Source organism: Plecotus auritus (genome assembly GCF_963455305.1).
Source record: "Plecotus auritus genome assembly, chromosome: 9".
NCBI lineage: Eukaryota > Metazoa > Chordata > Mammalia > Chiroptera > Vespertilionidae > Plecotus > Plecotus auritus.
The window spans coordinates 136,310,441-136,444,427 of NC_137783.1; the positions used below are offsets into that span (position 1 = coordinate 136,310,441).

The following is a 133,987-nucleotide window of genomic DNA, read 5'->3' on the forward strand; positions in this document are numbered from 1 at the left end:
ACATATGTATTTGGGAGTTATCAGCATAATCATTTTCTGCCAGATATATCCACTTAGGTATGGCATAGGCACCTCAAATTCAACATGGCCAAAACTCAGTGCGTATTCTGACCCCTTCCAAAATTTGCTATGTAACCACAGGACCAATATTCAGTTCAATGATTACACTGGGCAATATTTTTGAGCTCTTATTGTGTGTCTGGCATTTTGCTAAACACTTTACATATATTATTTAATTCCACCCTCACAATACCGTCTGAAATAGATGTTACTATTTTCTTTCTATTGCAGATAAGAGATGTGAGATTAGAAAGCTTGAATAAATTGCCCAGATATACACAACTCATAAGTGGTGAATTTCGACCCCAGTCTCTGGAATCCAGTACTCATATTCATAACTACCAAGTCATACAGTACTTTAATATTTAGGAAGTGTAAGTTTAGAGACTTGTATGAATGCCCAAATTTGTGATTTCTCACATTGTTTTGGATCATGGAGTTCTTCCAATAATGTGATGCAAGCTCTGGACAGTTCTCCTAGAAATATGTACACATGCAAAGAGATACAACATTTTGTATTTAGTTTCACGGGCTCCTTTAAAATCTAATCATGGACCATGACCACTTAAAGATCTAAGATCACCACAGAAGAGTTTCTGCATTAAGTCTCTTACATTTTTTTCCACACCAACTACAAAAAACACTTACTAAAAAATTTAAGTGACTCTGTTTTATTTATTTTACAAGGTATATGTTCATATAGATAATAAATTAATACCATCCATCTTAAGAAGCCTCCTTCCTACCTAGTCCTATCTACTCCTCCTCACCTGCCAAAGCACTGTATCAATTTCTTGAGTCTCTATCCAGTGTCTCTTTAATGGAAATATAAACATAAATGTATTTGTTAGTTCTCCACCCACCTTTTCCTTTTTTTTTTTTAAAAAAAAAAAAACTCCAAGCTGCCTTTATTATTATTTTTAAGGTAACATAATATGTTCAGTTCTTCACTTTACTTTTTTTGATACATACTGGGCATCTTTCAAGATTAATACATAGAGAGCTTTTTCATTTGTTTTTCATTACAATATATTCCATCAGTCCCAGAGTGATGGAGATTTGGGTAGTTTCTATTTTCTGTTACAAGCAACATTCAGTGAATAATTGACAAAAGTCATTTTTTACACATACAGGAATACTATCAGATCAAGTTCTGGATGTAGACTAGCAGAGTCAAAGAGTAAATGCATTTACAATTTTGATAGCTATTACAAAGTTGCTCTCTGGGAGACAGAAACATTCTGCATACTCACCAGCAATGTAAGCAAGTTCCTGTTTCTTTCCTGCTTTCCCACAGCTGGCATAGTGTTAAACTTTTGAATTTTTGCCAATTGAATAGGTGAGAAATGCTATTTCAGTAGAGTTTTAATTTGCATTTTTCATTTTATCAGAGGGAAGAGTGCCTTTTCATATGTTTAGGTTTGCATTTATATTTCATTTTCTGAGAACTTTCTGGCTTTCATTTTTCAATTGGATTTGGTTCCTTTGGACATTAGTAATTCTCTAAATGTATGACTAAAGTCGTCTATAAAGTTACTGAAATAAATATTACTAACTTGTATTCTACAGGGCATTATCCAAGCTCCTCTCTCTCTCTCTTATTATCTCTCTCTTTTGTACAGCCAATATGCTTACAATAAGTTCTCATTGTTATTTCTCAATGCCATGAGGTTTTCTTATTGGCAGAACAAATCTAGCTTGATAATGAAGCCTGCCCCTTTGCCCCAAAGAAGATGAGTTAGTCAGCCCTTACCTGCTTGAAACTCAGAAGCTCATTTTTTTCTTGAGTATCTCCGTGTGCCAAAGCATTTCCTCATAATATAAATATATTTTTTCTGTGTTGATAATTTATCCTGGTTCATGACTTTCTCCACAATGAGCCTCTTTAGCTTTTCAATTTAGAAATAAAAACCCAAAACACAAAAACGGTAAGGCTAGGAAGCCAGTAATGTTCTTTCTTCAATTAAATTTACAGGAAGCAAGGAAAAACAGTTTTTAAAACTCTCCCACCAGTGTTTACTCAATGGTAAACTTTGTTAGAACAGCCTCACTAGTACCTTTTCCACTTATAATTGAAGAATGTGTATTTGCAAGTTCCTGACTTTGCCCTGAATGCCATTTCTGCCAAGATATATTTGTTTCCTGTGTTTATAATTCACATGACAAATAAACCACATTTTCAGCTTTCACAACTGTTGTCTCTCACTTGGTGAGTAATTTTTTCACTGTTCAGAACACTTACTGAAATAGTTCTGTTAAATTCTTCTCTCATTTCTGTGTAGAGATCATTTGGATTCATTCACCTGGGAGATGGAAGCTATTATGGAATGGAATATTCCACTTCTACAGTCAAGCAAACCTTTTATTTTCAGTCCGAGAGCCATTACTTTCTCAGATTCTTCATTTCCATCTCCAATACCACAAGTCAGCTTTCTTTATTGGGCCATTTAAAAAAAAATTATCTTTATTGTTGAAAGTATTACAGGTTCCCCGCTTTTTCCCCCCACATTGACCCCCCCCCTACACCGCACATACCCCTCTCCTTCACCACACTATTGTCTCTGTTCATGAGTAATGCATATTTGCATATAAATTCCCCAGTTAATCTCTCCACCTCCCCAACCCCACCCCCACCTTCCCTCTGAAATTTGTCAATCTGTTCCATGCTTCTACCGTATTATTGGGCCATTTTTAAAGAATCACATTTTATTAAACTCCCTCCCTCCCTAAAAGGGGTTCATCCCTTTGTGTGACTTACAATCGTCACAATGAATATAAAATAACGCTTCATAGATTATGGGCAGATGGCCAGGTTCACTCACTAACTAAATGATTCCCCTGATGTAGACAAAAAGTGTGACAAAAAGTGTGATGTAAAGCAGTGAATATCACTGCTGCGTATATCAAGGCTGGTAAGATTGCCTGAGGGCCTAGATATCCTTTCACTGCATGTGTCCGAAGGCTATAAACTTTAAAATGTGATACACACCCCGCCCCATGACAACGAGTCCTTTCTTCCCACAAACTTCCATTATTCCCCTACTGATGGAAAGATGAATTTCATGGTAATCTTTACTAGAAGCCTCTCCATCTTTACATTCCCAGCTGGAGGGTAGAAACTGCAAATTAACCACAAATGGACACAGCAGAAGAGCTCAGTTAGAGGAATGAACCTCTTGGGTCTGGACTGAGAGCCCCAACGTCTGTGGCCTTTCTGAGTCTCCAGCAGCCATTTGCCATTTGAATAGGTTAAAGGTGATGTCTCTTTGTTTTAACACAACTTGGTTTTACATATTTTTTCAGGTGTTCAGATGTCTTTTGTTAGTATCTTCCTTCAAAAAAATTGTTTTTAGCTCTTCAAAGGAAGGAATATGTTTTACATTTACTTAAACCTACCAAATTCATCTGTCCTCTTGTTTTCCAGTACTTATCACTTCCAGGCATCACTCAGTTTTATACTTTAGGAGAATTAAAAAAAAAAGCTTAGGAGAGAAGTTGTAAACCTAGAAACATGACTGTTCTTGTCTATTACACTCTCACAGAGATCAATCCTATGAATTCCTGTGGTGTGATGTCCAACACCTAACTTGCTTCTCTAGCCTTTTATTGAAGTGAAAATTCATCCTCCATGATTCTGGCCTTCCTTTAGGTTAGAATCTGGCTGCAGGCATTACAGTCCCTCCGAGAAAACCTCGAGTCTGGAGCAACTCATTAGAATTAGAATTTAGCGTCCCACTCCAAGACCAGGCTCTTTGATGTGGGAGGAAAAGGGAGAAGAAGGCAGACACAAGATGTCCACCTCTAACCCTACACTATTGGATTTAGTTCATGCCATCTGTCATTTGTCAGAGGGTGAGTATAAATCACCGTGTGACTGACCATCCTCCTATGGCCTCCTGTGCTGCATGGGAGGGAACCAGGGACATGCAGTCACTAAGCCACACCCAGGCTGGCTGTGGGGTGCAGACAATATTTACTCATCACCATTTTCTGGGGCCTGCCTTGAGTTTTATTTCTAGTTCCGTATCATATTGTTTATGAGATTTGCTTCTTCTGTTGCCAGGTCATGTTTAGATTCAATTAACAGTTGGCTCTTGGCATAGGGTTAATCTCCAACACTATTTATTAAGTTCTTACTGTATATTGTTCAATTAAAACTCCGCTTGCTTCTTTATGAGCTTCCAAGCATTATTCCACTTGTGGCTGGAGAATAGCATACTATAGTGGTTTTTCAAGTTTGGACCTGGATTGCTAACTTGTCATCTAAACCAGTCCATCCTGGTAAACACTGCTTCAAGGACAGTGAGTCAGTCTTTCCAGAGAAGCAACAATTTTAATGGATTTGAGTCCATCAACAATCCTTCAGAGAGAACCTTGCAAATCTTGACAGACAGAGGATATTTCTGGACCTGTGCACGTTTATACTGTCTGCTTCCAAAGGGTAGCCTGGTGTGCTACCCTTGACTCAAAGTCCTTTCCATTTCAACCACAAGAAAGCTCACTGGGCGAATTCCTGCAATCTGAGTAGAAAGCAATTCATAGCAGGGACTCCAAAGCTTATATGTGGCCATGCCCACATTGGCAGCCAAGTCCCACAGTATCCAGCCTTACCTTGATTAACTTCTATTGCAGAAGATCATAAAGGTTCCTGTTGGCAGGGAGAAAACAGTGACTCTCCCTCTTTTGCCTGAGAACAGCATGGCTACCAAGGCTGGAGAGAGGACCCATCACTTCCAGCAACAGTGGTCAGCCTTTAGTTGGATGTATTTAGTGGCAACCAAGTCAGCCTCCAGGAGCAAGGGCAGGTATCAGTCTCAACTGTAGCCAGTGGCCAAGAAGACTCCAGGTGTCTTCTGGGCCCTAATAAGGCCTGAAAGGAAATATTTGAAAAGGTAGGGATAAGGGCTAGGAATGGAGCCAAAAGATGTTTCTCCCATCACTGTTTTAACCACTTAATTTTTAATTGTTCTCTTCTGGTTTGAGAAAGTGCAGGTTACTAGTATGTGTGTAAATACAGGCTTAATCTCAACTGGCTATTTGCAATCCTATGGTTATTTCTAGGGATGCCTGGAGCCAAGGTGCTGAACTTTGGCCAAACCCAAAAGAAGTAAACTAACCAGTTACAAATATTCTTGTACTAGGGTCTGAAACCGGGTGGGTAATTTGTACTAGTTTATTAGCTTTGTTTATACAAAAAGAGATGAATGGTTTGCTCCTGGATTCTGTTAGGTTTTCTTGGCTTCTTCTATTTCTCTTGATCAAGCATCCAAATTTTGGGTATGTGATTAAAGAGGTATAAATACCACTCCTTAAGTAAGACCTACTCTCCTCAGCCCAAGTTATCTTGCATGTATTTTAGTGGTGCATGATTCAAATACAAAGTGCATCCTATGTGATTGAGGAAGGACTCTGGGGGCTGTGTCTGGAAGTCCTGGATCTCTCTAACCTTTGCCTACGCTTTCTTTGTCCTGCTAAACTGAAATCTCTGAGTCATTTCAATGATCCAACCCTGTGTAATTGAAGTTTTATACTAGTTTTGTATTTACTTTGGAATATGATGCTATATAAAGTCTACATATTTTCAGCTCATGTCTCAAGCAAATCTTCAGTCTAGCTGAACAAGGTCAGATGGCAATTGATAAAATCAGCCTCTGAGAAATCCCAATACCTGATTCTCTACTCTTCCCCTCACACTCCCTTCTCCCCACTGACCATAGATATAGAATGCTCTCCTATTTTTCTCCCTAACATTTTTCCATCAAAACTTCTTGTGGACACTTGGGCTGTCTCCAGATCTTGGCTATTATGAATAATGCTGCTATGAACATAGGGGTGCATATATTCTTTCTGATTGGTGTTTTGGAATTCAGCCCAAGTGCCCATCAGCAGATGAGTGGATAAAGAAGCTGTAGTATAGCTACACAATGGGATACTACATGGCTATAAAAAAAGAAGGAACTCTTACCCTTGCATGGATGAATCTGGAGAGTATTATGCTAAGTGAAATAAGCCAGTCAGAGAAAGACAAATACCATATGATCTCACTAATATGTGGAATCCAATGAACAAAATAAACCGACAAACAAAATGGAACCTGAAGCATGGATATATGGAACAGACTGGCCGGGGAGGGAGGTGGGGGTGACTGGATAAAGAAGGTGAAGGGATTAGCTAAATATATGCATACCTGATGGACATGAACAATAGTGGGGTGAAGGCCAAGGGAAGGGGAGGTTCGAGTGGGTGGAGGTGATCAAAGGGCGGGGGGTGGGGTAGACAGGCACCTGTGGTAATGTTAATATTAAAAATTTTTAATTAAAATAACTTTCTGTGGATAGCTCCAAGAAAACTCCCAAATCTCTATCTCATCCCCACAAAATAAAATTAGTCTCCAGTCCTCAGTAGCACAACAGCATGTTTTCACAAAACTGCTATGACACATCTTAGCGCATTAAATCTATTTCTCTCCTGATAGACTGTAAAATCTGTGAAGACAGAATCTTGTCTTATTCATTTTCACGAATTCCACCAACCCTTATCATAGTGTCTTATTAGAGTAGGTACTCACTAAACGAATAGATCAAAGGAATCAATGCATTAGCAAATAGCTCTTTAGAAAAAAAGAAGTTCTTTCACTTTGAAGTGCTGACTGACGGGTAATGTATCTCCCAAGTACATTTGCATTACAAATGTAACAGGTGGATAAAACCTTAAGCTAAAGTAATGCTATTTTAATCATGGCATTGCCAGACTGTAGATGAGTCAAGTGATCAGGTGTTTGCATAAATTCTTTTTAAAAAATACATTTTTATTGATTTTTAGAGAGATAGGAAGGGAGAGAAGAGAGAGAGAAACATCGATATGAGAGAGAAACATAGACCAGCTTCCTCCTGTATACCCCACACTGGGGATCAAGCCCACAACCCGGGCATGTAACCTGACCAGAATTGAACGGGTGACCTCTCGGTGCATTAGGAGGACACCAGACCAACTGAGCCACACCACCAGGGCTGCATGTATTCTTAAATGCGGACTTTTACAGAAACTTCTAGTGATGCTAAGTAGGTTATTGTGACCATGAATCCACTTTGGTACTTGGAAAGGTCTGTGAACATTTACCTGTTTAAGTTGGAGTTAATCCCACCTTCAATAAAATCTCAATATTATCTTCATTGAGGTCATTCCTAGTATAGCACCAGTGACTCCCATGGTCAGCCAGGACCTCTGCCACCGAAGAGTTGTATGGCCATGCGTCACACTGCTTGTGTGAGACCTTTATTTCCTTATTTGTAAAGTAAGAAGTTGGATTCTATCTTCTCTGGAGTGCCTTTCAGCTAAATGTTTTATATACGACTGTGATTAAATCAGTCATCCAAATGTACTTGGCTAGAAAAGCAAGTGCTTTGTGTGAAATCAATGAGATAACCACTTTCCACTGTGTTGGTAAATGGAAGGAAGGAGGGTTAACAAGTCACCTTTGAACTGGCAAAATAAAAGTGACAATAACAGGTTTTTCGTTGTCAATTTATCTGGCCTAAAACAATATGACACCAAATTTATTTCTTTTTGGAGCGTAATTCGAATTGACCTTAGAATTCTTTTTGATATTATCTAATCATTCAGTTGCCCATATGTTCAGGAGAGAAGGACTACATGCAAGTTAACAGCCATCATGAAGTCTCTGAAGTAGGCAGGTGACCATGTATCCCCATCTCTGCAGAGGACAAAAATAAGAGTACTCTATGTAAGGAAGTTGAATAGTCACCAAATAAGGTTTGTTGATGTGTGAAAGTTAAGTCCATGGATTTGAAGTGTCAGGAGAAGAAGCTGAGTGGCTTCCCAAAGATCTTAAAAAATATTTACTTTGGACATTTCTAGTCCAGAATCTAGTTTGGGTTTCAAGTACAAATTCTTGGTCTCGAGGGTAATTGGATCAATGGCTTCTGATTTGAGCCAAGGAATATCACAGGTGAATGATACAAACAAGCCCCACCCCCCGCCAAATCTCACAAAGATGATGCATAAAAGTAGAACACCAGTTTATGATTTTATTGGTAGGTATTTAGTTTCCATAGACAGTGAACTCACATAGGCCTCATTCATTCGAGCTACCTGGAGAATATCTACCTGTGTGTGTGTGAGGTGTGTTATACTATCTTGAAGTTTGCTTGGTGGATATGGAAATGGGTAAGGGAGATGTGGCTTAAATTTCAATATCTAGTGGCATCTGGCTCAGCTGCCATAAGAATGATACTGGAGTTCCTTACCCCATGTAATGTACTTGCATAGAAACTTCCACCCTTAGCCTCTGTTTTTAGACTTTTTTGTTTGTGTGTTTTGGTGGTTCCATTACTAGCAAGCTCTTCTAATGGTTATATCCTATCTTTATTTATTTTTAAAATTTTTATTTATTGATTTTTAGACAGAGAGAGAGGAAAACATCAATTTGTTGTTCCACTTATCTATGCATTCATTGGTTTATTCCTGTATGTGTTTTGACTGGCAATCGAATGCACAACCTGGGCATATTGGGAGAATGCTCTAACCAACTGAGCCCCAGGCCAGGGCTTGGTTATGGTCTATCTTTATATAAGGTAATTATTCACATTTCTGCCCAATGCAATAGAAGAAATCTTTAAAAAGTGACTTTGCATATTTTTGGTCTCAGTTATTTTTCACTCACTTAGAGTTTTACTCTTTTTTCTTTCGAATATTTATATTTTTTGGAGGGGAGAAACTGCGGGTGGAAGTGAGGCATTTAATGTTACCCCCATGAACTGCCTATAAGACATAAGGTAATATTTTCTACTTGATAAACACTAGAATGACTTAATGGGTGAATCGGAGATGCAACAAATCTTTTTAAGTTCTTAAAAAGTTGTTCTTGCTTCAGCAAATCAATCAATTAATTAATAATAAGGACTTGTGGAGTAAACTGTTGTGAGAAATTCGGTTCTGACTTGGCAGTAAAGTTTCATAATCAGGGATATGTGAAGCTCAACAGGCAAAGGAGATCTTATGGTGTGGTCAGGCTATTGATGGTTGAGTTTAGATTTTCTGTTGTGGTTTTGAGTAAGGAGAGGACAGAACTTGAGGAGACTGGATGGCAATGCAGCGACTTCTTTGTATGTGGATGTACTGCCACCTGCTGGCCTTATATTGTCATTGGCCAGGTTCTGAAGGCTGCTTCAGTGGATTTTTAATATGGCCAGATCTAGACTCATTCTACTAATGATTTCTTGTCTTGAGATCTTAGCAGTCTTTTTTCTTTTCTTTTTTCTTTTTGCACTGGGCTGAAAGTCAAGTTACAACAGGGGCATGAACTTGCTCTGTAACCTCGGACAAGTTCCAAATGCTTTGGGTGGAGATTTTCTTATTTGCAAAATAGTCAAAACCTGGGTCATGCTTAATAAGTATTTATTGTGCTTACAAAATGACATTTACTAACTACTTTAGATGTATTATGTCACTTAGGTAAAAAAATTATATCCATTTACAAATGAGGAAACTGGCAAAGAGAGAGCGAGTAATCTGTTTGGTAAATGGCAGAGCTGGGGTTAACATTTCAGGAAGTTCTGATTTAAGAAAACATACCCTTAATGACAAAGCTAAATGTTTTTAAAAAGATTTCTTCCAGCTCCGGTTCTTTTAAAATCTTTTTTCTTAGTGAACTGATTGTAATAATAGGTAATGTTTATTGACAATTTGCAACTTGACAATGTGCTAAGATTGTGACATAAGTTTTCTTATTCAATCATTGTTATAATCCTATGAAGCTAGTACTGAGATTATTCCCATTTTATGGACCAGGACACTAAAACTTAGATTAGTTGGTTTCTGACCTCCTTAATTGTTTATAGTGCCTATTTTCTTCCTGATACAATTGACACTAACATACCTTAAGGCTTTTAAAGGTACTTGAATATATGCAGTATATACTCTAATCCTATATAATAAGAGGCTAATATGCAAATCGACCAAATAGCGGAATGACCGGTTGCTATGACGTGCACTGACCACCAGGAGGCAGACAGTCACCACAGGAGCTGCCCCCTGGTGGTCAGTGCGCTCCAGGGGGAGCACTGCTCAGCCAGAAGCCAGACTCACAGCTGGTGAGCGCAGCAGCAGTGGCGGGAGCCTCTCTTGCCTCCATGGCGGCGCTAAGAATGTCTGACTGCTGGCTTAGGCCCACTCCCCACAGGGAACGGCCTAAGCCATCAGTCGGATATCCCCCTAGGGTTCCTGGACTGTGAGAGGGCGCAGGCTAGGCTGAGGGACCCCCCAGAGTGCACGAATCTCGTGCACCAGGCCTCTACAGTATATATAATAATATATGTTTAGTACTTAAATATGTATAATACATATACTAATACATATGTATTCAGTTATCAGCCCAGAATTCTGAAATTTTTTCTTACAGTTACATCAGTGTTTGCATCATATATTTTGAAGCTCTGTTATTAGGTTTATAACTGTTTAGGATTATGTCTTCTTGATATAGTGACCCCTTTATCTTTGTGGAATTACCTTTTTTTTTTTAATCCCTAGTCATTTTCTCTGCTTTAACATATACTTTGTCTAATAGAGCTGCACTAGCTCTCTTTAGGTAAATATTAACAAGGCTTATCATTCTCCAGCCATTTAATATTAACCCGATTTGTGTCTTCATATTTAAAGTGGGTTTCTCTTAGAGGAATATTACTGATCTTGCTTTTTAAACAATAATACAAAATTTACTTTTAAATTAGTGTATGGCATATTTATATTTAGAATGATTATTGACATGCTTCGGCTCAAATCTACCCTCTTGCTTTTTGTTCCATCTGTTCTTTCTCCACTGTTGCCTCATTTCCCCATTTCTTTGAATCCGTCCTTGGTTGAAAATTGCTCCTGGGGAGTGTTACCTCGTTTTTGGCATTTCTTGGAGAAGCAGAGGGAAGAGAAATCCTCAAATCCTTGCAGGTGGCTGCAGTGAAGGAACAGCAGAGCTTGCACTCTGACAAATGTAACAAAGGGAAGCAGTGTGTGCACACTTTCTGTCCTGCCTGAAATTTAGCCAGGATCCTTTTTGCTGGCCAGTAATTTGAGAAGCAATCTCATGATTATGCAGGAATGCCCTAGGAGTAAGGGGCTGAAGCTTACCTTAACTACTATAGTAGTTTCTAGTTCAGGAGAAACTACAAATATGACTCAAATAAACAGCTCGGGATATTAAGATATGGCCTTATGGTTTCATTTACACATCAGCAGCACCAGCTTTATAACTCCAGTACTTGGCTGCACGCCATGGATGAGTTACTAGGCACCAAAGAGGTTACATGGCAATGAATGTAAGGTGGTGGTGTAAGGTTGGGACGTCAACATCCAGAAGCTACTGCCTGTTGGGGCCATCTCCATCAATACCTGGATTATTCCTGTTGAAATAAATGTGCATTTTCTAGAGAAGTTCATTTCTTGCTTTATGGCTAGTGGCTTACCTGTTACATTTCTTTTTGGCAAAACTATAGGAAGAAAGTAAAAATATACAGTCTAGCAGTGAGGATGTGTAAAATAGTTGATCTGGATGTAATTCCTTTGTCAGCTCATGCATATTATACATACTATTTCATATTTTGTTTTTAATATTAACGAATATACGAACACCTTCTCATCTGATTAAAAATTGCTTCCAACATGATTTTTAGTGTTTGTTTTTTTTCACATATAAAGTATGTTTGCACAGAGTACAAAATCTAAATTGCATAGGAGGAAATACAAAGAAATGTAAGTTTTACATCCACTCCAAGTGTTTCCTCAGGAAGAGATTTAGTATCAAGAGACCTTTCTCTGGGGAAAAAGTGTATACAAACATACATGTACACACAACATAAATGAAAGCTCACCTGAATGCATCTCTGTTCTTGTTTTTTTTTTTTTTTTTTTAAGTCAAATATTTTACAGGAAATAGTGTGATGTCAACACACATTGCTCTAACTCATTTAGAAAAATGTCTATTTAACATATTCCTTATTGAAAAAAGAATATTTCTAATTTTTTTGCAACAGTGAATAAATTTGGTCTTAGCTGTGCCATTCTATTTTTTTTTAAAGCTTTCTACTTTTAATGTTTGTTTTAAAAATATTTTATTTCATGGTGTGATTTTTTAAAAAATGTTTTGGGCATATGTAAAGTAGGTGAATTTCTTTTGATAATTAAAAATTTTTATAATTCATTTTTATCTTTTTTGATGTTAACCTTTAGAATTATATATAATAATTTTCTATTTTTTAAATTATTACCTTAGAACTATCCTATCTAATAAAAGAATAATATGCAAATTAACCATCATCTGCAACAAAAATGGCGGCGCCCATAGCCACAAGATGGCAGCGCCCAGTCCTCTTAGCTTCGCCGGAGTCCCCCAGTCCGCCCAGCGGCGGCAGGTGTCTGGCTGGGAGGCGCCCGCCTCCCATGCACTGATTCCCGCCCCCCCAGCAGCGGCAGCCCGGGGTGTCCGGCTGGGAGGCACCAGCGCCTGGCCGATCCCCGGCCACAGCCTGGGCTGGGGTCTCAGGCCAGCAGGGCCTTGCACTCAAGCCGCGTGGTCCCCCAGCCACAGCGGCAGCCTGGACTGGGGTCTCAGGCTGGCAGGGCCGCGCACCCCTGCCACACGATCTTCTGCCACAGCCTGGGCTGGGGTCTCAGCCTGGCCGGGGTGCACCCCCTGCGACGCGATCCCTAGCCAGCGGCAGTCCAGGGTGTCTGGTTGGGAGGCGCCTGCCTCCCATGCAGCGATCCCCACCCAGCGGCAGCAGCCTGGGGTGTCCGGCTGGGAGGCGCCAGCGCCCAGCACGGTTCCTGGCCACAGCCTGGGCTGGGGTCTCAGCCTGGCCTGGGCGTGCACCCCCTGTAGTGCCATCCCCAGCCAGGCTGAGACGGCAGCCTGGGCTGGGGTCTCAGCCTGGCCGGGATGCGATCCCCTTCCAGCTGTGGCAGCTTGGGGTCTCAACCACTGAGTCACACCAGCCAGGCAGATATGGAGGAATCTTAAATGTTTCTTTTTAAAAATATGTATTTTATTGATTTTTTACAGAGAAGAAGGGAAAGGGATAGAGAGCTAGAAACATCTATGAGAGAGAAACATCGACCAGCTGCCTCCTGCACACTCCCCACTGGGTATGTGCCCCCAACCAAGGTACATGCCCTTGACCAGAATCGAACCTGGGACCCTTGAGTCTGCAGGCCGATGCTCCATCCACTGAGCCAAACCAGTTAGGGCTGTCCAATATGTTAAAGAAAAATCCCCATCTAATAAAGAGGGAATATGCAGGGGAGGGCAGTTGGGGATGATCAGGCTGGCAGGCAGAAGTGGTTAGGGGCAATCAGGCAGGCAGGCGAGCAGTTGGGAGCCAGCAATCCTAGATTGTGAAAGGGATGTCTGACTGCCTGGATTGGGCCTAAACATTGGAGAGGGTGCAGGTTGGGCTGAGGGACACCCCCCCGCCCCAGTGCACGAGTTTCGTGCACCAGGCCTCTAGTCTACATATATAAAAGCCTAAGTGACCATCCATGGGCTGACTGGCCATTAGCTATGACATGCAACTGACCACCAGGGGGCAGACTCTCAACCCAGGAGCTACAGAGCTGCAGTGACTTGGCAGCTGTGGTTCTTGGGTGATGCACCCAGAACCAGAGAGGGGAGAGCCCGATTCTGGGGTGCATCACCCAAGAACCACCCTCTTGCAATCTGGGACCCCTTGGGGGATGTCAGAGAGCTAGTTTTGGCCCAATCCCTGCAAGCCAGGCTGAGGGACCCCACTGGTGCACGAATTTGTGCACCAGGCCTCTAGTATCAGTATAAAAGAGTTAACCATTAGGATATTTATTCTTATTTTTCTTCCATAGCCTGATCTTGATAGATTATATTATTATCTTTAATGCTCCTAATGGAAAATTTCTTAATTTTTAGGATATATTTACATATGAAAAACTGTGTTACACTTATATAGTACTTACTAACTCTCTATAGTGAGAGGAGGAGATTAGTGGACAAATAGTACCTATAAATCTTCCTCTTCTTTCATTTTATTTGTGTTGATTATATTACTATACTAGTTGTAGTATCATTTTGATTATATCACTATTGTAATATCACCATTTCCTATAATCCCTACAGTTTTCTGATCTTGGTTCTATCTGAGTATTCAATATAATTAAAGTAGTATGGATTGACATTGTGAAGAATTCTGAGAACAGTTTGGATTTTTTCCTTTTCAATTAAGGAGAGGTATTCACGCCCTAACCGGTTTGGCTCAGTGGCTAGAGCGTCGGCCTGCAGACTCAAGAGTCCCTGGCTTGATTCCAGTCAAGGGCATGTACCTTGGTTGTGGGCACATACACAGTAGGGAGTGTGCAGGAAGCAGCTGATCGATGTTTCTCTCTCATCGATGTTTCTAACTCTCTATCCCTCTGCCTTCCTCTCTGTAAAAAATCAATAAAACATATATTAAAAAAAAAAGAAGAAGTATTCACTTTACTAGAATAAGCTATGAGTTACTTATATTTTTCTTAAGAAATATTGTGTGCTTTTATTACACAGGTAAACATCTTGTTATAATTTGAAAAAAATTGTACATATTACCATCTCTCTTCTTTAAATTTGCCAGTTATTTGTATGTTTGATCTTCCTTTCTGCCTTATTTATCATTTTCTTTCTGAACATTTTGAAATTGTAGTTTATTTTTAAATTTTTCTCAAAGATGTCTTTAATGTCTATGATTATTTTAAGTAGTGTCTACACTCTTGTTTTTGTTTTGTATCATGTGACTAACAATTTTCATTTTATTTCCTGGGTTCAGCCAGCTTACTTCCCATCACCTGATATAATTTTGTTACTTTTTTCCCCCAACTTGCTATTCCACAGAATGGATGCTTTTATTTAAAAGAATGTAATAACAAAGATTTTTCTATAATTTTCTGTTAATAGGGTACTTTTTTTTTTCTGTTATTTTCCACATGACCTTTCTTTTTTATGTTTAAAAAATGTCATTTCCTTTTTTAAAAAAGTGTTTTTCTTATTGCTTTTTAAAAAGAATAACACATAGAAATACTTACCCCTTGTATATAAAATCATTCTAATTGCTAAATTATGAACCATATCAATTATATATTTGGGAGTTACCTTCCATTAATTCAACAAATACTAATACAACACCAATTATTGACAATCTTCTAAGATGGATACTTAATGGGAATTAAAAATGAGGTCTTCTGAAATATTACAAAAGTTGATAGATGAGATATTCACTCTTCTTGATGGAATAAGCAATCAGAAGGTATTGATTGAGATAGTTCAACCTATGTCATCAGCCTATACACCTTCTTTTCTCTTGTGTGATCCATCCCAAACAACTTCCTAGCTTCTTTTTATGCGCCACCTCCCCCCGCCCCCCCCGCCCGTCACCGCTTCTGTTCATCTCATTAGCATTGCCTGAAATACCTTTCCTCTTACCTTTAGTTATCTAAATTTTGTCTTTCCAGACCAATTCCTTCATTGAAAATTTTCTCAGCTATTCCAGCTTTGGAGTCCAGTGACTGATTATTATGTTTGCCTAGAAATAAGCAAATGCTACTTCAAGCTGCTGTTTTATTTTTATGTCTAGATATCTCCCCAGCTACCCTATAGATCTTTAACAATAATAAATTACACCAATGAGCATGATTCTGTGCTGGACTTTTTGTTGTAAGTACTTTAAATGTATGATTTCATTAAACTCTCCCAACATCTCTGTGAGCTAGAAACCATTGCTTTCTTTATTTTAGAGATTAAGAGAATGGGGCACAGAGAGATGTAGAAGCTTGCTTAAAGTGACACAGTTAGTAAACTGTGGATTGAGATTTTACACCAAGGAAATGTAGCTCCAGAATCCAGGCAGCAAATTACTTCATCCCAGCTGGTTCTGGCTGCTCAAAGAGTCATTCCCCACTGATAGAAAAAAGGGCTCTCTTTTGGCAAAGAAGGATCCCAAAGGGTAAAAGAAACCCTACATTGTTGTTGTTGTTTTTAAAGAATCCCCTCTTCAAGAAAAAGTACAAGTTAGAAATAATACTTGGTCCAAATACCACCTAGATCATTTTAATTTTGTCCCTTCAGGTGTAAACCCTTGAGGTTTTTGTCCTTTGGGGAACTGGCTCTAAATTATTGAAAACTCCTAAGAAAATGTCCCTTATTCTGGGAAGTAGGTGAATCAACGCACAGGTCTCTTAACTCCCAGCCCCTTTAAGATGGGGCATTTGCCTCCTTCACCAAGTACCTAGAAAGTCATGCCCCTTGCAAAGGCTACCACCATGACTGGAGTTGACCGTTTCACTCTTACTTCCAGAAAATGATTCTTTCCTTTAAAGGAGTTAATGAAGATACATAAAGGATATCTTTAAAGAAGTGAGTACATATGTTGGATATAAAATTGAAATGCATAGACACAGACAACAGTCTGGTGGTTACCAGAGGGAAGAGGAGTCAGGTGGTAGTAAAGGGGGTCAAATATATGCTGATGGAAGATGATTTGACTTTGACTGGTGGGCACAAATGCAATATACTGATGATGTAGCATAAAAATATACACTTGAAACACTTTGTAATTTTACTAAACAATGTGAACCCAATAGATTTAATTAAAAAAAGAAGTGAGTACACTGCTTTTGGATAATGTGATATTTTTGAAATATGGTGGAGAAACATGAGATGAATTCTGGGAATGTAACCTCCCCGCCCCAGGCTCTCTAAAGAGATCAGACCTTGGCATTTTGTTCACAACCTTATGAGACTATATAAATGGCTTGTGTGACTTTTTTCTGAACTGAATTTCCTGTTTGTTTCTTTATAATATAGAGATACTGTAATGTCTATGAGGTCACAGAATGTTAGCTATGAAAGGGGTAGAGAGATCCTCCTCTTTGTTTTAAATAAGATTCAAAATTACTTATATTCAAATAAACAAATACATAAATCAGAAAGGAAGAAAGGACAGAATGAGGGATGGAAAGAAAAAAGAAAAGGAGGAAGAGAAAGAAAAAAACCAGAAGCAGTCTGTACAACCCCCTACCCTCACATACCTATATAGACATATTTGGATGGGCATAAACAAAAACATTCATGTAATAGATGATGCTCCTAATATAAACCTAGAATTGTCTTTGTGACTGCTGAAAATATACTCCACATAGAAGCAAATGATCATGATAATAATGAAATAATCATAAATAGAATAGATATCATCACTATGTCAAGTTCAACATATAATTATTGTATAATTCAAGAATACTATATTGTTCTATTTTATCCAAAGAGGACATTAATTAAAGTGATAATAAATGCTACTTAAAACCAGATTTTTTTCATATAAATTATCCTACATAGTGTTCTTTTTCTATAATTTTTCAACAGTTTTCTCTTTGACTAATGAGTCAGAAAATAATACTTTCTTGAGAATGTTCCCTGCATAAAATATTATGCATTTGATATTTTACATATTTTATTACTATACTAGATATTGCCTGACAGATTTCAGGGTAAGTGCCTTAAAAGACATTTATAGAAATATGAGAAGTCACATAAAATAATTTTACATTATTTTGGTGCAACAGATGCTTTATTTTCTATGCAATTTCCATGACAACCTGCTGTCCAACATTTATCACTTGATCTCAAAGGTGGGACCTAATTTCTTCACACATCACAGTCCTTTATATGAATAACCCTTTTGTCAATTGTGTGTTATCATCTCCACATCCTTTTATAAACAGTAGTAGGAAATAGATTGATGCACACATCTATAAATTGTGACTTAATAATGTTAGAATGGCACTGATGATTCAGTAAGAACAAGAACTTCCCTGCTTAGTCTTTCCCAATGGCTGATGTTGGGATCTGACAGTACTCCCAGTGAGGGTATTCTTGAGTGGGTTTTACTATTCTATCTAAGGTGAAACACAAAGAGTAATTCTCATTTTAAATACAATTTTATAACTTGAAGGAGTTTTAGATAGTTGGACTCTTTTTATGAGAGAGAGTATGAAATCAAAGAGATCAAGGGTAAATAGCCCAAGTATGTGAAAGATTTTTGCACCACTGTCCAGACCTAGTGTTTAGAAATATTGTCTTCCAGTTCAACAATATTTACACAATGTTTCAATAATTGTATGTTATAGATCTGATTAGCTAATCTGTCCTTAGGTTAAAATATTATTTGTGACTGTTAATGATATATTTTTAATAATGAAAATTCTTTTCTTTTTTATAGCAGATTATAAACGACCAATGGCAGACAAGAATCAGACGGCAGTGACTGAATTTCTTTTCGTGGGCCTCACAGATCATCTCCATCAGCAGATTGGCCTCTTTGTCATGCTTCTCTTCATCTATCTTGTCACACTGGGGGGTAACTTGGGGATGATCACTCTCATATGGATCGATCCCAGGCTCCACACACCCATGTACTTTTTTCTAAGCCACTTGTCCTTTGTAGATATTTGTTCCTCTTCCTCCATTGCCCCCAAGACACTGTGTGATATCTTTGCAGAGAAAAGAAGCATCTCTTTCATGGGTTGTGCTGCACAGATGTGGTTCTTTGGTCTTTTTGTGGCAACTGAATGTTTCCTCCTGGCTTCCATGGCCTATGACCGGTATATGGCCATCTGTAAGCCTTTGTTGTATACCCTCATTATGTCCCAGAGGGTCTGTGTGCAGCTGGTGGCAGGGCCCTATGCCATGGCTCTTATAAATACAATGACCCATACCGTTCTCACTTTTTGCTTACCTTTCTGTGGTGCAAATGTTATCAATCACTTCTTCTGTGACATTTCACCACTGCTGTCCCTAGCATGTGCAGACACCCAGAACAATAGGTTAGTGCTTTTCATTTTGGCTGGAGCTATAGGAGTACTCAGTGGCCTAATCATTACTATTTCCTATGTGTGCATCCTTGTGGCCATAATGAAGATCCAGACTGCTGATGGGAGGAGGAAGGCTTTTTCCACTTGCTCTTCTCACCTGGCAGCCATCTGCATCCTGTACGGGACTCTTTTCTATATCTATGTTGTGCCTGACTCAGGTTCCTCCCTAGATATCAATAAAGCGATTTCTCTATTTTATACTGTGGTCATCCCCATGCTGAACCCTCCTATCTACAGCTTGAGAAACAAGGAGGTGAAACATGCATTCAGGAGGATGTTTGAAAGAAAAAAATTTCTAATAGGTAGTTAGAATAGAATTATATGTGTGCTGCATCACAGATGTTGGTACAGAATGCACAGAATACTGAAGTGGAAATTAGAAACTGCAGGTAAGTCCTGGCTCTGCTAGTTCACAGGTTATTTGAAAAAAAAAAAAAAAACAACAACAGAGTAGTTCTTAAATATTTTCCTGCCTTAGTCTTGTTCACTGTGACATCATGTGTCTTCAAAATAATATCAAGATGAATTGAGAATATAAATGTGCAAATATACCGGGAGAAAACTTAGGTAAATATTTGTACGATCACGGGTACATGAATACTATTTAATCTGAACCATAAAACTAAAAGTTATTATGGAAAATTCAAAGCACCAGGAACAGTATTAAAAGACAAGTAATAAAATGAGAGAAAAATTTGTGCACATGTGCCAAACAATATGATAATATTCCTAGTTCCCTATTCAAAGAATATTCAAAAATTTACAATAAAATAAAAATAGTGAATAAATGGACTAATGAATAGGCAGTTCACAGAAATGGGAATGCAAATTGCCAAAAATATACGGAAAAATGTTCAACATCATTATTGGTCAAGTAAGTGAAATGAAATGAAAATGCAATGCAGTGCCTTTCACAGCAGATGAAATGTTTCAAGTTTTCAATGATGGCGAAGTTCCTGTTTGATGATGTACACCGTTATTTTTCTTGGTGATAGGATGAATTGCTCCATTTCTACAAAATTACTTGATAGTTTCTATGTAAAATTTATATGGCATTTGACCTAGAAATCCATCCTTTAGAAATCAAACTACAGAAATATAAATGCCAATGCATAAGATAACACATATTTCAGCATAATGTGTAGTGGCAAAGAATAAAGAACAGAAATTACTTGAAGATCTATCATTCGAAGTACTTTTTCTCCCCTGTGAAATGTGCAGTAAATAAAAACACTGAATTAGGTAATCATGGACTGACCTGGAGAGAACTATTGTATACTGTCACTGTTGGGGAAAAAAGACCAAGTTGAAGATCAATGTGCAGCACTGATATTTAAGAAAAAAAGGAAAATCTATGTAATGAATGAAATATACATGTATATGCATGTGTAAATGAGCATAGGGAGAAATATAAAGAATATACAACAACATCCTGACTTTGATGACTTCATTAAGAGTGAGATTGGAGGTAGAAAAGAAGAGGTTTTATTTATACATATTTGAGTTATAGCTTAATCAAGCTCTCTGGTCCCACTGGGGCTCAATTCAGATGTGTCATTTTCATCTGACTTTTTTATTGGAGGATCAGCCAGGACCCAGCTCATATGGCAGGCCTGGCTATCTACTCACACAATGCCCTTTGTGCAAGAGCCCAGAATCAGACCAGGAACTGTTTCTCAAAAGCCATGACATTCTTTACTTCAGATGGCACAGAATTGCTCCTGTAACCCGGAACCGGCATCATTCTCTCACGGAGGCTTGTCAGAAGCTCCATACTGCTTGTTTTCCTGCTACGACAACTTGCAACAGACAGGACTGCTTATACTTCATCTGGGACCTGCTGTAGAGCCCTTCCTGCTCTGCATCCATAAACGCTGGCAGCCTTCCGTGCCATTGGGTATACGGGCTGGAGAAATATTCCTCCAAAACCCAAAGTGGCCTATTAGGACATTCTGATTCTTTCTCCATGAATTGTGCCTTGGAGGGATCTTCTAGCATGCTCATACCCATGGGACCTGTGGAAACTTATGGAAAGGGTCAAGTTCTTAATCTTATTAGGGTTTATCTCTCACCCTCTGGCATAACACCTCTAATGTTCTAGCAATTGCCTGTGTAACCTGCTCTATCAGTATGATGTTATCAGTGTAGTGGATACTACAATCTGAGTAATGATGGGGGCCAGCTATCCTAGGGGCCCAGATATCTGCAGACTATATTAAGGAGGGCAGGAGAGTTAATAAAGCCTTGAGGAAATACTGTAAATGAATATTGTTGTTCATTTCACATTAATGTAAATGGTTTCCGATGCTCTTTTCTAATCAAAATAGCAAATAATACATTCCCCTAAGCATCCACTGCACATCATGTACCGGAGGCCTTATAAATGATCCCATGTACATGGCACTGCTGTCGGGCTAGTACTTGGTTGAACTTGAAGCAGTTCACAGCCATTCTCTAAGAGCTATCTGGTTTCTGGAGGGACGATACTGCTGAATGAAATAGATAATGGGACTACCTCCATTGCATCCTTTATGTCTTTGGTGGTGGCAATCATTTCTAGATTCACATGTTCTGGAACTTTATAATCCCCATTGATTTTAGGAAGCCTAGATTCATAACTACAGCTCATATCACTGAGCTTCTCACCAAGCTGAAGTCCCTCTTATAGTCCTTTCCTATATTGCTTTAGTGGAAGGAACATAGTCACCTGTTATCTTCTCTAGTCTTACATCCTAAGTCCTTTCAAATATCCCTATGTCTGTAAGCATTTAGACCTCTTCTTCAACATTCAACCATGGCAATAATGGTAGCTCTACCCACCTACTGTAGGCTGCCAGTGTTTCTAGGGATTCAAGGAGACATCCCAATAGTGCATTAGAATCAGCTCCTGGTACCTTGCCTACAAGCTAATTTCTGAGTCACTGGAGTTCTTCCACATCAATAAAATCTTTCTTATCCAGCTTTATATTTCTTCCATCCTAAGCACATTACCCTCAAAATGTATAACCCCACAAGCTTTCCCACTTCTGACTGGTACTTATTAGTCAAGTTCTATAACAATTCTGGTGAATAATAGGGCCAATTCTCCTTAGTCATCAGGCCATACCATTCTGAGCATTGCCTCTGGTTATTAAATCTAAAAGCCATGAAGGGAGGTGAGCTAGATCTTGAGAAAAAACACTTTTTTTCCCCTTAGTAACATCTGACTCAGTGAGTCCTCTTTAAATTCTCTAGGCAAAGAAAGGCTCCTCTCTTCCAGTGGTGGGGAGAGGGCCACTTCTGCAGGGTCAGTAGCTTTAGGGGTACTGGACTATCTCAAACATAACCAGATTAATTTTTTAATCCCAATTCTCAGTGTTTAACTCCTTCCCTATTAGAGTCCTGACTTTTGTATGGAGACTTGCAATTCAGCTTCTTTATCATTCTATTTCTCACTGTCAGGTTCTTAAGTTGAGTTTTCATATAATCTGGTATCTAATTCTAGGAGTTGAGGATCTTTTTAAATGCTGCTCATCTGACTTTGCCATCATATCCTGAATTGGAAATTGTGTGACCTGAGTCTGTTATTTTTATCCTTTAGAATATTAATGGTATATAACAACAGCAGACTTCTAATACTATAGCTACCATTGCTCCCCATATCTTTCACATGGTAGAGATAACTGCATAAGCCAATGCCTGTGTTTCACTTGTACCCCATTCCAGTTCACTTGTACCCCATTCCAATTCACTTGTGTAAACATGGTTTCATTATAGCTAATTTGCAATCACTTTATCTGAATAATTTTAATAATCTGAATCAATGCAACCCACTTACAGATGTAGTTCAATAAATTTATAATACAAAAAGATAAGGAAATATTGGAAACAATTTCTAATAACATTTGGACAATCACATTACAAAAAGATATTTCTTAGAAACTGCTTGCTGTAGGACATTTTAACTGTCATTTACCTTTTGGAGTCAGGAGAGAACTTCACTAAGACCATTCTCAAACTCTCTAAAACATGAACTAGTTTATGCAGTTTTGTAAAAAGACTGGCTACAAGACGAAAGGTCAATTCACTTAAGAAATCTGGATTTCACGTGGGTTGGGTTAGGGATAAATTCAGAGGGAACTGCTTTTACAAACACAAAAAAATAATGGCCACCGATTTCTTCTTTTCCAAGCTTGGTCTTCTCCTGGAGAGAGGACAGGACCCTGAACAAGTGCCAATGTGTCTGTAACCTCAAGGCAACGTTGGTCTTTTCGTAGTTTTGAGTTTCACACACTGTTTCACTTTAAAAATGAATCTACTCTCTGAATCTAAGCATTTTCTGAAAAATGCAGAAGTCCTTTATTAACACTACAAAACTTGGTGTCAAGGGACAGGACTACAAATTTTTAGACTTACCCTGTTACAGCGAGAAAAAAATAGTGCTGTTTTTATTTCTGTTTTCATGACAGAGGTGTATATGGCAGGAAAGGACCTGGTTCATTTCTAGAGGTTTGGTAACAGAATGAAATGCATGGCCTCTCTGACTCCATCTTGTTCAAGCCTGCTTTGTTGCTATGGTCGCAGGTTAACAGCTTCTGCTTAGTTTTGCATATAGACATGCTAATCATTAGAGGAATTCTGCTTGGGGCTTGAGTTTTACCAAAAAGGTCCCTTATCAGAAACGGTCTCTCCCAAGGAGATAAGAGAAGTATGTACAAAAGTGATGACTGTTTATCAAAGATTTGCATGTTCATATTCTGATATGTATTATCTATTTTATTAATAATACTAGAGGCCCAGTGCAAGAAATTCATGCACTGGGTGTGTGTGTGTGTGTGTGTGTGTGTGTGTGTGTGTGTGTGTCCCTCAGCCCAGCCTGCACCCTCTCCAATCTGGGACCCCTCGAGGGATGTCCAACTGCCCATTTAGGCTCGATCCTAAGTGGGCAGTCGCACATCCCTCTCATGAACCAGGACTGCTGGCTCCCAACAGCTCTTCTGCCTGCCTGCTTGATTGCCCCTAACCGCTTCTGCCTGTCTACCTGATCATGCCCAACCACTCCCCTGCCAGCCTGATTGCCCCTAATTGCCCTCCCCTGCCGGCCTGGTCACCCCTAACTGCCCTCCCCTGCTGGCCCAGTCACCCCTAACTTCCCTCCCTTGCCAGCCTGGTCACCCCTAACTGCCCTCCCCTGCAGGCCTGGTCACCCCCAACTGCCCTCCCCTGCTGGCCTGGTCCCCCCCAACTGTCCTCCCCTGAAGGCCTGGTCCCCCCTAATTGCCCTTCCCTGCAGTCCTGGTTGCCCCTAACTGCTCTCCCTTGCTGGCCTGGTCACCCCCAACTGCCCTCCCCTGCAGGCCTGATTGCCCACAACTGCCCTCCCCTGCTGGCCATCTTGTGGTGGCCATCTTGTGTCCACATGGGGGCGACCATCTTTGACCACATGGGGGTGGTCATCTTCTGTGTTGGAGTGATAGTCAATTTGCATGTTACCTCTTTATTATATAGGATATGTAAAATGTCAAATGCTTAACAAAGCCCTTAATTTAATGACATCTGCACAATCCCCTTTTCTATGTAAGGTAACATCTTCATAGGCTCCTAACATTAGGAGATGGACATCTTTGGAGACCATTATTCTGCTTTCCACACCATCTCCTCAGATGCCACCAAGTTGTATGTTCCTGCCTTCCTGCCTTTGTTTATCTCCTCACTTCAACCTGGAATGCCTTTCCTTTTAACTTCTTATAATCTCAAACTTTCTGGAAGTGTTTCCAAGCTAAATTCTTCCATAAAATTCTTCCTAACCACTAGCTCATAATGATCCCACTTTCTAAAATCCTATAGTATGTTTTATCTTGAACCTAGCAAATGATACTTTGAACTGTAGCTTTTCTTTTTATTAATAGGTCCTGTCTCCACAACTAGGCTATAGGTTCCTAAAAGTGATAACTGATATTAAGGAGCACTTATCATATGGCATATACTCTTGTAAGCATGCTGCATGTAGTAATTCCTCATTTTTTTCTATGTCTCTGTGAGTGAAGTACTATTATTTTCCCCATTTTACAGATAACAACACTGAAGCACAAAACCCAGACAAACGAAACAAAGCAAAGCAAAGCAAAGCAAAACAAAACAAAACCCACTTGCCTAAAGGGACAAGCTGTGGACCTGGTATTTGATCCAGGCAACAAACCACTTCATCCTAGCTGGTGCTTCTTACTTATCATATCACTGTCTATGGATGGAAAGAGGGTCTGTTCTTGCAAGGAGAATCTCAGGGGTAGGAGGGGGGAAACAGTATTTGCCAAGAATTGTCTGAGAAAAAAATGTTATTTTGGAAATAAATCTGGCACACATGCCAATGAGATCACCTCAATTTTGTCCCTCAGGAATAAACTCTTGAGGTTTTAATTGTTCAGAGACCTGGCTTTAAAGCATTTTAAACTCTCAGGAACGTGTGTCCCTTATTTTGTGTTGAACATGTCTGTGTGCAGGGTAAGGAACATCTCTCCATTCTCAGGCTCAAAGGCCCGGAAATTTATCTTCTTTACCAAGTGCTTAGGACCTCAGGGCTGTTGCAGAAGGTCACTACCAACCTGGAAATAAAATCTTCCCAAATGGCTTTCTGCTAAACTCTAGAAAACCCTGTCTTTTGCCATTTGTTGTGATGCAGTTAATGGGGGAAACAAAGGATTTTCTTAAAGAGGTATGTATCCTGTGTTTGGGAGAAAAAGAAATTTTGAAACATGGTGGAAAGACTTCAGAATGAATTTGACTTTTGTGAACATGAATTCACTACCAAAGTCCTCCAAAGAGAGTGGTCTCTGGTGTTTAGGACACTAATCAACTGATTTTTTTCTTTTACCTTTTAAACCTGAACTTTTATTTATATTTTTAATAATAAGGGGATATTTTAATGTCCAGAAAGAATTCTAGAAATGGAAAGGGCATAGAGGTCACCCCCTTATTTATAAAAGAGGCAGTGTTTGTTCGTGTTCACATGCTGGATGGTAATAGGAATAGCTCATGCCCTCACCATGAACACTTGCCTGGTGTATATCCATAAATTCATAACCCTTGCCTGCAAGTTCCAGTATAACTTCAGAATTATTTCAGACATGAAATCAAATCCCCCAACCACATCGGCTCACAGTGATCCTTCCTTCTTCTGAAATTCTATGGCATGTCTTGTCTTGAAACAAGCAAATACTACTTCAAAATGTAGGTTTTCCTTTTATTTCCAAGTTCTTATCTCACTCAATTTGGTGTAAGTTCCTAAAAATAATAACTGACACAAGTAGCTGACATTATTAAGCAGTTGCCCTATGGAAAATACATCCCACAGATATTTTCTCAAATAATAATAAATTCAAGAGACGTAAATATTGTTTTCACTATTGTTTTGTCACTGTGGCATTTCAAGTTTCACATCTTAATCATTATATCATCCAAATGTGGTAACTGTTTTGTTTTTGTTGATAAAGAAAATTATTTCAGTTGATTTAAAAAAATATTTAAAACTACAGTTTTGCCTGTAGTTACCGCTATACCTTAGAATTATTATTTATTATTATTTATTTGTTTTTTTAAAAAATCTTTATTGTTGCCCAGCCAGCATGTCTCAGTGGTTGAGAGTTGACTTATGAACCAGGAGGTCACCATTCGATTTCAGGTCAGGGGATATGCCCAGGTTGCGAGCTGGATCCCCGGTGTGGGGCACACAGGAGGTAGTTGATCAATGATTCTCTCTCATCATTGATGTTTCTATCTCTCTCTCCCTCTCCCTTCCTCATTGAAATCAATAAAAGTGTATTTTAAAAAAAGCTTTATTGTTGAAAGTATTACATATGTCCTCTTTTTCCTCTGTTGACCTCTCCCATCCTGCCCTCGCCCCTCACCCCAGGCCTTCACCACCCTGTTGTCTGTGTCCATAGGTTATGCATATATGCATATGAGTTCATTGGTTGGTCTCTTCCCCTTCCTCCCTCCCCTGCCTTCCCGCTGAGGTTTGATAGTATGTTCGATGCTTCTATGTCTCTGGGTCTATTTTGTTCATCAGTTTATGTTGTTCATTATATTCCACATATGAGTGAGATTATGTGATACTTACCTTTGTCTGACTGGCTTATTTTGCTTAGCATAATGCTCTCCAGACCCATCCATGCTGTTGCAAATGGTAAGAGGTAGTTCTTTTCTACAGCTGCATAGTACTATAATTTTAAACAGATTGATATCCTCTTCTATCAATGACTTCAAGAACTAATATTTACTTGAAAATTTGTCTAAGTAGAAATGTTTAGCGTTTTACATTTTACATATACTATATAATAAAGAGGTAATATGCAAATTGGTTCTAACAGTGTCACAGTAATGACCAATTTGCATATTGACAGACTAGCAGGAGGCTGCACACGCAGCAGGGGGACTTGTGTGAGGCTCACTTCCCTGCCCCTGGTGCTGGAGTCCTCTTTTTCTCCCAAGTGCACGTGCCCGACAAACACCCCATGACACTGCACTCCATCCGAGAGCACTCTGTCTGGGGACGCCTCCAACCCCCACTCTCCCCCCTGAGGTGGGTGGGGCTAAGGGGCAACACCCGCATGGCAGAAGGCTGGTTCTTGGAGCATGATAGGCAGATGCCAACATGGGGGGGGGGGCGTGCGTGCGTCGGCGGTGATCCCCAGGATGGGTCATGCACGCAAATCAAGAGCGTGTGGATTCAACATGAAGGAAGGGCCTAAACTGGCAGTTGGACATCCCCTGAGGGCTCCCAGATTAGAGAGGGTGCAGGTCAGGCTGAGGGACCCTCCCCCGTGCACAAATTTTGTGCACCGGGCCTCTAGTATTATTAATAAAATAGATATTACCTGTCAGAATATGTACCTTAAGTAGATTTATAAACGTTATGGAAAATAAGGGGTCTGTGTATAACTGACAGAAATTAATACCTAGCAACACTGATGACCAGTCCAACACTGTTTTTGTAAATGCTTCCTATACATATAAAATATTAGTAATTAGTATAAAGGATAATTTCACATGTGCTGATTGATTTTTGAAAACTAAAATGTATTTTTTATTTTTTATACAGGTTATACATGACCAATGGCAGACAAGAATCAGACGGCAGTGACTGAATTTCTTTTCGTGGGCCTCACAGATCATCTCCATCAGCAGATTGGCCTCTTTGTCATGCTTCTCTTCATCTATCTTGTCACACTGGGGGGTAACTTGGGGATGATCACTCTCATATGGATGGATCCCAGGCTCCACACACCCATGTACTTTTTTCTCAGCCACTTATCCTTTGTAGATATTTGTTCCTCTTCCTCCATTGCCCCCAAGACACTGTGTGATATCTTTGCAGAGAAAAGAAGCATCTCTTTCATGGGTTGTGCTGCACAGATGTGGTTCTCTGGTCTTTTTGTGGCAACTGAATGTTTCCTCCTGGCTTCCATGGCCTATGACCGGTATATGGCCATCTGTAAGCCTTTGTTGTATACCCTCATTATGTCCCAGAGGGTCTGTGTGCAGCTGGTGGCAGGGCCCTATGCCATGGCTCTTATAAGTACAATGACCCATACAGTTCTCACTTTTTGCTTACCTTTCTGTGGTGCAAATGTTATCAATCACTTCTTCTGTGACATTTCACCACTGCTGTCCCTAGCATGTGCAGACACTCAGAACAATAGGTTAGTGCTTTTCATCTTGGCTGGAGCTGTTGTGTTGTTCAGTGGTATGATCATCTCCATCTCCTATGTGTGCATCCTGGTGGCCATCCTGAAGATCCAGACTGCTGATGGGAGGCAGAAAGCTTTCTCCACTTGCTCTTCTCACCTGGCAGCCATCTGCATCCTGTATGGGACTCTTTTCTTTATCTATGTTCTTCCTGACTCAGGTTCCTCCCTAGATATCAATAAAGTGATTTCTCTATTTTATACTGTGGTCATCCCCATGCTGAACCCTCTCATCTACAGTATGAGGAACAAGGAGGTAAAAAGTGCATTCAGAAGCAAGTTTGAAAGAAAAATGCAGTAATGTAATTCAGTGATGGGTGGTAAATTAGAGCCTTAGAAAATTTCTGAGTCTGCCCATTACCATGTTACTTGTATACTAAAGTACTATTTATGTTTCTTTATATCAGTCTGTCCTTTGTAAAATGATGGAGAATAGAAAAGAAAATATAATTTATTCCAGAATAAATCCAGGAGAACTTTTATATAGCCTTACATATGGGGAGATATTTTATTCCAGACCAGGAAAGCAATTGTTATAAGGGAAAGATCAACAGAGTTTATTAAGAAAGGTTTCATAGACCTTGTTAAATGTTGAACAATGGAAAGTGAGAGAACAATTGCAAAATAAGTGACTCACAATGAGTTAATGTCCAAATAGGAAAGTATTGGATTATGTAAATGAAACATTAGAAAAATGAAACATAGCACTGAAATAAACCAAGTAATAAATGGCTAATTGACACAATTGGAAATGCAAATGGCCACAAATTAAATATATATGTAATTATATTATACAGTTAATATATATATATAATTATGTTATATAGTAAATATATATGTGTATATCTATCTATCTATTCAACTTCACAGTTGCTCAAGTAAATGAAATCAAAATGATAAGATGATAAGACAATTATTTTTTTTATTTATTAGATTGGCAAAGATAAAAATTATTATGTGAAAGGTTAGTAAGGTTACCATTTGGATACAAACAGCAATTTTATCCATACCTAAATTAGCTAAGTATGAATAGCTACATTTTCATAAAGTAATTTGTAATTTGATGATTTCTATTAAAATGTGCATTATCTTTGACATCGCTCTCTTGCATTTGGAAATATCTGCTGTAGAAATATGACTACCAGAAACAATTACTGCAGCATCTTTTGTAGAGGATCTGTATTATTAGTAGAAATATACATTATTTCTTTGAAATGTTGTGCAGCTGATTATAAAAAGAATAAGTTAGATGTTCATGCTTTGGTTTGGAGGAAACTATCTGACATAATCACTGATAGATGGAAAGGAATCAACTCAAAGTTTAATATGAAGAACTGATCCTAATTTGTAAAAATATAAAGATGGGAATAAAACTTATCTAATAAATAAAATAGGTTGGTATGTGCATATGCACATGATTTGTGATAGAAGTATGGAAAGCTACAGGCCAAGGTGCTTTTTGTCTCTAGCTTCTGTTTTTTTCTTCTTTATCTTCGATTTTCTATATTTTGAAAATTATATGCCTAGGTACAGTTTTTGCTGGCATGTCCTGCTTGGTGTTCTTCAGCTTCCTGGATCTGTGGCTTGGTGTCCAAGATTCATTTGGGGGAAATTCTCAATAATTAATGGTTCATATACTTCTTCTATTCATTTCTTACCTCTTTCTTTTTATATTTCCATTGTGTTCAGCTTTGTAGCTGTCCCAGAGTCCTTATGTGGTAGGCAGGCAGATAGATAGGCATGAGCAGAGCAGGACAATAGTCCAGATATGGAATGACACCAGGGCAGAAAGTCCCGGACACCCAGCAACGGATACCCAGCAATGGGCAGAAATGAAGAGTAGGCATTAGAAATAAGTATTGCTAATCAGGACCTCACCCCGAAGGCACCCCTTCCTCCCTTGGTTGTCTCTGGTTTTGACTAGCCAGCTGGTCATGCTCCCCCAACTGCCCACTCCATCTGACTTCCATACAAAGACAGGAGAAGACAATCATGCCCTGATAGGTCAGCTCCAAGAAAAAGCACTTAACTCCCTTCAAGGGGCTGAAAGGAGTTCTGGCCCATACCCTGTGGCAGCATTTTGAGCCACCGACTCGAAACTTTCTTACAAGTGTACTTTAACTTCGCTTGTGCAATAAACTTTCTCTTATAAGTTTTAATCTTGGATCTGAATTATTTCTTAGCTAGAACTCAAGTGCTGAGGTCTACTTTCACACTTAGATATCCTGATCTGTCTCCTCTCTTCCCCCACTTTGTTTCCTATGCTTTTCAGTGTTTAAAAATATATCTTTATTATTGAAAGTATTACAGGTGTCCCTTTCTTTTTTCTCCATTGACCCCTTGCTTTGCAGTTTTTGAAGTTTTTTTTGATACATTCTCAAGCACACTGATTGTTTTCCTCAATCATATCCAGTCTACTAATAAGCCCATCAAAGGCATCTTCCATTTTTGTTAATGTTTTTGATCTTAAGGATTTTAATTATAGTTGATTAAAATTCCTGACCTGATAATTCTACAGCCCTGCCACATCTGGTTCTGACACTTGCTCAGTCTCTTTAAATTGCATCTTTTGCCCTTTTGTATACTTTGTAATTTCTTCTTGGTAGGCCTACATGATGCACTGCATGAAAGGAACTGCTGTAAATCGGCCTTGAGTGCTGTGGTGACCAGGCAAAGGGGGAGGGGAGTGTTTTGTAGACCATGATCAACTCTCAGTGAAGCGCTGCCTCTGCTTTGTGAACTTCACAAATGTTTCTCAGCTTTTTTTTTCTCCCCCATAAACGGAGACAGGATGCCTAGAGTGGGCTGAAGTTAGGTATTTCCCTTCTCCCATGTGGATGGCTGGAGGGGGCTGAAGTTTCCTCTCCCTCAGGTGAATTAAGCTCTGATAATGCATCCCAGAGTAGGCTCTGGTCTACTTTCTCCTGAGGGTGAGCATAGTTACTAGAGAGCGCTGTAGTGTATTTAAAAATGATTCTTTTTGTCCTCCTCCTGTTGGAAGTATAAGGAGATTTTTTCCCAGATATTTTACCATCACTAACCCCCCCAAAAAAAGCCAGCTTCCTTTACTGGGGTCTACCTTTTCTCTTATCCATAATTTTATCACCTTCTAACTTATAATACCCTTAAAATGATTATTAAATGTATTGTTTATCTTCCCTTACTATAATGTAAGCACCACATGGGCATGTTCTTTTATTAAACTGACAATCTCAAGCACTATTTATATATAGTGCATGCTTAAGAAATATTTATCCAATGGTGAGATGGTGTGGCAGTGTGGCTTTTAAGTGTAAGAAAGAAGTTTTGACACACATGATAAATGGATAGTCTCACCATTATTGGGTTGTTATACATTCTTATACTATTCTTTTGGTGATTTGGATTACAACATGAATTCTTGATGTATCGGAGTCTAGTTTTTGTATCTCTTTTCAGATAATGAGGGGCTATTTGAACACTGTAATTCTATTTACACACTCTTCATGCATATGACATTATTATAATTTACTTCAGTTTTCTATACAAGGCATTACCATATTTTTATTAGTAAATATATGTTTAAAATTACATACATATTTTTCTTCTAATTGAAATATGTCTTTTGTATCCCTGAGATTCCATGTGTGTTTTTCCTCCTGATTAAAGAACACTCATTAATATTATCCTTACTTTAGGCCCATGTAAGAAAAATTCTCTTAGATTTTGTTTGAATATGCCTTTGTTTCACCTTTGTAGATATAGTTTTAACTGGTGTAGAATTCTCAGTTGGCAACTACTTATTTTTCAGCACTTTAAAATTATTCTGTTTTTCTCAAATTTTTAAAAAATATTTCTGTTAGGAACCAGGTGGTTTTATTATTGTTCCTTAAAAAAATTAAACTTTTTGTTTTTACAGAATAAACTTTTTGTTTTGCATTTTAGATTTTTTTCATTGGTTATTGGCAGTTTAAATAGGATGTACCTCAGTGTGTTTTTCATTGTAGTGTATTTATTATTCTGGGGCTTGATTGTGCTTTTTAAATCTGCAATATTATGTCTTTTTCTTTATTGGAAAATCCTCAGCCTATTGCCATTGTTCTTCTCTGTTGGCAATCTAATGACCGATTTTAGGTCTTTTCATTGTATTAGATATTTCTCTTTGGTATTTCACATAATTTTTTCTCTTCATGCTTCATTCTATAGTGTTTTGTGTTTTTTTTTTAACCTATCATTACCTTCTGTGAATACAGTCCCTGTTCTAGTTGGAAGAAGTCAATAGTTTGAATTTGTACATGTTCTGTTTAAAATTCCCCATTGGAAGTCAGGGGAAGTGCTGGCTAGGCAGTCGAATATTTGATTCTGGGATTTTAAAAAGAGGGAGGCAATGGGGATAGAATTTGGGAGTATTGCTGAAAGGATGGCATTTAAAGCTATGGGACTAGAAGAACTTTTCTAGGAAATAAAGAAAGATAAAGAAAAGAAGATGCCCAGAAACTGATCCCTGGCATCTTCCAAAATTTAGAAATTGGGAATATGAGGAAAATCCAGGAAATTAAACTAAAAAAGATGGGAATCAGAAGAGCGTTGGTTTAATAAGCCACCTAGGGAAATTGTTGCAAGAAAGAGGAAGTAATCAACAATGTGAAGTACTGCATTATGTTTCATAACTTACCATTGCATTTTCAATGTGGACATCATTTCAGATCCTGACAAAAGAAATAATGGAGTGATGGTGATGAAAGCCTGCTTAGAGTGGGTTTGAGTGAAAATCAGGAGAGGGAGTAGAGAGAGCTCTACAATATTACAGAGTAAAACATAGCAATGGAGTAGTTCTCAGAGTATTCATGAGGTGCAGGTGAGAGTTTTAAAAAATATTAACCATTATAAAATAATTATGTCTGAGTGGAGTGCTTTGGTAGGAAGGGAAAATTGAAGACACAAAAATGTGGCAAAATGGCCCTGGCTGGGTGTATCATTTGGTTGGAACATCATCCTATACACCCAAAGATTGAAGAATTGATTCCTAGTCTGAGGTATGGGAGGCAACCAGTTGATGTTTCTCTCACACATGGATATTTCTTTCTTTCTCTCTCTCTCTCTCTCTCTCTCTCTCTCTCTCTCTCTCTCATCTCATCTCATTCTTTCTCCTTTTTCCTCTCTTTTTTTTAAAGTCAATAAATGCATGTCCTCAGTGTGGATTAAAATTTTTTTTTACAAAATATAAGTTAGAAAATTTTAAGTAGCATGAGGTCTGGGAATCAGTTGCATCATTGGATAGGCTGGCTTTAAATAGAATCAGATAGAAGGCCTTGCCCTAGCCAGTTTTGCTCAGCAGATAGAGTGTCAGCCTGCGAAGGTCCCAAGTTCAGTTCCGGTCAAGGGCACATGCCTGGGTTGTGGGCTTGACCCCCAGTGGGGGACTTTTAGGAGGCAGCCAATACATGATTTTCTCTCATCATGGATGTTTCTATCTCTCTCTCCCTCTTCCTTCCTCTCTGAAATCAATATATATGGCTTTGAAGAAGAGGAAGCATATATGCATGCAGGTGAAGATTACTGGGTGAGAGAAATGTGTAAAAATCTGTATCTGAAATAAATAGAGATCACATTTTCTTGTGCTGCTTTTTATAATCTTGTTGGCCTTGTCTATAATGCACATTTATTTTCTCTTTGATAGCATTTAGTGCCATTCTTCTTTTAACTCTCATTTCTTTGGGAACGTTTCTATCCAACTGCATTAGTCTGCTGTTGCTACAATAACAGAACACCACAGCCTGGGTAGCACAGGAAACAAATGAATTCCTTTACAGTTCTGGAGTCCCACTCTTATGACCTCGTTCAACCGTAATGACCTCATTAAAGGCTCTATCTCCCAATATAGTCACGTTAGGGGTTAGGGCTTCCATATATGCATTTTGGGGAAACACAATTGAGTTCATAACACCAATTATAGAGGATATTTTGAAACTTTCAACAATAAAACAAGGTGCTTTTTTCTTTTATTAAACAATCTATGAGTAAAACCAATCATTCCAAACCAAAATGAGCTCTTCTTAAAGTCTCATCAAAACTGTTCTATAAAACCTAGAATTTTCCAGGTTTTTGATTTCTAATTACATATGGATTAGATCTTATATGGAATTTAGTTGGTATAGCCCTGTTCTTGAACATAACTTAATGTGATTGATTTAAAGGTTAAGAATATTGTATATTTTACTGATCTCAGAAATGATTATATGGGATTTTTGAACCCTAAGCATATGTTATTTGTATAGAAGTGAATCTGCAAATGGACTTTGGGAGTTTTTAACTCAATAGAGGACTTTCCCTAGTCATTCTGAATAAAACAAGGTATTTCCACGTCTATGTGTAGTTTTTTGTTTTATATTTGATTTTTTCATACTTATGTCCAATCTCCCAAAACAACTTGTACCAACTCTCAGATGTAGTATTTGAATTGTGATTTCTGTGTTTTTTTGCATCAAGTGCTTCTTGTTCAAAGAAACTTTGTTCCATTTTTCAAGACTGCGCCAAGATGTATTTTTTTTCAGAAGCCTTCCTTTGAGAAAAAATTCCACTGTGAAGTAATATTGGCTCAGACTCCATACTATCTATTTTATTTTAATTTATTCTCTATGGATGTAGACTCTTAGTTTCAGAATTTTTCAGGGATCAGATGCCAATTGACTCAAATGTGTAAGAAAAATATGTATTTCATATTGTGCAATATATGAGTCAGAAAAAGGCAAGAAATTATTTAATATGTGTTGGTAGACTCTAAGAAAATCAGGACTAAGATCATTCATCTTTATCAGAGTAAAAACAGAATTCATGATTCTTTCAGAACACCACATTGGAGAGACTCATTTCTTCTTGTCTGAGGTCAGAAGTCCACAAAATTTGAAGTAATTAAAAGAGGTAAATCAGGGATTTTATCAAAGTAGTGACTGTGCTCAATTTTGGATTAGCCAAACTCATAAAATTAGATATTATTACATGGCCAAATTTATTTTTTTAATCATTACAAATAGAATATCTTGGCTCAAATATTCTTATGCATGCTTCACAGTAAACAGAAAATTTACATGATTTTTATACCTAAAGAGCAGGTCTTTAGGCCTATATGGGTTAACAAAATGTTTATTCAATCTCTCTATTTTAATCAGAATCCAGTGATATAGCATGGCAAGTATTCCACTGCTGGTGGTTTTTGGCATTTATGTTTTAAAAACTAATTATTTATGAATTTGATTACATTATTTTTTCTATAATAATATGAGCCCACTCATAAACAAAACAATATTGCCTGCAATAGGTTATGCTTTTGTTGAAAGCTTAGATTTGTATAAGAAATATCATTAAGTAATATCCACTCATATGACTAAAGCAAACACAGTCAATAAGGATATTCCATAAATAATTTATTGGGGAGATAAAATAAATATGTGACCACTTTTGCCAACTACAGTTGTGCCATAATGGCAATTCAATTTTATATTTAATATTATTAGGTATCATAGGACAATATTATCCTTGTTTACAACAGGTGGTTTACTGGAAGGTTCATATGTATAGAAATGTACATGACTCTGGTAGTGCTTAGAAGCTTTAATGTGTGTGTATCATCTGGGGATTTTGTGAAAATGAAGATTTTGATTGTGTGGAACTAGAGTGGGGCTTCAGAGTCTGCATTTGTGATAAGCTCCTGGATGATGCTGTTGCTGTTGACTCATGGACCACACATTGAATAGAGTGTTCAGATGACTGTCTCACAGTGTCCTACACCATGACTTTTTGTGGGTCAATTGAAATAGTCTGCTCCCTCCTTCCTATTTATATTTTATAAGCAATATTAATTTATCAGTAATAGTGATCAGGAACTTATCAATATTAGGCCTATGCATTCAATATAATATCCTGAATTGTGTTCATGTGGAACATAAGAAAATATAATTTCATTACTCTGAATTGGGACAATGTACTTAACTTAATATGATGACAGGACTCAGATGTACAAATGTTTTACTTATGAATTGCTCAACTTCTTAACTTCATTTGTTTTGCAATCTTCTATCTGATCACTGTCTGAGGGTGTTCCCTAAATTGATTGATTTTGTCTCCAAAATCAATTATTGACTCTTGGAATTTTTTAAATTTTGAAAAATTTCTTACCCTTTTGAGCTTAAATTTGTGATATTATAATTGAAATCCCTCAGGACAGCATTTGTCTTCTGGGGCTACTCAGAGAAAAAAGTGAAATTGTCATTGTTCATAATAGCCCTTTGTCAGAATAGCTATTTCAGTATAAAGAAGGCAGTTTCCTTTTTTATCTCCAGCCTAAGCTCATATTTCCACATAAGAGGACAACATCACCCGAGATGGTCACTGTTTTTGTTTGGGTTTGTTATTATAGCTGCTTTCTGCATGTTTCTTTACTGAGAATCAGACTGATATATATGTTGTCTTCATAACTGTAATATGATACTGCCCCGGGATAATGTGCAGTTGAAGAAAATATGGTTGAAATTATGGTGATAATTTTCTTTCTCTGGCATTTGTTTTATTCAATTACCTAATTCCCTCCATGTACTCTGATAAGCACAGGGAATATAAATATTAATAAAGCAGATTTTCTTTGCTCAAGTTGCTCTATGTTGGGAAATAATGTAATATAGTTGATAAGTGCTATTTAAAGGGATGATACAGAATCATGATGAGGGAGAAACTAATAGTGACCTGAGATTCTAGAAAAATTTAATAAAAGAGAGAAAAAAGGAGCATGGAATTAGGTTTTCAAAACTAATTATTAAAAATTTTATGAGCACTTACTATGTTACAGGTGTTTGGTAAGCTTTATTTAGTCCACTCTTTCAAGAAGCCCTGTGAGCTAAGTAGTCTTCATTTTTTTAAACATACACTAATAAGACAAAGCCATTTATGCAGAAACACGCAGAGTCAATGTTTGATTCTAGGTTCACTTGGTTCCAGCTTGTGCTATTTCTTGTCTACTGTGCTCTCACATACAGTGGCATTTGAGCTGAAATTCTTTCTTATCTTCATAGTTCTTCTTGTTCTCTATATATTTACACCTTGAATAGTGTCCCCCAAATATTCATGTCCACCCAGATCCTTGGAATATGACCTTATTTGGAAATATACTTTTTGCAGTTCTAGTTGAGATGAGGCCATATTGAATTAGGGTGAAATTACACATCACAGATACTTAAGAATCCTATGAAGATACATTAGGATTTTAATGAATTTCCACCATATTTTTTAAGAGTAATTGGAAAAAGTAGTTAAAATTTATAATGTTCCTCTGTCTTACATTAGTTAACAAAAAAGATGCCCTTCATGGTGACATCGAACAATGTTTTAAGTCAACCACAAACTGCATCTCCATTTAGATTTTCTTCATACATTGTTCTTACAATGTCCTTAATCTCCATGAAAAAGTAGATATGAGTTAACCTATTTATTCTATAGAGCTCCAGATTTTAAGGCAGCAACAATCACCCCCATAATTTTACTTATATGCTAGGAATAAAATCATAGTAACATCAACAGATATGAGAGTTGAATCACATTAATATTTTCTTCTCAAAATATCTCAAATACTATCAATATAAAATAGAATACACTGTAAGTAAATATACACATCTAAACCTCAATCCTCTTGATATTTTGAAGCACACTAAAAAGTAATTATCTGGCCATGACTGAGTAGCTCAGTTGCTTAGAATATTGTCCTGACATGCCAAGGTTGCAGGCTCAATCCCAGGTCAAGGCACATACAAGAATCAACCAATGAATGCATCAATTAGTGGAACAGCAAAATGATGTTTCTCTCCCTCCAAAATCAACAAACAAATAAAGGTAATTTTCTCAGTTTTTAAACTTTGGATTCTTCTCTATTATAAGTATTCTGATTTTGAGTAATACCTGAAAACTATTATTGACTAAATTTCCAATATGAATTCCATGATACTTTAAAATTTATTTTCAGTTACATTGCAAAATTTTTTTACATCTTTAAAGTCACTTTCAAGCATAAATTCTTTGGCTTTAGTGAAGTGTATATTTTGAACAAAAGTCTTTCCTTCTATATTACCAATATAGTATCTCTTCCCAGTGTGCATTCCCTAACATTGAGTGGGGCTGCAGGTCCATCTATATGGTTTCCAACACTCTTCAGTTTTAAGGTTTTTCCTACTCTGAATTCTCATGTGTTGTTTAAGCTGTGAAAGCTGAATAAAGGCTTTGCCACATTAGTTACGTTTGCATTGTTTCTCTCTAGTCTGAATTCTCTGATATTGAGCAAGTTTCATGTACTGGGTAAGGCATTACCACATTCTTTACGTTTGTTAAGCTTTGATCCAGTATGAATTATCAGATGTTGAGTCAGATATGAATACAGAATAAAGACTTTGCCACATATGATATATCTGTAAAGATTCTCTTCAATATAAACTCTCTGATGTTGAAGGAAGCTTGTACAATAGTTAAAAGTTTTGGCACATTCTTTATATTTTTACTGTTTTTCTCTAGCATAAATTCTCAGATATTGAGTAAGCTTTGAGCACAGGTTAAAGGCTTTGCCACATACTCTACTTTTGAAAAGCTTCACTCCAGTATGATTTCTCAGATGTTCGGTAAGCCTTGAACACCAATTATAGGCTTTAATGCATTCCTCACATCTGTAAGATTAGTCATCAGTATGAATTTTCAGATATTGAGCAAGATATTGCTGCTTAAAGGCTTTGTCACATTGTCTACATTTGTAAGACTTCTGTCCACCATGAGTTCCCTGATGGTGAGTAAGGTTTGAGTGCTCATTTAAAGCTTTGCCACATTATACTTGTAAGGTTTCTCTCTAGTATGAATAGTCTGTAGATTAAGACATGAATTTTATTTAAAGGCCTGGACACAGGCTTTACATTTGTAAGGTTTCTCTCCAGTATGCATTATCTGATGTAGTAGTAAAACCTGAAGGCCAATTAAATGTTTTACCACATTTTTTACATTTGTAAGGTGTTTTTTTTTTAGTATGGATTTTCTTATTTCTATTTAAATTGAATATTAGATTGCAGATTCTCCCACACAGATTACACTTGTGAGCTTCCTTCCCAGTATGAATATTATTTGTTCAGTATGACCTGATGATTGATGAACATATTTTTATCACATTTACTTCATTTGTTTGTCTACTCCAAAATATGAATAATTTGATGTATCTTGTAATTTGACTTTTTGGTCTAAGAATTTTCCACCTTCTAATAGTTCTCTGGAAGCTGAGTTCTCTGGTATTTATTAGGATTTAGCTGTTGGTTAAAGGTTTTCCCAATGTTCATTGCATTGATAACTTCTGTCTCAATTATATACACTCAGTATTATTTTATGGAATGAATCTTCTATTCCTGGTTTTTGCAATAAGACCTGGTTGTCCTCATAGCTGGGTGGATGGATATGGTCTTTTTTCTCTTCACATCCCAGGGCTCTTTCATTGCCCTAGGAGCAATGGAAACTAAAGACAAAATAATCAGTGAAGAAATTGCTTCGGCATATGTCTGAGATTTTGCTGCCTGTGGATTCCTCAGGTATTTTTATAGTTTCCTGTCTTATGTTTAAGTCCTTTATCCATTTTGAGTTTATTTTTGTGTATGGTGTAAGTTGGTGGTCTAGTTTCATTTTTTTGCATGTATCTGTTCAATTTTCCCAACACTATTTATTAAAGAGACTGTCTTGACCCCATTGTATGTTCATGCCTCCTTTGTCAAATATTAATTGAGCATAGTGGTTTGTGTCAGTTTCTGGGTTCTCTATTCTAGTACATTGATCTATATGTCTGTTCTTGTGCCAGTACCAGGCAGTTTTGAGAACAGTGGCTTTGTAATACAGCTTGATATCTGGTATTGAGATCCCACCTACTTTGTTCTTCTTTCTCAGGATTGCTGCAGCTATTCAGGGTCTTTTTTTTAAATTCCAGATGAATTTTTGGAAAGTTCGTTCTAAGTCTGTGAAATATGCCATTGGTATTTTAATGGGGAGTGTATTGAATCTATAGATTGGGTAGTATGGACATTTTGATGATGTTGATTCGACCAATCCATGAACACCGTATGTTCTTCCATCTGTTTACATCTTCCTCTATCTCTTTTTTCAGTGTCCTGTAGTTTTCTGCATATAGGTCTTTTACCTCCTTAGTTAAGTTTATTCCTAGGTATCTTAATTTTTTTTGGTGCGACAGTAAATGGGATTGCTTTTTTAGTCTCTATTTCTGTAAGTTCACTATTGGTATATAGAAATGCAATAGATTTCTTGGTGTTAATTTTGTATCCTGCTACATTGCCAAATTCATTTAAGTCTAAGAATTTTTTGATGGAGTCTTTAGCATTTTCTATGAACAGTATCATGTCATCTGCAAATCAGGACAGTTTTATTTCTTTTCAAATTTGGATGCCTTTTATTTCTTCTTCTTGTCTGATCACAATGGCTAGTACTTCCAGTACTATGTCAAACAGGAGAGGTGAAAGTGGTCATCCCTGTCTTGTTCCTGTTCTTAGGGGAAATGGTTTTAGTTTTTGCCCATTGAGTATGATGTTGACTGGGTTTGTCATATATGGCTTTTATTATGTTGAGGTATGATCCTTCTATTCCCACCTTGCTAAGAGTTTTTATCAAGAAAGGGTGTTGGATTTTGTCAAATGTTTTTTTCTGTGTCAATTGATATGACTATGTGGTTTTTATTTCTCAGTTTGTTTATGTGATGTATCACATTTATTGATTTGAGAATATTGTGTCCCCAGGATAAATCCTACTTGGTCATGATGTATGATCTTCCTGATGTACTGCTGGATCCAATTTGCTAGAATTTTGTTGAGGATTTTGGCATCTATGTTCATGAGGGATATTGGCCTGTAATTCTCTTTCATTGTGCTGTCTTTATCTGTTTTTGATATTAGGGTGGTGCTGCCTTCATATCATGAACTTGGAAGTGTTCCTTCCTCTTGGATTTTTTTGGATTAGTCTATGGACGATAGGTTTTAGTTCTTCCTTGAATGTTTGGTAAAACTCTCCTGTGAAGCCATCTGGCCCCGGGCTTTTGTTTGCTGGAAGCTTTTTGATGACTGCTTCAATTTCTTTCATAGTTATCTGACTATTGAGATTTTTAGATTCTTCCTGATTGAGTTTTGGAAGGTTGTATTTTTCTAGGAATATGTCCATTTCCTACATCTAGTTTGTTGGAATAGAGTTGTTCATAGTATTTTTTAACAACCCTTTGTATTTCTGTGGAGTCTGTTGTTATTTCACCTCTTTCATTTCTGATTTTGTTTATATGGGTCCTCTCTCTTTGCTTCTTGGTGAGCCTGGCTAGAGGTTCATCAATCTTGTTTATCCTTACAAAGAACCAGCTCTTGGTTTCATTGATCCTTTGTATTGTTTTTATTGGTCTCTAGGTCATTTATTTCTGCTCTGATCTTTATTATCTCCTTTCTTCTGCTCAGTCTGGGTTTTCTTGTTGCTCTCTTTCTAATTCTTTAAGTTGTAGAGTTAGATGATTTACTACCATTTTTTCTTTTCTTTTTTTTTTTTTTTTTGAGGTAGGCCTGTAGAGCTATAAACTTCCCTCTCAGGACTGCTTTCATTGTGTTCCATAGATTTTGGATTGTTGTGTTTATATTGTCATTAGTTTCCAGGATGTTTTTAATTTCTTCTTTTATCTCTTTGGTAACCCAATCATTGTTTAATAGCATGCTATTCAGCTTCCAAGTGTTTGGATTGTTTTTATTGTAGTTTATTTCTCATATTATGCCATTGTGGTCTGAGAAGATGCTTGACATGATTTCAATCTGCTTGAATTTGGGGAGACATTGCTTGTGACCCAATATGTGGTCTATTTTTGAAAATGTATCATGTGTACTTGAGAACAACATATATTCCGTGGCTTTGGGGTGAAATGTTCTGAAGATGTCAATTAAGTCCATCTGATCTATTGAGTCATTTAGGATTGATGTTTCTTTGTTGATTTTTTGTCTAGAGGATTTATCCAGTGATGTCAGTGGTGTATTAAAGTCCCCTACTATGATTGTGTTGTTGTTGATCTCTTCCTTGATATCTTCCAGGAGTTTTTTTTTTTAAATGTATTTGGATGCTCCTGCATTGGTTGCATATATGTTTATCAAGGTTATATCCTCTTGTTGTTTCTATCCCTTTTGTATTATAAAGTGGCTTTCCTTATCTCTTGTTATGGCCTTCACTTTGAGGTCTATTTTGTCAGATATAAGTATTGCTACCCCAGCTTTTTTTTTCATTTTCATTTGCCTGAAAGATATTTTTCCATCCCTTCACTTTCAGTCTGTGTGAGTCCCTTGTTCTGAGGTTGGTCTCTTGTAGAGAGTATATATATAGGTCATGTTTTTGTTTGTTTTTTTATCCATTCAGCCATTCAATGTCTTTTGATTGGAGCATTTAGTCTGTTTACATTTAAAGTTATTATTGAAAGGTACTTGTTTGTAGCCATTTTTATTTTTTGTGCCTGTGTTCCATCTTACCTTTCTATTTCTTCTTTTTTACACTAGTTCCTTTAGCATTTCTTGCATTGCTGGCTTGGTAGTGATAAATTCCCTTAGCCATTTTTTGTCTGTGAAGCTCCTTATTTTCTCTTCAATTTTGAATGATAGCCTTGCTGGATAGAGTATTCTTGGAAGTTACTTGCTTTGCATCACTTTGTAAATTTCCTTCCATTCTTTTCTGGCCTGATGTGTTTCTGTTGAGAAATCATTTGATAATCTAATGGGAGATCCGTTGTACATAACTTTCTGTCTCTCTCTTGCACCCTTTAAGATTCTCTCTTTGTCCTGAACATTTGCCATCGTAATTATGATGTGTCTTGGTATGGGTCTTTTTGGGTTCATCTTGTTTCGGACTCTCTGTGCTTGTGTGACTTTTTTCTTCCCCACATCAGGGAATTTTTCTGACATTATTTCTTCAAATAGGTTTTCTTACCTTCGTTCCTCTTCCTGTTGTTCTGGCACCTGTATTTTTCATATGTTGCTTCATTTCTTGTTGTCCCAAAGCTCCCTTAGGTTCTCCTTCTGTCTTAATTTTTTCTCCAATTGCAGTTCAGTTTGGGTGTGTTTTGCTTCCCTGTCTTCTAATTTGCGAATTTGGTCCTCCGCTTCTCCTAGTCTACTGTTGAAACTTTCCATGGTGTTTTTTATTGCAGCTATATCACTACTCATTTCTTCTTGATTCTTACATAAGTTGTTATTTTATTCATCGATCCGGTTTATGAACTATATGACCCTTATTCTGAATTCTTTTTCTGACATATTGCATGCCTCTGTTTCACTTAGCTGCTTTTCTGGCGATTCCTCCTTTTCTTTCCTTTGAGGGTTTCATTGTCTATCCATTTTAAAAAAAAAATTTTTTTTATTGATTTTCACAGAGAGAAAGGGAGAGGGATAGAGAGCTAGAAACATCGATGAGAGAGAAACATCGATCAGCTGCCTCCTGCACACCCCCCACTTGTGCCCGCAACCAAGGTACATGCCCTTGACCGGAATCGAACCTGGGACCCCTCAATCAGCAGCGACGCTCTATTCACTGAGCCAAACTGGTCAGGGCTGTCTACCCATTTTTTATCTCACTGACTGATCTAGATGTCAAGTCATACAGGGGCTGCTCCTTGGGTGGCAAGTGGCTCCTCGGGCTGTGGTTGCTCCTTGGACAGTCATGGTAGCGGCTGCTCCTCATTTGGCAGAGGCTCCTCTGATGGGTGCTGTTTGCAGCACTGGTGGCTCCTCTGGCTGGTGGAGGGAGGCTGCTCGCACAGTTGCTGTTCCTCGGATGGGGGTGGGCTGATCACGAGGCTGCTGCTCTTCGGATGGGGGTGGGCTGCGAGCATGGCTGCTGCTCCTCGGACGGGGCAGACTGCTCATGTGGCTGCTCCTCAGACCAATGCGGGCTGTTCATGGCTGCCGCTCCTCAGATGTGGGTGGTTTGCTCACGTGGCTGCTGTTCCTCAGACCAGGGTGGGCTGCTCCTCGAATGGGGACGGGTTGCTCATGGAGCTGCTGTTACTTGGACAGGGGTGGGCTGCTCACACAGCTGCTGCTCCTCAGATGGGAGCAGGCTGCTCCTGTGGCTGCTGCTCCTCAGACAGGGACAGGTTGCTTGCACAACTGCTGCTCCTCAGATGAGTGCAGGGTGTGGGCTGCACGCAGCTGCTGTTCTCGGACAGGGGCGGGATGCGCGGGGCTGCCGCTCCTTGGTTGGGGGCAGGCTGCTCACGTGGTTGCTACTCCTTGGGTGTGGGAGTGGGCTGCTCACACAGCTGCTGCTCCTTGGACAGGGCAGGCCACGTGAGGCTGCTGCTCTTCGGCCTTGGGTGGTCTGCTCACGGGACTGCTGCTCCTTGGACAGGAGCAGGCTGCTCATGTGTCTGCTGCTCACATGGTTGCAGAGCCCTGGGCTAAAGTGTTGGGCCAGTCGCAGGGCTGGGGGTCATGCTTCAGAACTCACAAGAGCCTCTGCACATGGTGGCTGGAGACTCGGTGACCGTGGGACCACTGCCGAGGTAGCAGGTCCCTGGCAGGGGTGGCTGTAGAGTCCCAGGTGTTATCTGAGGGCACCCTGGATGGAGGTGAGGCTGGGCTCTCAGTTAGAGCAACTATCCCCTTCAAAAAGGAGAGGCCTCTGAGGAAGAGCTGGCCTCCCGGTTCTGTTTGCAAAGGTAGCAGAGGCTGCCTAGTTAGGCGAGCCCGGTTAGCCTGCCCTCGAAGATCCTACAGGATCTAATTGTGCCACACACACACACACACACACACACACACCACACCACACAACCACACACTCCTCTTTTGCTCCCTCACTCACTCACGCTCTTTCCCTCACTGCCGCCTTCTTCCTGCCTCTGTAGTTGGGTCTGGGGTGTTATTGACCTGTTCGTAGGTAGAGTTTCCTCTTTAGGTGTCTGGTTATGTGGCTCGCTCTCTAGCACATTGACTGGACAGGATAAAATTCACCTCGACAAGACACAACACAAAGAAAACAAAACACAAATTTACTTACAACACTGATAACCCCAATATAAGTGATCACCTGAGAAGAGTTTGGGGAGAGTAAAGAGAGCACAAATGATATCAAATAGAGAAAAAAAGATAAGAGAGAAAAGAAAAAGGAGAATATATATATATATATATATATATATATATATATATATATATAGAGAGAGAGAGAGAGAGAGAGAGAGAAAATATGGAGAAGACACCACAGAACAAACAGGTAAACCAAAAACAATGCAAACACCAAACACCCAGCAAAGATAGATGGTGGGGGCAGAATCTGTAGAGGCTGAGCTTATATGCAGAAAATAAGGTTAAGAATTGGATGAATATGGGGGGAACCTCAATTCAGTATAGAGGAAGTAGAAAGGGGATGGGTGGATAAGAAGAAAGATAATGAGAAGAAAATTATAATAATAAATTTACAAAAATATTGATTTAAAAAATGGTATAAAAATAGCAAATAAAAATAAAATAAAATAGAATGATGGAAAAATAATGCAAAAAGAAATAGAAAATAAAGCAACAAACAAACAAAAAAAGGAAAACAAAGAAGAAAAAAAAGAGAGATAACAAAATAATAATAAAACAAAACAAAACAAACAAACAAAAAAAAACCTGAAGTGTCATTCCTTTGGCTGGCTTAAGATCCCAGTCTTCTGTACTGTACTGTTTCTCAGTTTCCTGTTGCTGGGACTGAAGGTCTCTCTTTAGGCCAGTCACTGTGGACTCTCAGGGACTATTCAGATTTTTTTTTAATCCTTTGTTCCATTCAGGGTAGAATCTGGTAGTGGTTGTATTGGTTGCCTGGATACTGGAGGGAGGGGCTAGCTCTCCAGGAGAAAATGGCTGCCCAGGTCCTGGGCTCAGGTATGACTCAGTGCCAGAATTGCTGCCACTTCTGGACTTTCTCCTCTCCCCAGCCTCTCCCCAAACTCCACAAGTCCGCACCTTCTCCTGCACCTTAGCCACAGGTGAGTGTCTGTATCTGAAAGGTCCTATGAACTAGGTTCAGTGAAGAAAAGCACAGGCCAGAGAGAGGAGAAAGACTGCGCCTGGGCGAGCTCCTCTCCTGCCGACACTGTGCGGTCTGTTCAGCTCTTCGGGCTGCCTGTCTGGGCTCAGTCTTCCGTGACTGTGGACACAGATCTAGAATCCCCTGCCACCAGGAGTCATGCAGACCTCCTTTCCACAGTCAGATGCTGTGCCTGTCCCAAGGGACGCGGCTTGGTGCCCTGCGGTTTCCCTCTGACCCTCTGGGCTCAGAGGTCTGGCAGACTCTCCTGCCCAGATCCTTGATTTTACCTTTCTCCAGGGGTCCTATGCCCTTCCCAGCTGCAAATTGTCTCAACAGGTGAGTTTCCTTTGCCAATTTGGGGTGGATGATATTCATTACAGCTGCTCATTCTATCTGCTCTGGGACAAGGCTCAGGACACATCTGTCTATTCCGCTGCCATTTTGTCTCTACCGTCTCATGACTTTTGAAAACATTATTTATAGCATATTATTATTTGATAAAGGTGAGTAGCAAATGCAAAGGTGGTATATATACATCTCCATAACATTTAACATGTTTGAACTGTTTGGTATCAGAAGAAAAGTACAATTGAACTGTAAAATTACATATTTACACTATCTGAAGAACATAGATATTGACAGCTAATGGATTCAAAGGCTATATGGCTTTTTAAATTATTGATCTATAAAAAAGATTTTGTTTTGCTCTCATTACAGATTGCCACCCAACAATGGATAAGAATCAAACAGCAGTGACTGAATTTTATTTTGTGGGCTTGACAGACCATTTCCCAGACAAGATGATTATCTTCTTGATATTTCTCTTTGTGTATCTTGTCACACTGGGAAGGAACTTGGGGATGGTTGCCCTTATCTGGACAGATTCCCAACTCCACACACCCATGTACTTTTTTCTCAGCCACTTGTCCCTTGTGGATATTGGCTCCTCTTCTTCCATTGCTCCAAAGTTGTTGTGGGACATCTTTCTGAAGAGAAAAGTCATCTCCTTCATGGGTTGTGCTGTACAGATGTGGTTTATTGGTCAATTTGCAGTTACTGAGTGTTTCCTCCTGGCCACCATGGCATATGATCGGTACATAGCCATCTGCAACCCTTTGTTGTACCCGGTCATCATGTCTCAGCAGGTCTGTGTGCAGTTGGTGGCAGCTCCACATGCCATGGGCATTTTAAATGCCGTTATTCAAGAGACCTTCACTTTTTGCTTACCTTTCTGTGGTCCAAATGTGGTCAACCACTTTTTCTGTGACATTCTCCCTGTTCTCTCTCTGGCATGTGCTGACACCCAGAACAATAGGTTGGTTCTTTCCATCATGGCTGGAGCTATTGTGTTGTTCAGTGGCATGATCATCACCATCTCCTATGTGTGCATCCTGGTGGCCATCCTGAAGATCCAGACTGCTGATGGGAGGCAGAAAGCTTTCTCCACGTGTTCTTCTCACCTGGCAGCCATCTGTATTTTATATGGAGCTCTTTTCTTTAACTATGTTCATCCTGACTCAGGTTCCTCCCTAGATACCAATATAGTGATTTCTCTCTTTTATACTGTGGTCATCCCTATGCTGAACCCCCTCATCTACAGTGTGAGGAACAAGGATGTGAAAAGTGCATTCAGGAGCAAGTTTGAAAGAAAAATGTAGTAATAGGATTCAGTAATGGGTGGTAATTAGAGAGTTAGAAAATTCCTGAGTCTATCTATTATCAGGTTACTTATATACTGTTTATGTTTCTTTACATCAGGTTTGTCCTTTGTGAAATGATGTAGAATAGAAAAGAAAATGTAATTTATGCCAGAAGAAAATCCAGGAGAACTTTTATATATTCTTATATGTGGGAAGATATTTTATTCCAGACCAGAAAAGCAAATGTTATAAGGGAAAGAGCAACAGAGTTCATTAAGAAAGGTTTCATAGACCTTGCTAAATGTTGAACAATAGAAAGTGAGAGAATAGTGGCAAAACAAGTGACTCACAATGAGTTAATGTCCCACTAGGAAAGTGTTGGAATACATATTTGAAACACAGTAGGACAATGAAACACAGCTGAGAAATAAACTGAGAAATGAATGTCTAATTGACACAATTGGAAATAGTCCCAAATTAAATATATATCATTATGATTAAATATATTATATATTAAAAATTTAATTGCTCAACTCCACAATTGTTTGAGTAAATGAAATCAAAATGACAAGGCAATTTTTTTTCATCTATTAGATTAGCAAACATTAAAGTGATTATTTGCAAGGCTAGTAAGGTTACCATTCAATATGAACAACAATTTTATACATAGCTAATGTAGCTATGTGTAAATACCTACATTGCCATACAGTAATTGTTATTTTATGGTTGCTATTAAAATGCAATGCACATAATCTTTGACTTAGTTGTCTTACATTTGGAAGTCTATGCTTTAGAAATATGAATACAGAAACAAATATTACAGCATCTTTTGTAGAGGAAATACAAAACCACAACCTGTACCTGCCTTATCAGGAGAAATATATATTCTTTCTTTGAAGTGTTTTGCAGCTGATTATAAAAAGAATAAGTTCATGCTTTGATTTGGAGGAAACTCTCTGACAAAGTCACTGATAGATGGGAAAGAATCAAGTCAAAACTTAATCTGTAGAACTGACCATACTTTGTAAAAAAAAAAACAAAAACCAAAAAAAAAACAACAACAACAAAAAAAACAAAAACAAAAGAAAAGAAAGAGAAAAAGGAAAGAAAAAAAAGGTGAGGAGGTGAGGGTAAAATCTACCTAATTTGTAAACTAATTTGTAAATTATATTGGTATGTAGGTATGTACATGATTTTTGAGAGAAGTGTGAATGGCTACAGGCCAAGCTGTTAACATTGGTTAGTTCAGTAGTGTGACAATGCAGTAGGAAAAGGATCATTCTCATCTATGTTGTTGAGCTTGTTTTACAACAAATATGTTTACTTTTATAATTAAAATTTACTTTTCAAAAGCTTCCATCTGTGTCAAAACTAAATGAATGATAGGGTGAATGAATTAATGAATATATTAGTATATAAATAAATTGAGGGTTTGGGCTCAATGTCTTCTCTTAAGGCTACTCTACACTCCAACATTGTCTGATTTCATGAAACACTTCTTAACATTGGTGAATTAAATATCTCATTTTTTTGTCTAAGGATTTGCATTTTCCTCCACTTCCCAGAGTCTATAATTTTATACATAGTGGTAAGTTTTATCCTTATTAAAGATTTTGAAATGATAACAAAATGCTCTTAAAAATGACAGAATGCAAATATGATGAAATATGAAAGTGTACTAAGTATTATCTTACATATAACTATATGAAAATACATTTTGTAGTTTCTGTAGCACAACATTTCATAGAAAACATGTCTGTTTCTCCCAGTGTTACAAATTCAGTGTGTTTTCTTTTATTCCCCCTAAAGTTGATGTTGCAACATTTCAAATCATAGATTTCCAAATGTAAAATAGATAGGTCAGAGATTATAGGCAATTAACATTATTAACTCTCAGCCTTGTGTAATTTTCCAGCACCTTTTTACTAATTGTTAAAAGTCTGGCTTAGGTGTGACGAAAGATAATGTGTTTCTTTCTACTTTTATCTAGAAAGGTAAAAATTTTCTTTCCTAGTCAGATTTTGCCTTAAAATTATTCCATTCTGTATTTCCATTATATAACATGTCTCAAGCCATGTTATATGAGATCGTCATTTCCTAGTATAAGATCTGAAGTATTTTCTGTCTTTTTAAATTATTTCTTAAACATTTATGATAGAAAATCTAGTGGAAGGAGATTGGGGAGAGAACAGCAGGAAGTCAGTGATAATTATAAATGTCCCTAATTGCGCTCCTCCAAATATATGCAAATAAATCCAATCAGACTCTCTTCCTCCTGCTTTAGTTATTGTTGTTCTGATATTCTAATGTATTTTCCCTTAGGATAATTTTTTTCCATATTTACATGGATAACTCTACTTGTTTTCCATATACTGCTTAAATGTCTCTTCTACTCAGAGAATCACCCTTATTTTCCAACCTAAATTAGAGCCCCTTTAGTTATTTTTCTGTTATCAGATCATATTATTTTTATTCAGACTTTTTAAGTGCAACACAATGCACAATAGGATAAATTCTTGTTTTGCTTTTAATAGTGATAAATGTTTCCAGCTGATTTTTCATATTAGGCAGTCACCAAAATTCAATGGGAGATGCATTTTTTTTTTATTTACCCTGTAAGACTTTAAGTGGTTCTCCTTATTTTATAAAGCATGAGTAAGTCCTAATACCAGTAGGAAAATCCTCTGTCAATTAAGGTCTTCATATGCTGGGATCTGATTGGTAATATTGGTTTCTGGGAGAAGGTAATCAATTTTCATGAGGCATGGTTCCTGAGAAGAAGTCATATGTAATTCTTATATTTGTGAGGTGTATTTTGTCTCTGGCTTCTTTCAGAATTTTTTCTTTATCTTTGATTTTCTATGGTTGGAAAATTGTATGCCTAGGTATAATTTTTGTCGGTATGTATCCTGTTTGGTATTCTGTGAGTTTCCTGGATCTGTAGTTTGGTATCTAAGAATCATTTCGAGAAATCCTCAGTAATTATTGTTTCAAATATTTCTTCTGTTCCTTTCTTTTCCCTTTCTTCTTATAGCTCCATTTTGCACCTGTTACACCATTTGCAGCTGTCCCACAATCCTTATGTGGTAGGCAGTCAGATAGACATGAGCAGAGCAGGACAATAGGCCAAATATGGAATGTCACCAGGGCAGAAAGCCCTGGACACCTAGCAATGGGTACCCAGCAATGGGCAGAAAGCAGGTACTAGAAATAAGTATTGTTAATCAGGACTTCACCCTTAGGGTACCGTTTCATCCCATAGATTGTCTTAGGTCACTAGGGTTTGATCCTCCATCTGACCTTTATCCAGTGGCATGTAGCTTGCTATGTAGTAGATCCTGTACTCTGTTCTCCTTTAGAGAAGAACAAGGGGGCTAGATTAAAGCCCTATCTGACTTTCATACAAGGACAGGAGAAGACCAGACAGGCCCCAATAGGTTAGCTCCAAGAAGAAAGCAGTCAACCTCATCCAAGGGTTTGAAAGGAGCCTTAGCCCACACCACAGGGCAGTGTTTTGAGCCACCACTCAAAACTTCCTTTGGAGTGTACTTTTGCTTTGCTTGCTGAATAAACTTTTTCTTGCAAGTTTGAGTCTTGGCTCTGAATTTTTTCTCAGTCAGAACTCAAGTACTGGGGTGTACTTTTGCTTTTTATACTTAGACTAGAGGCCCGGTGCACAGGATTTGTGCATTGGTGGAGGGGCGTGGCCTGTGGGGATAGGCTGGCTGTGGGAGCGCCGCTCATCCTGGTCAGCCGAGCGGCGCTCCGACTGTAGGAGCACACTGACCACCAGGGGGCAGCTCCTGTGTTGAGTGTCTGCCCCCTGGTGGTCAGTGCGCATCATAGCGTCTGGTTGCTGGTCATTCTGGTTGTTCCACTGTTCGGTTGCTGGGCTTTTATTATATAGGATATTCTGATCTTTTTGTTTCCCCTCTTTGTTCTCTATATTTTCCAATTATTGAAGTTTCAATTGATATATCCTTAAGCACACTGATTGTATTCCTCAGTCATGTCCAGTCTATTAATAAGCCCATCAAAGGCATTTTCCATTTTTATTTATATTTTTTGATTTTAAGGATTTTAATTATAGTTGATTAAAATTCATGGCCTGGGAACTAAAAATCAAAGAGAACCAAGATGGCGGCATAGGTAAATGCCTGTACTTTCTGCCTCCCACAACCATATCAAATTTACAACTAAAATACAGAACAAACTTCATCCAGAACCACTGAAAAGCTGGCTGATTGGAAGTACTACAATGAGAGAGGTAAAGAAGAAAGCACACTGAGACTGGAAGGAGGTGCAGAGGTGCAGAATGGGCTGGTCTGGCACCCAGGTGTGCCGCTTTTTTAATCTGGAGGGAGATTGCCTCTGCAGAGGCCACCTGGAGGAGCAAGGAGTCCCAGGCCCACACCAGAACCCCAGCCCAGGGTTCCAGAGCTGGGGAAAGAAGCCCCTATGGGCAGTAAGAACTATGGACCGTAAAAACCAGTGCGGATTGGGGCTGAGTGACACAGGCTGCTGGAGACCCAGCTGTTCCTCTTAAAAGGCAGGCACCACAAACTGAATTTACAAGCTCCCACTTCCTCTGAGCTTCAATGCTGGGCGAGGCTCTGGAGGACCCAGACACATACGGAGAGAAACTGGACTGTCTGGTATCAGGGCAGGAACTCATGGCAGTTTTCTTCCAGACAGAGGTGCTCACAGTGGTCATTGTTCCCGTGCTGGGACCTCCCTGGTGCAGGGCTGACTGGCAGCCATTTCTGTTTGCTCCACCCTGGTGATTCCCTGAGACCCCACTCCACCCAATTTACAACCCCACCAGTGGCTTTTCCATATGAATGGTCTGTCCTTTCTCAGGCTAAAACTCTGTCAAACAAGCTGCAGCTGGGTCAGGGAGCCCCAAACCTATCAATAAAAGCTCAAGGCCAGGTACCAGCACCAGCCTACCTTGCTTCACAGCTGGGCCTCGTCTGGGCACTTCCAAACCCTATACAAACAGGAGGAATCTGCAGATCTTCCTGTAGCTCCTGCTGGATAGCCTCAGGCAGTGGCTGACTTTGCACCTCCCTGGAGCCCCAAGAGCCAGGGTACCCAGTGGTCAGTGTGAGACCATACCAGATTACAACTTTCCACATCCATAAGTGACACACTCAATGGGCAGACTCAGTGAGCACTAAAGCCCCACTGAAGCAAGTCCTGTTCCATAAGGGTATCTCCTGCACAGCAGCTCTCCCACTGTAGTCACAACTGGTCTCCACAGCCAATTGGCCTGGAGGTTAATTCCTCCCAGGGACACCAACAGCAATCAAGGCTCAACTTTAACAAAACTGTGCACACAGCCCATAAAGGGGTGCACCAAGAGTGTCCACCTCAGGTGACTGGGGAGGCTGAGCCACTGGGCCATATAGGACACCTACTACACAAGGCTGCTCTATCAACTTAAGGAGACTTAGCAGGTACCCAATACATAGAAACAAACACAGGAAGCAGCCAAAATGTGGAGACAAAGAAATATGTCACAAATGAAAGAAATGGAAGAAAGCAAACTACTGGATATAAAGTTCAAAACCACAGTTATAAGGATACTCAAGAATCTTCTAGAAACCTCTGAGGAACTTAGTGAGACTTTCAAGGATCTTAGTGAGAATGCCAAAAAAAAAAAAAAAAAAAAAAAAAAAAAAAAAAAAAGGAAAAGGACCAGTCAGAAATTAAGCATACACTGACTGAAATAAAGAATAATATACAGGGATTCAACAGTAGACTAGAGGATCCCGAGAATCAAACCAATGATTTGAAATATAAGGAAGCAAAAAACACCCAACCAGAAGAATCCAAAATTATGAAGATAGTGTATGGAGTCACTGGGACAATTTCAAGCATACCAGCATCCAAATTATGGGGGTGCCAGAAGAAGAGAGAGAGCAAGATACTGAAAACCTATTTGAAGAAATAATGACAGAAAACGTCCCCTATCTGGTGAAAGAAATAGACTTACAAGTCCAGGAAGTACAGAGAACTCCAAACAAGATGAATCCAAAGAGGACCACCAAGACACATCATAATTAAAATGCCAAGGGCTAAAGAGAGAATCTTAAAAGTAGCAAGAGAAAAACAGTTAGTTACCTACAAGGGAGAGCCTATACAACTGTCAGCTGATTTCTCAACAGAAACTATGCAGGCCAGAAGGGAGTGGCAAGAAATATTCAAAGTGATGAATAGCAAGAACCTGCAACCAAGATTACTCTAACTAGCAAAGATATAATTTAGAATGGAAGGTCAGATAAAGAGCTTCACAGACAAGAAAAAGCTAAAGGAGTTCATCACCACCAAACCAGTATTATATGAAATGCTGAAGGGTATTTTTTAAGAGAAAGAAGAAGAAAAAGGTAAAGATAAAAAATATGAACAACAAAATGACAATAAATACACATCTAACAACAATTTAATCTAAAAATCAAATGAATAAAAAAAGAACAGAATAAACTGGTGAATGGAATTTAATCAGGGGCTAGGAAATGGAAGACTGACAATTCTCAGAGGGAAAGGGGTGTGGGGGAGTGCAGGAATAGATTAGACAAAGATCTTATATGCATGTATGCATTACATATGGACACAGACAATAGGGTAGCAAGGGCCTGGGGTGGGGTGGGAACCTGGTTGAGGGAAGCTATGGGGGTGGGATGGGGGGGGGGAAAGATGGAATCTGTAATAATCTCAACAATAAAGATTAATTAAAAAAAGATTTCTGGCCTGATAATTTTACATCCCTGCCACGTCTGGTTCCAATACTTGCTCAATCTCTTCAAATTGTATCTTTTGCATTTTTGTATGCTTTATAATTTCTTATTGGTAGGCCTACATGATGCACTGAGTGAAAGGAACCAATCCCAATCAGCCTTGAGTGCTGTGGTGACAAGGCAAAGGGGGAGGGAAGTGTTTTGTAGACCATGATTAGGTCTCAGTCTTTCAGTGAAGTGCTGCCTTTATTTGTGAATTTCACAAGTGTTTCTAAGTTTTTTTTTCCTCCCCCATAAATGGGGACAGGATGCCTAGAGTGTGCTTAAGTTAGGTGTTTCCCTTCTTCTCTGTGGATGGCTGGAGGGGGCTGAAATTGGTCATTTCCCTGCCCTTGGGTCAACGAGGCTCTGATAATACAACCCATAGTAGGCTCCTGTTAACTAGTTTCTCCTGAGGATGAGCATAGTTACACGAGAGTGCTGTGGTATATTTAAAAATGGTCCTTTTTGTTCTCCTCCTGCTGGAAGCTTAAGGGGATATCTTAAAACAAGCTCTTCTTAAAATCTCATAAAACCTGTCCTGTAACACTTAGAATTATGGGTGTGGTGAAATTTTCCAGGTAAAGCCCTGTTCTTGGGCATAACGTAACATGAGTGATTTAAAAGTTAAGAATATAGTATATTTTACTGATAAACAGAAATGCTTGTATGGGATTTTTTAACCTCTAAACAAATGTTATTGTGTAGAAGTGAACCTAGAAGTGGACTTTGGTAGTCCTTAACACAATTGAGGACTTTCCCCAGTTGTAAATAAACCTAAAACCAGTTATTCCTAAGTTTATGTGCAGTTTTTATTTCAACTTTCAGATACAGTATTTGAATTGTGAGTTTCTGTCTCTTAGCACTAAGTGCTTCTTGTTCAAAGGCACTTGACTCCATTTTTCAAAGATGGCCCCTAGATGTGAATACTGTTTCTTCAGGTTCCTCCTTTGAGAAAAAAATTCCATTGTGAAGTACTATTGGCTCAGACTCCATACTATCTATTTTGCTTTAATTTATTCTCTGTGGATGTAGACTCTTGAGGTTCGGATTCTTCTGGGATTAGATGCCAATTGACTCAATCTTGCAAGAGAAATATGCACTTTATACTGTGCAATATATGAGAGTCAGAAAAGGCAAGGAATTATTTAATACATGTTAGTAAATGCCAGGTTAATCAGGATAGAGATAATCCATCTTCATGTATGAAAGTAAGAGTAGAATAAGAATTCATGATGCTTCAAGAACATCACATTAGAGATACTCAGTTCTTCCAGTCTGAGACCATAAATTCACAAAATTTGAAGTAATTAAAAGAGGAAATTAAGGATATTATGAAAGAGGTAAGTCTGCTCAATTTTGGTTAAGCCAAAATAAAAAAATATATATAGTTATTATTATATGGCCAATTTAGTGTTTTAAGCTTTCCAAATAGAATATCTTGGTTCAAATATTCTTATGCATTTGTCACACTAAACAGAAAATTGGCATGATTCTTAAACCTAAATAGCAGGTATTTAGGTATTTTTGAGTGAACCAAATGTTCATTCAATATCTCCATTTTAATCAGAATTCGGTGATGTAGGATGACCAGTATTCCATTGCTGGCAGGTTTTGGACATATATGTTTTCAAAACTAATTATTTGTGAATTCTATTTCATTATTTTTCCTGTAATTACATGAGCCCATTCATAAATAAATAAAACTATTACCTGCAATAGAGTAGAATTCTGTTGAAAGCTTAGATTTGTATAAGAAATAACATTAAGTAATATTCACTCATATGACTAAAGCAAACACAATCCACAGGGATCTTCCATAAATAATTTATTGGAGAGGTAAAATATGTGACCACTTTTGCCAACTATAGTTGTGCCATAATGACAATTCAATTTTATATTTAATGTTATTAGATATCATAGGACAAATATTATCCTTGTTTACACAGGTGATTCACTGGGAGGTTCATATGTATAGAAATATGTGTGACTCTGATAGTGCTTAGAAGCTTTAGTGTATGTGTGTATAATCTGGGGATTTTGTGAAAATGCAGATTAAAAAATATTTATTTAAGAGAGGAAGGGAGAGGGGATGAGAAATAGAAACTTCAATGATGAGAGAGAACCACTGATCGGCTGCTTCCTGCATGCCCCACACTGGGGACTGAGCCTGCAACCCAGGCATATGCTCTGACCAGGAATCAAACCAGTGACCTCTTGGTTCATAGGTGGCTCAACCACTGAACCACAAGAGCTGGGCTGAAAATACAGATTTTGATTGAGTTGAATTGAAATGGGGCTTCAGAGTTTACATTTGTGATCTGCTCCCGGGAGATGCTGTTGCTGTTGATTCATAGACCACACATTGAATAGAATGTTCAGACGACTGTAACGCAGTGTCCTGCATGTGACTTTCTGTGGTCGTTTGTTGGACAGCATCACCTGATATTATCACTATTTTTGTTTGTGTTATTATACCTGCTCCCTCCATTTTTCTTTGCTGAGAATCAGACTGACATGTAGGTTGTTTTCATAATTGTAACATGATACTATCCTGGGATAATGTGCAGTTGAAGAAACATACAGTTGAAAATAAAGTCATAATTTTCTTTTCTAGCATTTGTTTGTTCAGTTACCTAACACCCCGCCCCTCCATGAACTTTGATAAGCACAGGGAATCAAATATTAATAAAGCAGATTTTCTTTGTTCTATGTTGTGAAATAATGTAATATCTTTTATAAGTGCTGTTTTAAAGGGATGGTGTGGTGCTATGGAATTATGATGAAGGAGAAACTAATATTGACCTAAGGTTCTAGAAAAGCGTAGTAAAAGAGAGAAAAAAGGAGTAGGGAATTAATTTTTATGAGCACTTACTATGTAACAGCTATTTGGCTATTGTATTTAGTCTACTTTTAAATTGCTCTGTGAGCTAAGTATTCTTCATTCCTTTTAAACATATGCTAGCAAGACAAAGCTATACAGTATATGCAGAAAGATGCAGTGTTTGGTTCTAGGTTTACTTGGTTCCAGCTTGTGCTGATTCTTGTCTTCTGTGCTCCACATACAGTGGCTTTTGAGCTGTGATTCTTTCTTGTCTTCATAGCAGTTCTTTCTCTCTGTGATATGTTTACACATTCTAGTAGTGGGTAGAAAAGTGTACCCCAAATATTAATGATCACCCAGATCTTCAGAATATGACTTTATTTGGAAATAGACTTTTTTTCAGTTGTAATTAGTTTGAGTTGAAGTCATATTGAATTTGGGTGAGCCCCAAATCTAATGACCATGACCTTATAAAAAGAGGAGAGGACATAGAGATACATAGAAAGGAAGGCAATGGGAAGACAGAGTCAGACCATGGAGTTGATCTGTCATAAGCGATGGATCACCATGAGGCACCAGACCATGGATTTGTCATATTTACTTCATTTGTTTGTCTTCTACACAATAGGAATAAATTGATTTATATTCTGATTTGACTTTTGGTCAAAGAGTGTTCCTCATTCATAATTATTGTCTGGAAACTGAGTTCTCTGATGTTTATTAGAATTTACCTCTTGGTTTAAATTTTTCCGGTGTTCATTGCATTGATAACTTCTGACTCCATTATATGCACTCAGTATTATTTTATGGAATGAATCCTCTATTCCTGGCTTTTGCAACAAGACCTAATTATCTTCAGAAGACATAGCTGGGTGGATAGATATGATCTTTCCCCCTTCACATCCTTCATTGGCTCCAAAAAGATGACCACAACTGGCTTAGAGACAGACAGCAAGACCCAGGGAGACCAGGTTCCTGTAGTTCTTCAAAATCATATCCATGTACAATTTTCACTAAGCTGGGTCTAGGTATTCAACTCCTCCTGAAATAAATTTCCGGACATGTTCCTGAAGGTCAGTGTTCCCCAAGAAGCAGCCATGTCATCCTGTTCCCGGTCCTGCTCCTGTTTCCAGTTGTTTTCTCAGGTGGTGTGATGCTGAGGAGTTATTTCTGCATCATGAGAATGTGCCTTCAAAGACATCAGTGCAACCCATTCATCTGCTTCCATCACACTCACAGGCAGAAGGAGCTGGAAATGCTGAGAGGGCCACCCTCTCCTGTCCTTTGTTACAGGAGACTCAGGAACAATGAGCTCCTACATGGAGACAAAGCTGTGAGTTTTTTCTCTCCTGTCTTCATGTGCTCTCTTCCCATAGATGTCCACAAACTCTGCAGTAGGAGGTGCAGGTGCTGGGATTTCAATGCCCGTGGTGACCCTCAGGCTTCATGTGTGTAGGAATATGGACTGAGACACTCAGGATTAAACTAGAAAGAACAAGACCAGGAATGCCAGTGTGACTTTTGATACTCTGTAGCTGCTTCCGGGTCTGCAAGAAACTTCAGATTTTTAATACATTCTTTTCTTCTCTATTAAGGTCTGTTTCCCTCTATGTGTGTTGCATGACAAGTAGCAGACCAAGAGTTTTTATTAGCAAGAAGTAATTGATAATAGGAGTGAAGTAGAAGGACTTTTCCATTTCAGTTATGAGAGTTACTAGGTCAAGTTGAATGCATGCAAGCTTTGTGCATTTTAATCATTTTTAGCGTTTTTCTGAGGTGTGAATTCAGAACTAATCAGTACCCTTCCACTCAACTGAAAGGAAACGGAAACTAATGCCAATGTTTAAAACCATGACATTAAAGAGATGGAAGACAATAGTAGATCATCCATATAAATTAAATAAACAAGTAAAATCCATAGACATTAAGTATAAATTACCCAGGTTGCACAGATAACTGGCAAAATAGCCATACATAGAACTTAGGCATTTGACTAATTCCATGAATGCTTGTTGTACTTCTCATGATTTTTTAAAAGTTATTTATAGCATATTATGACTTGATAAAAGTGAGTAGCAAATGCAAGGATATTATATACACATCTCCATAACTCTTTACATGTTTGAACTATTTGGTATAAGAAAAAAAGTACAATTGAGCTGTAAAATTAAATATTTACTGAAGAACATAGATATTAATGGCAGCTAATGGATTCAAAGCCTTTGTCAATTATTGATCTATAAAAAAGGTTTTTTTTTTTTCTCTCATTCCAGATTACCACCCAACAATGGATGATAAGAATCAAACAGCAGTGACTGAATTTCATTTTGTGGGCTTAACAGATAATTTTCTACAGAAGATGATTCTCTTCTTGATCTTCCTGCTTGTGTATCTTGTCACATTGGGAGCAAACTTGGGGATGGTTGCCCTTATCTGGACAGATTCCCGATTCCACACACCCATGTACTTTTTTCTCAGCCACTTGTCCCTTGTGGATGTCTGCTGCTCTTCTTCTGTTGCCCCAAAGATGTTGTGTGATACCTTCCCGGAGAGAAAAGTCATCTCCTTCATGGGTTGTGCTGTACAGATGTGGTTTTTTGGTCAGTTTGTAGTGACTGAGTGTTTCCTTCTGGCCGCCATGGCATATGATCGGTACATAGCCATCTGTAACCCTCTGTTGTACCCGGTCATCATGTCCCAGCGGGTTTGTGTGCAGCTGGTGGTAGGGCCTTATGCCATGGGCATTCTAAATGCCATTACTCAAGAGACTTTTACTTTTTGCTTACCTTTCTGTGGTCCAAATGTGGTCAACCACTTTTTCTGTGACATTCTCCCTGTTCTCTCTCTGGCATGTGCTGACACCCAGAATAATAGGTTGGTTCTTTCCATCATGGCTGGAGCTATTGTGTTGTTCAGTGGCATGATCATCACCATCTCCTATGTGTGCATCCTGGTGGCCATCCTGAAGATCCAGACTGCTGATGGGAGGCAGAAAGCTTTCTCCACGTGTTCTTCTCACCTGACAGCCATCTGCATCCTGTATGGAGCTCTTTTCTTTAGCTATGTTCTTCCTGAGTCAGGTTCCTCCCTAGATATTAATAAAGTGATTTCTCTCTTTTATACTGTGGTCATCCCCATGCTGAACCCCCTCATCTACAGTGTGAGGAATAAGGAGGTAAAAAGTGCATTCAGAAGCAAGTTTGAAAGAAAAATAGAGTAATGTGAGTCAGTGATGGGTGGTAAATTAGAGAATTAGAAAATTCCTGCCCATTACCAGGTTACTTGTATACTAAAGTACTGTTTATATTGCTTTCACATTAGGCTTCTCCTTTGTGAAATGATGCAGAATAAAAAAGAAAATGTAATTTATGCCAGAAGAAAATCCAGGAGAACTTTTATATATTCTTATATGTGAGAAGATATTTTATTTCAGACCACAAAAGTAAATGTTATAAGGGAAAGATCAGCAGAGTTCATTAAGAAATGTTTCATAGACCTTATTAAATGTTGAACAATAGAAAATGAGAGAGCAGTTGTAACACAAGTGGTTCACAATGAGTTAATGTCTCAATAGGAAAGTGTTGGAATCCTATATAATAAAAGGCTAATATGTAAATCGACTGAATGGAGGAACTACTGGTCGCTATGATGCGCACTGACCACCAGGGAGCAAACACTCAATGCAGGAGCTGCCGCCTGGTGGTCAGTGTGTTCCCACAGGTGGAGTGCCGCTCAGCCAGAAGCTGGGCTCGCAGCAGGTTAGCACAGCAGCAGTGGCGGGAGCCTCTCCTGCCTCCATGGCAGTCGGACTTAAGGCTCCAGGACTGTGAGAGGGCACAAGCTGGGCTGAGGCCCCTCCCCCCGAGTGCACGAATTTTGTGCACTGGGACTCTAGTATATATATGAAACACAATAGTAAAATGAAATACAACTGAGAAATAAACCAAGAAATGAATGGCTATTTGATACAATTGGAAATGCAAATTGTTTTAAATTAAATATAATATATATATATATAATTATATTATATGTTAAAATGTTATATATATATAAAACTCAACTTCACAATTGCTTGAGTAAATGAAATCAAAATGACAAGGAAATGCTGTCCCCTCCCTCCTCCCATCTATTAGATTGGCAAACATGAAAATGATTATATTCAAGGCTTAGTAAGGTTACCATTTGGATATAAACCACAATTTTATCCATATCTAGTGTAACTAGGTGTAACTAGCTACATTTCCGTAACACAATTTGTAATTTGATGATTTATATTAAAATGCACATTATCTTTGACTTATCCGCCTTAAATTTGGCAATCTATGCCATGAAAATATTAATACAAGCATATTTTGTAGAGGAAATAAAAGGAAACAACCTGAATCAACATTATTAGGAGAAACATGTATTCTCTCCTGCAATGTTGTGCAGCTAATTATAAAAAGAGTGGTAGATGTTTATGCTTTGTTTTGGAGGGAACTCTCTGGAGATAATCATAGAATTCTGCTTTGCTTTTTCCAAGATTAGGAAGGTGACTGTGTCAAGAGGTTGGAGAATCTGGTTCTTTTTTATTAATCCTCTTGTTGGGCTCTTATGAGATTTCAAATGAGTTAATGCTCTCATAGCACCTTGAAAAATAAACATCTCCAGTGGTAAGATTAATGTCCTGTGGCAACATTTATATAAATAGATGTTATCTGCTTTCTGAAATACTTTGAAAGAGTCATTTTTGTTTACAGAAATAAATCAAAACTTCTTTGTATAATATTAAAATATTTATGAAATTTGGGCCCAAATTATTTTTTCCCCTTTTATATTTAAAATTTGCATGCAGCCAATGTGGATTATTTTGTCCCTCAAAGAATCTGTCTGAATTTAGAGCTCTCCATTGCTTCATAGACACCCTTGTGTTTCTAGTCCACATTATTTTTATTTAACTTTATCTTAACTTCCATTTGAGATTCATCTTGTCCCAGACCCTATTTACAAATCCCCTGGTTATAATGATCCAACCTTCCCAGTAGCTCATGAGCCAATCAGAGGGTCTTCAGTACTTTTGTGTACCCAGAGTCACCTTCTGACTGTACTCTCTCTGGAGCATGACTTTATTTTATTTTATTTTTTAAAAATATATTTTTAATGATTGCAGAGAGGAAGGGAGAGGGAAAGAGAGATGGAAACAACAATGATGAGAGGGAATCATAGATTGGTTGCCTCCTGCACATCCCCCACTTGGGGTCAAGCCCACAACCAGGGCATGTGCCCTGACTGGGAATCAAACCAGTGATCTCGGTTCCTGGGTTGATGCTCAACTGCTGAGCCACACCTGGCTGGGCTGCAGGGCTCTCTTTTAGATTTTCAAATCTACACATTGCTCATTATGCAGCAGCTAAAGGCTCAACACTGGAATTTCAAAGTGAGTGTGGGGAGCGTGGTGGTCTCAAAGGAGGATACAGTTTTGTTTTGTGCAATTACACTTGACTCAAAGTCCCCAAATTATTTTCTCATTCAATACTTTAAGATCTTCTCTCTAAGACTGATCTCCTGAGCTTCCAGCTCCTTGAGGGACTTAGCTCCAATTCACATACAGTCCTTTAGAAAAACCCTGTTGTGTGTTGTTCAGAATGGAGTCAATGAACACTTTTTTAAAGTGCTGTTGGAAGGCTCAGGTTTCAAGATGGTTATTATTGTATTGTTTATCTTCCTAGACACCTGAAGAAACAGAGAAGAATGACAAGTCTACATTTGCAGGGTAATTCATTTCATATCATAAAATGTTAATTTTGTCATTCACTTTGACATAAGCAGGCAAAGTCCAGGGCATATTTCTTCAGACAGGTGAGTTAAGTGATTTCCTAAATTGTCTTCAGGAGGCTAGATATGAAAAATAAATTTAGAAGCCCAAGAAAACATAATTTCTGAGCCTACCAAGAAAGAAATGTTGGTATAAATAGAATATTTAGTCTGTGTCATTTGGTTTAAATGACTTAACTTGAACGTATATTTTGGTTGAATTTTGCCTTTGGCATAAACATACTGAAATGTGTTGCAAGATTTATGGGCTCATTGAATGTTATTGTTAAAATCTTTGACTTCTCTGGGTCTTAATTTTTTTCACCTATATTGGGTATTATAAGTAGGAAATAAACCTATCAATCAGCTGACTTGAATTCTCTGCTGCTCATGCCCAGAGTCACATGCATACCTAGAATCGTGATTTTTTTTTAATATTAGACTCTTTGGATTGGGTAAGATTAGGAAAAATAAAGCAGTATACATTTTGACAGTCAGAAATGATTGGTTTCACACAATAGTTTGAGTTGATTGAGACCATGGATGGGTATGCTCTAGTTTCATCCTCATAATTTTTTTCATAACCTAAATTTATTGTGACACTCAAAATGCTTTGCTTCCATCTTCCCTGAGTCATCATGAATAAAATATAAAGGACCTGAAATGAGTTTCTATGTTTAGAATATTTTGAATTCTTGAAACATTTCACTATTAAAGTATAGTTTCTGACAAATCTGACACTTTACCCCATTGAAGCTGTTTCTTTCTAAGCTCCATCGCCTGAGACCACAGGAGGTCAGCAAATTTTTATTTAATTTTTGTTGTTGTTGTTGTTAACCAAAGTCCTTTCAAGCTTTCTTAGAAGGGAATATTGTTAGACTTCTGTCAATAGTTCTGCTGCTGAACACACTGCTAATATTTTGTGTGATTATGCTGTTGGAATAGTTATGGTTATTTCAAGGTCTGAAATGTATGCCTCCCTTCCTCAATTTTCCTTTTTTGTACTATTGTCAGTTTCTCTTTTCTCACATCTCATCTATTCTTTCTTAAAATTTTATTTTTATTTTTAATAAATACAAATTTCCGGGTCCCTCGTACTCTTCACCCAGTCTCCCCCAACTGTTACATCTTCTCAACAATTGTACAACATGAAAAATAGGAAATTGACATCAATATGATGTATGTGTATAGCTCTATATAATTTTATTATGTGTGTAGAGTTGTATTATCACCACCACATTCAGGATACAATTTCATCTCTACAGAGATTTCCCTTGTGCTACCCTGTTATAGTCACACCACTACCCTCTTTCCCACCATTCCTAATCCCAGGCAACAAATAACCTGTTTTCCATCTCTGCAATTTATATATATAATGGAAAGCATCACAAGGAGATACTGTTGAGAATTTTTATCATTTTCCAAAGCCAACTTCTTTTGTGTTCCATTTTTAGACACCAGAAGTTATGTTTTTGACAACACAATTGATCATTTTTCTAGAATCTAAATGAATTGATGAGGAAGTTATATTCCTAACAACCTTTTATCTAGTGAGAGTGTTAGTCTGAATTAATCAAATTCACACAATACTTTTTTTCTATGAAATGTTTTTAAGATAACCTTGGTTCAAAGTCAGGGATTTTTAGAAATATAACCTCATACATTTAGAGGCTTTACCTTAGATAATCTCCAAAGATCACTTCTAGGTCTAAAATTTTATATTTCTCCTCCAGAATCCTGCTTTGATCAAGAAGAAAACTGAGGAGCCCAGTGAAATTCAGTGACTTAGTATCACACAAATAATTGGGAGGTATGACAACCACTAGGGTAGAACATGAGTGTTATTTGTCAATCTAACCTATAAAATGTAGAAAAATAGAAGTTAAATTCAGATTAAAAAATGAGAAGTCCTCAATTACCAAATGATTGTAAAGAAAAAAATTTTCTATTTCTTATTCCAGATTAAGTCAGAGAAATGGAAGTTGGAAATCAAACTTTGGTGATCGAGTTTTTTTTCATGGGCTTAACGAATCATTTCCAGCACCAGGTTGTACTCTTTGTGATATTTCTCTTGGTTTATCTTGTCACTTTTCTGGGAAACTTGGGGATGATCACCCTCATTTGGATAGATTCCCAACTCCACACCCCTATGTACTTTTTTCTCAGCCACTTGTCCTTTGTGGATATGTGCTCCTCTTCTATCATAAGTCCCAAGATGTTGACTGACATCTTTGCGGAGACAAAAGTAATCTCTTTCTTTGGTTGTGCTGCCCAGTTGTGGTTTTTTTGTCAGTTTGTAGTGACTGAGTGTTTCCTCCTGGCTTCCATGGCATATGATCGATATGTGGCTATTTGTAAACCCTTGTTGTATACACTCATTATGTCCCAGCAGGTCTGTGTGCAGCTGGTGGTAGGGCCATATACCATGGGTCTTATAAGTGCCATGACCCATACAACATTTGCCTTTCGCCTACCTTATTGTGGTCCAAAAATCATCAATCACTTCTTCTGTGATCTCCTCCCGGTTCTTTCTCTGGCATGTGCAGACACCCAGGTCAATAAATTTTTGCTTTTCATCTTGGCTGGAGCCCTAGGAGTACTCAGTGGCATGATCATCTTGGTCTCCTATATTTACATTATCATCGCTATCCTGAAGATCCGCTCTGCCGATGGGAGGTGCAAAGCCTTCTCCACCTGCTCTTCTCACCTGACAGCCGTCTCCATCCTTTATGGGACACTCTTCTTTATCTATGTATGTCCGAGTTCTGGCTTCTCCCTGGACATCAATAAAGTGGTGTCTGTGTTTTATACAGCTATGATTCCCATGTTAAATCCACTTATCTACAGCCTGAGAAACAAGGAAGTCAAGGATTCATTCAGAAGGACGTTTGAAAGGAAGAAATTCTTGATGAGCAGATAAACTAGAATACCATTTGTACTACAAACTGACAACTAATCTACATGCAATAAGGAAAAACATGGTCTGGGTGTTGGAAGTCCTACTTTTGTGTTGAGAATCACTCTGTATTATTCTGTGTAATTGACAAGTCATCTAATGTCTTTAGGTTATATATATTTTTTCAGTTTGATTTTCTCATTCAGCAGGAATGAATAGGAGAGCTTTAAACTGAGGATTATTGAACTCCAAAATTTTAAAACTATTCTCAAGTTATGTGAGTAGGAAAGGAGAAGTTCTTTGTTAAATTCTACATGCTATAGTCATAACCAGTGACTTAATAATACTTCAGTTTTGCTTTACAAGTTGTTGAGATCCATCAATTGTCTGTAAACTTGACCTTGACTTTTAAACATAAACTTAAAAAGTGTATTATGCCAAAAGGTAAAGACTTCCACTACATGATATATAAGCTCTGGGGATGTAATGTACAGCATGGTGACTATATTTAACAATACTGTATTGCATATTCATAAGTTGCTAAGAGATTAGATTCTAACATTTCTCATCACAAGAAAAAATTGTAACTATGTGAGGTAACAGATGTTAACTACATGTGTTTTGGTAATCATTTCACAATCTATACATATATAAAATCATGATGTTGTATGTTGTGGATTAACACAATGCTACATGTCAATTATATATCAATAATAATGAAAAAGAGTGAATTATTCAGGAAGTGTGTAATGATTGTATTCTCTAATACTGCCTCTGTGTTTGGAGTAGACATTTAACAAAGACCTTTTATATCCCCTACTAGGTTTGTGCACCCATGGGGTCCCTAGGCGTGGCCTGCAGGGATCTGGGGAGGAGCCGCTCCGCTCATCCTGGCCCACTCATCCTGGTCAGCTGAGTGGCGCTCCTGCTGTGGGAGCACACTGACCACCAGGGGGCAGCTCCTGTGTTGAGTGTCTTCCCCCTGGTGGTCAGTGCGTGTCATAGTGACCGGTTGTTTGGTTGACCAGTCTGGGCTTTTATATATACTAGTGGTCTGGTGCACAAAATTCGTGCATGAGGGGTGTCCCTCAGCCCGGCATGCACCCTCTCCAATCTGGAACCCCTTGGGGGATGTCCGACTGCCCGCAGGGATCAGGCCTAAAACGGCAGTCGGACATCCCTCTCACAATCCGGGACCACTGGCTCCTAAATGCTCACCTGCCTGCCTGCCTGATTGCCCCTAACCACTCTGCCTGCGGCCTGCTCGCCCCCAACTGCTCCCCTGCTGGCCTTCTCACCCCCAACTTCCCCTCTGCAGGCCTGCTCATCCTCAATGGCCCCACCCTGCCAGCCTGATTGCCCCCAACTGCACCCCTGCCAGCCTGCTTGCCCCCAACTTCCCACCCCCTGCTGGCCTGCTCACCCCCAATGGCCCTCCTGCTGGCCTGCTTGCCCCCAACTGCCCCCCACTGCCAGCCTGATCACTCCCAACTGCCCTCCCTTCCTGGTCTGATCACCTCTAACCACCTCTGCCTTGGCCCCGCCACCATGGCTTTGTCCGAAAGGATATCTGGAAGATCTCTCTGTCTAATTAGCATATTACCCTTTTATTAGTATAGATAGATACTCTCTGCTCACAGTAATAACTAATTGGTATTTTGCCACTGCAATTACATACATAGTGCATGTTAAGTGAAGAATGGATTATAAATATTTAATAAAAAGCTAGTTATTACTATTATTATTAATTTTTGTGTCATAGACAGGGCACTAATTCCTTTTTCATGGAAGATGACCTGGACAGCCACAAAGAGTCAATGGGTTGTCCAGGACCTCATAATTTGTCTCACAGTTTAACTTTTCCAGGCACCATATTCTTTCAACCATAACTCTGTGCTTTTTTTCCCCCTTGAACATAGCAACAAATCTAGGAAATGAGGATATGGGCCATATTTCTTTACAATTGTAAAACTCTCTGAGATCTACACTCTATCTCCTCTTCGAAGTTCTTCCTTAAAAGACATTTCATATTAGTTCACTGACTTTGAAGTTTGTAAATAATCTCTAATGCTCTAAACTTTTTTTGGTCTGTTTTATTTATTTCACCATGCCTTTTGCCAGTTTTGGTGTCTGTGTTGGGTAATGACTTGGGTTCAAAATACTAATCCAGCCGTGGGCAAACTACGGACTGTGGGCCGGATCCGGCCCATTCGGCTGTTCTATCCGGCCCACGGAGCCTAAAGAGCGGAGGGTTCTCTTGCTCTCCCCTCCGCTCCTTTACTTTGCATTTATATTAGTTCACACAAACACTCCATCCATGCTTTTGTTCCGGCCCTCCGGTCCAGTTTAAGAACCCATTGTGGCCCTCGAGTCAAAAAGTTTGCCCACCCCTGTACTAATCATTAATTTTTAAGGCTAATACTGTTTCTTCAACTTTGTGTTAATAAAGATTCCTTCAAAATGACCTTATATCCTCAATTCTTAAAAATTTAGTTTGGCCCTGGCCAGTGCGGCTCAGTTGGTTGGAGAATTGTTCCATGTAACAAAAGGTTGCAAGTTTGATTCCTGGCCAGGGCACATAGCCAAGTGGTGGGTTTGATCCCCAGTTAGAGTGTGTAAGGGAAGCCACGGATCGATGTTTCTCTCCAGCATAGGTGTTTCTTTGTCTCTCTCTCTCTCCATCTCCTTTTCTTTTTCTCTAAAAATAAATAAAATAAAATAAATAAAAACATGTCCTCAGGTGAGGATTAAAACAATATTCTTGCTCTATAAAAAATTAGTTTTAAATATTTAATGTTATTTTAGAACATGAGGGCCAAAGTATGTTTTATAATACGTGCTTTCAGTACCTGTGACATACATATCTTCACTTTCTTCATGAAACATATTTTTCTCCTCATTTTGCTCTTTAGTCATCCCCTGTTAATATGGTCTCAGCAAATATAGAATGTGTTCAAATAAAGGCTAGGCAGCAATCCTAGGGAAAAAACCCTAATAGTTCTTAAAAATGATTTTAAACTTTGCCACTAGATAGCAGCATCAGCTTCTCATTCACAATGAACGTTTACTTTAATAATTGAAAGCATTATAAAGACAGTAGGCTTGAAAAAATAGCTTTCAAAGTCTAATTATTAATTTTTGAGAGCTGTGAAATCATACACAAGTTTTGTGTGTTTGGGCCACACATTTAAGTATATTCATTCCACAGGAAAGAACTGGATCTTTCATCAGGATTTTTAAAGTGCATGGCACATAAAAATTTAGTTTCTGATATAAGCTAACATTCTTACCTTTCAAATTGTAAAACTAATGTATAAAGGGTGAGGAATGATTTTTCCATGATATGTAACAGAATTTATTATTGCACACCTGTTCTAGAAACACATAGTTCAGAGATCTTTACTCCATCCAATACTTATAAGTCCTTCTATTATCATAATAATAAATAAAAAGACTTTCATAATGATAATAAATAAAAAGGCTTTGTAACATTAGCTGTAAATATTTTTCCTAGTGTTGTTTCCTACTTTAAAAATAAATAAAATTATGTAATTAAAATTATTATTATTTCTATATTTTTCATTTAAAAAAATGTATCTTTATTATTGAAAGTATTATAGGTGTCCCCTTTTTTCCCCACATTGACCCCCTCCACCCCACTCCTGTGCTCCCCTCCCAGGCCTTCAGGGCACTATTGTGTGTGTCCATGGGTTATGCATATATGCATATAAATTCTTTGGTTAATCTCTTCCCTCTTCCTCTCCCACCTTCCATCTGAGACTCGTCAGTCTGTTTCATACTTCTATGTATCTATTTTGTTCATCAGTTTATTTTGTTCATTAGATTCCACATATAAGTGAGATCATGTCTTTCTCTGATGCTTGAGTTCCTTCCCTGCATCAGCACCTGACTCTATGTATAAAGGTGACTAATATGGACTACTGCAGAATCCAGAGAGAGCTGAATGCCCTCTCCTCCCCATCCAAGAGGGATGACATAATTACATTGAATGCACATTTTGAACAGCTATATTCACTAAACCACACTTTCATTTCTTTCCTTACTTCCTTCTGGGATAAGTCAGAGCAATTGAAACAGAGGGATTATCAAAGCTATAAAATATTTTTCACAGCAACAAAACCTCAAATGTTTAGATTTAAAACTTTCACTGTGTTTTAGACAAAAATAGATAAAAAGAAGTCCCCAGACCCTAGAGGAAATTTTTCACTTGTAAAGTTAATAAAATAATCTCATTTTTGCATTTTAATTTCTTTATTGATTAAGGTATTACATATTTGTCCTCATCCTCCCATTACCTCCCCCCCAACTCATGCCCTCACCCCCCTGTTGTCTGTGTCCATTAGTTAGGCTTATATGCATGCATACAAGTCCTTTGGTTGATCTCTCCCCCTTACCCCCACCCTCCCCTACCTTACCTCTGAGGTTTGACAGTCTGATCGATGCTTCCCTGTCTCTGGGTATGTTTTTGTTCATCAATTTATGTTGTTCATTATTTCCCATAGATGAGTGAGATCATGTGATATTTATCTTTCTCTGACTGACTTATTTCACTTAGCATAATGCTCTCCAGTTCCATCCATGTTGTTGCAAATGATAGAAATTCCTTTTTTTTTTACCGAATAAAATAATCTTTAAGTATGAAGGTAATCATAACTCCCAGTCCTCTTAACAATATTAATAATAAAGAATAAATAACTAAAGTACAGCATCTAAAGAGTTTTAAGGGGTGAAATAAATGACTACAGTTAATAATATTGTATTACATATTTTAAAGTGGCTGAGTAAATCTTAAAAGTCCTTATCATAAGAAAAAATATATATATATTTTTTAAATATATTTTATTGATATTTTACAGAGAGGAAGGGAGAGGGATAGAGAGCCAGAAACATCGATGAGAAAGAAACATCAATCAGCTGCCTCCTGCACACCCCCCACTGGGGATGTGCCCGCAACCAAGGCACATGCCCTTGACCGGAATCGAACCCGGGACCCTTCAGTCCGCAGGCCGACGCTCTATCCACTGAGCCAAACCGGTTTCAGCAATAAGAAAAAATATTTTGATAATAATATTATTTTTATAATAATATTTTTTCTTATGATAAGGACTTTTAAGATTTACTCAGCCACTTTAAAATATGTAATACAATATTATTAACTGTAGTCATTTATTTCACCCCTTAAAACTCTTTAGATGCTGTACTTTAGTTATTTATTCTTTATTATTAATATTGTAATAGGACTGGGAGTTGTTTGATTTTTCCCATTTTTTTGAGTAGCGAGTTATGATTACCTTCATACTTAAAGATTATTTTGCGATGCAGCAGCTTGCCTAGGACCAAACCAGAGAGGGTCGGACCTGCATTGCCACCATGTGCCCACCATCCAGATATCATTGCTGACATGTACACTTAAGGAACTGTTTGACATTGAAACGGGGACTCAGAACTGTTGGACATTGAAATTGGGACTCAAACATTTTTTGTTATTATACGTTTATTTCTAGTCTGCAGAGGCAAGATTTTTTAAAGGAAAGAAAAGGGGAAAAATAGATACAGAGGCAAAGAAGCATTGAACAGACTGTCAAACTACAGCGGGAAGGCAGAGGAGGTTTTTTTGGGGGCTGTAAGAGATCAACTGAAGGGCTTGTACGCATGCATATAAGCATAACCAATGGATAAAAGACACGGTGGGGGGGGCAGGTAAAGGCATGTACTGGGGGGAAGGGGAGGCAGGGGGGAGGTCAATGGGAAAAAAAAAGGAGACATATGTACTACTATTTGTAATACTTCAAACAATTAAAAAAAATAAAAAAATAAAGTTTTTTTTAAACTAAAAAAAAATAAAATAAAGAAGCTAAAAAAAGAAAAAAAGAAAAAATATTTTGTAATTATGCATAAGGATGGATGTTAATTAGACCTATTGTGGTAATCATTTTGCAATATATACAAATATGGAATTATTATGTTGTACACCTGAAACTAATATAATGTTATATGTCCATTATACCTCAGTAAAAAGTTCTTTCATATTGAATCCACAGAAAGTTATAGAAATTTAAGCTTTTATAGAAAAAATTGTTTTAAATTATTACAGCACATATCTTTGTGAATAAATGTTTCCAAATTTTCAGGTAGAAACCCAAAATAGGATTTTTTAAATGAGCCTCTATACTGTTTTCCATAGTGGTTGTACCAGTTTACATTCACGCCAGGAGTGAATGAGAGGTTTCTCCACAACCTTTCTTACACTTGTTATTACTTGTCTAGTTGATAATAGCCATTCTGATAGGTGGTATCTCATCAAAGTTTTGATGAGCATTTCTTTAATAGCTAGAGAAGTTGAGCATCTTATATATCTGTTGGCCATTTGGGTGTCTTCTTCGAAGAAATGTCTATTCACATCCTCTACCCCCCCTTTTTCTTTGTTAATCTTCATCCAAGGATATTTTTTCCACTGATTTTTAGAGAGAGTTCAAGGGAGGGAGGGAGGTGGAGAGTGAGAGTGAGAGAAATGTGGATGTGAGAGAGACACATTGATTGGTTGCCTCTTGTACACACCCCGACTAGACCCAGGGATGGAACCTGCAATCCAGGTATATGTCATTGATGGGGAATTTAATGGGCCGATGCTTTAACTACTGGGAAACACAGGCCCAGACGCCCTGCCCATTTTTCATTGGACTGTTTGTTTCTTTGGTGTTAAGTTGTATGAGTTCTTTATATATATTTGTCAGCGCTATTGTTTGCAAATAATCTTCTCCAATTTAGTTTGTTGCCTTTTCGTATTGTTGGTGGTTTCTTTTGTTGTGCAGAAGCTTTTTGATTTGATATAGCTCCATTCATTTATTTTTGCCTTTATTTTTCTTACCTTTGGGGTCAAATTCATAAAACCCTCTCTAAGACCAAGGTCCATAAATTTAGTACCTATGTTTTCTTCTATATAATTTATTGTTTCAGGTATTATATTTAATTCTTTGATCCATTTTGAGTTAACTTTTGTTTTTGGGAACTAATAGTAGTCTAGCTTCATTCTTTTGCATGTGGCTTTCCAATTTTCTCAGTGCCATTTATTGAAGAGGCTTTCTTTTCTCCATTGTTTTTGTCTCCTTTGTTAAAAATTATTTGTCCATATACATACATGTGGGCTTATTTTTTGGCTCTCAGTGGCTAAAACATGGAAACATCCAAAGTGTCCTTTGATAGATGATTGGATAAAGAAGATGTGGTACATATATACAATGGGATACCACTCAGCCATAAGAAAAGATGAAATATTGTCATTTGTGACAACATGGATAGGTCTTGAGAATCTCATGCTAAGCAAAATAAGTCAGACAGAAAAAGTTAAGAACCATATGATTTCATTCATATGTGGAATATAAAACTGAAAGCAACAAATGAACAAATAAGAAAAACAAAAACTCACAGATGTAGACAATAGTCTGGTGGTTATCAGAGGGAAGGGGATGGGGAGTAGTAGTAAAAGGTAAAGGGAGTCAAATATATGGTGACAGAAGGCAATTTGACTTTGGGTGGTGGGAACACCATCCAATATACAGAAGATATAGCATTGAATTCTACACTTGAAATCTGTATAATCTTATTAACCAATGCCACCTCAATTAATTTAATAAAAAAGATTAAAGCAGCATGTTAAGAAATTGAAAAGTAAACAAAACTAACCAACAAAACCTATAGAGTAAGGAATTGTATTTCATGCTGAAAGACTTGCGTGTGTGTTTTTTCTTTCTTACCCAGGCTAGAACTAAAATTCAAATTTCCACACTGACTCTGTTTTGACTTGGAAGTGAAGCATATTTCTTGGAAATAAAAAATGTATTTTCTTTTGCCATAGGCTAACAGTTCAGATGTAATTGCTAAATTCTAAGGACAAATTAATACATTATCATAAGTTTTTCTTTTCTAGTTCTAGCTTACAATAGTTAAACTCTTTACATATTTTGAACAAAATCCTGAAAAATTATTTCTTTGGCAACATGCAGCAGGTGGTACATCTGAAGAAAGTCCATTTTCTTCATTCTTAGCACTTGTTTCCAAGACATTAATGCAGAAGAGAGAGGGGTACTACGCTCTCTGTACTTTAATTTGCAAAGGATTCCATAGAGTTTCCTTGCTTAGCCCACCCATAACTTGAAGTAGTAGAAAGTCTATATCCAGTTAGAAACAAACTTTAAATGATTAGAAAACAGATCTCATTGGACTCACTTAGGATATGAAGCAAAGCTTTAATTGCACTTTCCCTTAGTGGCCTCATTCCCAAGATATGGCATGCTTTGGGGACAAAGCATTTTCAAGAGACTGAGATGATGCAACTTTTCAAGGAACTTTTATCTAACCAATGAAGACTGAATATATTTTATACTGAGTCATCCATAATTTCTTTTTGGAAGAAGAGAAAGAATAAAATCAAACGACCATTGACAATTCTGCCCCATTCCCATGTTAAGGGAAGGAATGAAACCGGAGAAAGTTGGCTCATTTTTACTTTAGTTCTGCTTGTCATCTTGAAAGAAGAGGGAGGGAACCTATTAGAATGTAAGTTGAGATCTTCTAAATCATCTATTCTTCATTCTACTTGATTTTTAACAAGTTCAAAAGAGCATAAATTATTTTGAGTAAACTTAAAAATAAATTATATATTTGGTTCATGGCCAGGGTCAGCATGATCTTCATCTTTGTTGGATGTTGAGCAAGACCTAAGATGAGAGCATTTATGTAGAGATAAATTTAAGTTCTGAAACTAGATCAAACTAAGTATGAAATTAGACAGATATTTTAGCAACAAGGTAAGGGGAAAAGATAGTCCTGAATTTACTCCATCTCTGTCTAAAACTGGGTAATTTCTTTGCTAAAGGAAGACTAACATAGGATGTGTTGGTATTATCCAAGTGCTCTGAACATGAGAGCCAATTGTATCCCCAACTCTGTGGGTTGACCTGTATAGAGAACTGGATTCTATTCTAAGCATCAAATAAAAAAAGAGAAACTGAGAAACTAAAATGTGCATAGAGGGGTAGAAGGCTTGGTCAGGTGCAGAAACCAAGACTGATAAAAAAGAGTTGAGGAGCTTCAGGCAACTGTCAAGTGGAAGACTGAGATATGGAGTGTGACTGATCCTGGAGGAGCTAATAGACTCTTGAAGAGGTTTATGCAAGAGGTGAATGTGATGAGTAAACAGTTTGACTGGCCATTTCATCTTTCTCTTTAATTCTCCCAAAGCCAAGGATATAATGTAAACTGTATTTTTGGCACTAGAGGAGGTCTTGCTAGTCAAATAATAAATTTCAAATTGGAAAACTGAAGGAAAAGTGTCTAGCATAAGTCTAATGTTGGACTCTGATATTCCTGGACTCATAAATTTTTTAAAAAGTAAAGTATAAGTAGCTTTCTGAGCACCTGTACATTTATTCTCTTATTCTATGTGGGTGAGAATTCTCAGCGATCAAAAACAATAGTTTTAACTACATTGAATGAATGAAGCATTCAAGGTTCATAGAGATTAGCTGACTTAATCAAGGTCACCCTTATAGTAGGTGACATAAGAATCTTAGGAGATACAGAAGTGGGAGAATGTAGGCTCTGTTTCAAATTTCTTCCCTGTACTGCTGCCATAAAAGTGTTACCTAAACTCAACACTTTCTATGATCTTATGGGCTTCCCACTAATGGCCACTGGCTATAAACTCAACACCAGAAATAGGAAACCAGAATGCATTATCTTGTATTGATATTGGAATGATTTTTGGATCCTTTTTAAATGAAAGGAATTGTGAAGACATAAAAAATTTAGTGTGAGAAAGGGAAGAGCACAGACCATTTTGACAGGTGTCTCAAAGCCCACCTCTGCCAGTCACTAGATTATAAATGTGGATTGAGCTTCGATTTTCCTCTTATATAAGATGAGATAATGACGTTTAGCTTGCAGATTTATTAAAAAGAGTATGTAAGGTAAAAATACTAATAATTAGTTTGTACTTTTTAGATGCTCAATAAAACTGTTAAATGCTTTGGATGTGTTGTCTCATTTAATCCTCACAACCATTTACAAGATTGTTTCACTATTATTATTCTTGCTTCACAGAAGAAGAAAAATAACTCTCCTGGGATGAGAGGAAGTGGATGCCAGAGCAGTTGGATAAAATGCATTTAATCTTAGGTTATAATCACAAAATGCAAAAAAAAATGGCCTAAATATGAGTGGCTGCTCATTCCTTCTCTAGTTTGCCTCACTTCCACTCTCCTGTAACATTTCACCAGGTATGTGGCCATATGGTAAACCCAGTTGATGTTCACTAAAGTGGGAGTTAATAAATATCTATTCTGAAACCACCTATGCTCAGTTAGTCAACTGAGAGGACCTTGAGCAAGCTGCTCTTATTTAAAGGCTTTTATTTTTTCTCCTTTGTATTGATGGCTTAAATATTATAGCTGCAGGGCTAATCTTTTGCTCTGGTCTATATTTCATTTTGCATTCCCAGCAGTAGCATGTAACTAATTCATGTCACTCCTAACACTCTTTCAGCTTCTGGGTCTTATTTTTGAAGATATGTTTTCCAAATCTGCTGTGACTTCTCTGCTCTTCTGGTGGAAACCACAACCATTCAATGGCCAATGAAAACTACACAAGGATCACCGAGTTCATTTTCACAGGTTTGAATTACAAACCCCAATTGCAGGTCTTTCTCTTCCTGCTCTTTCTGAGTTTCTACATTATCAACCTCATAGGAAACTTGGGTATGATTATTCTGATACGGATTGATAACCGCCTTCACACACCTATGTACTTTTTCCTCAGCCACTTGTCCTTTGTGGACATCTGCTTCTCCTCAGTCGTGAGCCCTAAGATGCTCACTGACTTCTTTGTGAAGAGGAAAGTCATCTCTTTCTTAGGATGTGCTTTGCAGCAGTGGTTCTTTGGGTTCTTTGTGGCAGCAGAGTGTTTTCTCTTGGCATCCATGGCCTATGACCGCTATGTAGCTATCTGCAACCCACTATTGTACTCAGTTGCCATGTCTCAGAGACTCTGTATTCAGCTGGTGGTTGGTCCCTATGTCTTCGGGTTTATGAACACCATGACTCATACAACGAACACATTTCGTCTCCCTTTTTGTGGCTCCAATGTCATCAATCATTTTTTCTGTGATGTGTCCCCCCTGCTTTCTCTTGCATGTGCGGATACTGAGCTCACTAAGTTGGTAGTTTTCGTCGTGGCTGGAGCTGTGGGAGTCTTCAGTGGTCTGACTATCATGGTCTCCTACATTTACATCCTCACTGCCATCCTGAAGATCCACTCTGCCGATGGGAGGCGCAAAGCCTTTTCCACCTGCTCTTCTCACCTTACAGCCGTCTCTATCCTGTATGGTACTCTTTTCTTTATCTATGTAAGACCTAGTGCAAGTTTCTCCCTGGATATCAATAAAGTGGTGTCCGTGTTTTACACAGCAGTGATCCCCATGTTAAACCCACTTATCTACAGCTTGAGGAACAAGGAGGTCAAAGATGCCATCCACAGGACTGTTGCTAAGAGGAAGACTTGTTGGGCCTAAATTCTTATCTAGAAAGGAAATTAGGGGAGGATTCTAAATGGACAGACTAATTGTGTAGATTTCCAAGATTCTAGGCCACTTGCAAGTGTTTGGGGGCTGGTTGACATTCCTTTCTTTGTTCATCTATCCTATCATTCATTCATTTAGTCAATTAGTGTAGATTCATTAAGCCCTGTATGTGATCTTTTCTATGCAATATTCCAATATTATAGTTCAGACTCACAGTCCATTTAATTTTGCTTCTCTTGGACACCTCAGTCTGATTATTTCCCAAAAAGCTTTATTTAATGTCAGTTATTATTATTTTTTATCATTCTGCTAATGTTTTCTCTTCCTGGTGACTTCTTGGTACTGAAATTTTAAAATGCAGTACTTTAGGTTTTACACTCACATTTAGCTCCCATCAATAGGAATCTGAAAAAAAAAAGAAAGAAAGAAATGAGATCTCATGTTTAACCTCATCAGTGGAATGACATCCTTGGCTGTAAACACCAGTTTTGGGGGTGACCTTAGCACAAAGAACTATACACATCTCAGGGACTGAAGACCGATCTGTGTTCCACTCTGTCAGATGGGGTGGTCCACACAGCCTGTTGAAGTAGTGAAGAGACCTGTGCTCATTCTAGTGCATTTTATACCTGAAAAAGCTTCTTATAGAAGGGGGAAAGCTTATCTTTTCTTAGAATTCAACTTTTCTGGTAGATGCTCAGAGGATTACCTAAACTTCTCTATGTGGGGCTTGGTTGTGCATGTGATTGTGCCTTCTAAATTCTGTTAATAATTTAAGTTCATTACCCACTCAGTATAGAGAAATATTGTGGTTGTATTTAGGCTCTTCATCCAGATCTCCCTGTTCCTAGTAAGGTCAGTAGCTGTGTAGCATCACAGGGGAGTATATACACGTAACTCAACTTGATGGTTATGACTCCTGGGCAATGTAAGTGCTGGGCAGCCCTGATCTGAGCTCCTCTTAGAGACCCAGGAATGCTGCCTAATTCTATATTATCTTTCTTGATCTATCCTTATCTCTTGATGTTGACATAAAGACACGAAAAGGAGATAGTTTCACTGAGGAAACAGGTCAGCTTTCCTAGATGACATTATAATGTCATGGCTAAATTGTTATAGAAATGTCCTCAGAATTTTAAGGAACTCTTAGGTCTGATTTTTCTCCCAATGAGTTTAGCAAACCTGATTAAGAAGCTTTCTGTAAAAGTCACAGTTTATCTATTATTTAGATTCAGAAATAAATTTTCTAAACATTTGAAGACTTTCTACATACAAAGTATTGTGAGCTATTTTCTATTGATTTTCTTACAAGGCACAATCTCTGAAAATGGACAATCAACCAGTGAGTACTCACCCAATTATAGCATGCTTTCTACCTATAGGGGCCTTAAAGACCAGTTTATCCTGACCAGATGACTGGCTCATCATTGAAGCTTGGGGGTGGGGGGTGTGGGAATGTTTTATTATCTTATGCATTATAAAGCCCAAAATATGACTTGTCATCAAATGTATTTATGGAAGTTTCATTTAAACTTCAGGAACCTTGTTTTAGAGTGGGTTTCCTAGATGGGATAAAATTTATTCCAGAATATTTATTGGAAATATCAGAAAAGCAAAATGAGCCCAGCTGACATGGCTCAGGGGTTGAGCATCTATGTATGAACCAGGAGGTCATAGTTCAACTCCTGGTCAGGACACATGCTTGGGTTGCGGGTTCAATCCCCAGTGTGGGACATGCAGGAGGCAACTGATCAATGATTCTCTCTCATCATTGATGTTTCTATCTCTCTCTCTCCCTTCCCCTGTCTCTCTGAAATCGATAAAAAAAAGAAAGAAAAGCAAAATGATATAACAGAAAGAAACAAAATTTAGAGTTGGAAGACCTCATACATTTATATATTCAAAAAATAATTATCAAATATCTTCTGTGTGCCAGGCACTGACTGAGCTTGGTGTTGTAAACAACAGTGAAGAAAATGAATAGCATTCCTGTATCCACAGAGTTGACAGGCTAGCATATATAAGATGTACTTCTGTTTATTACCCTTTGGGTGTATCAGTCAAGTCCATATGAGATAAATGGAAGCAATGATAGTATCCACTGTATCATAGGACTACTGTGAAGATTAAATTAGAGGATGCAGGTGAAATCACTTTATATACTTCATAAACATATTTTCTGCTCCCTAATAAAAACTATTAATTGAAAATAACAACACTTTGGAACCACGATTTTATCCTAAGTGTGCCAGACTCCTCAATACAGGTTCATTTGCAGGATCTTAGATGCAACAATGGGAGGAAGAGTGGAGGCAGGGTGGTATAGCCACTTGAATTCTAATCCTAGATCCATCACTGGAATTTTGTGATTTTTAGGGTTTTCTTTTAATCCCAACTATAAACTAACAAGAACAGTGCCCAATTTACTGAGGATTTGCAACCAATTGCTTGAATGAACTGAAGTTCACAGGGTCTAAGTAGGAGGCATTTTCATTTTTTTTTTTTTTTTTGTCATTGCCCTTTCAAAATGCTGGCTGATGTGTCATCTCAAACCTCCTGATCACTCACATTGCAGACAGATCTAATAGTTTTTTCTTTCACTTGGAAGTAAGAAACAAATGCTTTCCATTTCCAACTATTAAAAGTCAAGTTCAGACCAGATCAAGATGGCAGAGCAGGTAAACGCTATGCTCTTCTCCTCCCATGACCATATCAAAATTGCAAATAAAGTGCAGAATGACCATCATTAAGTATAGCTGAAAAGAATTGCTATAGCTAAGAATATACAGAAGAAGCCACATTGAGACTTTGAAGATATTAGTTAAATAAATTGGGTTACATCCATGAAATTTCAAATAAGTCAAGTCCATGGTGATGTCAAACTTCACAACATTTTTCAAATTAAAATATCCTTCCTCTCCCATTTTAGGCTCTAGAGTGGTGATGAAAGGGGCAGATCTGAATCTCTATTATTGCTGCCCCTTCTTTCCCACTCTGCAGCTGCTGGGATGGAAAGAAGAGGGGAAAGAGAGCAGAAAAACACTGACTGGGATAGTTGGAATCTAATGTCAATATCTTTAAATGATAGAGGCATGATTACTGGCTTTTTCACTTGGGGATTGTCCTAAAGAAATAACCCAAAATGCAAGGTTGAATGGTGGTGGCACCTTTATCAACGATGTGTTTTTCATTGTGTATATACAAAACCCAAGTAACTACTGGTTTCATTAGCTAGTAGGTAACATTGGCATTCTCTTTCCTTTAATGCTAAATTATGATGAGCTCAAGTTGTTGATGCAGTGTGCAGAGTGTTATGTCTCTTCTCCATGTAGTTCAGAGCAATCCAGGGGAGAGAAACGATTTATACTGTTGCTCTCCTGCCTTCTCAGCTGCCTCTGGCTGCTTCCACTTCACCCACAGGTTACTATTCCCATTGTTCCAAGTCTTCTCTTATACTTCTCAGTAGTAGCTATTCTTCAAAGATTCCATCATTTTCTCCCAAACCTGCCAACAGTCCCACTTTATTTTAAGTCATCCATAGCATATTTGAGGCCAGGCTGCAACTTCTATTGGGACTTTATTAGAGGTTGGAGATAATGAGAGAGATGTGCAATTCTGAGGATAACTTGGAGGTACAACATAGATTCCCCTGAGTCTATGAGTGGCTTGCTTTGTCGACTACAGCAAGACACTCCCATCAGGACAAAGTGCCAATTCATAGAATATTTGCTTAAGGCTTGGACTTATCATGGGACAACACCACATGAAATTCCTCATGGCTAGGTCCTGACTGAATTCAGCCAAAATGAGTTCTGTTCTCTGTACAGTCTTGTCTTCATTTTAAGGTGCTTTCTGTAGAGTCTCAACCCACAATTCCTTAAGAGAATCTAATTAAGGAGAACATACTGAGTCAACCACAATTCAGAGGGATTTCATAACTCAATTCATAGTTAGAAAAGAATTATATGTTTCAAACTCGTCCTACAGTAATATATATATATATATATATATATATATATATATATATATATATATATATATATTTTTTTTTTTTTTTACAAAGAAATAATCAGTAGAGTCATACAGGTGCATAACTGGAAAGAAAAGTTCCACAAAATATACTTAGTTTTACTACCTGCAACATCTGTTTATTACTAAATTTCAGGGATTGACAAACTACAGGCTGTGGACCAAATCCAGTCCAGCACCCAGTTGTAAGAATAGTTTTTACATTTTTAAATGGTTAAAAAAAATGAAAAGCAGAATAATATTGCATGACTCATGAAAATAATTTGGAGTACAAATTTCAGTGTCCATAAATAAATTCCTATTGGAATACAGCCATCTTCACATCAGAGTTTCTCCACAGCAATGCTGTGGACAGTTTGGACAGGATGACACTTTGTTGTGGGCACTGTCCTTTGTATTGGAGAATGTTTAGTCTCATCCTAGACTCTATTCATTAGATGCCTGTAGCATCCCATCCCAATCATTACAACGAAACGTATCCAGATCTTTTCTGTGGTAAAAATATATGTAAGACAGAACTACAGCTCTATGGCTTGTCCCTGCTGCTTTGGGGGTTCAAGAGCAGAGTGGGGTGGTTGTCAGGGGGACAGTATGCCAGAAAATTTTAAAATATTTACTATATGGCCCTTTATAAAAAAGTTTGATGACTCCTGCTTTATTCCATCATTTTTGTTTTCTAAACAATGCTGGTCATGACCTACTAAACTGATTTAATTTCCCACTAATAAGACTCCAACTGCTGTTTGAGAAATCTTATTCATGTGCAGCTCCAGAGAGGCAGTATATTGAATATTGGATAAGAGCATAAGACTTAGAACCAAATGTGGGTTCTTATTGTGACTATATTATTTAATAGATGTGTGAATCTGAGCAAGTTACATAACCTCTCTGAGCTTTTATGACCACATATAGAGAGTGGGAATGATAACAATAGCAGTAACACAATTGTTTGCTATTATTATTGGTGTTTGTATTAGTCAGGGTCCTCAGAGAAACAAAACCAATAGAATGTGTGTGTATATATACAATGAGATTTATGTTAAGAAATTGACTCATAAGATTATGAAGGACAGTAAGTCCAAAACCTGCACGGGAGCTGGCAGGCTGGAGACTCAGGGGAGAGTTGATGTTACAATTCAAATTCAAAGACCATGGAGCTGAAGACCCAGCAAAAGCCAATGCTGTAGTTGCTGCAGAATTCTCTCTTGCTCAGGGAAGATCAGCTTTTATTCTCTTCAAACCTTCAACTGATTTAAGGCCCACCCACATCATGAAGGGTAATTGTACTAAGTATCAGGAGGACCAGGTTCTTGCCAGGGTTGTGGTGGCTCTAACTCCATGACCTTGAATAAACAAATTCTCCATTCCACTTCTTTGTTCCCTCACTTGACAAAGAAAGGTTTCAGCCCAGATCATCTCTAAGGTAGTTTTTGCTTCTAACATTTCTGTAACACACACACACACACACACACACACAGACACACACAAATGCTGTAGGAGTTTGAAGACTGAGAATCAGCCTTTAACTCTTCAGAGAAATCATTATAGCAAAATGCCAACAAACTACGTTTGCCACTGTGAGACTGGGCTGCAAGGCCCAACATTGTTATTGATCCCCTTTCTAATAAGATGCCTTAAGCATCATTAAGATTGAGTAAGGCACTCAGATTCCAGCAATTACTAAACTTGAAAGAAATTATTTGCCTCATCTCTAAATAAGTTTCAGAGGAACTAATTAATCAAGGCAACTTTAAATAAGAAAATTTCCGAGAAACCAAGATGGCGGCATAGGTAAGCACCTAAACTGCTGCCTCGCACAACAATTTCAAAACTACAACTAAAAGACAGAACGGACACCATCCAGAACCACAGGAAAGCTGGATGAGTGAAAATTCTACAACTAGAAGGAAAGAGAAAAGCTCACAGAGAATTGGAGGTACGGCAAAGGGTCTTTGTGCGCGCAGAGAGGAAGGGCAGCTGAGAGCCTGGCTGACTTTGTCAGGCGGAAGGGGGAAGGAAGCCCCCGACCGCACTGAACCCCAGTTCTGACTGCACTGAACCCCAGTTCCAGGCGAGCCCCTGGGGGCCCACGCTCTTATGGGGGGAGTCTGGACTCTCGGGCGGAGACTCAGGAGCCGGGGAAGGCGGAGGACTGAAAGCGCGCACGCGCCAGTGCGCACAAAGGCTGCAGAGGTTGCCACAGGCTTTCCCTAGTGGAAGGGAGTCAGAGGCTCCTGAATGCACTGAGCCCCAGTTCTGACTGCAGTAAACCCCAGTTCCAGGCGAGCCCCTGGGGACCCACGCTCTTGTGGGGGGAGTCTGGACTCTCGGGCGGAGACTTGGGAGCCGGGGAAGGCGGAGGACTGAAAGTGCGCGCGCGCACGCCAGTGCGCACAAAGGCTGCGGAGGTTGCCACAGGCTTTCCCTAGTGGAAGGGAGTCGGGGATTCCTGACTCCACTGGGCCCCAGTTCTGACTGCACTGAACCCCGGTTCCAGGTGAGCCCCTGGGGACCCACGCTCTTGTGGGGGGAGTCTGGACTCTTGGGCAGAGACTCAGGAGCCAGGGAAGGTGGAGGTCTGAAGGCGCGCATGTGCGCGCAAGGGTAAGGCTGACAGGAAGCCAAGACTGAGACTCCACCCCATCCAAGCTGAGCACAGAGGCTATTGCAATTTGGCAAGTCTAATCCTATAAGGCTGTCTCCAGCACCGAACTTCTCCCAGCATAGACACAGCGGATCCTTATAGCCAACTGGCCTGGAGGTCAATTCTTCCCAGTGATACCAACAACAATCAAGCCTTAATTACAACAAGGCTGTACACACAGTCCACAAAGGGGTGCACCAAGAGTGTCCACCTCAGGTTAACTGGGGGAGGCAGACCCACTGGGCCATATTGGAAACCTAGCACACAAATCTACCTTACCAACTCAGGGAAGCAGTGAAAATGAGGCGTCAAAGAATCAGATCACAAACGAAAGAAATGGAGGAAAACAAACGACTGAATATAGAATTCAAAACCATGGTTATAAGGCTTTTTAAGAATATCCTAGAAAAGGCCGATAAATATAACGAGACCCTCGAAGATATGAAAAAGGACCAACTAGAAATTAAACATACACGGACTGAAATAAAAAATATTATACAGAGACCCAAAAACAGACAAAAGGAACACAAAAATCAAGTCAAAGAATTGAAATACAAAGAAGCAAAAAACACTCAACCGAAAAAGCAAAAAGCAAAAAAAAAAAATCCAAAAAGTTGAAGATAGTGTAAGAAGACTCTGGGACAACTTCAAGCGTACCAATATCAGAATTATGGGGGTGCCAGAAGAAGAGAGAGAGCAAGATACTGAAAACCTATTTGAAGAAATAATGACCGAAAACTTCCCCCACCTGGTGAAAGAAATAGACTTACAAGTCCAGGAAGCGCACAGAACCCCAAACAAAAGGAATCCAAAGAGGACCACACCAAGACACATTATAATTAAAATGCCAAGAGCAAAAGACAAAGAGAGAATATTAAAAGCAGCAAGAGAAAAACAGTTAATTACCTACAAGGGAGCACCCATACGACTGTCAGCTGACTTCTCAACAGAAACTATGCAGGCCAGACGGGAGTGGCAAGAAATTTTCAATGTGATGAATAGCAAGAACCTACAACCAAGATTACTCTACCCAGCAAAGCTATCATTCAGAATTGAAGGGCAGATAAAGAGCTTCACAGATAAGAAAAAGCTAAAGGAGTTCATCACCACCAAACCAGTATTATATGAAATGCTGAAAGGTATTCTTAAAGAAGAGGAAGAAGAAAAAAGTAAAGAGAAAAATTATGAACAACAAATACATATCTATCAACAAGTGAACCTAAAAATCAAGTGAATTAAAAACCTGAGGAACAGAATAATCTGGTGAATATAATAAAATCAGGGGCATAGAAAGGGAGTGGACTGATAATTCTCAGGGGGAAAGGGGTATGGGGGGGTTCATGAAGTGACTGGACAAAAATCATACACCTATGGATGAGGACAGTGTGGGGGAGGTAAGGGCAGAAGGTGGGGTGGGAACTGGGTGGAGGGGAGCTATGGGGGGAAAAAGGAGAAATAATTGTAATAATCTGAATAAAGATTTATAAAAAAAAAAAATAAGAAAATTTCCTGGGTTATAATTGCTGTTCAGCTCTGAAAGTAAGTTCCTGGGGCCTGTCGTAGGTCAGGCAGCAAAGAAGGATGGATCTTTTTAAAATGATTTAAGGTAGGAAGACCATATTCCAGCATTATTGGTTCATTGGTTGCTAACCTGTATTCTTGAGATTTGTTTTGTTTGGTAAATTTTGTGTATACACACACATAATAGAGCAAATAAATGACAGAGAAAACTTTATACTAGCTTAGGGAAAGGTTTCAAAATGATGAAGTAAGTTTAATAGTTACATATTAAAATACCAAGAATTAAGATAAAAATAAGAGGGTTGTAATGAAAATGCATGTGAGGAGAAACCAAGATGGCGGCATAGGTAAATACCTAAACTGCTGCCTCACATAAAAATTTCAAAACTACAATTAAAAGACAAAACGGACATCATCCAGAACCACAGGAAGGCTGGCTGAGTGGAAATTCTACAACTAGAAGGAAAGGGAAAAGCACACTGAGACTCAGAGGAGCTGCGGAAGGCAGAGGTACCGAGGCACGCGCTGAGAGGGTGGGCAACTGAGTACGAGGCTGGTTTTCTCAAGTGGGAGGGAGACAAAAGCTCCTGAATGCTCTGAACTCCAGTTCCGGGCGAGACTCTGGGGACCCAGACTCATTCGGGGAGAAACTGGACTGTCTCGCAGCGGGTGGAACTCGAGGGCGGCTTTCTCTCAGAGGTGCTTGCAGTGATTACCATGGGACACTGAGACACAGGGGCCTATTAGGGCAGGGCTGATGGGAAACCAATGCTGTCTGCTCCACCCTGAGACTCCGCCCCATCCAAGCTGAGCACAGAGGCTTTTGCAAGTCTTCTTCCATAAGGGTGTCTCCAGCACAGAAGTTCTCCCAGCGTAGACACAGCTGATCCTCACAGCCAATTGGCCTGGAGGTCAATTCCTCCCACTGATACCAACAACAATCAAGGCTTAACTACAACAAGACTGTGCACACAGCCCACAAAGGGGTGCATCAAGAGTGTCCACCTCAGGTAACTGGGGAGGCTGAGCCACTGGGCCCTACAGGACACCTAGTACACAAAACCACTCTATCAACTCAGGGAAGCAGCCAAAATGCAGAGACAAAGAAACAGATTACAAATGAAAGAAATGGAGGAAAGCAAATGACTGGATATAGAGTTCAAAACCACGGTTATAAGGTTTTTCAAGAATTTTCTAGAAAAGGCCAACAAATTTAGCGAGACCCTTGAGGATATGAAAAAGGACCAACTAGAAATTAAGCATACACTGACTGAAATAAAAAATATTATACAGAGATCTAACAGCAGACTAGAGGATCACAAGAATCAAGTCAAAGATTTGAAATACAAAGAAGCAAAAAACACCCAATAGGAAAAGCAAAAAGAAAAAAGAATCCAAAAATATGAAGATAGTGTAAGGAGCCTCTGGGACAACTTCAAGCGTACCAACATCAGAATTATGGGGGTGCCAGAAGAAGACAGAGAGCAAGATACTGAAAACCTATTTGAAGACATAATGACAGAAAACTTCGCCCACCTGGTGAAAGAAATAGACTTACAAGTCCAGGAAGTGCACAGAACCCCAAACAAAAGGAATCCAGAGAGGACCACACCAAGACACATCATAATTAAAATGCCAAGAGCAAAAGACAAAGAGAGAATATTAAAAGCAGCAAGAGAAAAATAGTTAGATACCTACAAGGGAGCACTCATACGACTGTCAGCTGATTTTTCAACAGAAACTATGCAGGCCAGACGGGAGTGGCAAGAATTTTCAATGTGATAAATAGCAAGAACCTACAACCAAGATTACTCTACCCAGCAAAGCTATCATTCAGAATTGAAGGGCAGATAAAGAGCTTCACAGATAAGAAAAAACTAAAGGAGTTCATCACCACCAAACCAGTATTATATGAAATGCTGAAAGGTATTCTTTAAGAAGAGGAAGAAGAAGAAAAAGGTAAAGATAAAAATTATGAACAACAAATACATATCTATCAACAAGTGAATCTAAAAATCAAGTGAATAAAAAATCTGATGAACAGAATAAACTGGTGAATATAATAGAATCAGGGGCATAGAAAGGGAGTGGACTGACAATTCTCTGGGGGAAAGGAGTGTGGGGGGTGCGGGAAGACACTGGACAAAAATTGTACACCTATGGATGAGGACAGTGTGGTGGGGGGGGGGTGGGGGGGTAAGGGCAGAGGGTGGGGTGGGAACCGTGTGGAGGGGAGCTATGGGGGAAAAAACAATTGTAATAATCTGAACAATAAAGATTTATTAAATTAAAAAAATGCATGTGAAATTATGCAAAAGAGTGATAGACCCTCTGGAAATAAAACACAAACAAGATATCCTGTGACAGACAATAGTGTGGTGAAGACCTGGGAGGGCCTGGTGCGGAGTGGAAGGGGTCATTGGGGAAAAAAAGGGACATTTGTAATACCTTCAACAATAAAGATAAATTAAAAAATAAATAAGTCTCAAAAAAAAGCTATCCTGTGCACATCTTCAGCAGAAATCTTTGATATCTTGAAATCCATATACTAGTATATTCTTCCTAATGAACAGAAAAGTTAATTCCTAATTAACAGGACCTTAATTTAGAACTGCTCTCATGGAGGTAGAGCAAGCCATTCAGGGGGAAAAGTGGGGTAGAGAGCTAAGTTCTAGAGTGCCTGAGACATACAAAGTGCATTTCGAAGACTTCTGATGATATTAAACTGTCATTAATTCTCTTCCTGGTCTTGGGCAAGTCATGTAACCTCTCAGAATCACACTAGGCAATTGCTTTGCTCTGTAGTTGTGACAATCTGACCTTTAAACCCCACAAGAACAAGGACTCTTTCTACTTTGTTCATGATGTATCTCTGGTAGTTAGTACATTATATGTTTTGGAGTTGTGAAGACCTGCATTGGAAATTTGTCTGTACCTGCACATCACTAGCTGTATGACCTAGCACAATTTATTCAGCACCAATACTATTCTTCAGCTACTTCAACTGAAAGTATTCCTGGGGCTTATTATAGTAACTGTACCTAATTTATTTGTGATGATTTTATGCTCTCTCTTAGCTGAAACCCCAAGATTTTATTATTCTCCTTGAAATTAAGAAACCTGATTTTGTAGCAGCATCTCACTGTCATTTCCAGACTACTAAGGACAGTGTCAAAGATTTTCAATTATTTCACTAATGCATTTCCTTATGCCTGATTAAAATGTCCTTTGGTACTTTCAAGGGATATGTTTAGAGCAGTAGTTCTCAGAGTATAGTCTAGAAAACTTTGCGGGTTCTTGAGGCAATTTCATGCAGTCCATACTCAGTGTTTTCATAACAATCTAAGATATTACAGATACTGGCTTCACATATCACATTGAAATTAACTTAAAAATATGAATGTTTTGTTATATTATCAAAGAAGAGTATCACAATTATCTGAAGACTAAGTAGTCTTCCCTTTTCTAATTGCATATCTGTTTAAGAATAAATTTTCTTCATATACTTCAATCAAAACAAAATGCTCAGTATGTTGACTTTAGAAATACTTGTAAGAATTTAATGATCTTGTATAGCCAGACATTTTTAAAAATTGCAAAAATATAAAACTGTCACTTCTCACTATATATATTTTTGGTATTGAAATAAACTTATCCATATTTATTAATCTGTTATTTATGTTAACATGTAATGGGCTTATTACTCTTTTAAATGAATTAATAAAACATTTCAAATTTCTCAGTTTTTATTTCTGAAGTGGTAAATATTGATAGATATAACCCATTTTCAGAAAATCTGTTTGTGGTTCTCCAATACTTTTTAAGAGTATAAAGGGATCAAAAGATTTGAGAACTGCTGAAACCGGTTTGGCTCAGTGGATAGAGCGTCGGCCTGCGGACTTGAGGGTCCCGGGTTCGATTCCGGTCAAGGGCATGTACCTTGGTTGCGGGCACATCCCCAGTGGGAGGTGTGCAGGAGGCAGCTGATCGATGTTTCTCTCTCATCGATGTTTCTAACTCTCTATTCATCTCTGTAAAAAATCAATAAAATATATTTAAAAAAAAAAAAAAAGGCCAAAACCGGTTTGGCTCAGTGGATAGAGCGTCGGCCTGCGGACTGAAGGGTCCCGGGTTCGATTCCGGTCAAGGGCATGTACCTTGGTTGCGGGCACGTCCCCAGTGGGGGGTGTGCAGGAGGCAGCTGATCGATGTTTCTAACTCTCTATCTCTCTCCCTTCCTCTCTGTGAAATATCAATAAAATATATTTAAAAAAAATAAAAAAAATATATAAAAAAAAAGATTTGAGAACCTCACATTTAGCTGATGGTTGAGTAGTTTAGACAATCATAATTAATCTACACCAGCATTTGATTCCCTCCATAAATGATGGTCTATACTTTAGTTGTACTAATTATAGGCCTTATTTGATGTTATTTCTTAGTTTATCTGCTTTATAAAACTCCCTTACTATTCTTTCTTAGCACCCAGCTGGTGACAATAAGCACAGTCCCACCACTCCTCAGGGGTATCCATGTGTCCTCACAGAGCATTCCCTGCACTCCCTATCTGGGTTATGTTTGGATGTAAAGCTCTCTTGGACCTGGAAGCAAAGAGGTGTATTGAGGATAGAGACTGAAAAGATACTGACATCTCTAAACTTTCTTCACTCCTGGAATTCACAATGCTTTTCCTCAGAACCTGCAACACTATTATTTTTACACCCCCAACAACCTCCCACCTTTGTCACCCACTTTGATTAGTGAACTTCTATTATTGTCCTTCAGTTTTCAGGTCAAATATAACCTCCTCAGAGAAATCTTCCCTAAGATCCAACACTATGTCAAGTGTTGTATACAATCATCTGACACCCGTTGTTATGACTCCACACACTAGTCATAATTTGTAAGTATAAATTTATATTATTATTTGATGACTTTTCCATGAGGTCATAAGTTCCACAAGGGCAGGCACTATATATTTCTCACTATTTTATTTTTGTTTGTTTTTTCCCCCATTGATATTTCTTAATATGTTATTATGTGTTATGTCATGTAATCTTTATAACAACTTTGTGAAGACAAGTTATTTCCATTTTATAGATAGGAAAATTGAGGCTTGCCACTTAACCATTACAAAGCTCACTCAATACCTTACCTTGCCCAACAGTTGTATTGCCCTCAACATTCAATGTTGGGTACCTAAAAGTTGCTCAGTAAGATATATTTTAAATGAATAAATATAATCATGGTCTGATGTAGAGGTAAAAATTTGCTCTGACCACATGAATTTTATTCTGTTTTTCAATTTCAAAGTCTCCAAACTGTCTCTTGATTTCATTGTTTGTAAATGAGATCATTTTATTAAGTGACAGTCGAATATGTTTCAGAACTAAAATTGTATGTTTTTTTTATTATCATTATTTATTATCATTGACTGCAAATAATTCTTGAGTATCTACTATATGAATACTATTCTGTTGGTTATTCCTTTCTGCTGAATTCTCTTTTATCTCAAATGTATGAATAAAACTCACAAAGTTTTAGAGGTTAATTGGATCAATTATATTAACGGTGAATAATTTCTCTCTACTTCATCTGGAAAGGTAATTGAGCTTTATAATTTGTCACTTGGCTCCAGAATAGCACACAAAGGTACACTTTGCTGTTTGCAGCATATCCCAAAGGGTTGCTCAGGCTTATATTTTCTCCTGGTACTATTAGCATTGGAAAGAGGATTTCTGCAGGTGAGTAGAAGGTACTTTAAGATAATGTGAGAAATTTTGGACTTGAGTTGAAATCAAATGAAGTAATAATTTATGTTCATGTAGTAAGTATTATGTTTAATTAACCTGGGGAAAGGTTAGTAAGTCACAATATGAACTAAAGACAAAACAATCCTTAATATAATGAAACTATATAATAATTTGACTTTGTGAAATAGGATAAAGTTTTCTTTCCTATAATTACATTTGATGAAGGAAGCTGAAATATCTTTTCTTTAGGCCTTATTTTCTCTTTCAGTGAAACAAGCAATTAGATGTGTACTTGATGGGTGTTTTATTCTCATAAACCCTCTGCAGCTGTGTGTGACCTACCATTATCTTTTGTGTGATCTCACAGGAAATTTATTGGCCCTTTATAGCAGGTCAACCTAATAGTACATATGAACATTTTAATGAATTAAACATATTTCTTTTTCTACATTAGGCAGTGTATGGGATAAGAGCTCCTTAAGAAGAGTGCAAATATATATATTATATATATATAATAGAGATAAAGCTATATCTTTGACAATATATTGTACATTTATAATTAATATATAAATCAAGATGCATCTGATTAATGTAGCAAATTGAATGATAGGGATGGCAGGTGCACTAAGTCTGGAGAGGACTGAGAGATCACTAAGGGATCAGTTCCTTTTGGGTGATCACTCTCAGAGCTGTTTGCCTTTTAAAGAGACCTCCTGGTGAAGAGAGATTAGAGAAGACAGGGAGGAGAGATGTTTGGTGGGGAGATGATGTCTGAGCATCCCTTGACTTAACAAGGCATGTAACCATATTTAAGTCTACTAATTAATGGCAAGTAAATGTAGCACAAAAAACTCTATTTTTAATTTTTATTTATTTTATTTTTATTTTTTAAATATTGAGAGTATTACAGATGTCCCCCTCTCCCTCATTTTAAAATGCCAAGGGTTAAAAGAAACTCTCTTTAGTGTCTACCTATATAATACTATAATTCAATATACTATGCCTTAAATTTCCCCCATTCTTTTTACAAGGAAATTTGGGAGAAATGATTTCAAAGTTAATATCAAGAATAGTAATGTGCTGCCCAATTTTTTTGGATGGTGACTTATCTTTTGGACATTACAAATTATATATATGAGTTCCTAGAAAGTTTCCAGTCAAGTTTGTGATTTGCACAGAACAATAGATAGGATTTGTTGGTGTGCAACAGGTTTATCCCTGCCTCATTTTATGCCCAGGTCTTGCTTTTCCTTTTTACATTTTCTTAATTTATGCTATTTACATGTGCCTTATGACTCATGATACACCACCTTCAACCCTTTTTTATTTGTAAAAGCATTGATATATATATTGACATGTATGTTTATTTTATATTTTAATAGCTGTAAAAGAAAACAAGAGAGATTAGGGAAGAAATATCTCTTGAAATGTTCAAACCCAACTGTAATTTTGCAAGCAAGCCCTGCAATTTCCCAGTTCATGGGAAGGCCTCATAATAAAGAAGGGAAGTTTCTACATGAGGACATACCAACTCTAGGGACATCCCTGCGAGACAAAGCAAATAGCATATCTGAAGGACTGAATACAGAGATGAAGAAATCATAGAGAATGCACTATGTAGTTTTAACTCTTCGTTTTCAAAGTGCTTTCTCATAAATGTGAACTTTAAAAGTCCCACCAATCTGAGAAAGGTAGATAAGAAAATAGAATTTGGAAATTATGTTTATTTAAAATTGGCAGCAGCTAACCCAGACCAGAACCTAGTTCTTTTGATTCTTGCTCTTAAGCTGCTTCCGGAAATAGGCTTTGTTAAAAATGACGTTAACAGCTGACAGGCATAAAATACTAAGGGAATTGAAATGTCACTCATTCCAATCCCTCTTTGCTTAGTATGAAGAATTTCTACTTTGACTATGACTATACCATTAATATTTACCAGTATTGTAAAGTTAAAAATGACAAATTCTTGCCATCAAATAGATACAGTTATAAGAGAGAATTTTTTTATTTTTCTAGCTCAATTTTAAGTCCATAGCTGAGTATATGACCAAGATTAAATTAACCACACCCTCCCTCCAGCAGAAGAGATTTTTAAAGATTTGGATTGAACAGCAGAAATACATTTCAGAGCCCTGACAATCACAGTTTAGCCATTTCTTTTATTGTGGTGTGAACTGGGTTGTAACATAGACCAGCAGAGATGGTGCTTTTCCCATTGCTGGCAACAGTCCAGCTACTAGTTTCTACCTCTGAAGGCAAGAAGACTGTTAGAGGTCATGTTCCAGAACTTCCTGTGTTAATACATTACCACAAACTTGGCGGCTTAGAACAACAAAAATTTACTCTCTCATAGTTCTGGAGATCAGAAGTCCAAACTTAATATCACTGAGACAAAAATAAGGTATTGGCAGGGCCACACCCACCCAGACTCTAGTTGGGAATCCATTCCATGCCTCTTCAGGCTTCTTATGACTGTTGGCATCCTTGTGGTTGTCTCTCTCCTCTTCTGCTTCAGTGGTCCCATTGCTTCCTCCTCTTGTATCTGTAGTCAGATCTTCCTGGGCCTCCCTCTAATAAGGATGTTTGTAATTGTATTTAGGGCTCACCATTATAATCTACTAGTATACATCTCAAGATTCTTCACTTAATAACTCTTTCCCCATATAAAGCAACATTCACAGGTTTTAGGAATTAGAATTTGGATATCTTTATGGGCCATTATTCAGCCTACCATATTCCCCCAAGTCAGTGGTCGGCAAACTGCGGCTCGCGAGCCACATGCAGCTCTTTGGCCCCTTGAGTGTGACTCTTCCACAAAATACCACGGCCTGGGTGAGTCTATTTTGAAGAAGTGGCGTTAGAAGAAGTTTAAGTTTAAAAAATGTGGCTCTCCAAAGAAATTTCAATCGTTGTACTGTTGTTATTTGGCTGTTGACTAATGAGTTTGCCGACCACTGCCCCAAGTCATTCAATTTGGCCAGCTTAGCTGTTTGTGTGTTTGTTTTGTTTTGTTCTTTTTTTGGACTTGATTCTATAGTACAGTGATTTTTAACCTTTTTCATCTTATGGTACACATAAACTAATTACTAAAATTCTGTCTCACACCAAAAATATATATTTTTGCTAATCTGATTAAAAATAGGTATAATTTTGATTAATTCACACCAGACAGCTATTGCTGTGTTGACTATTGTCATTTTAAATTTGACAATCAAAGGGAAAAGAAATCAGTGCCCTTGACTAAATAGTCAGGTATTGCATGTTTTAAAAATTCTGTAGCACACCAGTTGAAAATTGCTGCTATAGAAAATTTAAACACATTATGAACACAATTATCAATTGATTAATATTTTTACTTCCTTTCAGAGTATATCTGAAATTCAGACAAGTAGCTATGGCCTCAGATTCCTATTATCTAAGGAAATCTATTATTTTATTCAAGTTACACATTTTCTATTTATGAAAATCCATGTTCTTGGTTTTGTGAATAGAAAGTTGGATAAAATATAATCATATTCAAAAAATTCACAGCAAAATGAACTTCCAAGGATACTCAACATAATATTAGAATAATAAAATTGTTCTTCATGGAATTCTCTGGAAAAAGACAAAAGGATTCAAAGACCCAAAGAGAAACCAGCACATTCTTTCTAACTCCTTTTTAAAATATCTTCCACATGGTCCACAATTACCCTGAGTGCAAATAGAAGACAAGAACACAAATTACCCTAACAAGAAGAAAAATAAGGTGAAACATGCTATGCTATTTTCATATTAACTGATCTCTTAAGCTAGCATAGAACAGTTTTTTAGTTATTCAACAGGAATAACTAACCCAGTTCAGCATAAACATGTCTCACAATGAACAACATATATACATCTGTTGGGTTTTTCAATGATCTAAAATAGCCAATGATGGGGGAACTTAAATATATCTTAATTCATCTTTTAACAGAAAGGAATCACAGAAACTCAAAAATCAATGGATGAGAAAAATTTCACCAAAATTAAAGAGTTCATACTTTTAGGGTTCACAGCTGACTTATGGTTACAGCACGTGCTCTTTTTCATCTTCCTCATCATTTATGTCATCAGTCTCTTAGGGAACATCACCCTGATTTCTCTGATCTGTGCTGATTCTCGGCTCCACACACCCATGTATTTCTTCATTGGAAACCTTTCATTCCTGGATCTCTGGTATTCCTCCGTCTATAATCCAAAAATCCTTATGACCTGCATCTCTGAAGACAAAAGCATCTCCTTTGCTGCCTGCTTGGCTCAGTTCTTTTTCTCAGCTGGACTGGCCTATAGTGAATGTTACCTGTTGGCTGCCATGGCTTATGACCGCTACGTGGCCATCTCTACCCCGCTGCTTTACTCCCAGGTGATGTCCTCAAAGATATGCACCAGTCTTGTTGCAGCTTCATACTTTGGTGGCTTTCTTAACTCAATCATCATTACCAGTGAGACATTTACCCTGAACTTCTGTGGGAACAATATCATTGATGACTTCTTCTGTGACCTGCCCCCCCTTGTAAAGTTGGCCTGTGATGTGAAGGAGAGCTACCAGGCTATGCTCTATTTCATACTTGCCTCCAACATCATTACTCCCACTGTGCTTATTTTTGCCTCCTACCTCTTCATCATCGCTGCCATCTTGAGGATTCGCTCCACCCAAGGCCGCCTCAAGGCTTTCTCCACTTGTGCCTCCCACTTGACAGCTGTCACCTTGTACTATGGTTCAATTCTTTTCATTTACTCCCGACCAAGTACTAGCTATGCCCTGGAGAGGGATAAAGTGGTGTCAGTTTTCTATACTGTGGTGATTCCAATGTTGAATCCTTTGATCTATAGCTTAAGAAATAAAGATGTTAAAAATGCACTGAGAAAAATAATAGACAGAGTGCCCAGGCCTGGTTGATCAGTTGCTTGGAGCATTATCCCATATGGCAAAAGATTGTGGCACATACTTAGGTTGCAGGTTTGATCCTATTGTTCAGGGTGCATATGGAAGACAACTGATCCATGTTTCTCTCTTACATCAATGGATCTCTCTCTCTCTCTCTCTCTCTCTCTCTCTCTCTCTCTCTCCTCTCTCTCTCTCTTTCTCTCTCTCTGAAATAAATGAACATATCCTCAGGTGAGGTGAAAAAAAATAGTGGACAGAACGAAGTGTTTTTAAATGGCTATATTTTATTTTACAAATTATCTTCATGTCATTGTTATCAAATATACTTTAAAAAAACAAACAAATAAAATCATTGGATAATGTGGAAATATCAGTCTGCATTTTTGTCTTTTGAATACATTTTTAAAATAAGTGAGGCTGGTGCATTTGGAAAAACTGCTATGCCTGTTGGCTTGGAAGAGAGTCCATGAAATTATTGTGATTCTGTGAAGGTTAAAAGAAAAAAAATTTAAATTTTTACTTCAGAGTTTATAAGTTGCCTGTATATAATTATTTTAATCTATATATGGGAATAATAAAATTGGTTATGGAATCATTGCCAGGATTAGATGGGGTAAATGACTTGCTTCAAATCATTGTAGTTCATAGGTAAAAAATAAAATAAAAGTAAAACAGGAACACAAACCCAGAACTTCTGAGTCCGAAGGTTCTTACCCCATTTGTTGGGAGATAGTCAGGAGTTCATAAGTAAATTTCTACTGTGAAATGCCCTTAGAAACAAGTTTATTTTTTTCTTTTCTGATTCTCATTTTTTTGCTTGCCATAATACAAAATTTCTTTGGTAATAGATGTAAGAAAGAACAAATTAGTGCCACTGAGCTTCCAATAAAAATACTTTCCCCAACAATTAAAAAATCAAAGACAAAAGTATAACAGCTGTATAAAATAGGCAGAAATGGAAATGTAGAGAGAAATAGAGAAATGAGTAGAGAGATATATACATTTCAAAAAGCTTTACATCCACAATTCAGAGTGAAACTCTGCTAGGTAGAATTTCCACATCTTGGGAAAAAAAAAAAAAAAGAAACTCTCTGTTACTTTAAGCAATTATTGATAACAATGAAGGTTCACTGCATGTTTGTATTCCTTTGCTTCTTCTGTTTTATGCATGAATTAATAAAAATTAGAAAATGTTTCATTGTGCTGGATCACATTTTCTCATTTTAGTAGTCATTTTATGTGAAAAAAACATAACGTTGCACCAACATAAAATGTCTTAGTGCTAACCAAGTGTATTCATTTGCTAGAGCTGTCATAATGAACTACCACAGACTGAGTGGCTGAAACAAAATCTCTTTTCTCATAGTTCTGAAGGCTAAAACGCCAAAATCAGGATGCCATCAGGGTTGATTTGTTCTGAGGCCTCTTACCTTTGCTTGCAGATGGCCACCCTTTTGCTTTCTCCTCTCATGATCTTTTCTCTGTGCACAAACATCTCTGGTATCTTTGTGTATCCAAATTTCCATTTCCTTTTTTTATAAAGACACCAATCAGATTGAATTAGGGCTTACCCTAATCGACTCATTTTAATTAAGGATCTATAGGTAATGGAGGGCCTGTTCATGGAGGACTTTTAGGTCATTGTATGGAATGTGACTCACAGTGGTCGGCAAACTCATGAGTCAACAGAGCAGCAAACCGCGGCTTGCGAGCCGCATGTGGCTCGCAAGCCGCAGTTTGCCGACCACTGCTCTAACAGAATAAATTTGTTGCATGTTAGAGTTAAATACAAAAGTGTCACAAATTGCCATTTTTTTAAAAAAAGAATCATACTAATTGATATATTGAAAATAGACTACAAAGGGAGAAGGGTCTATCAGCCGTGGGCAAACTGCGGCCTGCGGGCCGGATCCGGCTGTTCTATCCGGTTCTCTTGCTCTCCCCTCCGCTCCTTTACTTTGAATTTATATTAGTTCACACAAACACTCCATCCATGCTTTTGTTCCAGCCCTCCGGTCCAGTTTAAGAACCCATTGTGGCCCTCGAGTCAAAAAGTTTGCCCACCCCTGGATTGCAAAATTTTGGGCAAAACATGATGGTGTTTTGGACCAGGGTAATAGCAGTAGAGGTGATAAAAAATGCTCAGATTCAGAATACATTTTGAAGGTAGGGACATAAGGATTTTTTGGAATATTGAGAGGAGTTAAGAGAGAAAGAGAGTAGGTTGATTTGTAGTTTATGGCTTGAAATATAGGAAGAATAGAATTTATTAAATGATATGAAAAATTAGAAGATAGATAAGTTTTTGACAGTGAAGATTAGGAATACAGCTTTAAATATGCAAAGTTTGAAGCTTTTATTACTCTTAAAATTATAAACTTTTAGAACTGAAAAGAAACTGAGGCATATTTTAGTGCAGAATTTTAAATTAAGAATTATAACCATAAAACCATGGGTAGATTTCTGGGAATCTGTGAACCCTCTAAATTTTTGTTTGTTTATCCGTATATATAGCAGTTCAGAAAATTGGGTAGAAGCATCGTTGATTGTGTCAGGTTTTCAAAGACATCTATGATTTTATTCTAAAAATTCAAGAGCTGTTAAATTCTTAGATAAGAAAACTAAAGAACACAGTCAGAGAATATAAACAAGTTAGTTCACAAGATTGATTTTTAGGAAAACAAGAAAGAGTATGCACATTTTTAAAAAATCTATTTTTATTGATTTCAGAGAGGATGGGAGAGGGAGAGAGAGATAGGAACATCAATGATGAGGGATCAAACCCACAACCCTGGCATGTACCCTTGACTGGAATCTAACCTGGGACCCTTTGGTCCGGCTGAAGCTCTAGCCACTGAGAAAAACCAGCTAGGGCAGTATGCACATTTTAAAGTAAAAAGAAGAATGCTGTTGTCTTTGGTAAATTCATCTCTTACTTCAACCAACATGATGATAATGTCCCACGTATCCAAAGATAAAGGCATATATATAAGGATTGTTAAATGGTTCTATTACTCTGTATTGTTGCAGAGATTACCTGTTCTTATTTTTATGATGAATTCTAAAGAACATTAACAAATTGGAATCATAGAAGGTGGGTTCCTGAAAAGAATCAATAAATTTTACATGTGGATGAATCTGTGTTTCAGAGAAGACAGGTGACTTACAGGTGAGAGTGACAGGCTCGGTCCTTATCACAGGACTCCTTGACCCAAGGCCAATGAATTTTGCATTTCCAAGACTAGGTGACAAAAACATTTATTTATTTATTTATTTATTTATTTATTTATTTATTTATTTATTTATGAAAAGATTCTGAAGGACACGTCTATTATGGTTTAAATTGTCTCCTTGTAGAAACTTGGGCTTATTTATATTTTTCCTCAAGATCAGTTTTTAGAAATAAATCAGGTATTATTCCTCTCACTCAGAGTAGCAATAGCTACCATTAGTTAGGTATGTTTTCTGTTCACATACTAGGGCATGAATTTTATCTATAGCAATGACATTTTTCTTAGCTTTTTAAAGGTAAAGAAATGTGAGTTAGAAGTTTTTAAGGAATTTCTCAAGACTGCAGAGCTACCAAAGTGTAGAATCAGAATTTAAACTCAGTTCAATTATGCAATAATAAAAGTCTGCTTATGCCAGATGTGTCTTAGCTAGTCTGCTCTTGTCTGTGACTAGCTTTTAGGTCATTGGGGTTGAATGATGAAGATGGACTCACTAACGTGTGAAGGGGCACACTTGCTTTTAGCTGTGGTCACAGAGAGAATGTAGATAGATGTCTTATCCAGCAAAATCTCCCAGGCTTATTTACATGGTGGAAGGATTTCAAAAGTGAGAAGCGTGCATCCCCTCTTGACACCCAGGCTCAGTGTCGGCATAGTGCTGTCTATGCTGCAAAACAATGGCCAGAACAAACCACAAGGCTATCCTAGATCAAGCAGTAGAATAACAGAATCTGCTGTTTAAAACAGGAAATCAGTAAAAAATTGTGTGGATATATTTTTGAAAAAATATATACCACATAGATCACTAGTGTGTGGTTTAGTTTACATTTTTTTTTCTTTTCACTTGATTTTAGCCAAAAGGCCGAGAAATGATGCACATTCTTTTCTTTTAGTTAGGTATATTTTCTGTTCACACACTTGACTATAAGATAGGGTCTTTTAGTACAGTGTCCCAAGCTTTCATCAAATTTATTTATCCACCCTTACCAAGATTTTGTAGTTTCTTGTGTAAAAATAGAGGGATGCTTTCATAACCAATGCACCAAAAAAGATATACATGGCTTAACAGTTGAGAACATATACCCTTGGTAAAGAACACAGTGATATACATATATATCTAAAATTAATTGTAGCAGGTGTATATTGATATTTACAATCAATCAGCACAATGCATGACACATAAATTCTCAATAAAATATAAAGGATGCTGAAAATTTTTTGAGTACTCACTATGTACCTAACATTGGGTTGGATGTTTTCATGCATATCTTCTTTACCCAGACAAGCTGTCAGGGAGCTTCATTTTTCTCGTCTGTTTGGTGAGACTGAGGGACTTGCCTAGCATTAAATAATTAATAAGTGAAAGCTTTAATTTCAAAATCATATTCTAACACTAGTTCCTGGGGTCTTCAGAAGTACAGAGTAAAGTTCAATTATTCTAGAGAGTTATGGATAAAAGTCCATATGCCTCCTAGTAACTGTTGACTTAATTGATACCTTTGTTTATTTCTTTCAATAGAAAAATCACTAAATAATCCCCCCCCCCCCAAGTCTTCATCAGGCATTCTTCTCTGTAGACATGAAAGTGGGAAAAATTTCACCATCCTGACTGAATTCATCTTGGTGGGCTTATCAGCAAACCCCCGGTGTCAGTTGATTCTATTTGTACTATTTCTGACACTCTATTTAATGACCTTGTCAGGGAACATGACCCTGGTTATCTTAATTCATATTGATTTCCACCTGCACATACCTATGTATTTTTTTTATCAGCAATCTGTGATTTTTGGTACACCTCTGTGTATACTCCCAAAATCCTGGCCAATTGTGTCTCAGAGGATAGACGCATTTCCTTGGCTGGATGTGGAACCCAATTGTTCTTTTTCTTTGTTGTAGCCTACACTGAGTGCTATCTCCTAGCAGCCATGGAGTATAACTGCCATGTGGCCATCTGTAACCCATTACTTTATTCAGGTACTATGTCCAGCTCTCTGTGTACTAGACTTGTTGCTGGCTCTTACATAGGAGGGTTCTTGAATGCCATAGCCCATACTGTCAATACTTTCTGCCTGAGTTTTTGTGGTAAAAATATCATCAACCACTCTTCTGTGATGCACCACCACTGGTAAAAATGTCTTGTACAGACACCAAGGTCTACAAAAAAGTCCTCCTGAGTGTGGTGGGCCTCACAGTCCTCTCCAGCATTCTTGCCATCCTGATTTCCTATTTCGACATCCTTCTGGCTATTCTGACGATCTGCTCGGCCTCTGGATGGCAAAAGGCCTTTTCCACCAGTGCTTCACACCTCATCTCAGTCATGTTCTTCTATGGATCCTTGCTCTTCATGTATTCAAGGCCAAGCTCCACCTACTCCTTGGAGAAAGACAAAGTGGCTGCCCTGTTCTACACTGTGGTCAACCCATTGCTCAACCCTATCATCTATAGCCTGAGAAACAAAGATGTCAAAGCAACTCAGGCCAGCAGGCCACAGAGATAAAATGTTATCTTTTTGAAGAATGCTGTCATTGCACTTTCCAAATTATTGGCTTACAGACAGACATGTTGATAAACATTGCAATATTTCAAGTAAACATGAGTTATACGCAAAACAATGAAACATTGATCAAACCACTGTTTAATTGTTTATATTATTTTGTTGTGATTAAACTATTTTAAACCTATAATATTAGATTGTTTGATATCCCACAAAATTCTATTTTGCTTCCTAGCAACACTAGATTTTTATGTAATTTATGCTTTTGATGAACTTTGTGAGGTATTAGAAAGAGAAATTCGGTAGTTTTCTGCATATAGTTTGACTTTGAGGCTTTGCAAGCACACTTTATTGTGTGGAGAAAAGATTTGGAATGGTTAAACTGCTGGAAATTTATTTAAGATTTCATAAGTATTTATTTTTAGTAATGCATTTACCTCCATATCCTAATATATAAAAACCAAGGGTCCATAACATCCAAAACGACCAAAGGCTTGACTGACCAAAGTCAGTGCTGGGTTGCTGCTGCGGGCACCCTGATCCAGCACTGACTGCCGAGGGGGCTGAAGATCAGGCCCAAAGAGAGGCCTGGAGAGAGAAGCAAGGTCTGATCTGTAGCCTCTGCGGCAGCTGTTGATCAGCACTTGCCTCTCTCTTTTGATCTGGGCCTGGCCAGCAGCCACATCCCTCTTTCTCTTGGGCCTCCACTGGAGTTGCTGATCAGCCCTGTCTCTCAGATCAGGCCCAGAAATAGTTCTGGAGATGCTGACTGGCATAGAAACTGACCAATCAGAACCAAATCTGGGTTAAGTGCAAGGAGCCAATGGCTGCCTAGGAGGTGGAGCTTTTGATGCTGACTGGTGGGGGAAGGCAGTTGGGAGTGATCAGGCCAGCAGGTGAGCAGTTAGGCATCAATCAGGCCAGTAGGGGAGCAGTTAGGGGGCGGTCAGGCTGGAAGGCAGAAGCGGTTAGGGACAATCAGGCAGGCAGGCAGGTGAGTGGTTAGGAGCCAGCAGTCCTGGATTGTGAGAGGGATGTCCTACTGCCGTCGGACATCCTCCAAGGTGTCCCAGGTTGGAGAGGGTGCAGGCTGGGCTGAGGGACACCCCTCCACCCCCATGTATGAATTTCATGCACCAGGCCTCTAGTTCTTTAATAAGGACCTGGGGATGATGGTGGAATGCATGGAGACTCTTGGCACCCAAAGAAAAGGTGAGGGTCTAATTAAAATCAGAAGAGAAGGAGAAAAAGGCATGAGAACATTTTAGAGGGAAGCAGGAAAACAAACCTGTAAACATTATGACCTTGCTAACATTAGGCTTAGCAATTGATCCGAAACTGTCTCTTTCACAGGATCCCAGAGTCCTATGGCTTCCCTTAGGCCTGAAAGGATGTCAATATGTGAAACTTACATGCCCACCACTTCAAAATATTAGGCAGAGGAGAAAAAATGGGATCCAGCAATTGTTTTGTAAAACCAACCATTTGCCAGAAGGAAAGACTCAGGATAGAAAAGAAAAGGGTCTTGGTTATTGGTGGCAGCAGTTTCAGAGAGATAATACAGTAATTGGAAGCACACCAAACTCCTTGTTGGCAAATGTGTGCTTTGTATTAGTACCCTCCAGAACCTGGCATGTACCTAGCACTTCCACGTTTTTGCTGAACATGAGTGGCTGGATGCTGGGTTGAGTTATTCATATCTCACACAAGCCCCACTCCCCATGTATTGAACTAAATTTTCTCTGATTACCTTTCAGAATAGAGAAATAGTCAACATTTAGACCTGTCATTCCTCATGACCATGAAAAAATATGCTTAAGAATGATGGGCTATTTATTTCCCCTATTAAATCCTGTCTTCATTTCTAACCAATATTTGAATAAATTTTAAACAAAAAAGTAATGAATCTTGCTCAGCACAACTTTCAAAAATATTAATTTATATTTCCTTCAGATAACAGAGTAAGGGTTACATAAAACTCTTCCAAAATTAAGATTCACTCAACAAATAGATGGTACCTTGGGTAGTGTTTATTGGAAAAGTATTTGCATTTTTAAAATTTTCTGCCACCATTCCTCTATCAATATCATTTATCTGTGATAATAACACATTTTCATTTTTTGTTATTTTTGAGGTTTTTTTCCAATTAGTTTTTTGAAAGCAGCTTTTACATCTTTGTTCCGTAAACTGTAGATCAAAGGATTCAACATGGGGATGATGATAGTGTAGAACACAGAGGCCCACTTATCTTGGTTCAGGGAGTAGCTGGATGTTGGCCTTAGGTACATAAACATGACCGTGCCATAGAAAAGTGTAACACCAGTGAGGTGAGATCCACAAGTGGAGAAAGCCTTAAGGCGGCCCTCAGCTGAGCGCATCCTGATGATTGCAACAAGAATGTAGGCATAAGAGATGAAGATGATGAGAATGGTGCTGAATTCAATGAAGCCACACAGACTAAAGAGCAAGATCTCACTGATGTAGGTGTCTGAGCAAGAGAGGGCCAAGAGTGGTGGGATTTCACAGAAGAAGTGGTTGATGATATTGGAACCACAATAACTCAAACTGAAGGTGAGAGAAGTGTGAGCTACTAAACTCACCAGACCAGCCAAGTAAGAACCCAGCATGAGAACCAAGCAAACTCGCTTAGACATGAGAGTGCTATAGTGGAGGGGTCGACAGATGGCCACAAAACGATCATAGGCCATGGCAGCCAGGACATAGCACTCAGCATCCACAAAACCCACAAAGAAAGCAAATTGGGTGGCACAGCTGGAGAAGGAGATAACTTTGTGCTTTGTTAGGAAGTCAGCCAGCATCCTGGGAGCAATGGCTGAGGAGTAGCCCAGGTCCACGAAGGAGAGATTGCAGAGAAAAAAGTACATGGGTGTATGAAGCTGAGTGTCTGTTACGATCAGGATAATCATACCAACATTCCCCACTACATTGACCAGGTATATTAAGAGGAAGACCACAAAGAAGATAATCTGCAGCTGAGGGTCCTGTGTGATACCCATAAAGATAAACTCAGTCACCACTGAGTGATTTTCTTTATCCACCTTTTCCATTTTTTTTTGTGTGCCTGGATTTGGTTTATTGTTTGGAGTGATCCTTAAAAATCTTCTCAGGGATTAGATTCTATGACTTGTAGGGTGAAGGTGATGGCTGTGTGTCCTCTCCAGGTGCCCAGTCAAAGTAGAAGTAGATGTTAGTGTCTCAGGGATTGTAAATTCTGTTCCTCCAAAGACCTTAGTGCTCCGAGGTCACTTGTCATATGGTACCAAAGCATGACCTGATCTATGTATTTATCTGCCTTACTAATCAGTAAAGAAGAACAGTTTTGAGTGTCCCTTCCTTCTTCCTGAAACAAAGCAGATATATATGAATAAATATGAACTCTCATTGCATATAGGCACCAAAATTAAATAAATGAAATATCCAAGGATCTTAAAGTATAACATATGACATCACATACATACACACATTTACAGAAAGTGAAATACTTGGAGCAGAGGGTGAAAAATATTAGAAAAGGTAAAGGATAATAATTTTAAAAAAAGCAAAAGTAACTGAGTATTAACTGTAGGCCAGAACTTTGAATGATATATATATATATATATATATATATATATATATATATATATATATATATGACCTAATATCATCCTCACAACAACCCTATGAAGTAGGTACCACCATTATCTCCATCTTATATAGGAAAAGAATAAGACTGGATATTAAGTAACTTCAACAAAGTGTACAACCAATAGCAGAGCTGGTTCCATCTGAGTCCTCTCAAGTTCACTTCACTTCACTTTATTGTTCTCTGTCTATATATGATTTAATGAAGGTGAAATCTCTTTATTTTTGTTCCTGCCTTTTCCCCCTGTCTTGCCTATCATGCACAGGCATAGACTTAGTCTTTTAGTTTCCCTAATCTTTAGAGTATCTAGGGGTTTGGCATAGGGTATAATGAGGGTGAAGACACAGCTATGTCTTTGAACAATTCTATTGCCTAGCCAACAGATTGTTGCATAGCTCAGTTCAAAGTTACAATTCAAGGATCCCTCACTCTGAGGGAATAGAGAAAGCATTATCTGACTGCGGTCACATAGGAGCATATATTTGTTATTTTCTCTTTAATTGGATGAATAGCTGGTCCATTGAAGAATTCTAAAAAGGAAGTGGGTAAAACCAAACCAAATTAAAACAAAGTAAATGCAGTAATTAAGAAATAAATAACATCCTTTATCTAAATCTGAAGGCAGAAACCAGAGAATATCTACTTTAATTGGTTTATTGTGTACGACAGACAAGAAAGCAGATAGTATTATCTGTCTTTCATATATATCTATCTATATATATATATATATGTAGAGTATATATATCTACCTACATGAGACTAACATTAGCTAAAGTTCAACCCAATCTGACACTTGAAGAAATAGTAGAATAGTGAGTAAGTAAGCATATTTTATAGTTAACAATAATTCAAATGTTTAAAACAAGCCCAGCAAAATATTGCAAGTATAGACCATATGTATTTTAAATTTTGATATACCACCTGCTTTTGCATATTTAAATGTAAAGAATACTGAAGTAAGAGTTTAGAATCCTAGTCATAGTCCTGTTTTTTCCATTAGTTATTTTTTGGACTTTGTGAATTCCTGTATTAGATGCAGCTTCCCTAACTGTGAAATGAATGGGGTGGAGATACAGACTCTATGGAGCTTTCCAAATCTAGAATTTTTTTGAATTCAGACTTATTATGATATACCTAAAAGCCAACCCCCCAGACTGTGTCTCTTCTTGAAATTTTAAAATGGCATGGACCTGGTGCCAAGCAAATACACTCTTGAAGAAGCACTGGGCAGTATAACCTACCTAGGTCACAATACTTTCTCTTTTGTCCCAAATACTGACCTGTGACCTGACCTGTTTTCTACCTGTTGGTGAGGGGTTGAATGTCTCATCTTCTCTTGAAGAGTGGTACTGAACAGATATTCTGAGAAGTTTTCAAAGACAGTGAGTCACTCTGGTATTTGTCTGAGTTGCTTGCTCATCCCACCTTTGCTCCTGTGTGCAGGAGGTATTTAATCCCCAGAATCACAAATAATCCCCGGAAGAAATATGATGAAATGCTTTCTGTATTCATAGGAGACCCAAAGATTTGATGAACTGTCATCCCCTAAAGATTTCACTGTCTTCCTTAAGCCCTAATAATAAAAGAAGGAAACACAAGGGAATTCTTATCACACTCTAGTTGTGATTATTGAGTCCACCATAAGGGCTACATGGACTCCTGTACCAGCCTTAAGCTGTCTATATGGTATGATTTTGATGGTAATTTAGAAAGTTCTGTTTGCTGATGCCTGAAAATCCTTTCAAAGAGGATGATACTTTTCGTGCTATCTGGAGTGGTTCATATTTAAATGTACATGTGACAGCTAGCAGTATATGGGATACCCAGTGGTGCTTACTTTTCATAAAGGTTGGCCACACTCCCACAAGTATTATTGGGACAGTATTAAATTTATAAATTAACTAAGCAGAATTGCCACCTTTATGTCATTAATTCTTGCTATCAAAGAATGTGTATGTCTTCATACTTCTTCAAATCTACTTTGGTACCTCTCTAAAATTTTTCTTCACAGAGGTTTTGTGCATATTTTCATCTAGTTTTACTAAGGGCTTTTATGTTTGACAATCATGTATGAGAGCTTCTCTTCCACATAAATTTCCTAACTGGAAGTGTTTGTGTTTACAAGGTTATTAGCTAAGTTAACATTTTGTTAATTTACTAAATTTTCTCTCTCTCTTCTTGATTTTGTCAGCTATAAAATCTATTTAAGTAAACTTTATGGCTAGTGACTACTATGTAAGTGTATATGTTTATACCCTTTCAGACCCAAATGGTGTCTTTTTATAGCAAGTTCCCTCTGCTTTTTATATTGTCCTCTCTACTTCTGAAATGATATTCATAGATTATTTAATTTACCTACATATATAATTAAAGAGGAGAAACAAATTTAAATAACTTTATAATAATATAATATATATTTTAGTAACTAACTGGTTAGGCATAACTACATAATGAAAAAGACAAATGCTTGCGTGTATATTGAAAAGCTCCATAAATGTGACAGTTAAAGATACAGGCTGATACTGGTTTGTAATATAGGCACCTCAAACAATTTTGCAACTTTCTAGCTCATGGCATCAATTTCTGAAATGATGAACAGCTCTTTGTAAATAAAGCTCCAACCCAGTTTTTGTTCTCTTTGAGTTACTTAATAAATGAATTTGTGACAAATTTGTTATATATAAAATTCCATTCAACAATACTTCATATTTATACTTAAAATGTGTTTACATATAAAATGGAGGTTGATTCAAAGCTCTTTGAGATTTCTTGTTTTGCAGCCTGGTGCTGACTAGGACCTACCATATATCCTGTCCATGATTGATTACTCCTTTGTTACCCAGTGGTCTCACTCTACCACTCTGTTATCACCTAGGGTCTTACATCTTGTGTTCCTTACCTCTTAATGCCATGTGACCTTTCTCCTAATTACACAAAACTTAATCTCATTTAATTTATCACTGTTTGTTTCTATGTAAAACTAATTCACACTTAATTGATGAAGTTATTTATTTAATTATTAAATAACTTTGCCAGTTATATTTCAGATTCTGTATTGACAGAAGCTTACTGTATTTTTCCTCCAAGATGCCAATAAATTTAAATTTTGCCTGATTGCTAGAGATAAGGTAGCATGACACATCTTTTACATCTTTGTGTTCCCCCAGCATTTAGTAAAAATTGCATTGATTAAATAGTACTTAGAGATAAATTAATTAGAATGTCTTCTCAAAGTGGCAAAGACATGTAAATAATCATCAGATATTGATTAATTTGTTTCAGACTCTGTGTCCTTTTTTTTGGTTGTTAATCCTCATTGGATGATATATATTTTTTCCCATTGATTTTTTTAGAGAGAATGGAAGTGAGGGAGAGAGACAGAGAGAGACACATTGACTGGTTGCCATGCATGCACCCCAACTGGGGCCAGGGATCAGCCTGCAACTGAGATTTGTGCTCTTAACCTGGAAGCAAACCCATGACCCTTCAGTTCACAGGCCGATGCTCTAACCACTGAATCAAACAGACTAGGGCAGACTCTGTGTCTTTTATATGCAAGTTATACTGGAACAAATGGGAAACCTGGTAAGTCTTGATATAGGGTACATAGACTGAAACTATTTCTTACTCTGGACAGTAGTGAATAGTGTTAAAGTAGGAGAAACTTTATTTATTAACTAGAGGCCTGGTGCACAAAATTCATGCATGGGGGGTGTGTGTGTGTGTCCCTCAGCCCAGCCTGCACCCTCTCCAATCTGGGACCCCTCGAGGGATGTCCAACTGCCCATTTAGGCCTGATCCTGATGGGATTGGGCCTAAACAGGCAGTCGGACATCCTTCTCACAATCCAGGACTGCTGGCTCCCAACCGCTCACCTGCCTGTCTTCCTGATTGCCCCTAACTACTTCTGCCTTCCTGCCTGATCACTCCCTAACCACTCCCCTGCCAGCCTGGTTACCCCCAACTGTCCCCCCCGGCAGGCCCAGTCACCCCTAACTGCCCTCCCCTGCAGGCCTGGTTGCCCCCAACTGCCCTCCCCTGCCGGCCATCTTGTGGCAGCCATCTTGTGTCCACATGGGGGCAGCCATCTTTGACCACAGGGGGGTCCATCTTGTGTGTTGGAGTGATGGTCAATTTGCATATTACTCTTTTATTAGGATTATCATCTATCCATATGCATTTGATGTGACAACTCACAGGCATTCATTTATTTTGTCAGAGTCATCCTAGGCATTAGCACTTTCAATTAGAAATGAAAAAGGTTAGGCACAATGAGGTTTAGTGAAATATCCAAAATCACACAATCAGTGAGACACTGAGCCAGAACTGAAAGCCAAGACAGCCCTTGTTCTCACTACCTCCCTGCACTTTCTTTAATCAGCTCCTCTCCATGATCCAGGTAGGCAAGAACAGAGGAAGAGCCAACCTGCTGTCTTTGTGGATTCTTTCAATGCTTCCAAGGGGACCAGAACACCAAATATCAAGGGAGACAGGAAAAAAGATGCTTAATAATTGTTAGGAATATGGGACTGAAAATTTGCTCTCCACTGGGCCCAGGTGTCCTGAGGGTAAAGGAGAGAAATATAAAAGAAACATTTGTTTTCCTTAGTTTCAGAGAGGACAAACAAGTAGATTAAAATGAGGTGACATGAGAGATACAATCTCCAGAGACTAAAGAACGGGAAATACATTCTATTTAAAATAAGTCAGGATGCCTACTCCACAGTCTGGTCTGGAGACTCGGTGATTGTAAATAACTTTGAAAACTATTACAGCTGCTCTGCAAAGATATATTCTATATTTTGGAGTGTATTTTACCATAATATAACAAACTGGGATACTTTAAGGAAAAGTAAGAGAAAGAATGACTCAACCTCTGCTGAATGAAGAATAACTTTCTTATGATAGGGAAGGTTTCAGTTTTCCTATCTCTGTAACAGATGGTATCTAAAGTCCATTCCAACTGTACCTTCTGCTTAACCTGGAGCGAGTGCCATCTCTAAGAAGAAAGATTTAATTTTTCCTGCTTTTTTGGTGAGAATTTGGGCATTGACTAGGTACAAGCAAAGCGGTCAAATAGAAGTCCAACAGTTAAAAAAGGTAAGGAAAATATATAAAATGTTTTGTTCATGTAACTCACTGAACTGGAAGGAAAATTTACAATGCTGTTAATTTCTCCAACTGTTACAGGTTCAAAGTCCATGTGCTCAATGTTTTAAAAGCCTAAAACTCAAAATGTCAGTTTGGAGTAGATCCTTTCTATCCAATGGTAGCACAGGTATTGGGTTACTTTGGACCCATGTTTTAAGTTTGGACAATATATAATAAATTCTTGCTGTGAGTGAGAAAGCAATTGATACTTGGACAGCTCGACTAGTGCAGTTTTATCTACCATTCAATATTCTGAGGTCAAGAAAGGAAGAGGAAGCTGGAGGGGAAGTGGAGAAGAATTCCACTGGAGCTATTGCCTAAACTTTTACTGTAATTTAGTTCCTGTAATTATCTAATAAATGGTTAATGCCAGAAGTGATTTAGTCTTTTGATGTCTTTTGACTAGACATCAAGTCCAACACACTTTTTAGTATATTTTTCATTTTGCACTCTTCCGTTAGACATATGTATATATGTCAGCAAAAAGATGTTTATAGCTCTATCATGTATTCATCTGACCAAATGCCATATTCTGTCTTCTCTCTTATTGCAGCTCAAATGATCAGATATATGAAAGAGGTTCAAGGCAGGAATCAAACTGAAGTGACAGAGTTTATCCTCTTAGGACTCTCGGACAATCCAGAAATACAAGTTGTCCTCTTTGGATTGTTTCTGTTAATCTATATGGCAACTATGGTGGGTAATTTGGGGATGATCGTGTTGATTAAGGTTGATCCTCATCTCCACACCCCCATGTACTTCTTTCTCATCAGCCTCTCTTTTGTTGATGCTTCTTACTCTTCTTCTGTTACTCCTAAGATGCTGGTGAACTTGGTGGCTGAGAATAAGGCCATTTCTTTTAATGGATGTGCTGCCCAGTTCTACTTCTTTGGCTCCTTCCTGGGAACTGAATGCTTCCTGTTGGCCATGATGGCTTACGACCGCTATGCAGCCATTTGGAATCCTCTGTTATACCCAGTTCTCATGTCTGAGAGAATATGCTTCTTGCTAGTAGCTATCTCATTCCTAGCAGGCTTTGGGAATGCAGCCATACACACAGGAATGACCTTCAGGTTGTCTTTCTGTGGCTCTAATCGGATCAATCATTTCTACTGTGACACCCCACCCCTGCTCAAACTCTCTTGCTCTGACACCCACATCAATGGCATCGTGATCATGGCTTTCTCCAGTTTTAATGTTATCAGCTGTGTTATGATTGTCCTCATTTCCTACCTGTGTATCCTCATTGCCATCTTGGGAATGCCCTCATTAGAAGGTAGGCATAAAGCCTTTTCTACTTGTGCCTCCCACCTCATGGCTGTCACCATATTCTTTGGAACAATTCTCTTCATGTACTTGCGCCCAACATCTAGCTACTCAATGGAGCAGGACAAGATTGTTTCTATATTTTATACTGTAGTGATCCCTATGCTGAATCCCCTCATCTACAGTTTGAAAAATAAGGATGTAAAAGGGGCCCTAAAGAAAATCTTAGAGAAACACACATTATAAAGCCATGTGACCATATCCTGTTATGTGGAAGAAAATGTGTTTTCATATTAATTTTATCTGATTGCTTAAGCACTTTTTTGTGTGTACTAAAGTAGATTTTTAAAAATAAGGTATAGTTCTTAATCTGGTGTCTTACATGGGTATCCATGGGCCTACATGATGAATCAACACAGTGGAGGATGGCATTGTCAAGTAAAGTATCAAATACTTAGCGGTGGCTGGCTTAAATTTAAGTTACAATTTCCATATTTAGCTTTGCTAAATATCAGTTTTCTTATATATAAATATTGTAAAAATTGTGAAAAAAGGACCAGGTATTTGTATTTCCACAATGATCTGTTTTGGATATGGGTTATCCACTGGGAGGGAGGGGATGAATGTGAGCAAAGCATTCCTTTTAACAGAGACAATCCTCAGCTCTGAAGTGTCAGTTTCCAATAAACTTGGAAGCTGGAGAACTAAATACTTATATCCTGCAAGGCAAATCAAGTTGGTGTACCATAGAATCACTTTAAATAATAACGCTATTCTGCTCACAAGGATGTCAAGAGTACCAAATAAAATACAAGAAAGTATCTTAACAGGTGTTACATTAATACCAGAGGCCTGGTGCACAAAATTCATGCACAGGTGGGGTCCTGAGGCCTGGCCAGTGATCAGGGCTGATCAGGTTACCCGCCTCCCCACCTCCTTCTTCCTTCACTGCCCACATGCTGCCAATGCATGGTTCCCTGCCTTCCTGCTTCCCTGCCTCCTCCTTCCCTTGCCACCCACATGCCACCACTGAGTGGTTCCCCACCTCCCCACTTTCCCCCTTCCCCACTTCCCCCGCCGGCCTCCCTCCCTCCTCCTTCCCTTGCTACCTGAATCCACCACCACTCACCCCCCATTCCCCATCCTAGCCCTGGGCCCAGCCCCGATCGGGTGATCAGGACCTGCCAGCTGGGGGGAGGGACTGGGAGGTTGGCTGGCAGGCTCAGATCAGATGATTGTGCCTACTGGCTAGGGGAGAAACAGAGGGAGGGACCTGGGAGGTTGGCCATTGGCCCCAAGGAGAAAACTGGTCCTTGGCTCCCTTGGGAAAGAGGCTGTGTCCACCGCCACCCACCCCTGGTTCCCCATCCCAGCCCAGGGGCCCGGCCCTTATAGGGCGAATGGAGCCTGCTGGCTGGGGGGAGGGACCAGGAGATTGGCCAGCAGGCCCCATCTGTGATCAGGGCCTGCGGGTTGGGGGCAGCTCCTGCATTGAGCGTCTGCCCCCTGGTGGTCAGTGGGTATCATAATGACCGGTTGTTCCAGTCGTTCCAGTGATTCTGATTGTAACGGTTGCTTAGGCTTTTATATATATAGATGGCTACAGCAGCAACAATGGGGGAATATTTTACTGATTTTGTGAATTAATTGGAATATTTTGAGGGTAATAATCAATGTATTTTAACTTTTTATCTCTATCCCTCCCAAAAATCTTGGAGCCAAAGATTTATTCCTTTCCATTGCTTCATTGGTACATTGGTACATTGCTTCTCCATCTGCCTCCACTTACTTGATTTAAGAAGTCTGCCACGATTCTAAATCCACATCTTTAGCCCTGATCTCTAACCTGAGTTCCAGATTTTTATATTAAATTGACAACCTGGCATCTAAGGACTTTGGGCACATTAAAGGATTAAGAAATTAGCTTTCTTTACTTAGCTATCATACTCAGACATCTATAATATAATCACACCTTTTGTACTATGAGGAGGAACTGCATCTTAGCATCATACTTATGTGTTCTTGGGCTTAAAATATCCTTCTCCATGTTAAGTTATAAGTGGTATTTTATGTTATATTCCCTTAGTTTGTGCCAGGAACAAGAAAATGGACACCTTTCATATCTTTATTTACTCATAATATAAACAAAAACTATTTGTTGATATACCAAAAAGCTTCACATATTTAATGTATACAATTTGATGAATTTGAACATATGCATATATCAATAAAATTGTTTAAAAAATCTATTAATGAAAAAACTGGAATGGAACATACTGTATAATGGCGATAAAGCAGGTAAGAAAACACAAAGTTCCTGATCTCATGAAACTTACATTCAAATAAGGGAGACTTTATTGTCTATACCAAATGTGTATGTATGTATGTATTTATGCACAGGTGTGTGTGTGTGTGTGTGTGTGTGTGTTTGATATGGATATGAGTGGTACTTTGAAGACCAAATAAAGCAGGCAATAGAGTAGAGAACGGTGGAGTCAGAGGAAAGCTTCCTGTGGAAATTACATTTGATCAATACCTAAATAGGGATAATATCACGTGAATGTCTATAAAAGAGCACTATAAGCATACTACATTAAATACAAAGGCCCTGGGAAAGATTATGTGTGGTTTGCTAAAGGAATAGTAAGGAGACAAATATATGTGGACCAGAGTGAGCAAATGACAGGAGGGAAATAACTGACATCAGAAAGGTGTTGTGAAGGAACAGTAGGTCACATTATAGGCCATACATAGGCTTTCAACTTCATTATTTTCATATCACCCTGTAATAGCTGTTCTCCCCCAACTCTAACTGCAAGATATGAGGAAGTGACAAGATTGGTTTTGCTGGCTACTCTATTAGTACTAAAGACATTGCTCCATTAAACACATTCACTATATTTTATTGAATGAATCAATTAATGAATGCAATAAGAACCATATCCCAGTATAAATAAGAAGAGATGATATCTTGAGTGGAATTCTGAGGTTTTGAAACAAGCTATGGTCAGTTATTTACCATTTAATTCATTGTTGTGCTCAATGGAATCTCAGGATCATGACATCATTTTTGCGTTTCTCTAAATACCTAAGTTACCCCCGCCCCAAGGGTATACATGATTCACTGGGGAAGATGTAGTTCAATTATTTCAGGGAAAAATAAACGCAAGCTTTAATTTTGTATCAGCACATTGCTAGCCTTAGACTTTTGTAGAGACTAAATCTCATGAGACTGATCATAGCTTTTATAAAGGGACTCTCTGCCTCGAATTCAGTAGTGGCATTTTCTAATCTTTGTTGAATTCATGACTTAATTCTATCAAAGCTATAAACATCACATTGGGAAACAGAAAACGTGTATTCATCCAACAAACAACAACAACAAAGGTAAACTAACAGGCACCACTACTTCCAGTGAATATTTCTTTAGGACAAAAGGGAAGATGATTTAATTTATCTCAAAGTGTTCGGTATGGAAAGTTTCCAAGGGGACTCAGAAAATATTCAAGTAATTAAAAATAAACATCTCTTTTGTAATATGTCTGAAACACTGAATTTATTGTTACCAACTAAATTAGTGTGATTGTTTTAGAAGAGAGGAAATTAGGATCACTAGTAACAGATGAGAATTTTGTAGAATATTTAGTATATGCATACACATACATGCACACATGAATGTATGTATACTTGCATATATATGTGTGTGAATATGTGTGCAAACAAAATTGAATTAAGTTTGTGTAGAAAGAGTGCCAAAATGCTTGACATATTTAATGCCTTCTGAAGGGCATTAAATAAAATAATTTCATACTCATATGTACAAATTGAGAAAATGCTTATAACTTTCAGCCTTCATCATATGTGTATACACATGTACATATACATATAGGATCATATATATTACAGAGAATATAATTTTATTTATGTCAATTTATATGTTTGTTACATATGTAATATATATATATGCATAAAGCAGAACTCTATGAAATGTCTGCAAAATTTTAAAAGTTATTTTACAAGAAAATTTATTTTATTTTGGGAACAGAAAGATCAGCTAAGAGACTATTGCAATAATCTAGATGAAAGATGATGTTGTCTTGGGCCTTGGTGGTAGGAATGGTGGTGGTGGAAGGTAATTGGTTTATTAATAAATTTTGAAAATAGATGCAACATATTTATTTGATAGAATGGAATGTGTTAGATAGAGAAGAGATCAATATTTCCAATATTTATTTGTAATAATTTGAGCAAATAGAAGTATAGAATTGTCATTGATTTGACATATGGAATGCTGTGTTTAGAGCAAATTAAGAGAGAACATAAAGAATTCAGTTTTGGGTGATGTTGAGTTGCTATTCTATATTAACTCAGAAATGTAAGAAGTTTATTTTAAATCTGGAGTTGGGAAAAGAGGTAAGGCCTGGAGATATAAATTTAGGTGTTCTAAATATATAGATAATATTTAAAGCAATGATATTGAATAAGACCATCAAGGTCAAGTATAAATAGGAAAGAAAGGAGAATGAGGACTGAGCTCTGAAGTATTTCAACCTTAAGAGTCAGAGGAAAGCAGTGGAATAAGCAAAGAAGACTGAGAAGGAGCAACCCATATGGTAGGAGGAAAACTCCAAGTCTGGTGTTCTGGAAGATTAGAAAAGAAACTCTTTCAAGGAGTAATAAACAATAAACTCCATCAAATGTTACTGATAGATTAAAAAGGTGAGGACTAATTGACCACGGGGTTTGCCAAAATAAAGATTCCTGATGACTTAGGCAAGAGCAGTTTCCAAGGGTAATGTGGTCAAAACCTGATTTGAGTGGGCTTAACAGAAAATAGAAAATGATATAGCAAGTACAGTTAACTGTATCATATTTTAAATTGCCAATGAGAGTGCAAAGGAATTGGATGGTAGCTAGTGAAGACAGTAGGATCAAGGGAAGAAGAGAGAAATTTAGGAGGTAAGGTAGGACATAGACTCATAGGGGTTAATCATTGAAAACTTTACATACACACACATACACACACATACATATGTTAAATATTAAATAAAACAGGTTACTGAGTTTCCTTAAGGAAACTTTTTCTTAGTGCAATAAGAATGTAAAGAGGTTTAATACATATGTTCTTACGACAGCTTAGAAGCAATTTTACTTATGGCAGAGAATGAGCTATTTGATTTTCCTGGTGTTTTTCTGTACAATTGATTTCCTTGATTTCTTTCTTATCCCAGCAAATGAAGTATCCATTCTGAGACAAAGGCATGAGCAACCATTCAACAGTGACTGAATTTATACTCCTGGGATTCAGCAATCATCCAGAGCTACGCTGCCTTCTTTTTACTGTGTTTCTAGTCATCTATATCATCACTGTGTTTGGAAATCTTGGCATGATCATATTAATCAATGTTGACTCACGTCTCCATACTCCAATGTACTTTTTTCTCAGTAACTTGTCCCTTGTTGATGTCTGTTATTCTTCTGTCGTTGCCCCTAATATGCTAGTGAATTTCTGGGTGGAAAACCCAGTCATTTCATTTAGTGAATGTGCCACACAATTCTTCTTTTTTGGTTCTTTTGCTGGAATTGAAGGCTTCCTGTTGGCTGTGATGGCTTATGACCGGTATGTGGCCATCTGCAAGCCTCTTCTTTACACAGTCACTATGTCCCCTCATCTTAATATCACGCTGGTGTTGGCCACATATCTTGCAGGCTTTGTGAATGCTTCCATTCACACTGGCTTCACCTTCCAACTGTCTTTCTGCCATTCAAATGTCATCAACCACTTTTTCTGTGACACTCCACCCCTCCTGAAGCTCTCTTGTTCTGATACACGTGTCAATGAGATTGTCATTTTTGCTTTTGCCAGTTTTAATGAACTGAGCTGCCTTCTAACTATTCTCATTTCTTATCTCTACATCCTTGCTGCCATCCTGAGGATCAATTCTGCCACGGGGAGGCACAAAACCTTCTCCACCTGTGCGTCCCACTTGATGGTGGTTACCATCTTCTTTGGCACAATCCTGTTCATGTACCTGCGCCCCAGCTCCAGTTACTCAATGGACCAGGACAAAGTGGTGTCTGTGTTTTATACAGTGGTCATCCCCATGTTAAATCCTCTCATCTATAGTCTGAGGAACAAGGAGGTCAAAGCTTCTTTAGGTAAAATTTTTAAAACAACCTCTTTTTACTTCTGTGCTTAGAACTGCAAAGCATGGAGTTTTATCACACTGAGGGAATGTAGAAATGAGCAAGTCCACCTTCATTCATTCCGGCTCCATTTCATTCTATAATGAGGCTATTTTTTTTTTTTCTGATGGTGGAGTTGGACCAAATGTCCCAGGCATCCAGGGAGCATGATGACACTGTATAAATCCCACTTATTTCACAGAATTGATATGATTGAAAATAATCCAATATTCATATTCAGAGTTATAAAGCCAAATATTAAAGTACGTGGGACAGAGAAAGAATGAGTGGATGGAGGAATGACTCCATCTCTTCACCTGTTTGATGATTCTGAGATTGGACAGTGGTGTTTTAACTGCCAGAGGACAGGTGATAAGGAGTAGGCTGAGCCAGAATACATCCAGAGGACTAAAACCAGGCTTAGAGACTGCCTCTTATCCCCAGTGAACCAGAAAAAAAAATCAGAACTTAATCCCAATAAGGCGCTGAGGTCAAGTGTTTTTAACCTGAGCAAGTAATCTAGATGACTAAGGGAATGATGGGAACAAATTACAGCATAAGTAAAGATAAGAGTGAACCACAGGACAAGAACGAGGCTCATGGAGCAGAAGTTTCTGAGACTTACAAAAGAAGTATTCTTTATAATTTCTGAAGATGAAGTGTCATGTTGTTTGATCTTTGAGTAAGCAGGTTAAACTTAAAGAGTTAGGGCAAGTTCTTTGTCTATTTTGCTGCTGGCTACAATGTAATTGAGACAAGTTTAAAGCTTTCAGTTGGTTTAACTGGTATTTTCATAATTGGGCTATCTCCTCAGTAGGACTGGATTTTCTTTACAGAAAGTGACCACTGACATGCCAACAGAATATGTTTTAAATTGGCTGGGATTGGATATAATACTATACTTGGTGTGATTCTAGCATATCCCTTTGCCATTGAAAAACTAATAGATCCTAGTACAAAAGCAGACACTTAAAAGAGACTAAGTAATCATTTGAAAACTTTTATTGGAGGTTTATTATGAAGTCATGGAACTGTGACAGCAGATATAAAGACGTTCTAAGAATCATTCCAAGTAAAGATGCAGGATGATGGGAGACAAACTGTTGCTTCTGGCATCTGAAATGTAAAGTGCCCAATAATGACAATTTCATAACGGCAGTGTTAGAAAAATTCTCTTATACTTGGTTGGATCATCTTTTAGATAATTAAAAAAACAAGCTATATTATCTTCTTTGAAACTAAACATTTTAATAAACAGATGATATTTCAGTGTCCTATATCTGTCATTTTACAAAAATGTGATTTTAACATTTAATAACAGAGTATCCAGGACGTTTTTCCATGAGAGAACAAATAGTTCAAATCAACATAGAAACAGACCTGGAAGACTCAGTGGCCCCAGGTCTCTCTCTCTCTCTCTCTCTCTCTCTCTCTCTCTCTCTCTCTCTCTCTGTAGTTCTCATTTTCTGTCTCATATTATGGGTCCACTTATTCTCTTTCACAGACATTTCACATTCTGGCCTAAAATTTACATTGCAGGCAAGGCTGCATCTCTTTAGAAAGGACAGCTGTTGCCTGAAATGGATCAAATGTTTATCGTGTTGTCAACTAAGAATATCCAAACCTGTAGAGAATTTTTATGAGTTTATTTTAGCCAGACTGACAACATTGCCAGGAAGCAAGATTTCAAAAGCTCCAGAGAATGACAGTTTTGCTTTATTTACACATTTGAAATTAAGGAGGGAACATAAGGAAGATTACGTGAAAGTGGAACAAAGGAAGGTACAGACTCAGTAAGATTATGTGCTCCCTGGAGGGTGGTTACACCTCTCAGGGGTGTGAAAAAGAGGATGACTGGTATTTCAAAGATGTGTTAAACTAGATGCACAAGAACAGTGGACAGGGCTTGATTTAGGCAAAGATTCACTAAAGAAGTTTAGCCCTAGCTGGTTTGGCTCAGAGGATAGAGCGTCAGCCTGCAGACTGAAGGGTTCCGGGTTCCATTCCAGTCAATACATAAATACATACATACTTTAGGACAAATTTTCATCAGAGTGAAAGAAGGCATTCTGCTTAAAGAGGGGTCAAATCTTCAGTCATTTTGTGTAAAATAAGGAAACCTCACATTAAAGAGCCCAAAAGTGAGGACTCTGCAATCCTACATTGAGGTGTACAATCCTACTAGAAACATCTTCTTCATGGGATTTAAACAGTAGATTTTTGTCTTTAAATGTTATTATTTTACTTGTGTAAGGAATCAGGATAGAACAGAGAAAAATTTCTACTTAAATTTGGAAAAAAATGTGGCAATGCTTAAATCTTCTCAAATGTGATAAAGTGGTAACAACCTACATTTTTACTAGTATACTAGAGGCCCAGTGCATGAAATTCGTGCATGGAGGGGGGTTCTTCAGTCCGGCCTGCACCCTCTCCAATTTGGGACCCTTGGGGGACGTCCGACTGCTGTCAGACATCCCTCTCGCAATCCGGGACGACTGGCTCCTAACCACTCACCTGCCTGCCTGCCTAATTGCCCCTAACCCCTCTGCCTGCCGGCCTGATTGCCCCTACCTTGCCCACCCTTTGGCCTGAGCCTGATCACCCCTACCTTGCCCCCCTGTCTGCCTGATTCCCCCTAACTGCCCTCCCCTGCTGGCCTGATTGCCCCTGATTGCCCCTAACTGCCTCTGGCTCAGCCCCTACCACCATGGCTTTATCTGGAAGGAAGTCAGATGTCTGGAAGATGGCCAGTCGACCTGGTCTAATTAGCATATTACCCTTTTATTAGTATAGATAGATTATATAGGATAGGATTGCTTAAATGGGGGGGAGGGAGGTCTTTTTCAGCAGCAGGAGATGCTCTTGACAGACAAGAACACATAATCCCTATATCTGGACTGATAGCCAGCCATATGCACTATACTACCAAACCGGTCATTAAAAAATTGAATCACCTTACACCAAACAGCTGTTGCTCTTAAAACCTCTCCTCAGGCCCTACCTTAGGTTCTGCCTTCACAGTTCACCCAGATTTGGTTCTGATTGGTCGGTTTCTATGCCAGTCAGCATCTCCAGGCCTATCTCTGAGCCTGATCATAGAGGTGGGGCTGATCAGCAGCCTCCCCAGGCCAGTGGGCTGAACTGCTGACCTCTGGGGGAGAGAGAGAGGCTTGGCTGCTGGTAAGGCTGGGAGAGAGAAGCAGGGTCTAATCGCCCTGCTTCTCTCTCTGGCCTCGCCAGCAGGCGCTGCTGCTTCTGATCAGCCCCGCCTCTCTCTCTCTCTCTGAGAGGTCAGCAGTTCAGCCCGCTCGCCTGCTGCACACGCAGCCTGATGTTCAGTCGAGCTTCCAGTCATTGTGGATGTTATGACCCTGACTCTTTAGGTTAGCTAGCTTAATTAGCTTAATTAGGAAGTTTTAGGTAATGAGGAGGGTCCATGGGAGAAGAATACATAGATGGGAACTTGAAGATGCCAGGGTGTTTATCTTACTTGTACAGAGGATAGATAAGTGCTTTGGGCAGATGGGAACATTTCTGGCCTGAGCAATTAAAACAGCCATAAACCAAGGCCAGACAGGGTATCTCTTGCCTGAGCAATTAAAGTGACCATAGTTAGATCAAAAGTAGCCCTGACCTGAGCATCTGGGAGAGCTATAAGATAGGATATCTCCAGCTAACACAACTGGGGGAAAACCATAAGATAAATCAAAAGTGACACCAACCTAAACAGATAATATGACCAATTGAGGAAAATTGCAGAGGTGGGGGTTGTGGGAGCTGATTACAGGGCTAAGGCCCCACGTAGGAAAGGAGGGTCTCTAGCCTATTTAATGCCTCAAGATGAAGAAAGCAGTGGTCACCCTTATTAGGGGGCCCTCTGTCCCTCCAGAAGGGACAGAGTCTTAGGATTAGGAACTTAGAGGACACTTTCTTAGGGGGCCCCTCTGTGCCAAGAGGACAGAGTTTTAGGCTTAGAATTTAGAATTAAGGTTTTAGAGATAGTATTTGCTTGCAGTTAAGTTTCTGTACTTTTTAACTACCACCTTTTGTCCGTGGCTTCATTCTTTGAATCCATCTGGACAAGAACCCAGGAAAGAAATCAATCTTGCATCCTGCTCAATAAAACAACCCAAATCAGTGATATATAGCTTTATCTCATTAACTGATTTCTCATCTTGTAATCCATTATTTGGAGATGTAACAAAACCAGAGACACCTCTCTTATCTTAGTCAGACTACATCTGAACTCCTCTTTACTGACCTAGAACCATCAGTGCTCTGGAAGATACAGACCAGAGAAATCATCTGAAGAGCCCTTTATTCTCCAGAAAATGCAGCTCCAAATAATGTTCAAATAGTCTTTATTCTACTTTCAACCTTCTTCCTAAAATATCAATTTTATGAATGATCCTGGCTCTCAGACCCACTCTAATTCCTAGCATGTTGATGAAATTAGCTCAATGGAACTAACTGGTTTCAGTGTAAATCCATAATGTTCAACTTTCAAAGGGTCCTCACCCCTGACCAGTACCTCTACTTCCTTCCATTGGTTATGTGACTCTTCTGCTCTCAACACTCTTTCTGTTCCCCAAATTTCTCATGGGCTTCACCTTCCTTTTCCTCACTCTCATGAGATGACCTTACATCAGTGTTTAGAAATATTGAAGACTTCTGATGAGCATCTTTTCATCAGAATCCTCTCAGGATGGTGGGGGTGGGCTAGAAGAGGTCAATGGGGGAAAAGGGGGGACATATGGAATACTTTCAACAATAAAGATAAAAAAATACAAAACTTATCTACCCACATTTTCCTCCTTTCATAGTATTACCTGTGACAGCTAATTATTCTATTTGTGCTAAAGATTTTCATGTGCTCAGTCCCAAGCAGTGTAAATAGATGTTAGAGACTTTGTCCTCCAAAGAGAAACTAGGATCTCAAAGCCCCAAATTAAGGTTGTGCCCTTGAGGAAAAAAAATTATGACTTTAATTGGTTCTTTAGAATTATTTTATAAATACTCCAGGGAATGTACTCAAGAAATATATTATAAATCTTCCCATCTTGTTTTTATAAAATATGGTAAATCAACTTTTAGAGGTAGGTCATTTTCTATGTTTGTTCACTAAAAATATGTTTACTTTTCAGTGTGGAAATTAGTACCTCACTAAAATAGAAAACTATTTTCAGCAATTATACTTGATTTTTTATTGATATAATAATATTTCATAACATGTCTAAAATTCCATTATTATATGCAAGGTCTTTTGATGTGTGTGTAAAAGCTAAACAAAATAACTGTATGGTGTAATTCTTAAAGCACATTTTTTTCTAGTCATATCTTATTTTTACAAAGAATTGATAGACAGTGGTTTCAGGAGTGAGTGAAAACCTGTTAACTGCGCTTTCCTAGACACGTATTTTCATATGTGTGTTAGTTGTGCGAAAACTGGGGATACTCCTCATTCTTCTCCAGATATTTGCATTCTGTTCAAATTTTTACCTTCTCAGAATAGCCATCTAAAAGCATCCAACCTTTATTTTTCTTCATAGTACTTGCTTCTGACATTATTTACATATTTTTCTCTATGTGTTGTACCTTTTCTTACAATATATGCTACATGAGGATGGGGAATTTGGTCACTGCTGTAACCCCAGAACCTTAACCAGAAAAAAATTAATCTTTGTAGTGTACATGAATAAATGGGTGATTTCACAAAGCAGAGAGAACAATTCTTCATTCTGTATCCTCTTAGCTATACAAGGTGTGGCAAAAGTGGATTTACAGTTGCTCAGATGGAAAATAATACAATTAATAAAGAGTAATACAAGAATAAACTCTATGCTTCGCACACTCACATCTGTAACCCACTTTTGCCACAACCTGTTTATTAAGAGATAGATTTGCTAATTCAATGTTTTCTGAAGAAAATTAAGTCAAATAACTAGGGGTATCAAGGGACAATGCTGTGCTGAAGATTTATTTTCTGTATTATATCTGAAAAATAGGATATCATTTTGAAGAAACCCTAGAAATCTAACTTCATTCATTTTTCCATTGAATGATGCCTCTGACCTGCTGCTTTTTCTATCAGTTTTTAATTCCTGTGCTTTTTCTCCCCCCAAATTAGAAAAACAATACTAAACATGGACTTCTCCAAGAAGAGAGGTATAAATGTGTGCGTGTTTGTCTGAAAGAAAGAGAAAAGAGTTTGAGATATAGAGAGAAAGAGACAGAAAACAGAGACACAGAGAAAAATATTTGTGTAGAAATTCTGATGTGTCATTGAAAAGAAAAGAGTAAGTGCCTATTAGATGAATCAATCAAAGAGATCAAAGAGTAAGTGATAAAATGGCTGGGATAAATAATAAAATGGATGAGATAAATGCCGAATCTTGATCAAACAGAATTTTTCACTTTTTTTTTTTTTGTCACTTTCAGTTTTCAAAGCATAAGAAAATGTCTTCCCAAAACCACACTCTAGTGACAGAATTCATTCTCTTAGGACTCACGGATGATCCAGTACTAGAGAAGATTCTGTTTGGGGTGTTTCTGGTGATATATCTAATCACTCTGGCAGGGAATATGTGCATGATTGTGCTGATCAGGGCCAATTCCCACCTTCAAACTCCCATGTATTTCTTCCTTAGCCACCTCTCCTTTGTAGACATTTGCTATTCCTCCAACATTACTCCAAATATGCTGTACAATTTCCTCTCAGACCAGAAGACCATCTCCTATGCTGGATGCTTCTCACAGTGTTTTCTCTTCATCGCTTTGGTGATCACTGAGTTTTACATCCTTGCTTCCATGGCATTAGATCGCTATGTAGCTATTTGCAGCCCTTTACATTACAGTATCATAATGTCCAAGGACATTTGTATCTCTCTAGTCATGGTCCCTTATGCTTTTGGTTTTCTTAATGGACTTTCTCAGACACTGCTGACTTTTCACTTGTCCTTCTGTGGCTCTCCTGAGATCAATCATTTCTACTGTGCCGATCCTCCTCTTATAATGTTGGCCTGCTCTGACACCTATGTCAAAACGATGGCAATGCTGATAGTTGCTGGGTTTACTCTCTCAAGCTCTCTCTTCATCATTCTCCTGTCCTACCTCTTCATTCTTGCAGCCATCCTGAAGATCCATTCTGCCGAAGGCAGGCACAAAGCCTTCTCTACTTGTGCTTCCCACCTGACATCAGTCACTATATTTTATGGAACCCTTTTCTGCATGTATGTAAAGACTCCATCGGAAAGGTCTGTAGAGGAGTCCAAAATAATTGCAGTCTTTTATACATTTTTGAGTCCAATGCTGAACCCATTGATCTACAGTCTAAGGAATAAACATGTGATCCATGCCATGAAGCAAATGACTAAAGGAAATCCCTTCCATAAAAATGAAGTTTAGGCATCAGTTAATTTAAAATTACCAGCGTCTGTGATAAAATAATGAATAGAGCCTAGAAATGATTAAGAGAGTGATTCTAAATGTAATAGAGTTCCCAGTTCCAATTTCTTTTTTAAAAATTTTATTGAATTTATTAGGGTAACATTGGTTGATATAATTATATAGGTTTCAGATGGTACAATTGTATAATACATCATGTGTATATTGTATTGTGTGTTCACCACCCAAAGTCAAGTCTCCTTCAGTCACCATTTATCCCCCCTATACTCTTCTCCGCACCCCCTGCCCCCACTTCACTCTGGCAATCACCACACTGTTGTCCTGTGTCTATGAGTTCTTTCTCTCTTTTTTTCTTTTGTACTCAATCCCTCCACCACCACCCCACCCAGCTTACCACCCTGCACCTCCAACAACTGTCAGCCTGCTCTCCATCTATGAGTCTGTCTCTATTCTGCTTGTTATCTTACTTTGCTAATTAGATTCCACATATGAGTGAAATAAGATGGTACTTGTCTTTCTCTGAGTGGCTTATTTCACTTAACATAATGCTCTCCAGGTCCATCCATGCTGTCACAAAGGGTAAGATTTCCTTCTTTTTTTACATTTGAGTAGTACTCCATTGTATAAATGTACCACAGCTTTCTTATCTACTCATCTATTGATGGGCACATGGGCTGCTTTTAAATCTTGGCTACTGTAACACTTCAATGAACTTTTTCCATTGTCTAAATCTTTCATTGAATGCTACCTCAAAATTTCGTTAGAGATAGAGTATAAATTAACAAGCATAATATGTGATACTCTATTTTAGTTTAATGCTACTTTTATATCACTACCTTTTAATTTTCACAAATGAACTAGTAGGAAATTATCTCCATTTTATAACATTGAAAGTCTTCTGCACAGAAAGATTAAGTGGCCAACCCAAAGTCACTCAGCCACTAAGTAGCACACAGATAAATCCATTGATTTCCCATTCTTTCTTTTTCCAACTCACAGTGCAGTGGTTAAACTCCTCAACACACTGCAAATGCTGGATGGCATGTTGGGGACAGTAAACTGATGAGGTTATTGCTATACACTAATGTAGATTCCCTCTGATATTTCAGGTAAATGTGATAACTTGTGTGCAATATAAGTAGAATTGTCTTACTGTCCCATGTAAAGAAGGCAATTTTGCTATATGGTAGACATATTTAGACTGTATTTTATGAATATATTGTCTAAATTGTAAAAGCACACAGGGTTGTTATAGATAACTTGGAAATACAGACAGAAAAAAGGAAGCAATATTTATCAGCAGATAATTTCTGTTTGCTTTTTGTGCATTCCTTCTCAATATTAGTAAAACAAAATTGCAATCATTTACAAGTATGGACATTGATTTTCACTTGATAATATATTATTTGTACTTCATACAGACTAAATATTTTGATAGACACCATTTTTAATGTAGTATAATACTTAATAGTTAATTCATATTGACCTTAGTTATAAAAATAATACATATTGATGGTAGAAAAAACAAAGTGAAAAATACCAAAATATATAAGACATGAAAGCAAAATTTACTTGTAATTTCCTACTTAAGGAGAACTCTTTTCAACATTTTGGTGTATTTTTTTCTACTTGATTTATCTTGCAAAATATTATTCCAACATGTTGATGTATCCTATTATTTTTAAGACTATCTAGTATCTATGCACATATTTCTTTGGTAGTTCCTTTAGGATAGATTTCTAGAAGTGTAATTGCTTAATTAAATGTTTTGTACATTTTCAAAGCTCTTGCTAGATTTTTCTATGGGTAAACTTTTCTCCAGTAAGTTTTTAACAGCTTATACCTATAACTAGTAATAGTTGATAATAATCATTTAACTGTATCATCATTTAAGATTACTTGCTTCTTTGTTGTCTCAACTGAAATTCTTAGGAAGGGATGCTATTTTATTTTGACAGAAGAATTTTTGAAATGTATATTTGACAAATAAAGAAAATAATTGTTTGATGAGTGCCTTTCATATTATTTCTGATAACTCCTCACATAAAAATATTTACAGTTTTATTTAGAAAATCTTTATCAATTATTTTTTGCTTTGTAGTTTTCTCAATCTTCAATTTAACTAAGCAAGTATCTATATTATGTTACTAATTTTTCAGGACCATATTTTATAGGACTATCTTAAATTATTCTGGATACAATCTTGTATTTTATAATGTTTGTAAATTCTTTACTCACATTTTTAACCCATTTCTTTCTATTATTTATTAAGCAACCCTTTGTTTACCCACTGATATGTTATCTTCATTGTACACTAAATAAATCTATTTCTGGCCTAACTCTTTTATTCCTTTGACTCATCTATATATGTGCTTTAAGCCAAATTATTGCAAATAATGTAGATTTAAGATGTGCTAACTTCTATTAGAGAAATTCCATCTTCATTATTTTTTCTTTCAAATTTATCTTGGAGAATGCAAATTTGATGCTTCTAGGTATCCAATATTTTTAACCCAGAAATTATGCATATGATGGTTTCATCTAGGAAGTATATGAACACATACACATGAAAATCAAATGTGGCTACATATATAATAACTAGAGGCCCATTGCACGATATTCATGCAAGAATAGGCCTTCCTTCCCCTGGCTTTACTCCCAGCCACCTGGGAGCCGGTACGTCCAGCAAGTCCTGGCTTCCAGAGCACTGTTCCTGTAGCTCCCTCCACCACCCCTACTCCTCCTCCTCGTAGCAGGCTTCCCGCCCCTCCCGGCGGCTCCACGCCTACATATGCAAATTAACCCACCATCTTTGTTGGGTTGATTTGCATATTCACTCTGATTGGCTGTGGGCATAGCGGAGGTACGGTCAATTTATGTTTGTCTACTATTAGGTAAGATATCCATTGTAAATTATTTGGAAAATATATAAAAATATTTTAATTTTAGTAGTATTGTTATAACTTAGTCCCCAGATTTGATGGATATATGTATGGAATGGAGGCCATAATGAGATCTGCCTAAGAATGAAAGTTTACAGGTAATTTTTTAAATTTTATTTTTTGTTAGAAAAGCAGATAGGTGCTTGTGACATAACTAATGAGGACAACATGTAACCTTGGCACCTTAATATTGTGTATTGATTAACACTTTTACACAAATATTTATTTTTGCACCATTCTAGTGTCCATAATGCAATATTATTTTTCAGCAAAGATATCTAAACACAGAATCTTATACCTAACTAGATTGTCTTTTTAAAAAATATATAATTTATTGATTTTTTACAGGGAGGAAGGGAGAGGGATAGAGAGTTAGAAACATTGATAAGAGAGAAACATCGATCAGCTGCCTCCTGCACACCTCCTACCAGGGATGTGCCTGCAACCAAGGTACATGCCCTTGACCGGAATCGAACCTGGGACCCTTCAGTCCACAGGCCAACGCTCTATCTACTGAGCCAAATCAGTTTGGGCTTAACTAGATTGTCCTTTGTTAGCAACTGTCCCCCCACAGAATTGACATGTCCACACATACTCCTTAGCTGTGAGTTGAGAAACACTGAAAAAAATTTATGTTGATCTACATTAAGATAAATATTAAATTTTTAAATAATCAAGAGCACATATTTTAGAAGTTAGTTGCAGTGTAGAAATTTACAGTTGAAGAGTCACTCAGATTTAATCATAAAGCTACTTAAAATTAAGAGGCATATAATGTTTTAAGATAGGATAAGATCAAAGAAATCAATCAAATTACTAGAACACTGTGATATAAATAAATGTCAAAGGTTATGTATAGAAAATGGATACAAATACAAAATGCTAAAATTAATTAGACAAAAGATTAGTAATAAAAATATGAAATAAGATACCCTTTTGTGTATTTATCTTCAAGAGCGTTCAGGAAGACTGGCACTTTTTCCATTAAGGGTATCAGGGAAAACAACTACATACAGCTTTTCTGGAAATCAATTTAACATTGTGTTTTAAGGAGTCTTAAAAAATATTTGTACACTTTCACTCAGCTATTCCAATTTTAAGAATGTGCAGAAGGCATAATAAAGCCCTTGGAGAAGATTTTCATTGTAATGTTTGTGTTATAAATGAGAAAAAGCAAGGCAGTGATGCATTAAATATAGGCAGCCTTCTTTTGGCAAGGTACCATGTTAATGAAACTTGTGAAGACTGGAAGTGTCTCCTTGCTTTATATGGGTCTCAGTTACCACAGTGCTGTGCAAAGTGAGGACAGCCTGCATTGAATACTTGGCCAGACACAGGCAGATGGCAGATGGAGCAGAGGCTGGTTGTACACAACTGGATCCTTTATAAGGGTGTGCTGGCTAGGATCATAAAGAAGAGTGACTGTCACATGATGGACTTTTCCATTTAAATTTAGCCAGACATTAAAATGAAGAAGCTCCCAGTTAAGGCAAGGGCAAATAATTTTTTATAGCTTTTTATAAAAAAAGAAGGGTACAACAATGTATACATTATGATAACTTGTAAAATACTAGAATTAAAGAAAAGTAAGACTTTTTCTTTATATCTATGCATCAAATTTCTAAGATGAACAATTATTAATTTTATGAGTAAGAAAACAAGCAAAAAAAAAACTGCATATTTCCAGGATTACCCAGATCCCATCATTTAAAATAAAAGAATTTTATATACTGATGTAAGAATTTAATTACAAATGTAGGAAAAAGAAGGGGTTCAACACTGTTCCATATCAGCATTGAACTGGATAGTTATCCAGATTCCTTCTAATTCAAGATGCTATTATTTTCTCCCTTAACAATATTGTGTTTGTTTGTGTTTAAACAAACAAACAAACAAAACAGCAAGGGATTGGCATAAAAATTGACACATAGATCAATGGAACAGAATAGATAGCCCAGAAATAAAACTACATTTATGTGTTCAATCATATAACAAAGTGGGCAAGAACATACAATGGTGTATAGTTAATCTATTCAATAAATGGTGTTGGGCAAATTGAACAGAAACATGCAAAAAATAAAATTTCTGTCATCATTGATGTTTCTATCTTTCTCTCCCTCTCCCTTCCTCTCTGAAATCAATAAAAATATATTTAAAAATAAAAACATATTAAAACAAATAATGAATCCCATCACTTCATGTTTCTTGGGGGCTTTGATTCTCTGATGATATAGGATGTGCAAAACAATAAAACCATAGTGGCTGTTTATAGTCTGAATGACTTTCTACTAGAAATAATTGAACCATAGGGATTTGGTCCCTATATAACAATTCTGTTATAAACCCTTCAGATTTTTTTATGTCCATCCTGTCATTGGCAAATTACTCTTCTTTCACAGTAAGATTACCTTTTGTAAGATATATTTTGGGATCTAGAAATATTTTATTCAATAAAATAAAATTATGAGCTGAAACATATTCTCATGTATTAGTAATTATCTTGAATTAAATTCTACTGTATCAGACTATTCTGAGTACAAGCATTTTAAATGTACAATGGAATAATATTTACAATGAGAAGATAACTAGACCAACGAGGACATTCATTCTATCAATAATAATCGATTGCCTTCATTTGGGAAAGCACTGGTTTAGGTGCCACTGAGGCTGTAGCTACAGTTTAGATAAACTCCTTGTTCCTAAGGAGGTTACACTTCAATGTTGAGTCTTAGACTAGATCTGGATTTTTTTCACCAAAAATTATAGTAGCTATAATTTATTAAGTGCTTACTACATGTCAGACATTTTTAAAGTTTTGCCTTGTTGAACTCTCTGACATGGAGGAAGTTGCTATTAGTAACCAAATTTTATGCATGAGGAATCATAGGCACTGAGAGATGAATAATCTGCCCAAGCCTCACTCGGAATTAGAGGAAAATGAACATGCATTGCAAGGCGAGGATACAACTTGAAAACAAACTTGAATTTAGAGGGTCAGGTAGACAGATTCTAATTCTACTTTTTACTTGTATTTTTTTATTCCTCACCCTATGATATTTTTCCATTGATTTTTAGAGTGAGTGGATGTGAGAGAAACACTTCAATTGGTTGCCTCCTGCATGTGCCCCCACCAGGGCCCTGGTCAAGGAGGAGCCTGCAATCGAGCTATGTGTCCTTGACTGGAATTGAGCCTGGGACCCTTCGGTCCCCAGGCTGACACTCTATCCACTGAGCCAAACTGGCTAGGGCCAGATTCTAATTTTATAAAAATGTGTGCTATACATCAGTTCCACTTCCCTAAGTTCATTCAGCTGTGAAAAACAAATGAGTTTTAATATTGATGCTTTAGCTACTACAAAAACAGGTATATCAGAAAAAAATGGGATTACAATTTCTAAGAAAAACAATGCTGAAAAATATTGTTTAAGGGAGGAAATTGTAAGCGAACAAATGTGATAAAGACTTGCAGTAAAGATAAAGGATTTTCAAACATGAATAGAATTGCAGAAAGCATTTAACAATATAGTGCCCTACATTAATGCAAAAAACATTCAAACCTGTAAAGAATTTTTGTGAGTTTATTTGAGCCAAACTGTCGACAACTGCCAGGAAGCAAAATCTCTAAGTATTGGGATAGTGCTCCAGAGAACAGCACTTTTTCATCTTGTTTTATACATTGCAATCTAAGGAGGAGAGGTAAGTGGGTTACATGAAATCCACTGGTGGTAGGTTAGGAAGGTGGGAGAAAGCAAAGGGGGGCAGACCTCTGGGATTGGATAAAAAGTAAAATGATAGACACATACTTCTTTACTTAGGTGAGTACAGAATAGTTAACAGTCAGTCAACAATTAACATGATAACAATAACAATGAAGGGATCTATGATCTCAGTCCCTGGTTGTGCCTTAAGGGGTCCGGAAAAAGGGAAGTTACAAGTTACCCTGACATTTCACAGGTATATTATCTTAGATGCAAAAAGACAATAGGCTCAGTTAAGGTAAAGATTGACCTTAGTCAGGGAAGATTCTGGCTTAGGACATGACTACCCACCATAAACTGCTTTTTTTTTTTTTTTTTTTTTTTTTTTTTTTTAAATATATTTTATTGATATTTTACAGAGAGGAAGGGAGAGGGATAGAGAGTTAGAAACATCGATGAGAGAGAAACATCGATCAGCTGCCTCCTGCACACCTCCCACTAGGGATGTGCCCGCAACCAAGGTACATGCCCTTGACCGGAATCGAACCCGGGACCCTTCAGTCCGCAGGCCGACGCTCTATCCACTGAGCCAAACCGGTTTCGGCTAAACTGCTTTTATTTATTTATTTATTTATTTATTTATTTATTTATTTATTTATTTATTAAAATATATTTTATTGATTTTTTTACAGAGAGGAAGGGAGAGGGATAGAGAATTAGAAACATCGATGAGAGAGAAACATCAATCAGCTGCCTCCTGCACACCCCCTACTGGGGATGTGCCCGCAACCAAGGTACGTGCCCTTGA

General features: G+C 38.0%; 10 protein-coding genes and 1 pseudogene across 11 annotated transcripts; 10 read left to right on the plus strand and 1 right to left on the minus strand.

The window, feature by feature from the left end:
* The first annotated feature begins 16,421 nt into the window (after nucleotides 1-16,421).
* LOC308258013 (olfactory receptor 5G3-like) lies at nucleotides 16,422-19,417 on the plus strand. Its single transcript, XM_080688244.1, has 2 exons — nucleotides 16,422-16,480; nucleotides 18,342-19,417. The coding sequence occupies exon 2, from the start codon at nucleotides 18,359-18,361 to the stop codon at nucleotides 19,301-19,303; it is 945 nt and encodes a 314-aa protein (XP_080544370.1). The 5' UTR covers nucleotides 16,422-16,480; nucleotides 18,342-18,358; the 3' UTR covers nucleotides 19,304-19,417.
* An 8,666-nt stretch (nucleotides 19,418-28,083) lies between these two features.
* Nucleotides 28,084-29,016, plus strand: LOC308233740 (olfactory receptor 5G3-like; the record flags this gene model as incomplete). The annotated part of the gene is made up of 1 exon (XM_080640688.1): nucleotides 28,084-29,016. The coding sequence occupies one exon, from the start codon at nucleotides 28,084-28,086 to the stop codon at nucleotides 29,014-29,016; it is 933 nt and encodes a 310-aa protein (XP_080496814.1).
* Nucleotides 29,017-47,512: 18,496 nt separating this feature from the next.
* LOC308233741 (olfactory receptor 5G3-like) lies at nucleotides 47,513-48,439 on the plus strand (the record flags this gene model as incomplete). The annotated part of the gene is made up of 1 exon (XM_080640689.1): nucleotides 47,513-48,439. One exon carries the CDS (start codon nucleotides 47,513-47,515, stop codon nucleotides 48,437-48,439), a length of 927 nt encoding a protein of 308 aa, XP_080496815.1.
* An 11,872-nt stretch (nucleotides 48,440-60,311) lies between these two features.
* On the plus strand, nucleotides 60,312-61,244 carry LOC308233742 (olfactory receptor 5G3-like; the record flags this gene model as incomplete). Its single annotated transcript, XM_080640690.1, has 1 exon — nucleotides 60,312-61,244. One exon carries the CDS (start codon nucleotides 60,312-60,314, stop codon nucleotides 61,242-61,244), a length of 933 nt encoding a protein of 310 aa, XP_080496816.1.
* A 4,548-nt stretch (nucleotides 61,245-65,792) lies between these two features.
* LOC308258009 (olfactory receptor 5G25-like) lies at nucleotides 65,793-66,737 on the plus strand (the record flags this gene model as incomplete). The annotated part of the gene is made up of 1 exon (XM_080688240.1): nucleotides 65,793-66,737. The coding sequence occupies one exon, from the start codon at nucleotides 65,793-65,795 to the stop codon at nucleotides 66,735-66,737; it is 945 nt and encodes a 314-aa protein (XP_080544366.1).
* A 10,621-nt stretch (nucleotides 66,738-77,358) lies between these two features.
* LOC308258017 (olfactory receptor 5G9-like) lies at nucleotides 77,359-78,300 on the plus strand (the record flags this gene model as incomplete). Its single annotated transcript, XM_080688248.1, has 1 exon — nucleotides 77,359-78,300. The coding sequence occupies one exon, from the start codon at nucleotides 77,359-77,361 to the stop codon at nucleotides 78,298-78,300; it is 942 nt and encodes a 313-aa protein (XP_080544374.1).
* Nucleotides 78,301-96,238: 17,938 nt separating this feature from the next.
* On the plus strand, nucleotides 96,239-102,892 carry LOC308233743 (olfactory receptor 5F1-like; annotated as a pseudogene). Its single transcript has 2 exons — nucleotides 96,239-97,159; nucleotides 101,947-102,892. The product of its transcript is annotated as an olfactory receptor 5F1-like (transcript).
* Nucleotides 102,893-105,012: 2,120 nt separating this feature from the next.
* LOC308233744 (olfactory receptor 5AR1) lies at nucleotides 105,013-105,957 on the minus strand (the record flags this gene model as incomplete). Its single annotated transcript, XM_080640691.1, has 1 exon — nucleotides 105,013-105,957. The coding sequence occupies one exon, from the start codon at nucleotides 105,955-105,957 to the stop codon at nucleotides 105,013-105,015; it is 945 nt and encodes a 314-aa protein (XP_080496817.1).
* A 6,284-nt stretch (nucleotides 105,958-112,241) lies between these two features.
* LOC308257998 (olfactory receptor 5AP2) lies at nucleotides 112,242-113,195 on the plus strand (the record flags this gene model as incomplete). Its single annotated transcript, XM_080688229.1, has 1 exon — nucleotides 112,242-113,195. One exon carries the CDS (start codon nucleotides 112,242-112,244, stop codon nucleotides 113,193-113,195), a length of 954 nt encoding a protein of 317 aa, XP_080544355.1.
* A 5,015-nt stretch (nucleotides 113,196-118,210) lies between these two features.
* LOC308233745 (olfactory receptor 5AP2-like) lies at nucleotides 118,211-119,149 on the plus strand (the record flags this gene model as incomplete). The annotated part of the gene is made up of 1 exon (XM_080640692.1): nucleotides 118,211-119,149. One exon carries the CDS (start codon nucleotides 118,211-118,213, stop codon nucleotides 119,147-119,149), a length of 939 nt encoding a protein of 312 aa, XP_080496818.1.
* Nucleotides 119,150-125,591: 6,442 nt separating this feature from the next.
* Nucleotides 125,592-126,539, plus strand: LOC308258005 (olfactory receptor 5M10-like; the record flags this gene model as incomplete). Its single annotated transcript, XM_080688235.1, has 1 exon — nucleotides 125,592-126,539. One exon carries the CDS (start codon nucleotides 125,592-125,594, stop codon nucleotides 126,537-126,539), a length of 948 nt encoding a protein of 315 aa, XP_080544361.1.
* Between the last annotated feature and the right edge of the window lie 7,448 nt (nucleotides 126,540-133,987).

What these genes read in the sequence shown, in the direction of transcription:
- LOC308258013 (XM_080688244.1), top strand. Translation starts at nt 18,359, where the DNA reads ATGGCAGACAAGAATCAGACGGCAGTGACTGAATTTCTTTTCGTGGGC.